The sequence below is a fragment of the Bos javanicus genome, chromosome 9, assembly GCF_032452875.1.
Source record: "Bos javanicus breed banteng chromosome 9, ARS-OSU_banteng_1.0, whole genome shotgun sequence".
Taxonomy (NCBI): domain Eukaryota; kingdom Metazoa; phylum Chordata; class Mammalia; order Artiodactyla; family Bovidae; genus Bos; species Bos javanicus.
In genome coordinates, this window is record NC_083876.1 from 72,998,817 (window position 1) to 73,142,995 (window position 144,179).

Consider the following 144,179-nt stretch of genomic DNA (forward strand, 5'->3'; position numbering starts at 1 on the left):
CTTTGCATGAAATGTTCCTTTGGTGTCTTTGATTTTCTTGAAGAGATCCCTAGTCTTTCCCATTCTGTTGTTTTCCTCTATTTCTTTGCATTGATCGCTGAAGAAGGCTTTCTTATCTCTTCTTGCTATTCTTTGGAACTCTGCATTCAGATGTTTATATCTTTCCTTTTCTCCTTTGCTTTTCGCTTCTCTTCTTTTCACAGCTATTTGTAAGGCCTCCCCAGACAGCCATTTTGCTCTTTTGCATTTCTTTTCTATGGGAATGATCTTGATCCCTGTCTCCTGTACAGTGTCATGAACCTCATTCCATAGTTCATCAGGCACTCTATCTATCAGATCTAGGCCCTTAAATCTATTTCTCACTTCCACTATATAATCATAAGGGATTTGACTTAGGTCATACCTGAATGGTCTAGTGGTTTTCCCTACTTTCTTCAATTTAAGTCTGAATTTGGCAATAAGGAGTTCATGGTCTGAGCCACAGTCAGCTCCTGGTCTTGTTTTTGCTGACTGTATAGAGCTTCTCCATCTTTGGCTGCAAAGAATATAATCAATCTGATTTCGGTGTTGACCATCTGGTGATGTCCATGTATAGAGTCTTCTCTTGTGTTGTTGGAAGAGGGTGTTTGTTTGTTATGACCAGTGCATTTTCAGTGCATTTTCTTGGCAAAATTCTATCAGTCTTTGCCCTGCTTCATTCTGTATTCCAAGGCCAAATTTGCCTGTTACTCCTGGTGTTTCTTGACTTCCTACTTTTGCATTCCAGTCCCCTATAATGAAAAGGACATCTTTTTTGGGTGAGTTCTAAAATGTCTTGTAGGTCTTCATAGGACCGTTCAACTTCAGCTTTTTCAGCGTTACTGGTTGGGGCATAGACTTGGATTACTGTGATATTGAATGGTTTGCCTTGGAAACGAACAGAGATCATTCTGTCGTTTTTGAGATTGCATCCAAGTACTGCATTTCGGACTCTTTTGTTGACCATTATGGCCACTCCATTTCTTCTGAGGGATTCCTGTCCGCAGTAGTAGATATAATCACATGACCTCAAAGGGACTTATAATTTTCAGCATTTGTAAACAAGCCAACATATGCTAAATCCTACACAAAATGACAAAGATTATTCTGTACACCTGCCCCAATCCCCCATACATTATGCAACCAATACACTAGGGCCCCAGGAAGACCTCGTTCTATCTTGTGACTCATTCTGGGCACCCTCTGTGCACAGCCAGGCACTGGACTGTGACTCTGAGACTTCAGAGGGGAGGAATGTCTGCCGTGACCTGTGGCAACTCCCGTCCCATCAGGAAGAGAGAGAGGTGAATAGATAGTCTTGGTCAGTGTGGGAAGAAGCATACCAGAACTTGGGAAAGGGCTGGCTGCATAGTTTGGGTTGCATGGCTGAGTGGAGTAAGGCAGGAGAGAGGAGGGAGAGGCAAAGCAGGAGGGAGACACAGAGGGGATACCCAACATTATGTGTTCTACAAACCACTGAAGTGTGAAGTGTTAGTTGCTCAGTTGTGTTCAAGTCCTTGTGACCCCATGAACTGTAGCCCACCAGGCTTCTCTGTCCATGCAATTTCCCAGGCACGAATACTGGAGTGGGTTGCCATTTGCTTCTTTGGGGGTCTCCCAACCCAGGGATCAAACCCAAATTTCCTGCATTACAGGCAGATTCTTTACCATCTGAGCCACCAGGGAAGCTCTAAGGACTTCATTTTTCTGAAATATCCAAGGCAAGCATGAAATGGCCAGAGATCATAGGGTATGGCGTCTGAGAGCCCTGGATTCAAGTTCTTCCTTTCCCCACATCATTTGTGGGACCCCAAATGTGCTACTTAATGTCTGTAAATCTCAGATTTCTCCTCTGAACATTGTGAGATTCAGGAAAAAAGAGCTAAGAATATCACTAATACTTGGTAAAAAGTCTACGCTCCTAAGAGGATGAAGATAAGAATAAAGGACAATTCATGAAGAAGGTGACTGCTTGCTAAAATTAACATTTATTGTTTCCTTTAAGACTAGTAAAGTTTTTAAACTTTTTATTTTATACTAGAGTATAGTTAACAATTCTGTGATAGCTATAGGTAGACAGCAAAGAGACTCAGCCATACAGTATTCGAAAATTTTAAGTCTCCTGAGATACATACACTTTGAATTGGAATTGATTAGACTCCATAGTAGGAAAATATCAAACTCCTTGTTCTGAGTTTCTTCCAAAAGTAGTCATTACTTCATTTTTCTTTGTCCTCATAAAGATATATTTAGTAGGACCTACCATATACAGTTACTCTGACAAATCATACATAAATTACATCATCAACATGCAAAGCACCCTTGCATAATGAGGTACAGTCGATTACTAATGAGCCATGCCAGTGGCTGATGGATGGAGAGACCATTTCTGCAGACTCCCCAAAGTTAGAGATTATGGTGATGTGTTTCTCTTTGGCTTTGTAGATTTTTTTTTTTTTTACCATATACTTGCAAATGAAAAAAAGAAACTAATTATCTGTGAATTTTTAAGAATTGAATCAAAATGATGAAAAAATACAATAAAAACACAGCCTAGGAGGAGCCCAATGTTTCTGTGGCTTCCTTTGCATGCCTTCCTACTCAGAGATCTCTTCTTTGACCCCTCACTGAAAAGAGCAAGCATCTTTTCACCAGTCGGTAAAAATACTGAGTACAGAGGATAAGCTATAGAGAGAATCTTCTGCTGAGTCAAGACTTGGCTGAAATTTATTCAGGGATTTCTTTTCACCACACTGGACGACAGATTCTCTGCAGCCAGGCATCAGCTTCTGTACTGGCCGAGGTCAGTGTTTAACAGTGATGGTTTTGACTTCAGTGAAGAATTCGTAGGAGTCTTTGGCTCCTTCTCTGCCCACCCCAGAACTCTTCATCCCCCCGAAAGGTAGGTTCAGCTCTCTAATAAGCCAGCAGTTGGTCCAGACCAAGCCTGACTGTAACTTCTTGGCCACCCGGTGGACACGCCCCACATTGCCTGACCACACGGTAGCAGCCAGTCCATATTTAACATTGTTGGCTCTTTGAATCACTTCCTCTTCACTATCAAAGGGGACGACACACGTCACTGGACCAAATATCTCTTCCTTCATGCAGCAGGACTCATCCTTAACATCTGTTATCACCGTGGGAAGCATGAAGTACCCTGCCTGATTCCTGGGGGGAAGGTTCAACTTATCCACTCCCTCACCACACAGAATTTGGGCCCCTTCCATACGAGCTTTCTTGATGTAACTTCTGACCTGGGCAGAGAAAAAACATAGTAACAACTTATCATTTGTCTTCACATAGCACAGAGAAAATTCAATATTTTTCAAGCACCTAGGAAAGACATATTGGAGTAGGAAATGGCAACCCACTCCAGTATTCTTGTTGGAGAATCCCATGGATGAAGGAGCCTGGCAGGCTAGAGTCCATGGCGGGGCAAAGAGTCGGACACAACTGAGCATGCACACACAGGAAAGACATATAAGGTTATTCCCCCCATAACATCTAAGGTTGATTGTATTTTCACTCAGCTGCTAAGCCTGAAGGCAGACATGCTGTAACCATCATCTGGCCAGTCAGCCCTCACAGGTAAGAAAAGGAGAGTTGTTTATTTAAAGTCTAAGAGCCAGGCATGTGGATAAGTGCTTTTAACACATTCTCACATAATTCTCTCAAAACTCTATTAGCTACATATTACTGTTCTCTATTTGCTGATGACATAAGTGAATCTCCGAAAGGGTACATAGTTCATATGGCTGATAAACAATAAAGATAGAATTCTCTTTCTCCTGCTCTCTTGCCCCTATTGAAGCAGCACACTCACATTAATTAAAAGATGCCAAGAGGCAGCGTTCTGTGTGAACAGGGTGTGTGCAGGTGAGTCTCCAGAGGCCCGGCTGGATGCAGAGCCAGGACTTTCAGCAGCCATTCAAACAGTGCAAGAAGCGCTCTGCCTTCAGATGATCGTGTCTAAGCAAAATTACCCAATTCTCTCTTCGAAGCTTTTAGGATAATAAAATGTGAAGGGAAGTGTCGGTTTTCAAATTGTGAATTCATCTAATTTAGCATATAAGGTGACTCACACGAAACTGAACTTCTTTTCTAGAGAAAATATCCCCAGATGACACAATGATATCTACACTCCTAACAACCTTGTGACTGATAAAGGTGATACAAAATGGAATGAACTATTCCTCTAAGACCTTTCCTTGAGAGGAGAGAGCAGAGAATCGTCAGCACTTGGTAATTTTGGACATAAAAGTCAAAGCCTGGAGGTTGGAAGAGCGGGCTTAGGAGTCCAGTAGAGCTCTGATCTCAGGTCCTTACCAGCTGAGGGATTCAAATGCTCTAGGCCTCGGTTTCCTTGTCAGAAAAATGGGATTGACTGTGCCACCTCTTTCATAGGTTCTTGCAAAGACTAAATAAGATAATATATGTAAAGTCCTTAGCGTGACACCTGACACATAGCAAAACTTCTGAGGGTCAGATGCTGCTGCTCGTGTTGATGGTGATGATGACAGTATAATGCATAACCTGACATTCGCAAGCTGTGAGACTTGAAGGATGTCCCCTACTCTGTATGCCAGTTTTCTTAACTGACAAAGGAGGACATGAAGCTGGGTTTGGGGGAGAATGATGTATATGTATGACTGAGTCCCTTCACTGTTCACCTGAAACTGTCACAACGTTGCTAATTGGCTATACCTCAATACAAAATGTTTTTGGTTAAAAAAAAATAATAAAAGAGTGGACCTTAGTTAGACCCAAAGCTTGGCCTTACTGGGGGATAAACCCATGAACTTCCTCTGTGCTTCCTCCAGACTCACTGTCAACATCCAGCATTCTCTCTCTCCAGTTACTTATATCTTTGGTAGACTGGCCTAGAGCCAGATTCTCCAGACAGTCATGTAGGTGAGGATTCCAGAGAGTAAAAAAAAAAAACAAAAAACAAAAACAAAAGGCAACCCTGTGAAAGAGACAAGGGAGACATTTCTGCATCCCCTGAGGATAACATCACCTGCCGTTCCCGTGCCTCCCCTGCCGTCACCAGGAACCTGGGACTCCACGCCTGCACCCAGGAGCCCTTTGCCGTTACAGAGCATCTGTCACACGATCCAGTTGGCTTCTTCTGTCACCGCATCTCCATCTGTTGTGACAATCCCACAGAAGTAGGATGGACACAAAGACCCCCTGGCTAAGTTGGTTTGGAGATGTCAGAGACCCACTGCAGAAGAGGAGGGTCGGAACGCCAAGATGGCAGCCAGCCTCTCCTTGACACGCAGCCCCACAGCTTCCTGGTGAAAGGTGAGGAAACACGACCACCAGTGGAGCGTGTCTGCTGCCTCCTTGATCCCAGACTAAGGTTTGGCAGACTGAACTGAGAAGAATCGCAGCCTGAAAAAGACACATATGTGCTTCCCGAGCTGTTTCCACTGGCTCCCTCTCAATGGGCAGAGACGCACAGGGTCCACTCACAAGACTTAAGCTGGCAAAGCCCCCCTCCAGGGGCTCATGGGGTGAGAGACCCAGAGGGTAAAGCTGCGACTCCTGGCATCCAGGCACACATGCTCTGGGCGGAGTAGTGAGGATGGCAGGTGTCCAGGGACCCTCTGAACCTCAGCAGGATGGTTCTGAGACTTTCAGTGTGTGTTGGGGTGACTACGAGCCAAGCTGAGAGATCTGCGCATGGAACCACAAAACAAGGGGAACCCCACAGCTACCTGCACTTCTGTGTGCATTAGAATAATGGAAATACCATCTGTACTGTTCTTCCCTAAAATACAAAAATAAATGGCTGATGATAAATACTATTTTTAAGTTCTTAACTGTGAAAAAAATTTTTTAACACTGCAACATCTTCTAGTAGAACCTCAGAACTTTTTGAGGTGTGTGTGTGTGTGTGTGCAGTCACTCAGTCATGTCCGATTCTTTGCAACCCCATGAGGTACCCTCTTTTCAAGATGGATGTTTTAAAAGGGCAGTGTGTTTGAGCTTAGCACAACCAGACTTTAAGTGGCCTCCTCTTGACTGTCTTGTCATCATGAGGCATCATCTAAAGGGCACCACAGGGTCAAGACTCTGAAGCTGGGGAAAACTGAGGGCAGGAGGAGAAGGGGGAAACGGGATGAGATGGTTGGATGGCATCACTGACTCAATGGACATGAGTTTGAGCAAACTCCAGGAGATGGTGGAGGACAGGGAAGCCTGGCGTGCTGCAGTCCATGAGGTTGCAAAGAGTCGGACACATGACTGAGTGACTGAACAGCACAACAACAGGGTCAGAAGCTGGCTTTGTTTACTCTTCTCCTCTGAATGGAACTAGGGCTCAGTAGACAAAGGTCCTGTTGCCCACGTGGGGTAGAGTAGCTCACACAGCCTGAGGCTGCTTGTTGTTGGAGAGCAGAGGAGAGCCTGTGGTGGAGTTCAGGAGGGTGCAGGGGGGTGGGGGGCTAAAGAGAGGACGGGACCCTTTGAGCCAGGAGGAATATGCTGAGCATCACAAATATTGCATTAACGCTTCCAGGACCTACAATACGGGAAACCCAGCAAGTCTGTATTTGGTCTGAGTTCACGATATAGGGCAAAAGGGAGAAATAATCAGAATATGACCAAGAAAAGTCGTAACTACCGATAGGAGTCTGTAAATGGTGTCGGTTTCTCTCACACACAAAAGACAGTTGTGTGTGTGTGCATGCATGCGTGCACATGCACACACATAGAGGGGCTACACATCATTCAACTGCTACAGGAAAGTCAAATACTTTGATTTGCTTCACTGACATACCTCCCCTCACTGGAGAACTTAATGATATGACAGTGCCTAGGACAGAAAAACAGTTTCTCTGCTGCGTTGATGAAGAGAGCTTTGAGTCTCCGGCGAGTTGGTGAACTGCACAGGGGACCTTAGATGGTCCCGTGGCCTGAGCTTCCCTGGTGGCTCAGACAGTAAAGAGTCCACCTGCAATGTGGAAGACCTGGGTTCGATCTCCAGGTTGGGAAGATCCCCTGGAGGAGGGCATGGCAACCCACTCTAGTATACCTGCCTGGAGAATCCCATGGACAGAGGAACCTGGTGGCTACCTCCTGGTGGTCCATGGAGGTGCAAAGAGTCAGACACGACTGAGCGACTAAACACAGACAGCACATCAGTTCAGTTCAGTTCAGTCACTCAGTTGTGTCCAACCCTTTGCGACCCCATGAACTGCAGCATGCCAGGCCTCCCTGTCCATCACCAACTCCCAGAGCTTACTCAAACTCATGTCCATTGAGTCAGTGATACCATCCAGCCATCTCATCCTCTGTCATCCCCTTCTCCTCCCACCTTCAATCATTCCCAGAATCAGGGTCTTTTCAAATGAGTCAGTTCTTCACAGCAGATGGCCAAAGTATTGGAATTTCAGCTTCAACATCAGTCCTTCCAATGAATATTCAGGACTGACTTCCTTTAGGATGAACGGGTTGGATCTCCTTGCAGTCCAAGGGACTCTCAAGAGTCTTCTCCAACACCACAGTTCAAAAGCATCGATTCTTCAGTGCTCAGCTTTCTTGATAGTCCAACTCTCACATCCATACATGACTACTGAAAAAACCAAAGCTTTGACTAGATGGACCTTTGTTGGCAAAGTAATGTCTCTGCTTTTTAATATGCTGTTGAGGTGGTCATAACTTCTTTTCCAAGGAGCAAGCGTCTTTTAATTTCACTTGGCCTGAGCTTAATGAAAGATGCTCCTGGAAAGGTAACTTTTCTCCACAGGAAGCATTCGGAAAGAGGCAAAAGTTATTTTTCGCCACTTATTTGCATGCGTGGGTTTACAGCATGGATCCCTGAATTCAGAACAGTCAGATGAGAGAGAACCAGGGAGCCTCTTACACCAGGTGACACCTTGCTTCACAAGATGGGAACATCCACAGCTGTGGGTCCCCCAGGGGCACTCTGGGAACTGCTACCTATGTGCCTGCAATTATGCAGGTGAATCTGACTGGAGAAAGACACAGCCATGCTGGCTCGCCTCACTTTAAATCAATGACCATATGCTTTGTTAGTGTGACCACAAGTGATCACAGCTCCAGGGGGAGCCCTTGGAGCTGCCCCGCTGACAATACTGTCACTTCAAGTCCATTTCTCTCTCTCCTGATCGCCTTGAAGACTATCTCAGAACTTTTCCTCCTCCTTGAAACCTTCAACACCATCTCCCCTCCTCACTTTGCTTCCTATTTTACTGAGAAAAGAAAAGAAATAAGAAGAGACTGGGAAGACTGATGCTACATGTTCCTACCTGTGGGAATCTGTGCTTCACAGTATAGTGAAAGTCAAAGTTCAAATGTAGCAAGTCTGCTGAATCTACGTAAAGGCTCTGTCCCTCACTGGTTAACCCATGGGGGCGTACTACCATTACCCTTGCTTGGTCTTAGTTACCATAGCTCAAAATGAGATCTTTTAACTCCAAAATTCTATAACATATTGTGGGAGTTTTATCAGGAAATGAAAATGATCTTAAAGACCCAAATTCCACAAAGCACCCGAGAACACCTTCTTCAATGGCTTTTCCCACGAAGACCCCACAAGTCACCCCACCAGCTAAAGTCCACATTGTTCAGACTGGATGCGCACTTCCAGAACCCGTGTTTGCTATCACCCAGAGGCAGAACCTCACTGCCTGAGAACTGACTGGGAACATTTACCTGTGGAAATCCCTGCCACCCTCAGCCCACAACACTCTCGTCAGCTGACCTTTATGCTTTGAAATTTGCTTTCCTCACTCTGACTGGCTCTGTGGAAGCCAGACTCCATGCTGACTTCCCAAGTTTATTTACGTCATGTAGGTGCTGCTTTAACTTGATTACATTTGTGTATCTATCTTTAACATATTCAGACTTGGGACCCGGAGACAATTTCTCACAGATCATAATTTTTAACAAAAGAATAGGGCAGTAATTTAACAGTATTTCAAAGATGGTGCTATGCCTTGGCACTGAATTTCTCTCCCCATAAGAATTCTTTCTGGACTCACAGATTTAAGAGGACAAATTTACGGTTGCCAAGGGAAGGATCAGGGAAAGGGAGAGCTAGGGAGTTTGGGATGGGCATGTACACTCTGCTGTATTTAAAATGGATAATCATCAAGGACCTGCTGTATAGATGGCCAACTCTCTGTGGCTACCCCAGGGACTATAGCCTGCTAGGCTTCTCTGTCCATGGGATTTTTCAGGGAAGAATACTGTAACGGGTTGCCAATTTCTCCTCCAGGGGATCTTCCTGATCCAGGGATCAAACCTGGGTCTCCCGCATTGCAGGCAGATTCCTTACCATCTGAACCACCAGGGAAACCCCGCATAGTACATGGAACATGGGTATATTTAAAATGGAAAACTAACAAGGCCCTTCTGTATAGCACAGGGAACTCTGCTCAATGTCATATGGCAGCCTGGATGGGAATGCGTTTGGGGGAGAATGATACATGTATATGTATGGCTGAGTCACTTTGCAGTTCACCTGAAACTGTCACAACATTGTCAAGTGACTACACCCCAATACAAAATTTAAAAAAAAAATTTTTTTTAAGAATTCTTTCTGAAACTTACACAGAGGGTTTTACTTACTTTCTCCAGATGAGCTTTACTGATCAGAGCGCCCATGTCAGCCGATGGATCAGAAGGAATACCAACTTTCCACATTCTGGCCGCCTCTACAAACCTCTTTAAAAATTCACTATAGATGCTCCTCTGGACAAAGATTCTGCTGGTACAGAGGCAGATTTCACCCTGCCAAGAATGACTCATGAAGACAAGGACAAGACAGGGGGCTCCACTGCATGGACAGATCGCCCCGCACTCCTGAGTGCCTGTCACATATCCGGCACTGGTCTAGACAATAGGGAACAGCAGTCAACAAGACAAAGTCCCAACGTCTGGAATACATTGTCTTGTGGGAAGACAGGCAATAACGCAATAATGCTCAATAAATAACACAACTTCAGGCCATGACCAAAACAATACAAGAAAACTAAGCTGAGGATAAGAGTAGAAACTCGTGGGGAGGGAGAACTTTTACTCCCTTTTATTAAAGGGAGTCCTGCATGACGCTAGTGAACAGGAAATGTTTGAATTGACCCTTGACTGATGTGAAGGAGCCAGATGGATAGAGGTACAGAATTCTCAGCAGTAAGTGAGAAATGAGCTTGGAGTGTGTGAGGAAAGCGAGGAAGGTGAATGGGGCTGAAGGGGGTGGGGGAGTGGAGAAAGGAATGGGGGTCAGAGCAACATAGAGACAAAGGCAGGAGGTGAGGAGCGAGGCAACATCATGCAGAATCTTATAGGTTCACAGGCTCACAAGGAGCTTGCATTTTATCCCCAGTATCATGAAAGGATCATGGACAGCTTTAAGCAGCAAGAAGATGTGGTCAAGATTTACATTTTTAAATGATCATTCTGGCAGCTGTGTGGAGAATAGAATTGGAGAGAATGAGAGTGGGTTAGGAGAGCTTTTCAGACACCCGGTAAGGGGAGGTACCTTGGACCAGGTGGAATCAACAGAGATGAGAGACGTAAAAGGAATCCACTGAGGTCAACAGATTCTTAAAGGGGCAAGGGGACTCCAAAAGGGTAAAGAAACTGGCAAAGGTGCTCCCAAGAAGATTCCGGATATACCTTAAAGATAGAACCAATAGGACCTACTGGTGGATAAGTGAGGTGGAAGGAAAAGAGCAGGTTAGAACAAGGATGAGTCCCAGATTTTTGGCCCAAGCACACAGTGGATGGTAGTCTTTTCTTCAGAAAGGAAAACACGAGGCAGGGAGAGCAGACATGGTGCAGGGAAAGGAGGGAAATCATAAGTTCTGCTTTGTTCAGGTGAAGTTTCAGATGATACTGGACATCCAAACAGAGACACTGGGTGTTCCCGGGAGAGGCACTAAAAGGTTTCTGAGTGAACAGCCATCCTTACTATTATTTGAGCATAACATGTAATAGTTTACAAACCACACTGTGGACTTGTCAACATTGTGTATATATGATTGCACCTGTACACATAAACATATATTTTCATCACATTGATATTGGATCTTCACAATTCTTCCAATGATCAGGAAATACAAAGTTGCTTGAGGCTCCTCCATGATTTTAAGGTAAGAAACTCACTTGAGACTGATTCAAATATTTATTTCTAAGTGTGTGAATGCATTTGAGGTGCTTTTGGGTGAGGGCAGAGAATAAGCTTTCCAAGAGATAGGACTCTTGGACAGCGAGAAAAGACTGGGAAAAGTATAAACAGAGGAATGGAGAAGCTAGAAAGCAATCATTTGGCCCATGGCTGGTCCCCCATAAAAGTTCTGAGGGCAAGAGGAGAAGAGGGTGACAGAGGATGAGAGGGTCGGAGGGCATCACCTACTCAATGGACGTGAGTTTGAGCAAACTCCAGGAGAGAGTAAAGGACAGGGAAGTCCATGGGGTCACAAAGAGTGGGACCTGACTGAGCAACTGAACAACTGGAGAAGAAGAGCTCGCTAAACAGGAGCTGTGATGCCACAATGCCACCACGTGAAATAAGACTGAAGAGATAGTCAAAAGAGTAACACAGTGTAACCATTCTCCTCTCACTGAAATAGCCCTGCATTGACCTACGCACCCTGGTTTTCATTGTGATACAACAGATGCTGTTTGACAAGCCTGCTGAGTTAAAAAACAAGCGAAAAAACAAAGGGGGAGAAAAACAGAGGACATACCTGGTTGGCAAAGCTGGACCTGACAGTTGTCGGAATGCACTCGGCCAGGTTGGCATCTTCAAAGATGACGGCAGGATTCTTGCCCCCCAGCTCCAGCGAGAGCTTCTTGCAGTGGGGGGCGCTCAACTGCGTGATGCGCTCGGCGGTGGGCTGGCTCCCAGTGAAGGAGATGAGGGGCACCTCTGGGTGGGACACCAGGGCCTCGCCTACCCTGGGCCCCGTTCCAAACACAATATTTACCACACCTGGGGGAACACCTGGATGGGAAGCAGTACCGGTTACAGCCATTCTTCTCAGCGTGTCAAGGGCTTCAGGTTACACAGAGATTCTCCTTCACAGTGTTTGTTTGTTTGTTTGGGGGGTGGTGTTTTGGGGTTTTCTTGGCAAAATGATTGCTGTCAATGTTGTGTTCATTTCTGTAGCTTGAATGGGGGTGAGAAGGGATGTTAATGGTTGTCTCTAGTCAATAGCAAAACAGAGACGACAGCATCATCTCTGCCTGTATTATGCCCCAGGTGGAATTTCTCTGGGTGCTTTGCCCTAGAAAATGCAGGGTTAAATGTCCTACGTAATTCATTCCAGAGTATTGACTAAGCCTCAGGGGCTGAGGATGCAGAGATACCCTCAGGCAGGTCAGGCCCTGTGAGAGAGGACAGCAAAGGTTAAGTTCAGGGAGCATCCACACTGCAGAAGCCAGAGAAGAGAGCAGCTACCTCCCTAGGAGAGAGACGGAGGGTCCCCCGGGGAAGGTGACTTTTGAGATGAAGGTCCTGTTCCCCATGATCTGGATGCACCATCACCCTCTAAGACTGAGTGTCCAAGAACACCCCCACGTAGGTGCTCCAGGCTTTTCTGTTACAAAAACTTACTGCCCTATACCTGCACGTATTCACTGTGTTTTATGGATTTACCTGTTCACTACACATCCACCACCAGAAGGGGCACCAGCCAAGAGCAGACACGGGTCTGTGTTTTGCCCTCTGTTGTATCCCTTGTGCCATGGCCTACTTTGCCAGATAGAATGAATACTCAATTTAAAAACAATCTTTTTTTGGCCATGCTGTCGGTATATGGGATCTTAGCTCCCCAAACAGGGATCGAACTTGGCACCCACTACATTTGAAATGCAGGGCCTTAACCACCAGACCGCCAGGGAAATCCCTAGAAAAATATTTTTAATGCATCACATTTAAAACAGATCAATGAGAAAAGAAGATATAATGCTACTTATATATGTTATTAAAATAATTTTACTAATAATAAAAATAAAAATGTAAAGAGATAATACCAGTAAATGCTCACATTTATTGGGTGCTCACTGTGAATCAACTGTAACTATAAGTGGGTTACACCCTTTAGATCTCCCAATAGCTCCGCATGGTACATCATATTAATATCCTCACATCACTCATGAGACTACTGAGGCAAAGTGAGGTTAAATAAGAGCTTCCGAAGCGGTGCTGGTTGTAAAGAACCCACCTGCCAATGCAGGAGACGTAAGAGACCCAGGTTTAATCCCAGGGTTAAATAACAACCAATAGAAGTCAAAACTAGGTGTTGGTTAGTAAGTAACTATTAAGTCAATGAATGCATGAATGTGTACAGTATCCAATTCAGAAAAGGTTCTTGATTTCGGGAAGATTTAAGTGTTGAGAAAAAAAAATCTATGTGCATTCGATTGTGTCCAGGAAACTCTTAGGGTTTGCCTGGAGGTAGCTGAGTATATTCCCTGTGTTTGCAGGTTTGAACAACAGGAGATGCAGAAATGCTCTTTTGTAAGGTAACTACTCTCTCGCTCCTATCATCATTCCCTTGCTCTGACTTACACATACTCTCTTGGATTAAAATCATCTCTTCAAGAACATGCTCTTAAGGTATACATGATAAGTTCTCACTGATGATCCATGACCATCAAGAACCCCTTCCCACAGAGCACAGCCTTCACCATATCACCTTGAGGCCCTATCCAGATGAGCCCCTAAAGAGACAGGGATCTGGCAGAGTCTCCCTCTAATGGCCCCACCTCCGCATTCAGCCTGCATACTTCTTTGAAATCCAGCTCAAGTGTATCCTGGCTCACAGACACCATATGAGAGCAGCTGGGCCATGGGTTGGGCCAAAGAGGAGGTTTGAGGGAGAGGTCCTGCCAGCTGATGATAGGGGAAAACAAGGACAAAGTTTCCCGTCATTCACGTTCTCATGAGTCCTGCATCTCCATCACTAGCGAGCTTGTGGATATTTGCCCGGTATTCAGATGGAGAGTTGAGAGCCAGAGAATGTGGACTGTTGGACTTTGTGAATCCTGAAGGCAAAAAAAAATGGCTCAAATCACTTCTAATGCTTATTTTAGCATTTTTTTAAAAGGGTGAGAAAAAACAGAAATACCACATATTTATCATTACAGGAAAATGAGCTCATTTCAGCAGGCAGAGTGCCTTCTACTCAACGGAATTTACATTTTGATTACATTTCCTTGAACTCCAATGCTAATAAATTGAGTTATGTATCTAGTGGCTTGTATTTCTCAAAACCATTTTGCCATTTGATCCAGACATTAATGAAATTTTTCTAGAGACATTCACCCTTTACCCTTAAGAGATTCTGGTTATAAGAGAGGAAAGACAGTTTAATTGGCAAATAACAATTCACTAAAACTCAGTGTAGGTGGCTAAGAGACAGCGAAGCGAAGGGAGGCCTGCCAGTGCCAGGATATGGCTGGATGGTGATAAGGAAAATTTTAAGCTTAAATAGAGCAGAACAAAAATTAATAGGAAGGGCCAGAAATCTACCACCAGTGGCCACTTCAAGAATAAGGGCAAACATTTGGTGCACCCAAGATAAAAACAAATATTCTAAGATTTGCAAAGAGGTATTCATGGGGTACTTCAAAACATCTTAAATGATTTTTTATTTCAAAGGAAGTTCATCTTCCAAGTCTGTTTGAACACTCAGGACTAGAGGAGCTAGATCTTGCAATATCCAGACTGTATTAGCAGGTGGTTTTAGCTTTCTTACACAGTTGGAAGTTTCTCTTAGAGTGCTCTAAACAGAATTAAGTAGATGAGATTGACACCCCTATCCCAGTGGAGAAACTGAGGGCTCATATCAGGTGTGATTGGATCATCACACTCTCAGTGTTTGTTAGAGGAGGAGAGTTTGGCAAAACCAGCCCAGAGTGGGAGGGAGGGAAGGACCATCTTGGTATAACAGGTTTATTTACCCATAGGAATAAGAGTGCAGTGCTGCGCAAATAAATGGAAACATTAAACTCTCATGCAGACTGGGTTCTGGGTTATTTGAAAGGGGAGGGTGGTTAGACAAGAACAATCCTCATAGATCAAGACGTAGCTGATTTTAGGACAGGGAGGTGTCTAGGATGTGGCCCTGTGGTCCCTCCCCACCTCCTCATGCATCCTCCCAACACAGGATGAAGCAGAGCAGAGGCCCCCCTTTTGTCTCACACCAAAGAACCAGCAGGCAAGAGACAGGGAAGAAACCCCTTGGACCTTTGCAGATACTAGAGACTCAGTTTTGCAAAGAAAGGGATAGAACACGGTCACCTTTGTAAGGAAAGGATGACACATTCTGGGATGCAAAGAAAGTAAGGATGTCCGCTTCATCCTTACCAGTTTGGTAAGGATGTTTCCAGAGGTCCAGAGCAGCCATTGACGTCAACCCCGAGACCTAGCCTGGGTAACCTCTTTCCTCCATAGGATACGAGGGAAATAAACCAGGGTCACAAGGCCCCATGTGCTTCCCTAAACAAGCGCCACTTAACTTGTCATCTATACCCTGGAGTAAGGAACTGGCTCAGCTATGCTGGAAGCCAACATGTATGTTTTTGCTTTGAGAGAAAAGGTGTTTAGGAGAGAGAGACAGGCTTTCAGCAACCGCCCCCTCTTTGGTCGTGAATGAGCGGGGAAGCACCTTCTCTGGGGGCTGGAAGGAAGCGAGCACAGCAGAGACTGACAGGGCCCGAAAGACAGCCTGTTCCCTCAGCCCACCTGCGGGTCATTCCAACCCAGAGACATGAGCTCAGGGCCTCACAGTGAGGGGCTTCCTTGTGGGTTACAAGCTAAAGCCTCCTGCCTGTGACCTTCCAACCCTGGCACGGTGTCGGCTCAACACTCTGGAATGAAGCCAGGAACACACGTGGCCATTAAACCATCAGCAAGAGAAAGACAAGGAGCCACAGTGCATCATCATCCACACGGCAGTGGGTTCCCGTGCAGGGAAAACTAAGGGGTGTCTATTCAATTGTCTTGAAAATGGGCTATTTGTCTCAGGCATTCTGTTCCTATGCAAATCAGAGTGGTATCTAGTAATATTTTCTTTTCATCAAGATCCACTCGTGGTGCCAATGCAGGATTTAAATTGATGATTGGAGACACTGTCTGGGGAAGGCTGGTGTCGGATTTGGTCAGGCTCTTGTAGCCAGCCTCTGTGCCGCTGTCCTTTGCTCTGGCTGCTGTCCGTGGAGCCCCGCAGGGAGGACTGTCCGACAGCAGTGCGTTCTGGGCAAGGTTAAAGGAAGCAGTGGGAGCAAAGCCCGTGGATCTGCTCAGAAGAGTGTATTTCTCAGAAAAGGTTAAAGAAGACAAATAACCAAAGATGTCCCTGGGATCTGCCAAGCAGATTTCTATTCAAAATAACTTTTCAGATGTCAGTGGCCCCAGACATGGAGAACAAATGTATGGACACCAAGAGGGGAAAGGGAGGGTGGGATAAATTAGGAGATTGGGATTGACATATATACACTCAGTCACGTCTGACTCTTTGTGACCCCGTGGACTGAAGCCTGCCAGGCTCCTCGGTCCATGGGGATTCTCCAGGTACAAAAAATGGAAAGTGTTGCCATTTCCTTCTCCAGTATATACACTACTATGTATAAAACAGATAATAATGAAAACCTCAGCACAAGGAGCTCTACTCAATGCTCTGTGGTGACCTAAGTGGGAAGAAACTCTAAAAAAGAGGACATGTATGTATATGCACATCTGATTCACTTTTCTGTACAGTAGAAACTAACATAACATTGTAAAGCAACTATACTCCAATAAAAATTTTTTTTCATTATTTTAAAAATGTCAGTGACCCTACAGTGGCTGAAGCCTACAAAACATACATCTCCAAAGCCAGTCATGTGCCTCTCCTCTGACACCCTAACACTGATTACCTGCTTTCTCCAGGAGTCTGCACATCATCCACGCAGTCACGGAAGTCAGCTCGCTGGGCTTAGCTATCACTGTGTTGCCAGCAGCGATCGCTGGCGCGATCTTCCAGGTCAGCAGATAGAGGGGCAGATTCCAGGGACTGATCAGAGCAGCTAACAGAGGAGAACAGAAGCATTGCCAGCAATGACATACCCTTCAAAGCAGATGGGCCAGACATGCTTTACTAATGAAAACTCCTTCGTGCTACACCAAATGTCAGATTGCTCTTCCAAAATCGCAATCGTTTGTGGAAATTCAATGTTTCAAAAAATTCCACAAAGAATCTCCAATCTTTTGCAGAATTTCTGTAGAATTTCAGAGAAATAAGTCTAAAATATATTACAAGCAGCCATACCTTTAAAACTATAGTCAATACAGCTTACTCTTTTCTTGATGACTTTCAATTATATTTATGAATAAGAACAGTATAAGTACCAGGGCTAAAATGCTGTCACCTCTCCCTAAACAGTCTCAGAATGTGATCAGTTTTGAGGTTTGTAGACTGATCTTTGCACTGTCTCAACAATCTTTTTTATCTTTAAATGGTCTAGGCGCTGTTTCTTCTAAATTTTTCCACCTGTTTTTCTAATTAGCTGTGGATTGAGACATAAGATCTTAAATCGTTCACATTTGTAATAAATAAGAGCAAATAGGTTCTGAGATGTGAAATCCATTTTAGCTAACCCAGGGAATTTTTTAATAAATAAATTATCTCTAGGTTCTCACCTGTATCCTAATCAGATAGGTTTGCTGGCTAAGTAACATCTATAACATTTAGAATGTGTCTTCATGTAAGAAGCCATCCAGATTTCAGACCACAAAACGCATAAAAATAAAACCCATGTTATGAATAAGTAAATGGAGTCACTTTATTTTATACTCTACCCTCAAACCTGAGCTATGAAAGTAAATATGCTTTATATATTATTAAATTTCCCACTGAAAAATCTGCTCTTCAGGGAGTTAAGAGAATATTTTTGCAGCATAGTGTGTTAGTATACTTCTTGGAGACTAAAGTTTTGTTATACTGCCTTGAAAATGTTATTTCTGAAGGGTTCAGATATCAAAGTGGCAAAATGTCCATTTTCTTTTCTTTAACATCTTCCTTTATCCTATCATAAAATGGAACTAGTATAACAGTTAATGGTTTTTTCTCAGAGGAAACAATGACATCTAGTGGACATCTTTAGTCATTGCATATATTTCTGAAATGCAGGAACCACAGAAATAAGTATCAATAGATAAGACAGTCAAGGCTTATTTATCACAGTACCAGGCACTGTTCTAAGTGCTCTACATCTGTTAATTTATATAATTCACATACAACATATATAGACAAAATTAAACTATTCTCCCAATTTCCAGATAACAATACTGAAGCACACAAAAGTGACGTTTACCCCACTGTGATCTTAACCACACTACTTTCCTGAAAGTTTTTTTTTTTTTCTTAATTACAAGGAACAAAACATCCTGGTTTGTGAATTTATTCTCAGTGTCATTCCTTTCCCTGTGATTCCTCAAGAACAATGTAGGGATAAGTAGGGAATTTGACACAAACAAAATAAACTAGATTTAGATTTTTAAGGTCAATTAAATTTCAGATAAAGCAGAAGTTTCTTTGTTTAAAGTCTGTTCCCTTAGATCACTTCTACAGGGCTGACCAAGCATCTCTACGTGCCACTGTGGCCCAGCTGTCATTGCACGGCACCTACCGATGCCCACGGGGGCCCGCACTGTGTAGTGCAGACAGCCCAGGTGGTCCATCTGTGTGCATTCAGACGTGTGGTGCAGGATGGAGGAGGCGAAGAACCGGAAGTTGTGCACAGCCCGGGGAATGTCCATGGTTCTCGCCAGGGTTATGGTTTTCCCTGTAAGAAGTTAACAGCAGAAGGCACTGTCAGCGTACTTCACCTTGAACTTCGAGGGGACGCTACCGCACACTAATCCCAGCTCCCTCTGAAGCAGCTTCTACTCCTTCCAGCCTGGGATGGGTATTGCTTGATTACAGAGAGTGTTGATCATGGTTTAATAAGACTTTGAAATAATTAGATGTGAGATTATAAGATGAAGTAGAAGTGGTTAGAATTGAGTCAAATAAGCTTTGCTTATTAGAATGAACGATTCATAGCTATCATCATTCCAGATGCTACCGCTTCACCCGAACCACCTCTTTCAATTCAGAATCACCAAGCTTTGGACATGCTGCAGAGGGGATGGAATAATGGGTGTTAAGACAGCTGTGTTTGCACATCACCAAAAAACATGTGATGATATTAATTAACTCCTCAGCACACAGTGGAGCCATTAAGATGAGCATGTGGCAGAACGCTGATAGGAACCAGCAGAGGATGCTGTGTGGGCCTTGCTCACTGTCACGGGCCCCCCGCACTTCCTAGACACACACTTACCCGAACTGTACCTAAGTTATCTTTAGTGATGCTGGGAGACTCTGCCATGTCAGGAAGCATTTTCTACTTAAAGGTTTGGGGTCAAGATGCTTTCTAACTTTAGGCCCCTTTACAGCACACATATGCATATACACATATGTACATACATACATACAGGGCTTCTCAGATGGCACTAGTGGTAAAGAACCTGCTTGCCAATGCAGGAGACTTTAAGAGACGCACGTTCGATCCCTGGGCTGGGAAGATCCCCTGGAGGAGGGCACAGCAACCTACTCCAGTATTCATGCATGGAGAATCCCACGGACGGAGGAGTCTTGTGGGCTATGGTCTATAGGGTTGCAGAGTCGAACACAACTGAAGCAACTTAGCAGCAGCAGCAGCAGCAGACATATCATATATATACATACACGTATATCCTAACCATCTTTACAGAGATTTGCAGACGTTTACTCCATTACGATGACTTCTGGGAAGCAGTTTTAAAAATTGGGAAATTGTGTCGGGAGTGGAACAGTGACTGACATATTGGAAATTTTTCTACATTACTTGACTATGTGCCCTTCAAATTATCTTTGCTTTTAGGAAACAAACTTGGGTTACCAAAGGGAAAAGGAGGGGAAAGAGATAAATTAGGAGGTTGGATAACATATACACACTACTATATATAAAACAGATCACCAACAAAGCCCTACTGTAGAGCACAGGGGACTATACTCAATATCTTGTAATAACCTATAAAGGGAAAGAATCTGAAAAAGAATATATATATATATGCACACACACAGAGAGAGACTCTTGAGAGTCCCTTGGACTGCAAGGAGATCAAACCAGTCAATCCTAAAGGAAATCAGTCCTGAATATTCACTGGAAGGACGGATGCTGAGGCTGAAGCTCCAGTACTTTTGCCACATGATGCAAAGAGTCGACTCTTTAGAAAGGACCCTGATACTGGGAAAGATTAAATACAGGAGAAGGGGATCACAGAGAAGGAGATGGTCGGATGGCATCACCAACTCAATGGATATGAGTTTTGAGCAAGCTCCGGGAGATGGTGAAGGACAGGGAAGTCTGGCATGCTGCAGTTCATGGGGTCGCAAGGAGTCAGACATGACTGAGCAGCTGAACAACTAATACACACACACACACACACATACATATACATAGGCTTCCCTGGTGGCTCAGAAGGTAGAGTCTGCCTGCAATGGGTTCCATCCCTGGTTCAGGAAGATCCCCTGGTTCGGGAAGAGGGCATGGCAACCTACTCCAGTATTCTGGAGTGAAGAATTTCATGGACAGAGGAGCATGGCAGGCAACAGTCCATGGGGTTGCAAAGAGTCAGACATGACTGAGCAACCAACACACACACACACACACATAAGACAGTTTGAAGAGCAGTCACACTTTTATATGAATGTGTATATAGACGTATATAACTGAATCACTGTGCTGTACACCTGGAACCAACACAAAATTTTAAATCAACTACACTTCAACTTTTGTTTGTTTTGTTTGCTTTTAGCTTTTTATTTTACATTGGAGTAAAGCCGAGTGATGATGCTGTGACAGTTTCAGGTGCACAGCAGAGCAATTCAGACCGTACATACACATGTACCCATTCTCCTCCAAACTCCCCTCTCATCCAGGCTGCAACATAACATTGAGCAGAGTTCCCTGTGCTACACAGTAGGTCCTTGTTGGTTATCCATTATCCTTGTTGGTTATCCATTATAAGTGCAACTATACTTCCATTTAAAAAAATATAATAAAAAACAAATGAATAATGCAGTAAAAAAAAAAAGAGACAAAAATTTTTTTTTTTTTTTGGTTTGAAACTCTCTACTTAGAACTGGTGGAGGGCTGCACTCTCAGCCTTCTTGTTCTACCTCTTTCCCCAAATCCATGCCCTTTGCTATAACATCTTTGTAGTTCCTTCTACCAACAGTGTGTTTATTTCCCTGCCTCTTGAACTTGGGTTCAGCCTTGACTTGCTCTGACCATCAGAATGAGGCAGAAGTGGGCCAATTGCAAGCCTCAGCCTTCAGAGGCTTGCAATTGAAGCCTTGGCTGGTCGGGCTTTCCAAGCTTTACCGCTGCCAAGAGAAGCACTGGGTGGGCGGGCCTGATGGGCCCACAAGGGGTCACGTGATGGAAGAGTCCTGAGTTCTATTCATATGATTAAGAGGCAAGAGATCAATTGACAACTTGGAAGGAGGGTGTGAATGGCCAGCATCTGAGTAAGCGCATTTCCATACAGGACAGGGCACTAAACTTGGCTCCACTAGAGAGGGGGCAGGAGAAAGAGGGAAGAAGCTGACACAGACCCCTCTCACCTTGGTCCTTGGACTCAGCCTGGGCCAGCTCCTCCAGGGACTGTTCCAGCAAGTCCGCCAGCCGCTGCAGCACCTGTGAGCGCTCCTGGGGGCTCCGGGAGGACCAGCCCGGAAAAGCTGCTCTGGCAGCCTCCACCGCGGCTTCGACCTTGCAGGAGCAAACAGAAAAGGGTCACCTTACCCTGTTGCTCTTGTGGAACAGAAGCTAATAGCTTCTAGTAGTCACGTACAGATGTGAGAGTTGGATCCTAAAGAAGGCTGAGTGCCAAAGAATTGATGCTTTCAAATTGTGGTGCTGGAGAAGACTCTTAAGAGCCCCCTGGACAACAAGGAGATCAAACCAGTCAAAAGGAAATCAACCCTGAATATTCATTGGAGAAGGCTGAGTGCCAAAGAATTGATGCTTTCAAATTGTGGTGCTGGAGAAGACTCTTAAGAGCCCCCTGGACAACAAGGAGATCAAACCAGTCAAAAGGAAATCAACCCTGAATATTCATTGGAAGGATTGATGTTTAAGCTCCAATACTTTGGCCACCTGATGCGAAGAGCTGATTCATTGGAAAAGATCCTGATACTGGGAAAGATTGAGGGCAGGAGGAGAAGGGGATGACAGAGAAGAAGATGGTTGGATGGCATTACCAACTCAATGGACATGAGTTTGAGAAAGCTCCAGGAGATAGTGAAGGACAGGGAAGCCTGGCATGGTGCAGTTCATGGGTCACAAAGAGTTAAACATGTCTGAGCAACTGAACAACCACTCGAGGGTAGATGCGTCCAGAATCCAGGTCTGTATTTATCTCACTTTTTTTCTGCCTAGTTCCAAATATTTGACACTCTTCAGTGTTGAGTGCCCATGAAGCATTGTTTACTTAACCAGCAAAGCAGGGCACCACAAAAAAACCCCCAAATTCTCCATTTCAATCAAGTTATCCAGAATGTGGTAATAATCGAAAGAAGCTATTTCAATAGCTGGTATATGTTTTCAGTAATTTCAAAATACCGAAGTTTTTGAATATCATATGAGAGAGGAATCTTAAGGGTGTACTGAGTCCCTAAACTCTTAAAGAAGTTTTGACATACTTGATAAGTCTAAAAGTTTGAAATCACATCCCAGACTGTCATTCTGACTTGGAATGACTTGTCATATTAGTTATGTATTGACTATTTTTTATACATAAAGGAAGGTGCTAAATGCTTTGCACAAATTATTTCATTAAACCCCCTTTAAAGTTCTGTAACATGAGTATTGTTAAGCCCATTTTACAGATGAACAAACTGAAGCACAGAGAGCTCAAGTAACTTGCCAGAGGTCACACAGCTAATAAGTGGCAGAATCAGGATGTAAACCCAGGTCTTTGTAGTTTCCAAGACCACAGCTGGCCTGCTATGGCATAACCACAGTCCCTGCCTCTGCCTGGCTCCACCCAGTGGAAGGGTCCTCTGTTGGAGAAGAATTTGAACAGATGGCTTGGGGACCAGGTTTTAGAGTTAAATCCAAAGCAAACAATGAATGGGAAGATATAAGCAAGGCCAGTTCATGCAGGCGAAATGAATCATCAGGGCATCTTCTGCCCCTTCAGGGCTTCCCTGGTGGCTCAGTCAGTAAAAAGTCCACCTGCAATGCAGGAGACCATTTGTGATGCAAAAGATCTGAGTTCGATCCCTGGGTCTGGAAGATTCCCTAGAGAAGGAAATGGCAACCCACTCCAGTATTCTTGCCTGGAGAATTCCATGGACAGAGGTGCCTGGCAGGCCATAGTCCATGGGGTCACACGAGTTGGACACAACTAAGCAACTAAACCCCTGCTGCCTTTCTCCTCTCTTAAAACTGATTGAGGGATCATTATACAACTTGTGACTGTTGTTATCATTCACATTTTGCTTCCCTGGGTTTTTGTTCCAATCCTATGTATGTTATAAATGCAAGTTGATTTCTGTAAAATTTTCAAAAATGATGCATCATGAAATTCTGAGTGAAGAAAAGTTTTTTAGTGAATTTTATACAGCTACTTTGTCTGACTGTCTCAGAAGATGACAGTTCTTCAGAATATAGTTCTGATTCAGACGATGTAAATATCAGGCCAAGAAAAAGACAAATATCCCTGTGATCCAACATTCACTCACCTAACAAATCACCAACCACAGGCACTGTATGTGCTCAGTCGTGTCCGACTCTTTGCAACCCTGTGGACTGTATCCCACCAGGCTCCTCTGTCCATGGGGTGTTCCAGCAAGAATACTGGAGTGGGTTGCCATGTCCTACTCCAGGGGATCTTCCTGACTCAGGGTTTGAACCTGTGTCTCTTGCCTTTTCTGCATTGCCAGGTGAATTCTTAACCACTGAGTCGCCTGGGAAGCCCACAGCCATAGGCATTAGGTTCTGTAAAAATCCCTGGTCAATAATGTGTTAAGAAATATCTAAGCCATGCCCTTTCCAGAGACGGCAAATCCAGAGGCTGCGTCTCACTCCTCTCCTCTCTCACCTGCATAGCACTTTTAATCACTCACATTTTCTTCCACCATGGGACCCAATCTCAGTCTCAGAATCTTTTCCCACAGTCTTCCAGCCAAGCATCTTTCTTGCCATTTCCTTCTCCAGGGTATCTTCCCGACCCAGAGACCAAACCCACATCTCTTGCATTGGAAGGCCCCTTCTTTACCACTGAGCCACCAGGGAAGCCGTTCTTGCATCACATGATGTGACAATTCAGTTGCCCTCTCACTCCAAATCTGATCTACACACCTTCCTGTTTTCTTTACGTAAACAAGGTCACTTTCAGATAAGCTAAAGGTATAAAAAATGATTCTCATCTTAATTATAAATTTCTGGGAATTGGGTAGTTTCACCTCAAAAACCAAATCTCAAATCTCCACCAGGAGCTGTAGCCTCAGGGACACCTTACTGCCAGCCAACAAGAGGAAAGTCAGTGTCAAATCTGGTCTTCCTCCAATTGTCCATGTAAAACTCTGATCTTTTCAAAAAGCAGAAAATTCAAGTCCAGTCATATTTTCTAAGTTGTCTTCGGTCACACGTCCTATGTCTATTTAATATAGAGCACGTATTAATCCACGATATACAATAATAACAGCAAAAGCTACTTGGAAAGCTTTTACCGATGCTAGACACAAAGGGCTCTACATATGTCAGTCTGTTTAATCTTCAGAACAACACTGAAGATGTTATTATTATCCCCATTTTATAGATAAAGAGACTGAGGCACAGGGAGGTTCAGCTCTAAATTCAGACCATACATAGTAAGTGGTGCTGCCGATCTTTGAAGCCAGGCAGTCGAACCCCAATCTGTGCTTATGACTGCAACACTACAGTGCAAAAGCTATGAAAGTGTGTGCCTGCGTGTGTGTACGTGTGATCACTGATATAAGCACGCTGTCACCCATAAAATAAGGATGATGATAGAGTCTCATTTACAGGTGTTACAATGCTGATCTGGGATGATTTTTGCTCCATGGCTTAGTGAATGCCCGGCACAAGGCAGATGCTGAAAGACCACGAGCCCTGTCGGCAGCATCGCAGCACTTTTTGTGAATGACTTTTGGGGGACACTGGGCTTGTAACCTGCATGACAACCATATTCTTCAAGCCAGAAAAACATGAGATTTGTGGGATCAGATGCAATGTTTGCAAGCTAGATTACTGGGAAATCCAAAATATACATTCCTCTACCGGCAGGTGTACTGATCCCTCTCTCTCATCTGAAAAGGCTGAGTCATTAGCTGCAGAAAAGATTTCACCTGAATTTGATGTACTTGTCATTTTTAACTTTATTTCAGAAAGGACTCAGACAGGGAGAACTGGAAAACACAAAGCTGGATTTTCCGCATGTAACCCCTGGTCATTTGAAACAGATAAAACTGTGGGTTACAGTTTAACCAACAAACTAGTCAATATTTGCAAACTTTAATCCAGAAGTCTAAAGGTTTTTTTTTTTTAATACAAAACAGATTTACAATATTATTAACTTAGAGAAAAAAAAATCTTAACCCTTTTTTTAAAAAATGCCTTGCATAGACTACTTATTTGCTAATATATATATAAAGACTACATTTATCTTTTAAATAATCTAGTTCTTTGTGCTTTACAAAGTAAATTAAAATCTATTGGGCTTTAGATGAGTCTACATTCATCAGCCACATTTATCACCTCAAATATACTTATTTTCTCAGTGCAATAAGATACTAATCAAATATATCTTAAATATCTTACAAAACTCTTGAATAATATTAACCCTACATCACTGAAAAAAAGTTTTAATGTGTGTGTGTTTCCTTTGAGTAAGAAAAAGTAATGTTAAATTTAAATCCAAAAATATGTAGGAATTTGATTTTGCATTTCATCGTTCAAATGATCGGTTTTTACTTTATTAGATAATTTTAAGACATGAAGAATTATTAGAGGATAAGTAATCCCTGGGTTTAAAATTTTTGTTTACTTTAGTGAAGTAACAGGTTTTCTGGAAATCCATGAATACAGTGGCAAATTCAGGCAAACTTGATCAAGAAAGGGAACACTTAGTAATATGATAATTCTTACAAATACTACTTTTTACTAGCAGCCACTGAGGAATATCTGAGAGTTGTGGCTCCCTGTGAGGTTATCTAGCTTATTAGTCATTTCTGCATATGATCACCTGAGATTTGTTCCATACATCATATACACCCAACTACAAAATAAACCTTCTTAGAACTAAAAATCTTCCTTCGGCTAACATTTAGCCATCCCCTTTGCTCCTCGAAAATTAAGTACCATAAGTCACTGCCAGGCTAAGTAGATTTCAGTCTCCTCCCACTGAATGCACTCACCTCTTCTTTCCCACTGTTTGGCACATGGCAGTACACTTCCCCTGTGGAGGGATCATAGGAATCTAGGTATGAGCTACAAGGTAAAAATTTTCCACCTATGAAGTTTTCCAGCATCAAAAGACCTCCTCTTCCAGCCATAGTAAAGGATTCGCCTGCCCTTCCCCTTGGCTTTGCTGGATGAAGTTACCGCCCCCGACTCCAGGCTCCTGACTGAGTCTCCTCCTCACTTCCGGCCCCAGGGCCTCATCTGCCAATCACTGAAAGTGGGCGGCGACCTTACAGTCTGAGAGTATTTCAGTATCCAAGCTTTGAATGAAGAGTTCCCAAATATGTCACAGCTGACCAGGACATTATGACAAATGGATAATAAAAATATATTAAAGTAGCATCAGCTATGGGTTGATGATCCTTCAAAATGGCCAAAAAGCATCTGTCTATATCATGGTATTGGGTGCCAGACGGATAGTGCCAGGCCCTGAGGCAGGCTGTTTACACGAATTTACTCATTTGTTCCACACAAAAACCTATAGAAAGCAAATTTCCCCTCTTTTGTAGAAAAGCCAGCTTCAGAGAAGTGAAGTCCAAATGGCATAGTTGGTAAGGCTAAACAGTTATCTCGTCTCCAAGTTGCCTGCTTTTTCCTCAGTGCATCCGTCACTGCCTTCACCATCAGAGGTGGTTGAGGGCAGACTCTCTCTTTCCACCACCCACCATCTTCTACCTTGACTGTCTTGTCACTACACTGTCCATCCTGAAACCAGGGTGGTTGCTGCAGCAACATCTTCCCAGAGGCGCTATGAAGATGATGACATCAGCCAAAACCATGCATGATGTGTATAAACAACCAGGATCCATGTCCATGATGTAAGAATTTCTGCAAATAGGTAAGAGAAAGGAACAACCTCACAGAAAAGATAAGCAAAGGACAGTGTGGAAGTGTTAGTCTCTCTGCTGCTGCTGCTACTGCTGCTAAGTCGCTTCAGTTGTGTCCAACTCTGTGCGACCCATAGACAGCAGCCCACCAGGCTTCCCGTCCCTGGGATTCTCCAGGCAAGAACGCTGAGTGGGTTGCCATTTCCTTCTCCAGGGGATCTTCCTGCCCCAGGGATCAAACCCAGGTCTCCTGCATTTCAGGCAGATCCTTTACCTTCTGAGCCACCAGAGAAGCCCTAAGCAAAGGAAAGGAAAAAGCAATTCACAGCAAAGGGAACAGAGTAGGCTAATGAGGGTGTGAAAAGATGCTACATATCACTGTTAAGCAGGGAATGTGAAAGACTAAGAGGAGCTATGTTGCCAAGCTGCCTGAAGAACAGCTTCTTTATTTTTTTAATATGACATTTTTCGTATTTATTTATTTGATTTGTGGTTGCTGGGTCTTGGTTGCTGCATGCAGGCTTTCTCTAGTTGCAGTGCATTGGCTTCTGGCATCAGTGGCTTCTCCTATCATGGAGCACAGGCTCTAGGCACACGTGCTACAGTAGTTGCAGCTCTCAACCTTAGTTCCCCCACGGCATGTGGAATCTTCCGCGACCAGGGATCAAGCCCATGTCCCCTGCATTGGCAGGCAGATTCTTATTCATTGTAGTACCAGGGAAGCCCCCAGTTTCCTTTTATGTTGAAGTATAGTTGTTTTACAACATTGTGTTAGTTTCAGATGTATACTCTTTAAGATTCTTTTCCCTTATAGATTATTATAAGATACTGAATAGAGTTCTCTGGGCTACACAGCATGACCTTGCTGCTTATCTATTTTATATTTGCTGCTAAGTAGCTTCAGTTGTTTCTGACTCTTTGCGACCCTATGGACCATGGACCACCCCTCTTGTATATGGGATTCTGCAGGCAAGAACACTGGAATGGGTTGCCATGCTCTCCTCCAGGGGATCTTCCCAATCCAGGGATGGAACCTGTGTCTCTCGAATCTCTTGCATCTCCTGCACTGGCAGGCAGGTTCTTTACCACTAGCGCCACGTGGGAAGCCCATTATGATCAAATTGCCAACATCCACTGGATCATCAAAAAAGCAAGAGAGTTCCAGAAAAACATCTATTTCTGCTTTATTGACTATACCAAAGCCTTTGATCACAACAATCTCTGGAAAATTCTGAAAGAGATGGGAATACCAGACCACCTGACCTGACTCTTGAGAAATCTGTATGCAGGTCAGGAAGCAACAGTTAGAACTGGACATGGAACAACAGACTGGTTCCAAATAGGAAAAGGAGTACATCAAGGCTGTATATTGTCACCCTGTTTATTTAACTTCTATGCAGAGTACATCATGAGAAACGCTGGGCTGGAAGAAGCACAAGCTGGAATCAAGATTGCCGGGAGAAATATCAATAATCTCAGATACCACCCTTATGGCAGAAAGTGAAGAAGAACTAAAGAGCCTCTTGATGAAAGTGAAAGAGGAGAGTGAAAAAGTTGGCTTAAAGCTCAACATTCAGAAAATGAAGATCATGGCATCCGGTCCCATCACTTCATGGGAAATAGATGGAGAAACAGTGGAACCAGTGACAGACTTTATTTTGGGGGGCTCCAAAATCATTGCAAATGGTGACTGCAGCCATGAAATTAAAAAGCGCTTACTCCTTGGAAGGAACGTTACGACCAACCTAGATAGCATATTAGAAAGCAGAGACATTACTTTGCCAACAAAGGTCTGGCTAGTCAAGGCTATGGTTTTTCCATTAGTTATGTATGGATGTGAGAGTTGGACTATAAAGAAAGCTGAGCGCTGAAGAATTGATGCTTTTGAAATGTGGTGTTGAAGACTCTTGAGAGTCCCTTGGACTGCAAGGAGATCCAACCAGTCCATCCTAAAGGAGATCAGTCCTGAATATTCACTGGAAGGACTGATGTTGAAGCTGAAGCTCCAGTACTTTGGCCACCTGATGTGAAGAGCTGACTCATTGCAATAGACCCTGATGCTGGGAAAGATTGAAGGCAGGAGAAGGGGACAATAGAGGATGAGATGGTTGGATGGCATCACTGACTCAATGGACATGAGTTTGAGTGAACTCTGGGAGTTGGTGATGGACAGGGAGGCCTGGCGTGCTGCAGTCCATGGGGTCACAAAGAGTTGGGCACAACTGAGCAACTGAACTGAAGTGTGTATCTGTTAATTTCCAATTCATCCCTCCCCCCTTTCCCCTTTGGTAATCATAAAGTTTGTTTTGTGGATCTGTTTGTAAATTTATGATTTATGAATTTAGTTTGTTTTGTGGATCTGTTTGTAAATAATTCATTTGTATCACTTTTTTAGGTTTCACATGAGTGATATGATATGATATTTGTCTTTTGCTGTCTTATTAATACTTCACTCATCTCTAGGTCCATCCCTATTGCTGCAAAGGGCATTATTTCACTCTTGTCTATGGTGCAGTGATATTCCATCATGTGTGCATACCACATCTTTATTCATTCATCACTCGATGGGCATTTAGGTTGTTTCCATGTCTTGGCTTTTGTAAATAGTGTTACCATATTTATTTCATTTATTTCACTATTAATTTAAGTGGTTTCAATATAAGAGAAGTGGGATCTCCTGAAAGCTAAAAGCTGACCTGGCACTCACAGCTGGGCCATGGTGTTCTCCTATTGGACACTGCTAATTCTTAAATCTCTGACATCGGACAAGGTTATTCGGCGCTCCTGATGAATTGAGTTAACCAACACTAGACACACCTGCTGGTGGGCTGCAGTCCCTCGGGTCGCTAAGAGTCAGACACGACTGAGCGACTTCACTTTCACTTTTCACTTTCATGCATTGGAGAAGGAAATGGCAACCCACTCCAGTGTTCTTGCCTGGAGAATCCCAGGAACAGGGGAGCCTGGTGGGCTGCCGTCTATGGGGTCGCACAGAGTCGGACACGACTGAAGTGACGAAGCAGCAGCAGACACGCCTGAGTAGATTAACGCCCTCTTGTGGCTAACGTGGATGACTGCTGCTGCTTTACCTTGTTCCTTTCTTCTACTTCCTAGATGAAAGTTGATCAACTACAGAATTACTCTCCACTTTCTGACAGTGCCCAACCCAGAAGAAACCATTGTTCACTTGAGCCCTCCCTCCTAATTACCTACATGTGCTCAGTTCTTTACACCCTCTTATTGTGAAGTACCTAGACTCCACGTTGTGTGGTCTCTGTGACAAGTGTCAATAAAATAATTTTGACTATAGTTGTGTCCTGTGGCCTTTGATGACATCCATAAATGATGGGCATCAACACATGCTTGCTAAGGAATTGTCTACCATAATATCCCCAATCTAAGTTGTGAGGTACTTCTTTATGATCTCAGCATTTTAAATCCTGCCTCCCCAATCCCTCACCCCTCTCCCAGGACATCTTTTGAGATTCTTACCCGAACCTATAAATAATGTCATAGCTGAATAATCAATGTGGGGGTTACAGTCCCTTTAGTTTTATGTATTTAGCTTCTGTGTCCTTTTTTATTTTGGAATTTAGTATTGTAGGAAAATCTAAGGCTAATTTTTTGTTTCTTTGAAGATGAATTTTGGGAGAATTTTGTATTGTTCCCAAGGCTTGTTTAATCTGGTTGTAATTCTTTTGTGATGTTTTACATAAAATATGGTGCAATCTTGGGTTTCCCTGTTCATTATTTTCACTATCTGCATTCTAGGAGTGGTTTTCAAGGACAACTTCTGTACTGTCAATTTTCCTGCAACTGTTATCTATTTTACAGCCTTTGTTGAATATTTAAATTTTACTATTATGATTTAGGCTCCATGTAGTCTCTTCTAACCTGTCCTGATCCTTTTCTCAACTCATCAATATCTCCTTACATCTTATAGACACCATGTACCAGTTACTGAAATAAAACTTTTGGGTCCTGCAATCCACCCGAAAGGTTTTTGTCTGCATGTGCTCAGTTACTACAGATTTTAACTGCAGGTCTGTTATATATTAAGCATGATTTTCGAACCATCTTTAAATAGAAATATACCCAAGCCCAGAATTGCAAAGTACTAACGTGTCGGTTACCCACACCACCTCACAGTCCCCCTGAGAGCTAGGAGAATCCCCAGCAGCCAGTTGATTGCTCATTATTACCTTTCTGAAATGCAAGCACATTAGAATCTTCCAGGCTCAAGAGGGTCACCCCAGTTTAGGAAAGGCATCAAATTTGGGCTGTGGTTCACCAGACAAGACGGCAGACAAGAGCAGCTTTAAAGTTTGCTTCTAACAGATTTTCTTTTTCCTTCACTATAAAAAAAAGCCCCTTCACACACAGCATTATAATAGAAATAAAAGCTTGTAATCCTCTGACAATACAGATGCAAAGAAATGAGAATCATTGACAACATTACCACCAGGATTAATTCTTTCATTCATTTAACAATTGCACATAAGAAGCACCACACCAGTTGCTGAAACAATCAGAAGGAAAACAGGTCTATTTCCTCTTGGAACTTACATTTCAGTGGAAAGAGAAAACAATAACTAATCATACAAACCAATATACAATTGAACCCTGAAAGTATCCTGAGAAGACAGGTCCCATGGAAGCACATATTAATAGTAACCCATCTTCCTTACACTAGTCAGAGGCCAGGGGCTCCCTGAGAGAGGTGATGAGGGGCAACACAGGATCAGGACCTAATGTTCCACAGTGCTCTGATTAATTATTATCACATATGGTTACATGGCTCATCTCATTCCTAGTGAGTCTATATATTTTTCCTTTTAAAAGTTTTGAATACCTTTGGAATTTTCAAAGAACCCGGCTATAAATTACTTGATCCATTCTACTTTTGCTCTGCAAGCAAGATCCCAGGCCCTCTAAGAAGGGCTTTAAGTATCTTCAACGAGGGTCATTGCTGGCCTCCTCGTCTTCCCACTTGGACCGTCCCTCACGTCAGTGTGGTTCTGCTGACCTGTGCCAGCTGTGGCCCCACTGTTAAGATTCTCACTGGCATGGCTCTTGTTCCTGGACGTGGGTGGGTTCTAAAGGATGGTTTTCAGTGTTGGTGGGATCTTAAGTTGCTGCTGTGTGTTTAAAAGCTGCATTCTTGGATGATTTTGCCAATGCAAAACATGACCTGTTTCCCTCCACTAATTCTGAACTGGTCAGAGATTGTGATTTACAGGTTGGATTACTTTAACACAAGAGGCTCTCTTATGTTAAGTACAATCTTACTTCAACGTTAACGGGCTCCCCTCTTCACCTAGTCCCTCCTGCATTGTCCTTAGGGTGCATTCCTCTTAAATGCCTTCATACATTAATTCTCACTTGCAGTTTGTAGTACCAAGACCCCCTGGCTGAACTGTCAGCCCCACAAAGACCTAAGCTGCAGAGCTCTCTTCTGTGCCTGGAATAAGACAAACTCACACCAGGGAGGAAAGAAGGAATGTTTTTGTATTTACAGATTTTTCTGGATGTTTTAGAGGGAAGTTGGAAAACAGTGACCCAGTGATTTTTATCGAGTCTTCTTATCTAGAAGCTTCTTATAACTTTTGACTGTTGCTGAAGCTCCAATACTTTGGCCACCTGATGTGAAGAGCTTCCTCATTGGAAAAGACCCTGATGTTGGGAAAGACTGAGGGAAGAAGGGGGTGGCAGAGGATGAGATAGTTAGATAGCCTTAGCAACTGAACGGACATGAATTTGAGCAAACTCTGGGAGATAGTGGAGAACAGAGGAGCCTGGCATGCTACAGTCTATGAGGTTGCAAAGAATCAGACATGACTTAGTAACTGAACAAGACCATAATCTTGACTAACTCCTATACATTGATGTTTGTAATTTTATATTTTTAAATAATTTTTAAAGTTATATTTCTATCAAAAAAAATCTTGATTATAAAATGAAAAAAGCCTGACTAATGATCACAACTCCAAAAAAAATATGCATGAGAGACAGAAAAGAAATACATCAAAACGTTACCAGCAGTAATATTTAGGCAATACTTATGGAGAAGGCAATGGCACCCCACTCCAGTACTCTTGCCTGGAAAATCCCATGGAAGGAGGAGCCTGGTAGGCTGCAGTCCCTGGGGTCGAGAAGAGTCGGACACGACTGAGCGACTTCACTTTCAACTTTTCACTTTCATGCATTGGAGAAGGAAATGGCAACTCACTCCAGTGTTCTTGCCTGGAGAATCCCTGGGACAGCAGAGCCTGGTGGGCTGCCATCTATGGGGTCGCATAGAGTCAGACACGACTGAAGTGACTTAGCAGTAGCAGTAGCAACTATGGGTCAATTTTATTCTTTCTTCTACTTTTCTTTATTTTCCAAATTTTCCAGAGTGAATGATTACATTTTAGCAATGGTTAAAATTACTAGTTTGTGTATTCACAGGAGAAAAAAAGGACTATGTCCAGAAGTTGTTTTCTAAACCAATATTCGAGTTTCTAAAATTCAAGAATGAATGTGTAGAAAAACACTATCAAGTCAAACTGTGGATCCGAAATCTTTTCAAGCCCGGTTACCAAACAGGCAACTGATCCAGTGGAGACCCATGAAGAGTTGAGATAAGAGGACAAAGCCACTTATGTGAAGAAAGAGTGAAGGAGATAAATAGGAAGGAGAAGCAGAGACAAGAAGTACCTGAAGCAAAATGACCCAAAATGAACATACTATTTTGTATGGGTAAATCTCAGGGGAAGGATTTCAGACCAAACCAAGCTTGGGCATGCTTGCTGGACACCCTGTCACTAACCTGCCACAGTGGGTCCTCTTAATATCACCACCCCCTCAACAACAATTCATATAAACACAATGTAAATAAAAGGATCACTCTATCACAATTGAATGAAGAAATAAACTCATTTCTACTACTGCTACGATTACTTGTTTTATGCTAAATTTTTACTTAGAATTCTTAATGCTATACTATCGTGCCCTTGTATGTGATACAGAGCGGATGTCTGTTTTTGCATCCCACCCCTCCCCCCGCTCCCCAATCCATTTCCCCTTCCTCACAGCATCCTGAATTTCCTTCCATCCCTTCCACAGTCCTCAGCTATGTGCTTTGGATGAAATTTACATCATATCCAAAGGATGCTCCAAGGAAAGAAATTAAACATAATTACAGTCAATGGGAAGATGTTTTTAGGTCTTCTGGAAAAGACATGTTTTAGCCCGTCTGTGTGCTTGGAGGGTCTGAGGATCTATATGTGGAACTACAGGGGTTCCGTATGGAGTCTGAGGGTAAAACCCACACTGGAAAAGGGAGAGTACAGATAAGTTTTTGTATGACTCTGTGACTCAAACAAGGCCAGGGATGAAAGCCAGGGCTACTGCTGAAAAACCAGGACTCTGCTAGTCTTTCTTTTTCGCTTAATTCACTTAAAGTCAGGTTTCCATCCGACTATCCATACGGTGCTTAGTCACTCAGTTGTCTGACTCTCGGCGACCCTTTGGACTGTAGCTTGCCACGTTCCTCTGTCATGGGATTTTTCAGGCAACAATACTGGAGTGGATAGAAATTTCCTTCTCTAGGGGATCTTTCCAACCCAGGGATCAAACCCACGTCTCTGGTGTCTCCTACACTGCAGGCAGATGCTTTACCTGCTGAGCCATTCTGTCAGATGTATCTGTTAAATGTCTGATTAACATAGTGTAGAAACAAAACACTTTCTTGCCTTAGTTAAGTTTACTCTCGTCACAGCTATACATATATTTTTCAGTAAAAAAATGTGCTCATCTTATGATGGTCCACCAAGCAGCACATTTATGGTTTGTACATCTTACCAGACTTACTCTTCAATTACGAAGAAATGCTATTGAATATGGCAAGCCATCGATATACAAATTACATCATTTCCCAGTTAAAAAAAAAAAAAAAATTCTATCATTCTGTCCATCAGATCAGGGTCCCAGGCTCAGCTGAGGACAAAATCTACTCCAAAGCAATTGTACCCAGGAGGGAGCTCAACGAATACTTGCTCACTAAATATATCTTGGAGTCTGCTCAAACTTTAAAGAAAAACATGACTCTTACTCATAGGGGACTTATGATCTATAACATATACAAGATGAAGTCATTATACATGGAATTATGGAAGTGAGAATGGGAAAAATAAAGTTATGGTTAGAAATGGATGAGATTAAATTTGCTCTGTTAGGATAAAAAGCAAGAATTCACATGAAAGAGTTGGGAAACTCATAGGCGAAAAAGATCCCAAGAAACCTAAGCCCTACTTGGAAATCTCATAAACATCAATGAAACCAGAACACATTTTGTTGTTATGCTTAAACTAAGACATTTTATTAGCTAGCTTTACATCTTAAATATTATTTCTGTTACCAAAGGAACAATTTCCACTAATTCCAAACTAAGCTTTCAAATGGTTGCTTGCTGAAGGAAGAATACTCTTATGCTCAACACCAAATACCTTAATTATAACCTTCAACAAATCTTTTCTTAGAGTTAACTAAAAAACTATTCAGTTCAAATATTAACTACCTCAATAATCCATTTTAGCTATTTGTCCTTAGAAACATGTCTTGTAGAGTTGAAATCAGAAGAGAAAACTGTAAACATTTGTAGTTTGGCTGAAAGTAGAGTTCACTTCATGATGATTCAATGTCTTCTAACATACTTCTGATGGCTTCCATAAATCTCAGTAAGGTAAATCCATTACTAATATTTCAAAGGAAAAAGCTAGTTTTTAAAATCAAAGTGCAGTATTAGCCTTTCTTTGTCAGTTGGCAACTTGAAATTTTTGTAGGGCTGATGAATACTTCTTTGTGGTTGATCATAGCTCTAATTTTCTCTCTTACTTTAAAAAAAATATCAATTGCACACTGTTGCTTTAACTGAGTAACTGGATTCTTTCAAAACGGAGGTTAGCTATCTCATTAAATTTAGAAACATGGTAGAAATTCTGACCCATCAATCTTTTATCTGTAAAAGAAAAAAAAGTATTTGCTATAATTTAACCAATCACATTACATCAAAGGAACCATTAACAACAAAACAAAAGGAAAACGGCAGTGGAGTAATCATTATATCAGATAGAACTTTTGTTTTTCCTGCAACTTTTCTCCTTTCCTAGTCATGTTATTTGAGATTTTCTATCTCTCCATTATTTTCCACAAGAAACTGCATCTTATTTTTAGAATGCTCTTTTATAAAGAATGTTTTGACAAATTAAATGACAAAGATATTAGGTAACATTTACTGAATTCTTTCTAAATGCCAATCACTGTGCCAAGTGCTTTATACAGATCATTTCATTTCACAACTCCAGAAAGTAGATTCTATTACCCTATTTTCATAGATGAATCAATGACAGGAGAAATGCTATGCTTCTGCAGCTAGGAATTAGTAGAGCAATAACTCAATTTGGGCTTATGTTTAACTCCAGAGCCTTCTATATGACACAGGTATGTATAACTGAATTTTGATGCAACATGAAGCCCATGTCAAAAGTATCCATCCAGTTAAATGAGGTGAGTAATTTTTATGCAGAAAACAATCATATGAAGTAATGAAGCCCCTTTTAAAAATACATGCGTACCTCAGAGATATTGTGGGTTTGATCTCAGACCACTTCAATAAAGTGAGAATCACAATAAAGTGAGTCATAGGAATTTTTTTTGGTTTCCCACTGCATAGAAAAGTTACATTTATACTATGCTATGGTCTATTAAGAGTGTAATAGCATTATGTTTATAAAAAAAATCTACATACCTTAACTTAAAAACACTTCATTGCTAAAAATTGCTAATCATCATCTGAGCCTTGGGTGAGTCATAATTTTTTTTTTTTGTAACAGCAACATCACAGGCACCCATAACAAATATAATGCGAGTGAGTGTCGAAGTCACTGTTGTGTCTAACTCTTTGTGATTCCATGGACTGCAGCCCACCAGGCTTGTCTGTCCATGGAATTCTCCAGGCAAGAATACTGGAGTGGGTGGCCATTTCCTTCTCCAGAGGATCTTCCCAACCTAGGGACTGAATTCAGGTCTCCTGCATTAAGGCAGATTCTTAACCATCTGAGCCACCAGGGAAGCTCAACAAAGATAACAAATAATGCAAAAGTCTGAAACAAGAATTACCAAAATGTGAAACAGAGACATGAAGTGAGCAAATGCTGTTGGGAAAATTGTGCCTATAGACTTGCTTGAGGCAAAGTTGCCATAAACCTTTATTTCTAAAAGAATGCAATATCTGCAAAGTGTAATAAAATGAGGCACGCTCATATTCATAAGATCTATATTAACATACCATACTGTGGAAGAAAATTAAAGTTAATGAAATTCTGGTTCATTTCTGGCTATCTTCTCCAAAACTCAGCTGTACTTACCTTATCCTTACAGATTAGGTATGTTTCAGAAACACTACTGGTATGTTAACTGAACTTCCTGAATGAATGCATTAAGAGCTAGTTATTTAAAGAAAAAAGTAAGGAGGGTGCTTCTGTTAAACAAACCACTACCCCCAATTAACTGACTCTTAAAGTCTATATTTTCATGATTTGTATTGCATACTTACAGATCTATTTTTCAATGGATTTCCTTTAATATTGAGCAATAATTTTACTGGTGGAGAAGACAATCTGGAAGTCTTATTATGAGAAAATCTAAGACCAAACATTTTCTTCTCATCATTCTTTTAATTTTTAATATAATTTTTAAAATGCTGTTCTAATATATCATAACTGTTCCCCTTAGGCCATAAAATCTCAGGAATCATTCTTAAAAGTAGAAAAAGAATAGACATAATAACCATGGACACATAATCAGTCACTTTAAAATACCTCAGTCACTACACCAGCAGCTATGGTAGAACCACTGTAGCGCAGCATAAATCTCCCCAGCTCTTTAAAGTCTTTGTAGAGCTCAAGAGCCACTGGTCTTTGTGTCTGTAGCTCCACTAATGCATTCTGGCCTTTGGTCAACAATCTATCATGAAAAATAAAAGAAACCAATGGATATCTAATAGAGGTAAAAAATGTAATTAAAATCTGCAAAATAAACATTTCACATTCCATCTATAAATCAACTTAGTTTTTTAAAAAACTTAAAAAGGAAAAAGGGATTTTCTTTAAATGAAAATATATGCTTTTAAATTTGGGGTGGTTAGTTGAAAAAAATGAGATGAGTAGTTCTAGATTTAAGAATTATTAGCAAGTTCATACATGTGTATGCACATATATATACACACATACATACATATACACACATTTTTTATAAACAATCCTCCAAATACAACTCTCTACCCCTTCAAGGATCCTATAATCTAAAATGCTCAGGACCTCTGCACAAAAGCTTTCTCTTTCATTCCCTTATGAAACTAAAGAAAATGATGCATTTGCATTTTAAAAGTGGAATGCAATGTCCTATGTCTTCCCCAGTAAAGTCCTAAATGGTAGATTATGTGTTAAAAAGTTATCTTTAAAGAGGACACTTTCCTAGTGCCACCACACTACCTGAGGGTTCTCTCTCCTTCCCTCTTCTCTCTTTTCTCACCTGGGAAGAGTGGTTCTTTAACAGAGGTTCAAGATAAAAACACATAAGATTTTCCCACAACATGCTGTTTGTAGGAAATGAAGGCAGATGAGGCATGGGCCTGACCGTAAACAGCTCCACACAAATAAGCAAACAAATAAAAATCCTTGTGTGCAAGGGCCCCATCAGCTTACTAAAAGAAGTAGAACCCAAAGGGGACATTTTGAAACATTCTCTAATTCAATTTCTAGAATACTAGAAGGCTAGAGGACAGCAATCAAAAACTCCCCTTCTGAAAGACTACTTTAGGGACAGAAAGATAGAATAAACCAAGGTTTCCAAAAAAGTATGCCAAAAATTCTAAATACTGGTTTTGGGCAATTTCAGCTTAAGGTCCCATTTGTTAGGATGGTGAACATTTAACATATTCATAATTTGCAGTTAAGTTTGGTTCTAGAAAGTCTGGCTCCATCCCATGTAAGTCAATTGAGTCTACAACATGCCTGAAGTGGAAGAAAAGCAGAAAGCCTAAGTGATGTTGGTGCAAAATAAAAGGACAAAGCTACAGATATGGTGATTGGAAAAACTAGCATGATAATATATTAAGACCTAGTGTGAGCATCACTGAGCTAGGACTCTGCAGCAGGAGCAGGGAGAGGAAAATTCAGGATTAGATCTGATGAGTCAGTATCAGATTGAGAACTTTCCAAATCACTTATATCTCAGTCCAACAGCCTGGTTCCTGCCAAAAAATATAATTTATGTGAACAAACTGACTGGATTAGAATCTTGAGCCTGCCACTTGCTAGCTTTATGATCTTGAACACGTTATACAATCTCTCTAGGCCTCAGTTTCCTTATCTGAAAAATGGGAAACATAGTAATACTTGATTCATACTGTAGCTGAGAATGTAAACCATACAAAAGCACTTATGACAGAACCAAGAAAAAAGTGGTCCTCTAGAAACATCAGTCATGATTAGTTCTATGACAATTCTCAGTACGTTATGGCGGGCGCTCATGCTAGAAGCTAGAGACTCAGGTTAAAAATAAAGAACTATCTTTAAAAGAGGCGTTAAGTAGGCTCCTTTTTCTAACTAATGGAGAACAAACATGGGTGTTAGAGTAGTGTGAAGTTCTATCTTCTACTTGCAACCAACCCTAAATTAACCCTCTAACCACCTTGGCCTCTTACACAGGTGCAAATGAGGAGGAATACCCCAGGACTTAAAAAAGGGGATTTTTGGTGGGACTCCCCATAGGGCTGAAGTAAGGAAAACCCCAGTGCTGAACCAGCCAAGCCAAACTGTGGTCAGTCTTTAGTTGAATTAGAGTAAGAAACTCAAGGTTCTCAGGAAGCACGTCTTCTGAAAAATCCCAAGCCTATCCCAGCCAAAGGGGAATTGTCCACACGTAGACACAGATACTAACGGTAATCAGAGGGGACCGACTTGTGATCACCTCAGCCCAAGGCACGAGGCGACTTTAAGGAGGAAAAAAGGATACTTCCCAGGTGGGAAAAAAACAGTGTGTAGGTCACTCTCTCCTTGAGGTATTCTTAGCACAGGGCATGATTCTCACGAGGGGGTAACAAGATAGTATAGAAGAACAATGAAGTTGGAATTTGGGACAAGTGGCTAGGCATAAATCAAACTCATCTTCAAAAATGTAAGACTGATTTTTTTTAATGCCTTCATTTTTACATCATCGGTATCTAAGGCTTGATAGTTAAATAAAAACATATTTACATTTTTATTTATAATTCACACCCATCACTATCATATGTAACAGAAATTATATCAAGCATTCCTACCTAAAATAGGAGCTTAAATATTTGTTTTTGTGTTTTCATCCAGTCCTTTAAAAAAATGATTTCTAGAACAAGTTAAAATAGACTTATCATAAAGAGAATTCACTTATCACAGAGAGAAATATTATACAAATGAATTCATCTGTAAGAAATGTACTTATATTGTGTTTGTTATTTACACATTAAAACACTTACTTAGGCTTTTTCTTTGTGACTTCACCAGTGCTTTTGTTTAAAACACTAATCAATCTTTTAATAACAGCGGGTTCACTGACGGTTTGGTAGTGTAACAGCACCTAAAAAAAGAATTGTAACACAAAAAAGTTGTTGGCTGCAGCATCTCTGGCCTTCTACTCTTGCACTCACACTGTATCACATCAGCCTCAGAACTACTGCCTGGAGTCACAGGATCTCCAGCTGCTTCCTTGAAGCCCTACCACTCTCATCAGGCTGTCCCTTAACTCACGAGGGGTAAGGTCATGGGAAGCGGTTCTAATCGCTCCTCCACCACTACGGTGGAAACCTGGGTAAATTACATAACCTTCCTTACATGGTTATGACGAGAATGAAATAATATCAGGGACAGTGCCTGGTACAGTGGATGTTCAGCAAATGTGAACTATTTCATCATAAAAACAAGGGAAGGGAAACTGTGTAACATTCAGCAGTAATATCATTCATTGTTGGATAATGAGACTAAAGTATTAAATGGATGTTTAGACAGGCTTTGAAGTCAGGCAGACATGAATTTGAATCCTTACTCCATGCTTTCTAGGCATGTAAGCTGGGACAAGTCCTGTAATAACCCTTCCCACCCTTCTACCCCCAATATCCCCAGCCTCAGGTCCCTTGTCACTAAGTGAGGAAAACCAGACAATGTTATTTCAAAGTGGTGCCCAATACATGGTAAAGCTGAAGTTAACTGATGACCTTATATATTAGCTATTATTTCTCATGTTTCACATGTAAGGAAATTAGTATCAAATAGGTTAAGCAGCAATAATGGTGCCAAAACCACTACCAGAAAAGAACAGTCTTTTCAACAAATAGAGCTAGGAAAATGGGATATCGAGATCCAACAGAATGAAGATGAAGCTTTATACCATATACAAAAATTAACTCAAAATGGTGCAAAGATCTAAATAAAAGGACTAGAACTATAAGACTCTTAGAAGAAAACAGAAGGGGAAATCTTCTTAGTGTTGAATCTGGCAATGACTTTTTGGATATGACACCAAAAGTAAAGCAAAAAAAGAAAAAGAGAATGTTAATAAACTGGACATCAGCAAAGTTTAAGGTTCTTGTCAATCAAAGGATATAAGAGTAAAAAGTAAACCCACAGAATGGAAGAGGGTATCTGCAAATGATACACTGATATGGAATTAAAATCTAAAATATATTTTTAAAAAATGAAAAGATGCTCAACATCAATAGCCATCAGGGAAAGACAAATCAAACACCACAATGATACAACCCTTCAAAATCATTAGTTTACCTATTATAAACAACAAACAAAAAGTCGTCCCCCCACACACAAGAAAGGAAAATAAATGTTGATGAGGCAGAAGAGAAATTAGAACCCCTGTGTACTGCTGGGTAGGAATGCAAAATTGGTACAGCTGCTGTGGAAAAGTTTAGTGGCTCCTCAAGAGTTAAACACAGAATTTCCACATGATCAAGCAACTCCACTCCTAGATTTATACCCAAAAGAATTGAAAGCAGGGGCTCAAACAGATACTTGTATGCTGATGTTCATAGAAGCATCATTTACATCTGTCAAAAGATGGAAACAGACCAAACATCCATCAACAGATGAATGGATAAACAAAAAGTGGTATATACTTACAATGAAATATTATTCAGTCTTAAAAAGAAACAAAACTCTGATACATGCTACAGCATGGATGAACCTTAAAAGCATTATGTTAAGTGAAACAAGTCAGACACAAAAGGACAAATATTGTATAATTCCACTTACAGGAGGGATGTAGAACAGGCAAATTCACAGAGAAACAAAATAGAACTGTGGTTACCAGAGGATGGGAGAAAGCATAATAGCAGGAGTGACTGTTTAATGGGTCCAGAGTTTGGGAAAGGAAACAGTTCTGGGGGTGGATAATGTCAAGGGTTACACAACAAGGTGAATGTACTCTAATGACACTGGACTGTATTAAAAATGGTTAAAATGGCAAATTTTCCATTATAAATATTTTACCACAATAAAAAAATAAAAATAAAAACATTAAGATTTAAAGTCTAATCCATTCGTATGTTTTTTCCTTCTTAAATATATAGAGTTTACCATATAAACAAGAGGAACAAAAAATATGTATTAAAGAACTAGTCCCTAAACAGTGATATTTTAATTGCTCAGGAAGCCTTTTCTTGGTTAAACTTTCAAAAATTGTGAGTTTCTTCCCACAGAGAATGGATTATATGACAAAACATGACCATTGTTTTGTGAGACAAATTTCATCCTGGTATTCGTGAATCAACATATGTGAGTGCAATCTCATACAGCGGCACTGAAAAACGTTTAATTCATAAAAAAAACTACAGCACACAGGAAGACAGTATTACTATTCAGAGTGATTACTGACTTCCTGACCGCTCTGCCTCTCCATTGGCAAAGATTATTGCTGCATGAGTAAAAACACAGGAACCAACCTCTCCAGCTTCTCCTCACTGGGCACGCTGCTTTCTAAGAATGAGTGCAAGTCACTCATAGCCATTTCTTTCCTATCAATGCGTGAATTCTGAATATTTAAAAATCAAGTATTTGGAAGGAAACTTTTGCCTATTTTTTTTTTAGCATGGCGAAATGAAATATGATTATAAAAGTAAAATGCTTAAATGATACCTTACAAATATACTTTCATAAGATCAAATTTACAAAAAAATCATTATAAAGAATTATAGCAAAGCATATATTTATCTCAAATAAAGGTGCAGAGGTATAAAATAGATTTAAATGAGCTAAATAAATTTATTCCCAATCTTTAAAATACTATCACTAATTTAAATGAAGTTTAAAGGTCAATTACTATTACTGCCTTACTTTTATTTCAGAGATGCATCAAATGGAGAAAATGATCTGTCTACATTTTCAAAGGCAAGCCATTTAATTCCACCGAGAAACATTTTTTATTGTCGTGGAGAACCTGTACTATATAAGCTGATCAAGAAAAGAAAGGTAAGTCTAGTGGGAAAAATGCCCATTTTTTAAACAGCAAAAGAAAGGTACCAAACTATAAACAGAGCATGGTCCCAAATATCTGAAAAAAAAAAAAATTACACATAAAACAAAGACCTTTCCTGGATAAGTAACAATATAGTATATTGATTCATGGTTTATATGCACACACACATGAGTGAGTGAAAGTCGCTCAGTCATGTCTGACTCTTTGCGACTCCATGGAAACCCTATATATACATACACACACATATATAGATCCATCTATACATATAAGATCCATATATACATAATTTATAGATCCATCAATATAATATATAAATCCATAGTAAGATCTGATTTTGGAGAAAGAAATGGCAACCTACTCCAGTATTCTTGCCTGGAGAATCCCATGGACAGAGGAGCCTGACAGGCCACAGTCTAGGGGGTCGCAAGAGTTGGACACAACTTAGCGACTACACCAACACCACCATCCCTCTTCCCATAAACGTGTATGTTCAAATGGTGCTAGTCAATGATGACCCTGCAAACCAACCTCACAGCTTCAGCATAAAGTTTACCTTATGTCAAGTATCCCCAGAATATACCAGATACCAATGTACACAAAAAAAATACTCTGAAATGTAGAGAGTAGATATTTATAGGTTATGCAATTATAGAATGTTATTGTTTTTATTTTTGTGTTTTCCAAAATTTCAAAAAAACAAAGATGCAATCTAAGAAGTAATCTTTAGAACTCAGCAAAAAAGTATCTACTAATTTCCTTAAATGAATTTTTTTACTATCATCAGTTTGTATCCTATTGATTATTAAATTTCTTCTCACTGCCTCTTTGAAAATAAATGCCAGACCTATGGATCAAAATAAAAAGCAAGACATGATTTTCAAATTCTAATTTCATGTTTTTCTGGATTAGAGTAATACAATGGTAGCTGGAAATAACAATAGCATCATCAGTTATAAAGACAGTTACCACTTCTTAGGACAAAGTTACAGTGAATTTATAAAAACAGTAACAAATATTTTGAAACTTACGGGAAATCCTTTAGTGATAGGAATTTCAATATTAAAGATGAGGATTCGGGCTCTGAAACGAGTGCAAACCTTAATGGGTTCTTTGGGGACACAAAATATGCAGCCAACACTGTAACAACAACAAAACAAAACGAAAAAAGGAGAGTAGGTAGTTGGGAGGAATAATTAAATACATATCGAATACCTCTAAAACCATTTACAAAGTAAAACAATCAAGTAAATTAGGGACTTTTAAATATTCTCTTCTAGGTTAAAGCATGGCTTTACACCATTATTAACCTTATATCATTTTCACACACTACAGTTTTCCCTCAAAGGACATGTCAGGTATACATGCTGATGTATATTAATTTAAATTTTAGTAAATTTTACTTATTCTTATACCTCCGCAAGTGCCTGTTTTTGGCCAAAGGAGATTCAGAATTAACACTCATTCTTTCATTTGAGCTGGTGAACTGCAAACTTTACGTGTTTTGAGGTTCTATATCCAAAACAATGGCTGCTTAAACTCATTTTGTCACTCACTTGATTTTGATGATATCCATTCCAACCAACGTAAGACTAACATGATCTCCTGCTGCCGCCCAGTCGACAGGTTCATCGTGCAGAGTGATTCCTGGAAATGAGTAAAAACTAAAGCATACAGTGAAACACCTCAATATCAAACCATAACAACCAAAGGAGTCTGGCTGATCTGTACCTCATCAGTCACTACTCATCATTTTCAATATGAATGGATTGAGATTGAGAAGTGTTAACTGTGAGCGTTGAGGAAAACACACTTCCTCCAGACTTGACTCTTCTGGACCACCACCCTAAACATAGAGTGACTTGCATTTGTCCATAAAAGGCTGATTTCTACTTATTTAACCAAAATTTTAAAACTCATTTACACAACTAGTATACTCATTACATAGGCCCCACTGCAATACATTAATGGATACAGGCATAAAAGTACAGTTCCAATTATTTTTAATAACAAAAGATGAGACTGGGGGAGATGCTTAACAGTATTTTATTCTCCTGAGCACTGCTTTAGACAACCACGTCAACAATCTCCTGTGTTCTCTGAGTTACCTACAGGGTGTCAGCACTCAGTCAGATGGTGCCCTTAGCACGCCCCTTCACTATTCCCAGCTCAAGAGAACTGCTTCTCAGAGAAAGATCCACAGCAATAAACAGTTATATGAAAAGGAGATTCATAGTGTAAAAAAATTTTTTAATGATCCCAGTTGTGGCTATATGCCTTTATTACCTAGGGAAAATCCTGGAGTACAAATGCAAAGGGCAATAATACTCAGGTATTTAAATAAAGGCTTTTAAAAAGTTGTTCATATTTTCTGATTCTGTGGGGTAAATTCCTTTCCATTGTAACTTGAGTCTTCTGCGGAAAAAAGTATGTAGGCCAACCACTGGGGAATAGTTCTTGACTGACGTGTTTTTAGTAAATTACAATTCACCCATCTATTCCTCAAAGTACTTACTTTTCCCATGTAGCATCCTCTTAAGTGAGTTTCTTTGAGACTCTCTGGGAGTTCAAGGAGAACTTTAAGGGCTCTGAGACAACCTAAAGCTTTATTCAAAATTTAATGTAGGTGTACATCTGCATTAATCTGAGAAGAGGGGCCACAACTTTCATCAAGGTATCAAAGAGGTTCCTGACTCCAAAAATGTTAACAATTATTATATTTTTAAATGTTGGTTACAATTTAATTAAATTTAGTTTTTTTTCATGTAAATTTAAAATGACCATATGTAATTTTTGGTTTGAAATGTGGAATTGAAATCAGGAGCTACTCACATAGACTAAAGATTGCCTTCAGCTTAAGAGTTTTCATACTAGAAGTTCAATTATAAAATTTTCTCAAGATTATGTATTATCTGATTTCCTTCCCCCAAACATGTTATACTGTCCTATACCGTGATATTTACTTTCTTAAGAACATTTTTCATAGTTCTTTTTTAACTCTCTAAGTGAAAATGTAATTTAGAATTTCCATTTGTTAGTAGCAGATTCAGTCAGTTCTCTTTTTTAGAATATTACTGGTTAGTGAGCCACAGCTGTACCTAAAGTGTTCAGATAGAAGGTGCATTAAACAATCAAGTAAATCAAGCAAAAGCATTAGAGTGAGAAATTGGGTGAGAAGTGTGATTTTCACAAAGTGAAGTGGTGCTTCTGACATGGCTTCCCTTTAAGAACCACTGGATTAAAGATAAGTGGTTGGAAGTTTTCTGGTGGGGTAGAAATAGGATGGAAAGAACCAAAGAACATGGAACTCTCAGAAGTGATCAAATTATAATTTTGGAGTTCACAAAGGAGCCAATCTTTAAGGTCCATGACCATGGTTTATGACCATGGTTTGAATTCATGTCTAAATGATTATACAAAAAAAATTCCCATTCTTAAAAAGCTCCTTAACATATAAAGAAATCAGTATTTCAAAAGTATTTCAGCTCTTGATCACTTTAAGAGACAAAAGCAGAGATTTAAACTTGCAAATAACAGGATTATGAAAAATGATTCCTTTTTAAAAAGTGTAAAATAACTTTGGCTTTCATTCTCTTATTCATCTTTAAATTTAGATTAAACTCTGTTACCTAGCAGATATTCATTAATTTCTTCTAATCCTTAAGGAAGCAGTTTTTAAGTAAACAGAGCAATTCAAAAAATATACATTTGAATTCATAAGCTAGTTAAGTACAACTCTGGTTATAAACTATAAATAAGAGTAACAGAAGGACATGAGCAACTGAACAACAACAAACAGAAGGAAAAGTAGAAAATTTTAAATTTTAACATTACCAGTAGGTTATAATTAGCTTAAAATTGTTACAAATATTTACAGTATAAAGATCTTCAGTTTAATGTTGAAGTCAGAGATTTAGTTGGAAGCTAGATTAAGGTAAGAACAGAATTATAAACTTAAAAGCAGAATTCAAAAAAGAAGAATATGTACATATGGTCAAATGATTAGAAGAAAGAAACAGTTATTAGCTATCATGAAAGGTCATGTGTGCAAAAGCAATAATTATAGCATTTAAAACTAGCTCAATTTCTCTTTACAACATCAGGATTCTCTGTATTTGCATCTTATTTTCTTACTTAGGTCGTCCTGTAAAAAAATTTGGGGGGTATAAACATGATATAGGTTGATAACATAGTAATTCTGAAATACACATTTCAAAACAACAGACTGTAGCAGTCTGCTTTGCCACTGACTGTTCAGTGCCAGGATGGGGTCAGACTTAATTTCTGCTACTGAATACTACTTTAAACGTATCTGACAGGTGTCTATACATCTGGGTTCAGTCTTATCCAGGCTTCTCAAATCAATGTTAAGAAAAAAGAAAAATGCTACCACAGTAAGAATGTTATATGTACATTTATACACACATAGTCACAACTGAAAAAAAATCGTTTAATGTTTTCACATTTTTATCTTCAACAGTTAGTATCATTCTGACAGTCAGTTACAATTTCAGTAAGAGGTTATTTACTCTGGAGTTAATAACTAAACTACTTTTAAAAATCTGCTGTCTCAATATAGGGTTGTTTAACAAAAGAATTTTGCAGAGGAATACCTTTTGCAGTACAAGTTTCATTAGGAGGCATTGCTAGGAGTCGGTCACCAGTTTGGATATAACCAGCTTCAATTTTACCAGTTACACAAAATCCAGATCCTTGATCTGCAAAACATGCCAAAATTTTGTTATGGTTTACTTAACAGTATCATCTGATGCTTAACACTGCTAGCTATACTTAGTTCCCTGTATGCTGTGCTAAGTCACTTCAGTTGTGTCTGCTTCTTTGTGACCCTATGAACTGTAGCCCAGCAGGCTCCTCAGTCCATGGGATTCTCCAGGCAAGCATACTGGAGTGGGTTGCCATGCCCTCCTCCGGGGGATCTTCCTGACCCAAGGGTTGAATCCACCTCTTTTACATCTCCTGCATTGGCAAGTGGGTTCTTTACCACTAGTGCCACCATTTCCTACTAGTTATATGAAAGCAGTAGTTCAATGAACATTAAGCAATGATCGTTTCAGAATTTTTAATGTATCTACTAAATATACACCACATTATATTTTCTTATAAATAAAAATATATTAGAAAAAGTAGGAATTCCTTCTTCAAATATTTATTAATGCTTACTAAATACCAGGCATTGTGCTAAACTCTGGGAATAAAGAGATGAAAATATACGCCTCTACCTAGAAGGAGTTTACACCAGTGAAGAGAAAGGCAAAAACAATTACACTGTCCCAAGACAAAGTTATTTATAATGTGCAACAGAAACAAAACAAGGCACATCAAAGAATCCATGATAATGGGCAAAGACTACACTTACGCCAGGCACTTAGAAGAAAAAGAATCCGGAGTTTACCAGGCAGCCTGTATGCAAGTGCAAAGGCATAGTCATAAACGAATGTGGGCTGTGCTAAGACCCATGTGTCATTTATATGGAATTTCTAAGGGACCATATGGAATAATGAGGGAAAGCCAAGAGAGGAAGCAAAGGATGCAGACACGGAACAAATAATATTGGTGCCTCATAAATCATGCTTAGGGTTTGAATTTCATCCTCAGTTAAGTAACTGGAAACTAGTAAAGAACTATGAAATGGAGAAGTGACATGATGGTATTTCTGTGTCAGAGTGGAGAGGTTGACTGAAATGCATATGTTGACTGAAAAAAGAGAAGAAACTCAAGAATCTGAGAATAAGGTATGACAGATTTAAGGTGATAAGGTAAGTGGGGAATAATGGCAAAAATAAGAGAAATCTGAGATGATCTGTATTAACCATGAGATAGAAAATTAAACAAGATTCATTTTAGCCTTGGTGAATTTGAAGTGTCTGCAAGGCAGACAGGTGAAGAAGATGCATTCAAGGGGGCCCCAATCATACCAAATCCACAAGAATGGAACCCTGGGAGCACACTCCCTGTGGAGATGCCCAGCAGCAGTTAGCAGATGTATCTTCAGGGTGAGAATAGGTTTGGGTTGAAGATCTGGGGTGCATCAAGATGTAGGAGATAGAAGAAATCATGGCTGCTGGTCAAAAAGAAGCGTGTAGAATAAGAGAAGTGAAGCGACAGAACCCAAGTGAAAGGACAGAGGAAGAGGAGGCCAGAGGAGATGGAGAGAGGTGAGACAGCAGAGCAGGAGAGAGTGGGTCACAGAGACCGAGGGGGAAAAGTTTCAGGGTGGATGTAGCTAGCAGCCTCAGAAGAAACGCCAACTTCAGGTAGATGGGAGTAAGACAGAACTGAAAAATGCATACTGATGTTGGCAACCAAGAAGTCATTTGATAATCTCAGTGGGAACACTGAGGAGAGCAATACAGGCAGAAGCCAGGAAGCAGCCTGAAGAAAGAAGAGGAGGTAAAAAAGTAGAGTCAGCAAATGCTGTTAGTCAAAAAAAGAATTAAGCACATCTTATTTTTAAAATAGATAACAGTAGCATTTTGAAAAGCATTACCATCATTTCTCTTCTACTAGAATGCTGGAAGATGATAATAATAAATTTCAATTTCATTGAATGATTTTTGTGAAGCACCTTCATTTACTCATTTATTAAACACTTATTAAGTATGTGTTACGTGCCAACCACTGAGCTAGGTCCTGCAAATACTGAAATAGAAGTGACACTACTTGCTCTCGTGGAGTTCACAATCTAAAGGAAATAAACAGCAAGAACACTGCATGAAAAATGCAACGAGAGCACATAGAGAGACCATGGAGGAACACCTCAGGGTATGTGTGTGGATGACCTCACTTATCACCTCCAGATTATCAATTTATTGCTGGGACTTCCCTGTTGGTTCAGATGGTCTACTCTTTACTGCCCACTCTGTGGTAATGAAAATTTGGGCAACAGCTGACATCTTTACCATACTGATTATTCCAACATATTAAGTACATTATATTCTTTTATTTATTAAGGCCTTTTATATCATCTCCATGTTATATTTTTTTATGTAAGGCCTTGTAAACATTAAATTAGATGTATTCTTAGATATTTAATACAATATCTCCTCTAACACCTCTTCTAAGTTTGTCCTTCCTTGGGTTCACTTCATCAGTCCTAGGGTGCCATATAGTCCCTGGTATCTTATAGTCACTCTTTTTTATCATATTAATAATTCTCTATATTAAACTTCCTATTTTACCTATTTGTCGTATCTATTTCCTGACCGAAACTGCTACATATGGGTAGGAAATGAACAAGTGAAGAGAGAGAAGAACACAAGATGGGTAGACACAGTGGCAATAAAAACCCTGTATGATTAAGAAACACTGAATGATCCAGTTTGGCTGAAGGATACAGAAACTAAAGCAATCTAATGGGAGAAAAAACAAAACTACAAGGCTAGAAAGATAAAAGACTAGGTTTTTTTTACACTTGGAAGATGAGTAAAATATAAAAGTGAAAGTGAAAGTTACTCAGTCATGTCTGACTCTTTGCAACCCCATGGACTTATAAAGTCCATGGAATTATCCAGGCCAGAAGACTGGAGTGGGCAGCCCTTCCCTTCTCCAGGGGATCTTCCCAAACCAGGGACCGAACCCAAGTCTCCCGCATTGCAGGCAGATTCTTTACCAGCTGAGCCACAAGGGAAGCCTGAGTAAGATATGAGGAAATGGTAAGTAAATTGAAGATTTTTCTGGGCAGGGGCATTAAGTAACTAGAATTATGTACCACTAGTCCATGGGGTCGCTAAGAGTTGGACACGACTGAGCGACTTCCCTTTCACTTTTCACTTTCATGCTTTGGAGAAGGAAATGGCAACCCACTCCAGTGTTCTTGCCTGGAGAATCCCAGGGACGGGGGAGCCTGGTGGGCTGCCGTCCATGGGGTTGCACAGAGTCGGACACGACTGAAGCGACTTAGCAGCCGCAGCAGTAGCAGCATAAAGAAGGGAGAATCTGAAGACAAAATAATAATTTTGTCCAACAACAGAGGTCAAGAGAAAACGAAAAGGCAGGGGCTATACTAAAGAAGGCCAACAGAGGTAGCACTTACCTTTGAAAACATCAGATACACATAGTCTAAAAGGCTTATCTATAGATCTTTGAGGAGGCTTGAAGGAGTCTGGGAAAAAATGGTAAAAATAGAAAGGTTTAATTTAAAAGTAATTTTTGATTCATGTCCAATGAGTCCACTATACTCCTATGTCTCCTAGAAAATACTAATAGCAAATTGACTGTGATTCATATAACACTTTGTAGTTTATGAAATGTTTTCACATGTTTCTTATTTAATGTCACAACAGTCTGTGAGGTAAGTGGAGTACGCATTAATTAAACAAGAAAAATTTGGCACCAATTTGAATATTCATATAATTCTAAAACTGGTAATCTCACTCCTGAGTGTAAACGCTATCCGTTTTCACATAAATCACTGCCCTCTATAAAGAACTCTAAATAATAATTACTATCAAGTTTATAATGTATTAAAATTAATATGATAGTAGTCTTACCAATTTGTTCTAATAAACATAGTCCTTTATACCATTTTGTTAGTTCACTTGATTGAGATCTTGTGATTAGATTTTCACCACTGAGACCACTTGTTGGGATAAAAGCTACATCACTTTCCTATAAAAAAAGGATTGAACACATGAAACTCAACACAACACTGTTTCTCCTTTTTTTGTTTGGCTGTGCCACAGGCATGTGGGATCTTAGTTTCACAACCAAGGATTGAACCCATGTCCCCTGCACTGGAAGCAAGGAGTTCTAACCACCAGACAGCCAGAGAATTCCCAATACAACACTATTTTTAAAAAGCTAAAAGGTTCACTATTACCGTAACTGTACCAAGTATGCAAAAGTAACAATGTACTTTTCAAAAAGTAACTTAAATCACAGAACTACTGCCCTGATGTTATCTGTTCCAACAGTTTCCAACCTTTTTTATTTTGTGGGAAACTTACAAGTCTGTTCCAAAACACTCAAGCATTTTTACCTAGTAACATAGGTATATTTCATACTTTTGCTGGAGGAATTTCTCTCTACTAGTTTCTATACTCCTTGGTAACCTCCCTAAATCTATACATCTAATAAGTGGAGAAAAAGTCTTCTACTTATACTAAATCCAAGCCAATTTATGCAATTTTCTAAAACAAAGTAATCCAAAGAACATAAGATACATTTAAGACCAGGGAGAAATAAAAACAAAAAGAATTAAACATACTGAACAAGACAAGAATACCAAAGTAGCTTTTTCTCTCATATCAGTAAGATGAGACTTACGAAAAGTAACCAAATAAATTTAAAATGATCTTACCTTAAAACCTGCTTGCTTAAGAAAGTGCCCAAGTTTTCCAGTAATCTCTTGAAACCTTTCTTGTTGCCAATTAACCTGACAAAGATCCAATTTATTTTTAAAACTGTGCTTAAGACCATGCTATTTATAAAAATTTTTAATTTCTGAAATAAAATATAAATTAAGACTATGAAATATAATTATAACATCTATGAAAATATGAAATCTATTTAAAATTAAAGCTCAGAATGTCAGATCTCACTATTAAAATGATCTAAAAGTAGCTTTTCCTACAACAGAAAGCCTGGAAACGAACACCAAAACATAGAATTTTTTGTGTATGCTAATTTTGTTTTTGTTTTTCAGTTACTAAGTCATGTCCAACTCTGTAACTTATGGACTGTAGCCCAACAGGCTCCAGTGTCCATGAGATATTCTAGGCAAGAATACTGGAGTGGGCTGCCTCTAAAAGTAAATTCAAAAGTGAGGAGAAAAAGTGAGATACTTATTAAATTTGTGCTTGGACCAACTGCTTGACCAACTGAAATAAGATAAAATTATTGACACCTACTCAAGTCAACTAGACTTCTTAGTATATGTAATGTTCATATGTGATATGAATTCTAGATAACTATTCCCATGCTATAGTATTCAGGGGTAAATGTAAAAATAACTATAACTTGTAAGTTACATAGAAAGTCGTGTCAAAATAAGATGGATTAATGGATGGATACAGGGGTAGACAGACAAAAATGAGATCAAGCAAGGGGAAGAATATTACGTAGGAGGTATAATTTGGGTGTCTACTGTAAAATTCTTCCATCTTTGCTTTATGTCTGAATATTTTCATACTAAAATGTTGGGGGGAAAATAAAAGGTATATGTAATGATGATACCATAAAAGAACCATGTAGAAAATTTAGGTGAATATGTATTTGATCCCAGGATAAGAAAATACCTAAGCATAAAGAAAGAAATTAAAAGGAAATGATAATGTCTTTATTTTGCTTACAAATTACTCAGTTTTAAAACTTAAAAAAATCAAATTATATAAATTCAAAAAAATACAAATGATAAATAAATACACAAAGAATGTGCGTTCATGTGTGTGTGCTAAGTCACTTCAGTCATATCCAACTTTTTGCACCCATGAGGATTATAGCCTGCCACGCTCCTCTGTCCATGGGATTCCCCAGGGAAGAAAACTGGAGTGGGCTGCCATGCCCTCTTCCAGGGGATCTTCCAGACACAGGGATCAAACTCATATCTCCTATGTCTCCTGCATGGACAGGTGGGTTCTTTAGCACTAGCGCCACCTGGGAACCCCTTCTGATCATGTACAGCAAGACTTAAAAAACATATATATCCTTAGGCCCGGAAATTTCCACAGAATAAACTATTTCTAAATACACGCACAAAACTGAAAATATTCTAAAGTAGTGGGCTGTTGAATAAAGTATATCTTCAAAATATACTAGAATAAAGCTGTAAAAATCTCTTTACATAAAAATTATTAGTTACTTGGAAATAAAAACAAGAATATTGCCAATTTTTTGAAAAAAGTAAATAATGAAGCAGACGAGAACCCAATGTTATAAAGAAAAAGATTTTTATGTGCAAAAATAAACTGAATGGAAGTACAAAATGAAAAGTTAAAAATCTTCAGGAGGGGGAAGCTGGAAATATAGTTTATTTCAAGTTTTCCTCATACCAGAATAAATAAGAATTTTTATAACTAAAAATGATTTTAAGATTTATAAGTTAATTCTGAAAGTAAAAATTTATCTTCTTGCCTAATACTACTAATACCTCATTTAATATCAGCATCATGTATTTATTCTTTAAAATATGACAACTGGGCTAAGAAAATGTATACTAGTCACATCTGAGGTCATCAATATGGCAGAACATCATCTTAATCAGCATCTAAAATGAATACTCAAAAAGCTTTTAAATACCTGATCCATCTTATTGACTGCAACTGCGAGTTGGGTCACTCCAAGAGAACGAACCAAGAGTCCATGCTCTCGTGTTTGTCCCCCAGTCTCAAATCCAGCTTCAAACTCTCCCCTGCTGGCATCTACAACTAAAACAGCTACATCTGCCTAAAAAATGAAAAGAAAAAAAAAAATCTAAGCTAGAAACAATGTCACAGCATTTTAATTCAAAGGACAGACTACTGAAGTAATTGTGTAGGTCAGATTTTAAAGGAAGACTAACTTGACACCAAACACAAGCAAATCAAAGGAGTCACACAGATGGATTAAAATTTTAAATAGAAGAAAGTACTAGCATGTGGTCAAAAAAATAATGACATAAAGAACAAAACCTTCCCATATTTGATTACATAACAATTATGATAACTGGGCAAAGGAACAAAAACATAAAGTTAAAACGTAAGTAAACAGGGACAAATAATTGTGTTATGAACTCTCTATATTTTCTAATCATCATCTATTATAGAAGAAATCAATGTTCCATATGTCTAATGCTATTTTCATTGTTTTAATTAGTTAAAGTTATTATCTTTGAATTTTTTTTTTAGTATCCTTATTAAGAATCATGTACATTTACAAACTACAATTGTTTTTTAATCCCATTAAGACCACAGGGGGAAAACTCCCAAGGTTCCCTATTTCTGTATAAATAAGCTCTTTAAAAAGATACAGGACTCGAATACGAATATAAATGCAACAAAAAGGCTTATGTTGAAATATTCACTCCAATTTATTAATAAATGAAATACAAAGCTATGCCTTATCAAGTCCCTACCATTATTTTTACTAAAGAAACTCGTGGCTTTTATACATTTGCTACTTTGTAATAAATTAGAATTCTAAGGTTTTATAAAGTACCAATAAATAGACAATGAAAAATATAGTATTTCTCTATTTTTTTAAATTTTTTACAAGGCTAGAACTTTAATATTTTAAGTTATAATCCTAGGATTATAACCTCAGCATCAGGAAATTTTATTTACATTCACTGTACTTTGGTTAAGGAAATATCTGGTACCTGGGCTGCTCCTGTAATCATATTTGGAATGAAATCCTTATGGCCTGGAGCATCCATTAATGTAATAACTTTGGTTTTGGTCTCAAACTTTGTCATACCAACATCCATTGTTACCCCCCTTAAAGAAAACATAAAATGGTTAGAACTATAGAAATAATCAAGTTTTAGAGATTAAGTTATTTAATAATATAGGAAAAATAACAGTCTAAATTCTTAATTAAAATTATTAATTATTCTAAGAAAGAGAAAAATTATTACCTCAATTGTCTGCTCAACTCACATATGAAATAAATTAAAACAAGCCACTTCTCACTTAAATGATACAATTCTCAATCTCTCTACCTAGTTGACAGATGGTATAAAGAAAACTAAAAAGCTATCTATATACTTCAATAATCTACTTGATATGCTGACAGGTAAAAATTATTTAGTCTCCTAAAGCAGATATCATACAAAATTCTACTGTTTTCCAATACTCATTTTTCCAAAAATCTATAACTGTCCAACTATTTTTTCTAAGTTGAAAAACAAGCTTGTCATACCGCAAAGAATAAAAAAGACAACAAGAAAAAACAAAACAAAATTCAAACCACTATGATGTAAAATTCTACTTATCAGAAGAGGTAAGGAATATTGTGACCAGCTTTATTGAAAATTATTTTATATATTATAATGTAGATTACCCAATACTCCAAGAAAATAAACACACATATTTTTAATACTTTCTAATCATATTCAAAATGAAGACATCACAGGACACGGAGTAATTTCTTAGTTGATTTATGACTTTCAGAAGGCTGTAGAATATTAGTGTGAGATGGTAGGTATAATTGCCATTTCACTTAATTATTAGGTATCCTCTTTCTTTCCAGACAAAGGTGCCATTGGGTCCCTCATCCTTAACAGTTCTAACATGAAATATATTACCACTCTAAAAAGACTTCAAAAGAAATACTTTGATCAGAGGGATATGAGTGGCCATATTCTCCTAGAATCTTCCCAAAGTTAGCATTAAACACAGTTACACATTCAGGAGCAATCCACTGGATTAGATCTGCATAGCAGGAGATAGGTTTAACTAATTGTTTGTTGACTGTGTCTCATAAAAACATAGTAAGAAAGTATAAAGATGAATTAAATCTTGTAATTGAATTTACTAGTCATTTTGATTTCAGACAGAAGATAGTATACTACAAAAAGTTACTTTTCCTTTATAAACTGATATTATAATAACTCTGCTGCTGCTGCTGCTAAGTCACTTCAGTCGTGTCCAACTCTGTGCGACCCCAGAGATGGCAGCCCACCAGGCTCCCCCATCCCTGGGATTCTCCAGGCAAGAACATTGGAGTGGGTTGCCATTTCCTTCTCCAATGCATGAAAGTGAAAAGTCAAAGTGAAGTCGCTCAGTCGTGTCCAACTCCTAGCGACCCCATGGACTTGAGCCTACCAGGCTCCTCCGTCCATGGGATTTTCCAAGCAAGAGTATTGGTGTGGGGTGTCACTGCCTTCTCCAGTAATAACTCTACATATATATAAAGAATATATATATATATATATATATATATATATATATATATATAACACTATATATACTAATTTTAAATTAAGAGTCTTTCTCATAATGTTAATTCAAAATCAAGACAATTGACATATACTCAGGGAGGTAACAAGCAAAACTTCTCCCACAGAATAATTAACTAAGAGATTTTACTGCCTTTTGCTGTGTATATATGTTTTTCTTTCAGTTTCTTTTAATAAACATACTTTTAAACTATTTCCATAGAATTTAAAGGAGTAAAACATTGTATGTAGATTACAACGAAAACTACAATAAAAATATTTCCCTGATAACTGAAAGTTTTCTAAAAATAGTGTCTAAAATATTTCATGATTTGTTTCATGCATACTCAACACATATTACACAATTTTTTAAAGACTATATACAATTTCAGAATGAAAATTTTATATATAATGACTACCTTTCCCTTTCTTCGCCAGTCTCATCCAAGACCCATGCATATGCAAACGAAGCTTTGCCAGCCTTTTTAGACTCTTGTTCATACTTATGCATAGTTCTTTTGTTTACATCACCCAGAAGATAAAGCAAATGTCCCATCAGAGTACTTTTCCCAGCATCAACATGACCTAAGGAAAATTGATTCAAGATTTAATACTAGGTACATTTTCCAGATGTTGTTCACATTGAGGCATAGCATGAATTTGTAATTCAATAGTTTAGAGCAAGAAACACCAATTTTTATCAAATAATAGTTTGCCAAGTAAGTTGTTAAAATGGAAAAAAGAGCATATCTCTTTAGAAGGGAGGAAGTTTCCTTGATTTCTGGAAATCAAAATGATCAACAAGACATGCCATTTTCCAATATTCACAAAATGAAAAGGCCACAACCAAGTCTAAAGACCTCTTTGGCAACTTGGCATTATTTCACCCCAAGTGACCCTGACAACTCAACGTTATGGTACAATGCCCTCTTGCTTCATGTCTATTTACACACACACAAAAACTCAGAGTGGAGTGTATTCCCATGCTGCCACGAGACAATTATTGGGCTCGAGCAGCTGACTGACAATCCAGAAGAACAAAAGGCATTACCAATGACCACTAGGTTGAGGAGCTGCTTTCCTCCTTGCCGCTTCTCCAGTTCCGCTTTAATATCTATTTGTTGCCTCAGCTTGCCAGACTTTTTCACTGGTGTTGGTGTTGAACTCTGCTCTTCTGATGCTTGAATGGTGTGGGATGGAAGAGCTGATTTAGAAGCACTCTCAAGTGCATCAGAAGAAACAAGGCTGGTATCTTCACTAGAATGTCCTTTTTGAGGTGTATGGAAACTATGACCATTTTCTTCAGCAGTTACTCTACAGAAGGCAGAGACAGGAATAAAAAATATTTAAACCGAGTCTGGCAACCACCCTTGAAGAGCTGCTGCTTTCCCAGAGGTACTAGGATATTTCTTGGGAGTGTTGGCAGAGAATCTAAGTAGTGAAGTCACACGCCGACATAGAGAATAATCTGAGATCAAGCCCTGAGCCTTCGGAGTGGGAGCACTGATTCCAAGACCCTAGACTACCAGAGAACTAACCCTAAGGAGTATCAAATAGTGAGAACTCACAAAAAGGAAACCACTTGAATACAAGACCTGGCATCCCCCACCCACCAGTAGCACCTTGAAATCATCCCCCTAAGACTAGGGACAAGGCAAGGTGTCCACTTCTGCCACTGTTATTCAACATAGTCCTGGAAGTCCTAGCTACAGCAATCAGAGAAGAAAAGAAATAAAAGGAATCCAGGTTCAAAAAGAAGAAGTAAAGCGCTCACTGTTTGCAGATGACATGATACTGTACATGGAAAACCCTAAAGATAGTATCAGAAAATTACTAGAGCTAATCAGTGAATTTAGCAAAGTTGCAGGATACAAAATCAACACACAGAAATCACTTGCATTTCTATATACTAACAATGAAAATTCAGAAAGAGAAACTAAGGAATCAATCCCATTCATCACTGCAACAAAAAGAACTAAATATCTAGGAATAAACTTACCAAAGGAGACAAAAGAACTGTACACAGAAAATTATAAGACACTGATGAAAGAAATCAAAGATGACATAAACAGATGGAGAAATATTCCATGTTCCTGGGTAGGAATAATCAATATTGTGAAAATGACTATACTACCAAATGCAATCTACAGATTCAATGCAATTCCTATCAAATTACCAGTGGCATTTTTCACAGAACTAGAACTAAAAATTTCACAATTCATATGGAAATACAAAAGACCCCAAACAGCCAAAGCAGTCTTGAGAAAGAAGAACGGAGCTGGAGAAACCAACCTTCCTGACTTCAGATTATCCTACAAAGCTACAGTCATCAAGACAGCATGCTACTGACACAAAAACAGAAATATTGACCAATGAAACAAGATAGAAAGCACAGAAATAAACCCAGGCACCTATGGGTACCTTATTTTTGGGGCAAAGACAGCCTCTTCAATAAATGGTGCTGGGAAAACTGGACAGATACCTGTAAAAGAATGAAATTAGAACACTTCCTAACACCATACACAAAGATAAACTCAAAATGGATGAAAGACCTACATGTAAGACCAGAAACTATAAAACTCTTAGAGAAAAACATAAGCAGAACACTCGATGACACAAATCAAAGTAAGATCCTCTATGACCCACCTCCTAGAGTAACGGAAATAAAAACAAAAGTAAACAAGTGGGACCTGATTAAACTTAAAAGCTTTTGCACAGCAAAGGAAACTATAAGCAAGGTGAAAAGACAACCCTCGGAATGGGAGAAAATAGCAAATGAAACAACTGACAAAGGATTCATTTCCAAAATATACAAGTGGCTCATGTAACTCAATGCCAGAAAAACAAACAACCCAATCAAAAAGTGGGAAAAAGACCTAAACAGACATTTCTCCAAAGAAGACATACAGATGGCTAACAAATACATGAAAAGATACTCAACATCACTCATTTTTAGAAAAACGCAAATCAAAACCACAGTGAGATATCACCTCACACTGGTCAGAATGCCCATCATCAAAAAGTCTACAGTCAGTCAGTGCTGGGGAGGATGTGGAGAAAAGGGAACGCTCTTGCACTGTTGAGAGTGTAAACTGATACAGCCACTATGGAAGGTGGTGTGGAGATTCCTTAAAAAACTAGGAATAAAACCACTGTATGACCCAGCAATCCCACTCCTAGGCATATACCCTGAGGAAATCAGGGTTGAAAAAGACACATGTATCCCAATGTTCACTGCAGCACTATTTACAATAGTTAGAAGATGGAAGCAATCTAGATGTCTACTGACAGATGAATGGATAAAGAAGTTGTGGTACACAATGTAATATTACTCAGCCATAAAAAAGGAACACATTTGAGTCAGTTCTGATGAGGTGGATGACCCTAGAACCTGTTATACAGAGTGAAGTGAGTCAGAAAGAAAGATAAATATCATATTCTAATGCACATATATGGAATCTAGAAAAATGGTACTCAAGAATTTATTTACAGGGCAGCAATGGAGAAACAGACATAGTGAACAGACTTATGGACATGGGGAGAGGGGAGCAGAGGGTGAGATGTATGTAAATAGTAACATGGAAACTTACATTACCATATGTGAAATAGAGAGCCAATGGGAATTTGCTGTATGGCTCAGGCAACTCAAACGGGGGCTGTTTCAACCTAGAGGGGTAGGATGGGGAGGGAGATGGGAGGGAGGTTCAAAAGCGAGGGGATATATATATATGTATACCTATGACTGATTCATGTTGAGGTTTGACAGAAAACAACAAAATTCTGTAAAGCAATTATCCTTCAGCAAAAAAATAAATTAAAAAAAAAAAAGAATATTTAAACCAATTTGACTGACATTCTATAATGTCAGAAGGGGCAGAGACATCTCTTTACATTCTTACATCTGCAGACCAAAAAATGATCTCCGCTAAGTGGCGAGAGTCTGTTAAGGTGGAAATGATAAGCAGTTAGGCCCAAACCACACAAATACAGACTTAGAAGATTCCAGGAGAAAAACAGACTGCTAAAAACTAAGATAAGAAGAAAATATCCCATAAAGTAACTGAAACTCAATGTCTAAACCCATAGCTTAGCCATACAGTCCTATCAAAACAGGTGGCATAAAGGAGATATTTTGTAAAAATTGGTACCAAATGTGTTCCAGCAGATAAATTCATAAAAAAAAAAACAATAGCTTTATCAGTTTTTAATCCCTAACTCATTCCTCCAACAGCACAGAGACTTACAATCTTTTTTTGTTCAAACACTGTCCTTAAAGGAAGAATCTCTAAATGTCTACATTTTTATTACTTTTGGCAAAGGAGTTTTAATTCATTAATTCAATAAATACTTGATTCACTAAAAACTGTAACATACACTAGTCACTGCTGCTGAGAAGAAAATATATAGAAATGAAAAAGTTATCAACTGATCCCAAAAGTTTACAATCTAGTGAGGAACTCAGATATGTAAAACAGAAATAAGACCATCTGGCTTTTTTCCTCCTTGACAATGACAGTGCCTCCAAAAGTAAACACTGATCTTACTTAGTTCTTCCTTAGCTCTTTGACTGTGCTCCATGGAAATCATACCAGTGCTATCCTGTGGATAGCTACGAAAGATGTAATGTAATCAAACAGACTATGATGTGCCTTACCTTTCCTTCAATGACACAAATAAACAGACTTAGGACAAAGAACAGGTTATTGCAAGTTATTAGAATGGACTTCCCTGGTGACTCAGACGGTAAAGCGTCTGTCTACAATGCAGGAGACCCGGGTTCGATCCCTGGGTTGGGAAAATCCCCTGGAGAAAGAAATGGCAATCCACTCCAGTACTATTGCCTGGAAAATCCCATGGACAGAGGAGCCTGGTAGGCTACAGTCCATGGGGTCGCAGAGTCAGAATGAAACCAATTATACCCATCTTAATGTGGAGGTGGCAGAAAAGAATTACATATAGAAAGAAGTTTACAAACATCACTTAAGGATTGTAGTGTGATGGAGATGTGTACAAACAGTAAATCTCTTTTCTTCCTGCCCAGAGTAACAAAAACAGATTCACTGTTCTTTCTCTTGGTATTTTTTAAATGCTCAACACTGATTCTCATCCTTCGCCTCAGGAAAGAATCACATTAGTTATATTTTCAACTTTATTATAAGCCTCTTATCCATTCCTGTTTTATTTTGCTTTAGCAAATCTCCACTAACCAACTTGAGCACTCACTGCTTAGACAGATTGGCTTCATTTCAAACTACAGGGAAAAAATTTAAGTATGTGGAAACTGTTCCCACTCTTAAAAGAGTCCAACAAACCAAGCTAAGTAAATCGAATTTAAACTGAAATTTTCAAACATGTATTTGAATGTCCACAATTAGTTCTCAAAAACAAAAACATGACAACTCTGTATTTAGAGGAGTAAAGAAAAAAAACAAACCCTACAAATTACAGTCAAAGTATTCAACCAGAATAACTAGTCATAGACTCTAGTTCTGATCAGACCTGGGAAAAAAATCACAATCTCTGGCTTCAGATCCTTCTGTTTTTAGTGAGGCTTTTCTTCAAAGGAAAACTCATGGTAACTCCAACACAGAAAACAGACAAAAGCAGAACAGCTATGACTGACACAGTGGGCTGAGGGCTGAAGTTGGGCTCACCCACAAATTAGGCAGCCCTATTCAGGATAGGAAGAGCAACACAAAATACGGTCTGTCTTGATTATTTCATTTAAAGTTCAGTAACACGGAAGATTTGCTTTTCTCTAACTTTCACAACATTCTCTTCAAGTAAATTTTAGAAAAACTGCATTTTAATTCACTAACCCGTGCAGTGTTAGAGGAAAGGGCCAAAGTAGTTAGAAAAGCATTCTAGGTAAGTCGGTACTTAGTAAAAACTTCTGCATATTATAAAGTAAAAGTTAATGCATTAAGATTTTGAAAAATCTCTTAAGATGAGGTAAAGTAACTTTAGAAGTTCAGAGCTATAATTACTGACTGAAAGAAACAAAGTATGGAAGAATAAGTTTGTGAATATTTTTTCAGGTGCTTTATCATATAATTGTGCAACCATATCTATTACTATAAAATGACTGGTCTGCTTTTTTAAACCATCTTTCCAAAATTGGGAATATTTCCACATGTATTGAGAGGCTTCATGTTTCTTTGCAAGTTTTTTAAATGATACTGGAAAGTTAATAATTTAGATTGAAGAGATTAACCACAGAGTTATTTGTTCTCTACGCAACGTTCTAATGATTTTTACTTAATTTTATTTCTCTGTGCTTTCTTGAGACAAAAACAACAGCCTAAGTATTATCCTTATTATAAATTTCCCCAAAACCCTAAAAAAAGTATTTGATGTAAATATAGCTTGGTCCCTGAGCAGTATTTACGCATTTCTGAGTACTTTCCATCTGTACCTACTGTAGGCCTTTCACATTCTGATGACTTCTCCTACAGAGCCACATCAAAATACCGGCTCACAGGTCTGCTTTTTACTATTTACAGGTGTTTTTTTTTTTTAATGTATTTTCCCAAGGACTCTGACCAATAAATATTTAAACAACTATTCTATGAAAAAAAAATAATGATTAACATTAATGGTCCCTGTCCTCATGAAGCATATAGTCTTATAAATTCTGAAAAGCATTATACTTATAAAGCATAAAGGTAGTATTCTAAGAATTACTACTTGAATTAAGCATTTTTTCTTGATCATTAATTACTATATTAATAATTTCAATTAACAATAATTTAACAATAATTTTAATTAATTATTGAGTATTACTGTTATAAATACTCACAAACATAACTATGTATTTACTTCTAATATATAGTACCCCATGGGCTGTAATATATACACAAATATACATAGACAAATCTAGAATCAGGCCCATTTTCTCATTCTCTTTTCTTTGTACTAGGCTCATTTGCATGTTGCTTTCTAAGCCTCTAAAACCTTTTGCATAAGATTTTAAAATCCTTAGAACAAGGCACTGCATAGTCTATTTACTTTTTCCTTGCTCAATGGAAATAATTCCATAATAGGATTAAATGGCACTTAAGACAGGAGAATAAAAAGGTATTTATGATTCTGACAACCCAAATATTTTATTTATAAAATAAAAAATAAAAATAAATAAAATGAACAAAATAATCATTAACATTCATCCCAACACTCATGGATATTTCTATTAATTTACATAAAGAAATGCTATAAAGGAGAAAATAATGGCTGCTGAGTTTGTATTTCCTGAAATTGAAAAAAATATATATTGTTTACATTTGATAAGTACTTCTTGTCTAACTGGTAGACAAAATATATATAATTAAAGTTATGACTCTGCTGTTATGTCTCAAGTAACCCACTTTCCTCATCCATAGAAACTCTTGACAGAATTCTAAAGATTATGAAAAGAAAGAATAAATGAGTAATACCTACGTATGACTTATTATCGTTTCTCATTAGATATCTGCGAGTCTAGGAATGCTTTATTTTATATTTTGTCTTTGTTATACCGATCCATGTTATTCAGTATCAAAGTCTAAAAGAGTTTAATGATAATAGTAAAAAAATTTAATTAATGATTGCATGATTCACCAGCTACATTTAATTCCCAAACACTGCTTGTTTATGCCATCTAGTGGCATAAGGATGCCCTACCTCACAGTGCTAGATTTCACAAAATCATAGGCTTTTTACATTAAAGTAGCTATAATTTGTATGAGGAAATTGACAATGAGGGCGATTAACATACATATGAGTTCACAATCAAGCCTAATTTCTCATCCCCTTTTCTTTGCATTATGCCATACTGAGGACCTATTGTACTTCAATGATTATATTATGCAAAATTCAAATAGATTCTTATAGTCTAACAAGGGGACAATACTTATTCAAAAAAAAGGAGGAAGGGTTAAAAACCTTACCTGGGCACTTCAAATCCCATAGTTTGCTTCTTTCCAGATACAGTCATCTTAGTAACTTTTGGCACAATTTCAGATTCACTTTGAGATGACTGGGAATCTATTGATTTTCCTAATTAAAGAGTAAAATATAAAAAGCTCATTAATTCAAGTTGATTCCTAGAAACATTTATTGTATATTAAATATGTATTATGACAATTTTCACAGAATCACATCTTTAAACATATTTTTTTCCCTCTAAAAAAATTCAGTGAAATATTAAAATGCTGAAAGAAATTCTTCTGTCACCCTGTTCTGGGAAATCCCCTCTTGTCAGGACTCTTCTACGCTTAACCCTCCACCAAATCTCTTCCTAATTTTGAACTGACTCTTAAGTTTCAATATTAAGAGGTCACAAGGTGGTTTCTGCACTGAGCCTCGTTCTGACATTATACCTAGACCATCTCTTTCTCTCTCCTACCACACCCTTTCACAATACTAAAATTGTTCAGTCAGTTAGCAGATGGTTAAACTATTTTTAATCATGATACCTACAAACTGATGAGCAAGTTGAGAGTCTGCTGAATTGTACTATACACTGCATATATTTTACTTGGTCATAATACTAGACTTAGTAAGATACTTGATTTGTTGTTCAGTCACTCAGTCGTGTCCGACTCTTTGCGACCCCATGGACTGCAGCACGCAAGTATAGATACTTGATATCTATATAGAATACGGGGGAAGAGGTCAAAATTGAAAAATTAAGAACATGAAGGAAGATAAAATTATGAGCTAGGTCAAAGTAAGACTTTTATGCATCTGAACCTTTAAATATATATATATTTAATTCATGGAATTCTTTACAATGAACTTTTGTTATTTTCAGTAAGAGTACCATTAGGATTTTGTCCACATAAAACTATAGAAACTGCACTGCTGCACTAGTAAGTGTATATACATAAATTATGTTTAAAAGTTAGAAAAGGTAAATTAATGTATATAATTCATTCAAAACATTTGTTATCTACCTACTGTATGCCAAGCATTATGCTAGAAATATAATGTTGAACAAAAGCAGACACAATCCTTGTACTGAGAAAGCTTATAGTCTAGTGGAGAAAATGTACTAACTGATCACAAAAATATAAGTAAAATTAAAACTGTCACTAGTGTTATAATCCATATATGATTTGGTGACAAGGCACATGAAAACAAGAGTTAAGATGCAAAAAAAAATGAATAGGAATAAACTACAAAGAAGAACATTTCAAACAGAGAGAGCAGCTTATATATAAAGGCCCTACTGTAGGAGGCACCATGGTCTTCAGAGAGTGAGAGTAGAGGGGAGAGGGAGCAGAGTAAAATGAAGCTAAAGAAGGAGGTGATGGTCAGGCAATGCAGGGCCTTTAAGTCACAGCAAAGATCCCAATGTTCGTCCTAACACAACTGGAAGCCCAGAAAATGATGTAAGAACGTGAGGGGGAAGGGAAATAGAGGAAAAGATAAATGGTCGCTCTCAAAGAAGAAGTCTGGGCTGGAGTATATATTTGTGACTCATCAGCACATAATTAGTTGCTGAAGGCACTGACATAAGTGAGATTACCACAGCAGAGAATACTGAGGAAGAAAACAAGTGCTCTGAGGACAAAGCCATGGAAGAAATGCAACCTTTAATCATTGAAAGAGGACAGTAAGAAAGAGGAAGGACAAGGCCTGCAAAAAGGTGACAGAGGAAGGCTAGGGGAGAATGGTGCCCAAAGCTAAGGGGATTTGGCATCACCAGAGTCTGAGGCTGCTGTTCAATCAAGTGAGACGAATGAAAACATTCACTAGTGACGCAAGCCCCTTAGATAAAGGTCATTAGTAGAGTTAGCAAGAATCATTTGAGAGACATGAGGGGAGGAAATGTTAGAATGGGTTAAAAAGAAAATGAAGGTAAGAAAACAGAAGTAGCTGCAAGTGCATGTCCACTATCTCTTACGCATGATTCCAAAGTCCAAAAGCTCTAAAAAAAAAAAAATCAAGGTTTTTTTTTTTTTTAACTCGTTTGGAAGTAAAACCTGACCTGAAGTGAAGCTTTTTGCAGCCCTTACTTACTCCACTTAAAGTGAAAAGCCACACAGTCCAGTGCAGAAATAACAATGTGATGATCATAGGGTGCTGCCCCAAATCCCATCGGGGTATCACACCACAGGTGTTAATGCTTTCTGAAATCCAAAAACTTCTGATTTCTGAGTCAAATCTGGTCCCAAGGGCTTAGATAAGCAGTTGTGTAGATATATGGACCAATGACTCTTAAAAAAAATCTGACTGGAAACAGGAGGAATGTGGTAGAATGGTAGCAAAAATGTTATATGGGATCATCTGATGGAGAAAGCAAAACTGAGAAGGTCTGGTTCAAAGTATCAAGAAGAAAAAAGATCATGTCAGGTGTTTTAGAATTTCTGACAATGCAGAAAGGGATGGGTCATAAAGCACAGGTAGAAACTGAACTAAAATAGGAGAAAGGCACTCTTACTACAATAGAAACCAGACTGGTATGTTGAGAAGCTAGAAGATGAAAACTCCTAATAGTTAGTTCCTATTTTCTCCATAACATAGCAACTAGTTATCTGGTGAGACTGAGGGTGACTGAGAAAAGTTAAAAGACTAGTGAAGCAAATAAGGCTTTCAATAATTTTTGCACAAAGAATGAGTTGAACACACACCAAAATGGGGGAACTGTTGGACAGTACTGAGATTTACAGTATTTAAAATTGAGATTTGCCCATTTAAGATTTGCAATAATGAATGTGCAGTGGAATCAATCTGCCTGTCCATATGACTTTTTCTAGCAATGTTCAGTCATTCAGGAAGAGGCACAAAGAAGATACTGACTGCGTCATTCAGAGGTAGGTTTCTACTCAACAGATACAAAAAACAAGCAAAGAAAAAAAGGTGGTTGAATGGCAACAAAAGGGGGGAGTTACTGAAATTATAAATCACGAACTCTAAACTGGATTAAACAAAATGATAAAGGAAGAGTGCTAATGCACTGAAAGTTGGGGTCCAAAGGTCAAGAAAAGTTCATGAAAAGAAATACAACGAAGTGGTTGTGGTCAGAATGGGACACGTGGTTTCATGATTTGAAGGGAGAGGAAGCTGAAGGGAGGGAATTCATCAGTGAATTTCTGATGGAAGGTGAAGGTCCCTGGAAATGAGCTGGTCAAGGAACTGCCAAGTTCAGAGCACTGGACTTGTTTTCCCACGTGGATGCACAAGCTATGATCATGAAGAGCTCAGGGCATAAAAGAAAACTGTAAATCAGCTGCCAAAGTCTTAGTGATCAAGGAACAGTAACTATGACATTGTTCAGGAGATGACATCAGTGAAGGCTGGTTAGGGCAAAAGACAGAAGCTTCAAAGGAGCCGGGATTTAAGGGGGGAAAGAGAGTGAAGGAATATGGTTGGAAATGGCAGAAAAGAAAAGAAAGTTGACTTTCTAGACCTTGGAGTTTGAGAGGATATACATGAACACAGGAAAACAGGTTGAGAATTCTGGAGGGGTTTGAGTTCCATGATAAAAGCAGTTTCAAAATTCTAGCAAACTTAGAAAGGGGTGAGTGAATTAAAAGGGAGGAAACTGAGAGCATGATGATGATGATAATGGGGGGGCGGGGGAAGGGGGAATGAGGGAGTGGTGTGTGTAGGTGGGGAGAACACTCTGACTGATAAAGAGGCACAGCAGATTTTGGACTCTGTCAAAATAGAGTAAAAGACTCAGAATACATAAAAATGTCTCAATCCAAGTAAGACAAGGTTAATTCCCACTTCTGCCTTTTTTTTTTCCCTGATTATAAAATACTTATTAAGGTATACTTTAGGGAATATAGTGAATATAAAACTTAAGATAATTAAAACTAATTTTAATACCTTCTATTTTGTGTATAAAAAAAATCCCTTGACTCACTTACACATTTAGTACATTAAAATACTTTAATGGTGACTTTTATAAAAATCAGTTGGCTCATAAAACAAAATGTCTTTAAGCATAAAGACAATATGAACTCATACTATTTCTGGCTGTGCTTAGTCACTCAGTCATGTCCAACTCTTTGCGACCCCATGGACTGTAGCCTGCCAGACTCTTCTATCCATAGGGATTCTCCAGGTAAGAATACTGGAGTGGGTTTCCATTCCCTCCTGCAGGGGATCTTCCCAACCAGGGATCAAATCCAGGTCTCCTGCATTGCACGTAGATTCTTTACTATCTGAGCTACCAGGACTATTTCTAGGAATGCAGTAAATATTTTTCCTTTCTGGCGATTTCTATCTACAGGATATCAAACCTCAAACCAAAGATGCAGTATTTCAAAAATTTGGTTATATAAATGAAAGTCTTATTTAGGGGAAAAAAAAAAAACATGAATCTGAATATCAACCATTAAAGCAATGGTTCATAAACCTTTTTATTTTGGTCAGATACCCCTTTGAAAAAGCTAATGAGAATGGGACACTTTTGACAGAAAAATACACAGCACAGAAAATTCTGCATGCTATTTCAGCGGGTTCAGTAATTCCAACCCTAGAACTCTCCCCTTGAGAACCTTGCTTCCGCCTATTTTGGAAATACGCTAATTCAATTTTATGTTATCCGTAACCGATTAAAGCATATGCTCAATACATTTTCTATTAAGCTGTTATTAACAGCAGTGTGATGTGGTTCCATTTATCCAACCACATTACACAGTTCCCTTCATAACTAGCATCAAGCTGATGACAAGTAAAATCTACTGACACAGGTCAGAAATGAACTAATAACTAAAATAACCAGTCATGGATCAAGAAGAGATACATATATCCATCACATATAAATGTAAAATGTTTACTGTATTCCCTCATCTTCCCCTTGAGGGTTTAAAATTTCAAACCATGAGTTCCTCCCTACTGCTTTTGCAAGTGATCTTAGTTCTCTTCTTCAGGCAATAACCTCAGTTTACTTTCTACCTACCTCTTGCACGTAACACCAGCCACCTCCTAATGCTTAAAGATCTGGGCTCTAGAAGCCATTCTGACTCTTGCTACGTGTGCTCATGTAGGCTCTTCTGCCAGAGGTTGTATATTCTCTTTTACCTTCACAGCAACCATGCAAAGTGAGTATAATTATTCCTACTTTAGAGAAACTAAGGTTCAAAACAGTTGCTTTGTCAAAATTATAGAACCTTGGGCAGTGACACAGCTAGATTAAAAAAAAAAGGATATGTATCACATGGTGATTAAAGAGCTTATACACTATTCTGAGACAATTATAAAAGCTGTGGAGATTAAGTTGTAGAAACAATAAGCAACATTATTCTAAGTATGCATCTGAGTAATTAGGAACAACTTAACAAATGAAATGCGATTTGACTGAACCTGGAAAATAACACAAGAAAAGTCATTTTTAAGTGTTAATGGGGCAAAAGTTCTGAAAAAGAATGGGCAGTGACAAAAGACATTTTTAAAGACTATATAACACTGAAGCTTTGAAGGAAAGAGTTCTTTAAAAAAAAAGATCTTTCATAGATTTATTTTCAAGGGCTATTTTCTCATGCAATAAGTAGAGAGTAAAACAAATAAATATATTAAGTTAGGGAGGATAATTACTGTTTAAAATGGGAAAAGCTAAATTAAGAAGAGGTAAAACAAAAACCATAAAAACATATGTAATAATGATTTCTCCATAAAATATGCTGCCATGTCTCATCTGTTTATAATCCCTTAACTTTCCCCTAGCCATTAATAAGGCATTCTCTTCTTCATTCCTAGGACACTTTAAACTCTATAGGTATCTTCCACCTTGCAGTAATCAATTCTAGTTAGTCTAGCATGGCTAGAAATCTAAGGCTCTGCCACCAGAAAATTTATGAACTTGAGCCTAGACTGAGTCATCAAATACTCCACAGACTGAGTTTATCCCACGGGCAAAATAAGGATATTATTACCTAAACCCTCTGCTGCTGCTGCTGCTGCTAAGTCGCTTCAGTCGTGTCCGACTCTGTGCGACCCCAGAGACAGCAGCTCACCAGGCTCCCCCATCCCTGGGATTCTCCAGGCACGAACACTGGAGTGGGTTGCCATTTCCTTCTCCAATGCATGAAAGTGAAAAGGGAAAGTGAAGTCCCTCAGTCCTGTTCCGACTCTTCGAGACCCCATGGACTGCAGCCTACCAGGCTCCTCCGTCCATGGGATTTTCCAGGCAAGAGCACTGGAGTGGACTGCCATTACCTTCTCCCACCTAAACCCTCTACCTGACAACAATTTTGTAATAAATATTGTATTTGTAAAAGCATACCAACTATTTTAAAATACTGTCAACTAAAAAAAAATTGTCAGATCTTATTCTTTGGAATTATGTCTTCATCGTTCATAGAACATCCTTGCCAGAAAATTTCTACATCAAAAATAACTGCTGAAATTCGTGGTCAATACATATTTACTGTCAAGTATCTTTAGTTTCACTGGATACTGCTGTACCCATTAACCTCTTTTATTTTTTTAAGTGATTTTAGTCAATTGTAAGGTCAGAAAGTGCTGGAATAAACATGTACCTAGTCATAAACAGGAACACAAAAATTATACCTCAACTTGGCTTGAACCTAGTGTTTTTTTTAATTTGCTTAATTGTCTTCCCAGGTGGTGCCATTGGTAAAGAACCCACCTGCCAATGCAGGAGACATAAGAGACCTGGGTTCGATCCCTGGGTCAGCACGATCCCCTGGAGGATTGCATGGCAACTGATTCCAGTGTTCTTGCCTAGAGAACCCCATGGACAGAGAAGCCTGAATGGCTACAGTCCATAGGACTGCAAAGAGTCAGAAACGACTGAAGTGACTTAGCACATAACACATACAAGTCAGTCTAAAGAGTACATTAAAAAAAAAAAAGACATGGTATTACAAAATCCAGTGGGACTACTGTGGGGGAAAACATGCTAAGCTAATGTTCACCTCAAAGAGTAATGTGAGAGAATGACCAATAAAATTTTTTAAAGATGATGATAGTTGACTGGAACTACCAGGTATCAATCATAAAGCTGAAATAATTAAAATGTGGTAATGGCACAAAAACAGCCTGATGAATTAGAATAAAGCACCTGCAAATGAACCAATAGGAATATATTTATGTTCGAGATACATAAAAATAAGAATTAAATGTATGGAAAAATACATAGGAATATATAGGTTACAAGGGGCTTCCCTCATGGCTCAGCAGTAAAGAATCCAGCTGCCAATGCAGGAGACACAGGTTTGATCCCTAGGTCAGTAAGATCCCTTGGAGAAGGAAATGGAAACATGCTCCAGCATTTCTGCCTTGAAAAATCCCATGGATAGTGGAGACTGGTGGACTATAGTCCATGGGGTCACAAGTCAGACATGACTTAAGTAACTCAACAACAAAAATACAGGTTATACACAGTCCTCTAAAAAAGTAGGAATTTAACATATGCAAAGAAATGTTTCAAATCAGCAGGAAAAGAATGGGTTATATCCAATATTGTATTGGGAATACTGGCTATCCATTTGGGAAAAAGACCCTATCATAGGTTTACAGTGTATCATATATAAATTCCTTAATGACTAAAGATATGAACATAAAGAAAATATAAAAATATATTTAATTTTCAGGTAAGGAAGACTGACAAATTTTACATTAAAATTTTAAAATGTTTCCAAAAGATACCACAAGCAAACATAGTGTATGTGAGGAAATACACAGAAGGGGTTAATATACATAAAGAGCTCCTAGAAACCAATAAATGAAAGTGAAAGTGAAGTCGTGTCCGACTCTTTGCGACCCCGTGGACTGTAGCCCACCACGCTCCTCTGTCCATGGGATTTTCCAGGCAAGAGTACTGGAGTGGGTTGCCATTTCCTTCTCCAAAGGATCTTCCCAACCCAGGGATTGAATCCAGGTCTCCCGCATTGTAAGCAAGACACTTTACTGTCTGACCCACCAGACAAACCAATAAATAGACCAGTTCAAAATACACAACTCAAAGAAAGGTGCAGCAGAGGAAATGGAGTAGGGAGGGATGAGCAGAAGGGAGAGGAGGACTGAAAAGAGGAGATGGTAAAAGAAGGGGAGCATACGGTTAAAGGGAGCAGAGGAATAAGTAGGATTTCTACTTTTTTTATTAGCATCCAGCATTGCAAAGGAAAATGGGAAAAGAGCACTATCTGACACCATTGGCAAGAGTACAACCTTTGGCAGGGTTATTTGATAAAAATCAAAAAGTTTACTATATACATTGTATTTCTGGAAATGTGTCCTACAGAAATACGAACGCTACTGTGCAAACAATATATAAACAAGATTATTTACTGTGGTGCTGTTTGTAATGGCAAAATGATTGTAGATGTACCTCAATGAGGAAATGGTTAACAAATTATGATGCATCCAAACAAAGAAAAAATTTGCTTCAGAAAAAATAGTAAACCTACATGTACGGAAAGAAAACCATGAGGCTTTCCGTACAATGGGAAAAGCAACTGCAGTATTATACAGCAAAGATGCTATACCATTGTGCTATTGGCATTAAAATGTCTACAAGAATGTAAATGAACTTTTAAAGTGATTACTTCGAGAGACGACATTAGGAAAGAGGAAGGACTTTTCATCTCAAAATTTATATACATCTATGCTACAATGACTACATATACCTTTTATAATTAAAAATGTTTAAGTGAAAACCATATATATCAAAACATTCAAAACATTAAAAATTCATTTCTATACTATTCTTCAGAGATGCTCTTGATTTCTATTTCATGTTTTAAAACAAAGGTACAAAGTTCACTCAATCAATCATCCAATGATTACTTTATATTCAGAATGCTCCAGTAAGGTTGAAAGTAACATTCTCAAGAGTTTTGTCTTTTCGTGTTAAGTAACCCCTTGTTAGGTTCCAAGGCTTCCTGAGGGCAAGGACTGAATCTTTTGAATTTTTCTATTTCTACAACTGAAGTATTTGATACAATGCATATCACTTATACATGTTTGCTGAATGCTGAAGTGAACAAACAAAATCATTTCCTAGTAAATTCCTAAAAGGAATGAAGGTGAAAACTAAAGGGAATTATAAATGGAACATCTTTGAACGTGGAATCTTTTATTGCTGAAAAAAAAAATCATGGTAAAATCTATCCTACACTCTTAAATTTTCTAAAGCAGGATTTCTCACTCTTAACTACTGACATTTTGGACAGGATATTTTTTTGTTGAAGGTGAAGCGGTGTATTACAGAATGCTTAACAGCATCCCCCAAATGTCTACAGAGCCAAATGTCTGCTGTGGGACAAAATCACCTCCGGTTGAGTACTGCTCTAAAGAGTTACTAGCAAAAGAATTAAATACTTATGATACAGCCAATAACCATCCCATGTCAAAATCCTCCAGTCGACTCTCACTTGAGAGTATAGTAAAGGAGGAAGTCTACCTGCTGCCAGGTAGTCTGGGTTGAATCCAGGCCCTGAAACTTTACTGACTGACTTCAAGTGAATCACTTCACTTCTCTCTGTGCCTAGTTTCCTTGTCTATAAAGTGGTAACAATATTAAAACCTATCTAATAGATTAAGAGAATTTAATGAGTTAACACATGTAAAGGGTTTAGAGCAATACCTGGCATATATTAAGTACTCAATGATTCATACCACACTGAATCTATAGACACAAATTAATCTCTTAACAATCATGTATTAATTCATGACAGAAAGGAGGGAAATGTTGGGTGACTCTCTCTACTAGGTACTAGAATAGAGAGATCAAAGACATGATACTTAGGTGGCGCTAGTGTCAAGAACCTGCCTGTTAATGCAGGCACATGTAAGAGAGGTGAGTATGATCCTTGTGTTGGGAAGATCCCCTGGAGAAGGGCATGGCAGCCCACTCCACTGGGTCCACAGGGTCGCAAAAAGTCGCCGACTGAAGTGACTTAGCATGCACACACGCATAGCCTCAAGAAACTTTATGTCTAACAGAGATACCACACAAACATTATTACAATATGAACTGCTATAAGAGACACAAAGACAATGCATAGGAAAGGTCCTAACCCACTATATTGGAAGAATTAGACAAGTTTCCTTCAAAAGATTCCTAGTGAATCTTGGAGGGAAAAATAAGGAATAGGGACTCAGAACCTGACACAATGCATACGACTGACAGCAGATCAGCATGGTTGGGAAATAAGAGATTAACTGGGTGAGAAGGACAGAAAAACTGGCAACTCATTAAGACCACATGTAATATTTAGGTATTTAACTTGATTTTGAAATATAAGAGCCACTAAAAGAATTTCAACATTGGTAAGACATACCATATTGTGAATTAAAATGAATTGTGGAGGAAAGACTGAGGAAGAGCAGTTAGAAAACTGCTGTACTGACATGCGTAAGAAATTCTATTAACTGACCTAAGAATGATGGAGATGGAGAAAGGGTTATTTAACAGCTATTACAAGATAAAATTAGGGACATTTGCTGCCTGAATGTATGTAAGAAAGTAAGAGAAAGAACAGCTGCCAAATTTTCTAGCAAGGAGAAGTAGATTGCTATTACCAAATAAATATATGACAGAGAACTAAAAGAAGTCTACTAGTCAGGATCTTGCTTCTCTTGGATGGTCTCTTATTCAAGTGCAAAATTAAGAGCAGTCCATTCTAAATGGACTACCTCCTAAATAGACAGATTGCCTATTTCATGTTTTTTTTAAAAACTGCTTAGACACCATCTCAGGTCTTTTTTCCAAGTTAAATTGTATCATGTACGTGGCACTGGAGACACAAAGATGATTAACAGTCTCTGTTTTCAGGTAGCTTTCATTCTAGATGTGATGGACCTGTAAAATGACAAGGCTGACAGAAAATATAAACAAAGAAAAGAGAATACTGCAGGTGATCACAAGTGCTATGACTATAGCTGAGTACCAGAGCACATGAAATAAGAGGGGACAAGCATGAAAGATAATACATTAACAAAATATGGTGATGAATTAAATGTTAGGGAGGCAGAAAATACACGTTAATCCCTATGACTCCAAATTAGATATGAATATAGAACACACTGGATCTGATATTTTCTTTCAAGACAAATAGAAATTGGATAGAAAGCTCAATAATCAAGTTTGCAAAGCCGAATGAGAGCGCTATTAAAACACAAGTAAATTGAGATCTGGGAATGGATGAAATAACTTACAGAAAGTGAAATGAGAAGGTAGTGAAGGTCCAATGAATGTACGCTAATAAAGGGAGAAAAGAAGCACTCACATTCCTTGTACAGTCCTTACATGAACTAAGGTTCATACAATCATGCAAATTTGCTGGTTGTATTATTAGAGATAATTTGGTGCTGTCCATCATTTTATAGGTGAAAACTTAAGTGGATTTCGAAAGATCATATGCCTGATAAATGAATTTTTCTCCAGGATATTTCACAGGCACCCTCTCCTTTCCACCCTGTTTCTGACTGCACATCCTCAGAACTTCATGGAAGTACATTTCCCAAGGTAACCAAATCAGATCTGTTTTGAAGTTAATAAATATACAAAACTTGCTAAGTCAAGCACCTCTGTAAAATCTTAATGCTCTGTCTCAGTTCAGTTCAGTCGCTGTCGTGTCCGACTCTTTGCGACCCCATGAATTTACAGCACGCCAGGCCTCCCTATCCATCACCAACTCTCGGAGTTCACTCAGACCCACATCCATCAAGTCAGTGATGCCATCCAGCCATCTAATCCTCTGTCATCCCCTTCTCCTCCTGCCCCCAATCCCTCCCAGCATCAGAGTCTTTTCCAGTGAGTCAACTCTTCGCATGAGGTGGCCAAAGTACTGGAGTTTCAGCTTTAGCATCATTCCTTCCAAAGAAATCCCAGGGCTGACCTCCTTCAGAATGGACTGGCTGGATCTCCTTGCAGTCCAAGGGACTCTCAAGAGTCTTCTCCAACACCAAAGTTCAAAGGCATCAATTCTTCGGTGCTCAGCTTTCTTCACAGTCCAACTCTCACATCCATACATGACCACAGGAAAAACCATAGTCTTGACTTTTTGTTGGACCTTTGTTGGCAAAGTAATGTCTCTGCTTTTGAATATGCTATCTAGGTTGGTCATAACTTTTCTTCCAAGGAGTAAGCGTCTTTTAATTTCAAGGCTACAGTCACCATCTGCAGTGATTTGGGAGCCCCAAAAAATAAAGTCTGACACTGTTTCCACTGTTTCCCATCTATTTCTCATGAAGTGATGGGACCAGATGCCATGATCTTCATTTTCTAAATGTTGAGCTTTAAGCCAACTTTTTCATTCTTCTCTTTCACCTTCATCAAGAGGCTTTTCAGTTCCTCTTCACTTTCTGCCATAAGGGTGGTGTCATCTGCATATCTGAGGTTATTGATATTTCTCCCAGCAATCTTGATTCCAGCTTGTGCTTCTTCCAGCCCAGTGTTTCTCATGATGTACTCTGCATATAGGTTACATAAGCAGGGTGACAATATACAGCCTTGATGTACTCCTTTTCCTATTTGGAACCAGTCTATTGTTCCATGTCCAGTTCTAACTGTTGCTTCCTGACCTGCATACAAATTTCTCAAGAGGCAGGTCAGGTGGTCTGGTATTCCCATCTCTTTCAGAATTTTCCACAGTTTACTGTGATCCACACAGTCAAAGGTTTGGGCATAGTCAACAAAGCAGAAATAGATGTTTTTCTGGAACTCTCTTGCTTTTTTGATGATCCAGCGGATGTTGGCAATTTGATCTCTGGTTCCTCTGCCTTTTCTAAAACCAGCTTGAACATCTGGAAGTTCACGGTTCACATATTGCTGAAGCCTGGCTTGGAGAATTTTGAGCATTACTAGCATGTGAGATGAGTGCAAATGTGCGGTAGTTTACAATTTTCTGATTTTAGTTGTCTACTTAGATACTTCTGATCATGTTAAATTAGTAATTCTGATTTCATTTAATATTTGCCGTTTCAAAATCTGCTAATATAGAGCCTAGAATTTAAATCTTTCTCAGCTTAACATAGATGTTTCCAATTAGTAGAATTTTAATTTTCAGTGGGAAACTAGAAGGGTACGCTAGCCTGCCTCTAATAACAAACATCTGGATACAATCTTCTTAACCTTTTGCTTATGCTCATTTTAGGTGGGGAATGGGATATTTAGGGTCTAAAACATACATTATAGCATAATGCTATCAAATTTAGGTCACACACAATAATCCCAAATTCTTAAAAATGATAATTCCAGACCAAAGTGATACGACTTGAAATAAAAAACCTTTATTGTAAATCTTCATGTAGCATATATCATTTCTCATCTATCAGTATAAGTATGTGCCTTACCTCTGCAACTAACCTCTGAGCTCCAGAAGGATATTTTTAAATTTCTTTTCCACAAGAGCAAGTCCAGTGGCCTAATATATACTAAGCACTCGAATATTCACCAAGATTACATAATCTTATGTATGGAAAGAAGTAATAGGTTCCCTGACTCAGTGATTCTCAGCTTGCGAGGAGAAGGTAAGTGCAAGCACATTCTTGCCCTCTTCCCCTTTGAAAAGTATTGTCACTGACAGGTACCGATCCTGACAAGAAAGTGGTACATCTCAGGTGTCCTGGGGCAAAAAAAAAGAAAAATTACTGTGAATGACTTGTTTAGTGTAAAACTAATTTTATAGATGAAGAAGTGAGGTTCACAATTTGTCCAGCCCTGGTTAACATTCTTTGCAGATTATATCAATCTACCTTTTGTTGACTGGTTTCAGGTTCATAACTAAAAATGTTTGAAGATGTCTCAAGTCAGGAAATTAGTTCAGATGACCTTTTACTGTTGCCCTCATACAATTTTTAAAAATAACTACTTAGCCTGTTCAGTGAGAATCTCTTCCCCACATATGCCGCTGCTGCTAAGTCGCTTCAGTCATGTCCGACTCTGTGCGACCCCAGAGACGACAGCCCACCAGGCTCCCCCGTCCCTGGGATTCTCCAGGCAAGAACACTGGAGTGGGTTGCCATTTCCTTTTCCAATGCATGAAAGTGAAAAGTGAAAGTGAAGTCGCTCAGTCGTGTTCGACTCTTAGCGACCCCATGGACTGCAGCCTACCAGGCTCCTCCGTCCATGGGATTTTCCAAGCAAGAGTACTGGAGTGGGGTGCCATTGCCTTCTCCACTTCCCCACATATATATATCATTAAACCTCTAAAATGTTTGAACATTTTAATATTATTAACCACATCAAATAGGATACTAGGTAATGAAAAACTGTTCTCTAGGAAGTAATATTCTTAAATTCAATTAAAAACAACCCAGGTTTGTTTGTTTCATATAAAATCTATAACTAAACATGAGAGGTATTACCAGGGACATTTTAAGAAAATAAGCTTATTTATCTGCTGATTGTGTTAAGTAATTTCAAATTTAAACAGGACCTACAAAGATGTGAAAACACTGTAACATTAATTTGTTTTAAAGTTTATAATTTTTAATAAACATTTTAAAAGTATTCTCTGAATCAAACTGGATTAAAAATTGACTCCACTTTTAAAGATGTGTGCAAGTAGGCAGAAAATGAAGACAGGGAAAACACAGCATACAAAATTGTATGTAAACTTGTCTGTACAAACCTTACTAACATAAAGAATAAAAATGCATAAGGAAAATCCTAAAAGGATGTGGCAAAACACAAGATTTTGTCTTTGGGTAAGAAAATCATAAGTGACTTTTTCCCCTTTTACTACATTAAATATTTAGGAAAATAAGTTAATGGAGATTCGAGAAACTTTAAAAGGAAGAAATTATTTTTCATATTTATATGATTAAGACAGAAATTTACAATTTAAAATCATTCAAATCAAAACATCTAGAGTTTTAAAATATATATTTTTTAGGGTTTTTTTTAAACTGAGGTTTTCCAGGTAAATACATTTTTTGCCATGAATCATTATAGTTCCTATAAGTGTTTCAATACAGAAACACATGCAAAAAAAAAGATTTTCAAAGAAAGTGTGTTAAATTTTCAATGAAAAATTACTTCAAATAGAAAATCATTTCATTGAATCTGGGTACACATATAAATTCTAGTTACTAGATATACATTTAGAAAGCACAAGTAAGCTACAGAGAATAAATCACTTTCTTCAATATTACAACCACACTGTGATTTGTTCAGTATAAATTATTTTTTCATTTTAAGATATCCTTCATATAGCATAACCTGCCTTATCAAATCCATCACTCTGTATCCATCTCCTATGATACAGAAGAAAAAAATGTTTTATCCTAAAAAATATTCATTGGGATCAGCTTTCGATTTTCTATAAGTATCATTGAGCCAGTAATCTTAAAAATTAAAAACTTTTGATGAACAGATTTCAACTTTATATTAGGCTGGATTATATGCTTTGAAGTAGTATTCACAAAATTTTATAATCTAATATATGCAATTAATTTAAATTATATTAGGAGCAATAAGAGTTCTATCCCCTAGAAGAGCAAATGGCAACCCACTCCAGTATTCTTGCCTAGAACATCACTGTACAGTACAGGGAACTATACTCAGTATCTTGTAATAATCTACAAGGAAAAATAATCTGAAAATGAATATATATATACATATATATATATATAAAACTGAACTGCTTCGCTGTACACCTGAAACCAATGCAACATTGTAAATTAACTATAATTTTTTTTTAAAAAGATACGCAATGAGTCATAACCATCTCCAAACATCATCGTGAATCCAAAAGTGGGGCAGTCATTCCTAAATAAGAAAACTTGGTAAAATCCAATATTATCCAATATCCAAAAATGACTCCATAATAACAAATGTAATGAACTTTCAAGCAATTAGCAAAGGAAAGGAAAGGGAAACTAATGTTTTAAGAGACTGCTACATGGAACAAGCTGGGTTAAAGATGAATCATCTTAATACTTCAAGACAGAGAATATTTTTACCATTTCAAAGAAAAATTCAAGTCTCAGAGAAATCCAGTAATTTTACTAAGGTCATGCAGATACCAAATGAAAGACCTAGGTTACAAAACAGTATTAATTTAATTCAAGCACTATCATCCTTTTCTGCTATATCCCATGCTACCAGTCAGAGCATACAATCTGATGAATCTTTTCAATTCTAATGAAAATCTGAAAGAAAATACAAGTTCGACTATTTTTTTACACTTCACACAAAGACAAATTTTAGAGGAATTAAGTCTTAAACTCATATAATTTTCCCAAAAGAAAACAGAATATATACAACTTAGGCTTGATTTTTTTTTTTAATACAAGACTGCAACCTGTTTAAACAGAACCATATGAAGTTTTAAATTTTTCTGTAGAAAGAGACCATAAATAAAGAAAATGAAAAGACTGGAAACATTTACAATGTATATGCTAATAAAAGATTAATATCTGTAATATAAAAATATTTTAATAAGAAAAAGACAACCTAATTAAAAATGGGTAAAATATACAAAACTAGCAATTCACAGAACAAGTTTAACGGCAAGTGAATATATGAAAACATATTCAACTTCATTAACGAAGCAATGAGACATTAATTTCTTACCTGTCAGACTGTCCAAAATCAAGATAAATAATGACACTAACTGCTGAGGGGAGGGATGAACCATACCACCACTCATTTAGCAAAGGCTGTATCTATTGGAAAGCAAGCAGTATACCTTTAAACCCAGCAATTCCACCACAGGGATCTCTCACAGAATCAAGAGCCCCAGTTTCTAAGGATATGTACACAGATGTTCTATAAACAGAATAGTTCACAGAAACAAAAACTGGAAATAAAACTAATATCCTTCAGTATGCAATATACTGACTAAATGATAGCATAGCCATCCCACAGAATATGACGTAATTACCAAAAGAATGGGCTTCACTGGTGGCTTAGTGGTAAAGAATCCACCTGCCGATGCAGGAGACCCAGGTTTGATCCCTAAGTAGGGAAGAAACCCTGGAGAAGGAAATGTCAACCCACTCTCATATTATTGCCTGGGAAATCCCAAGAACAAGCAAGCTTGAAGGGCTACAGTCTATGGAGTCACAAAAGAGTCTGACATGACTTGGCGACTAAACAACAACAACAACAAAAGACTACATTGGAAATACTCCAGTTAATAGTGCATGACAAGGAAAATGAAAAGTATAGTACTTCTTTTCTTTTTTATAATAGTAATGAAAAATCCCTCTATGTATGTGTTTATTTTTATATATGATTATGTGAAAATAAAGAAATACATGGAAGAATTTATATCAGGCTGTTAAAAATGGCTAAGAGAGAAGATAAGTCATCTCCCAAAAAGGGCTTACATAAAAAGTAAGGGCTTTACATAAAGTCATGAATGACTTTAAAAAACCAAAAAACTCAGCGGAAGTAAATATAAGTCCCTAATGAATTAGACTTTACTATATAATCACTTTTTAAGGCACTTGTTCCTTAGATAGTAGTAAGAAAACACTTTATTTCTTTGAACCAAGTTCAATTATCACTTGTTGAGCATTCTTTATGTGCCAGACACTGTGCCAATTTTATTACATGGGTTATTTTACTTATGAGTGTGTGCTCGCTCAATCATGTCTGACTCTTTGCGGCCCAATGCACTGTGACCCACCAGGCTCCTCTGCCTGTGGAACTTTCCAGGCAAGAATACTGGAGTGGAGTGCCATTTCCTACTCCAGGGGGTCTTCCCGAACCAAGGATTGTACCTGTGTCTCTTGCATCTCCTCCACTGGCAAGCAGATTCTCTACCACTGGCACCATCTGAACTTCTAAAGTTAGGTACTATCTTCTTATGAGTGAAAGTGAAGTACAAGTGTTAGTCACTTAGTCGTGTCTGACTCTTTGTGACCCCATGGACTGTAGCCCGCCAGGCTCCTCTGGAATTCTCCAGACAAGAATACTGAAGTTCCTTCTCCAGGGGATGATCCTGACTCAGGGATCAAAGCCGGCTCTCCTGCATTGCAGGCAGATCCTTTACCGTCTGAGCCAACAGGGAATAAATGACATTTTAGACACAGGCACCATGGATACAATTTTTAGGGACACAAAAATGACTCTCATCATAGCTCCTCCCTCCCACCAAAGGAATAATCTCTCTCTCTTATCTACTCTATTAATGAATGAAAACATCAATAAGAATATAAAATCCTTCCTTTATACAATAATGCTATCAATGCTATTATGATTAACAATTAAATGAAAGAAATAAATTAGTATAATCTTCCTGAAAGTAACTTCACAGTATGTACTAAAGCATTGAAACTGTCTATACCTTTTTATCTAGCAATATCATTCTTAAAAAACCTTTTATAAAATAATTGAAAAAAAATGCACAAAAATGTTTACTGAAGTATTTTTGGTAAAATTACATTGAAAAACTTAAGTCCTACAATAGCTGTTTAGTTAGATAAAATAATAATATTATGCAGCCTAAATTTATTGGCATACCAACAAAGGTCTGAGTAGTTGCTAGGGACTTGAGAACGGGAAAATGTAGAGTTGTTAAATGAGTAGTGAGTTTCAGTTTATAAGACGGAAAAGTTCTGGAGACTGGTGGCATAATAATGTGAATATACTTAATACTACTGAACTATATGCTTAAAAACAGTGAATAAATTTCATGCTATCTGTATTTTACCACAATTGAAAACAGAATTTACCAAAGTAAAGAAAATTTTTAAGTCTGTAGTACATGATTAAGTTAAATGGGTTAAAAAATGAAGTGGCCCCATTTTTTAAAAAAAGAACTAATATGTCCTATATGAAGAAAAACATACACAAACTATAAAAGAGGACTTTAGTATATTAGAAGCATTTTATTCTGAATTTTGGCTCCACCATTCACTAGTTTTATGGCCCTGGGTACGGTGTTTAGCCATTTTCAGCCTCAGAGCCTCCTGGTGACACTAGGATTAAAAAAAAAAGAACACCCCTACTCGACATGATTTATTAAAAATTGAGTACATTAAATGTGATAAATGAATCAGTATAAAGAGTTTAGTACAATATTTGGTGTGTAGTAAGTGTTTTTCAGTGGTCATGTATGGATGTGAGAGTTGGACTCTAAAGAAAGCTGAGCACAGAACTGATGCTTTTGAACTGTGGTTTTGGAGAAGACTCTTGAGAGTCCCTTGGACTGCAAGGAGATCCAACCAGTCCATCCTAAAGGAGACCAGTCCTGGGTGTTCATTGGAAGGACTGATGTTGAAGCTGAAACTCCAATACTTTGGCCACCTGATGCGAAGAGCTGACTCACTGGAAAAGACCCTGATGCTGGGAGGGATTGAGGGCAGAAGGAGAAGGGGACAACAGAGAATGAGATGGTTGGATGGCATCATCGACTCGATGGGCATAGGTTTGGGTAGACTCCAGGAGTTGGTGATGGACAGGGAGGCCTGGCATGCTGTGGTTCATGAGGTTACAAAGAGTCGGACACAACTGAGCGACTGAATTGAACTGAAGTGCTCATCGATATTGCCTACCATTACTGTGTAAATGCATCAAAATACGAATAGTTCTGAATTCTGAATAAAGGGATTAAGTATCCACTGGCTCATTTGGACTTTCTAGTTTTACTCAATAAACACTATCATGTATTATTTAAGCATGTGCTTAAAGATGGCACCAAGCTAACAACTATTTAAAAAATAAAATTCTTCAGGATTTTTAAATCAAACAGAATTGTTGGTTTGCTTAAGGAATCAAAGACAACACAGTGACTTAAAATTTAATGAACTACAAAAGGACTTCATATTATATGACCACTAATTTACAAGGATTTAGAAACTGTTATCAATTCTCTATATAGCTATGCCAAAACCTCTAAGTAATATAGTAGAAAAATAGTTGAAAATAATTTTGAAGTACCTCACTGATGATAAAGCTGATTCCCCCAACAAGAGATTTAATTTTATTCTTAAGTTACACAAAGAACCACAAAACAAGATTAAATTTACAATATAAAAACTTGTTGCAAGTAATATATAACAATGAAAAGTGTGTTCAACTAACACAACACTGTAAATTAACTATACTTCAATTTTAAATAAATCAAAATAAAAAAAATTTTTAAAGGATGTCCAAGTCCAAAAGAACTCAATTTGAGTTACAATTTGCTCTTAATAGCTGTGAAGTATGGCAAATTATTTATTTCATATAAGCCTCAGTTTCTTCCACCTACCTCACAGATTCTTATAAAAACCAAATAAAATATATACAAAGCCTGACACAAAGTTTACCTTCAATGCATTAATTCACTTCCCTATCTCCCCTTGAGAAGTGGCAGTTTCCAGAACAGAACACTTTCAAACACAGCCACGGGAAAACACCTTGGCTATATCTGGTGCTTCTATTAAATCAGACTTAGCTCCTGAGGGACTACTATAAAATTCTAAGGAAAAGTCTAGGGTATAAATCTATGTCCCCAGTGGCTACCATATTTTTCTGCCAAAAAGTGAACATGCAATAAATGCTAGCTAAATTGAACTGTATTTATCAGTTCCCATTCTAATCCATCCTAATCCCTAGCTAAATACTTAGCAATTCTTTCTCCGAAAAAAATATTTAAAAGGATTTATAATTGCCTTGGAATGAAACAAGAAAGTATATACAAATATATGTAATCTGATTATAATTTCTATGGTTTAAAAAAAACAAGGTAATTAGGATGAAAAGAAAACTCTATTTAACATTCATGCAATTCTTACATGGTACTGGCTATACAAAGAAGACAGGCTGTTTTGAGAGTCTAAAGCAAATTATTTTTAAATTAAGCAATTAGTGCTTCAGTTTTTCCAGTGTAGGTGTATACACAAAGAGAATCTTAAGACATATCTGAGAACATTCTGAACTACTTAAGTTTTTAACTGAAATAAACCACTTCCTTTAGAAGCCCACATAATTTTAAAGCAGAAAGCCAATTAGTTCTGAAGCTTTCTGTGCAAGTATAAAATTCTTCTAACTGCTTCAATAAAATTACTCAGTGAAAAATTAATGAGAAGACTCTTCAAAGAAAAATATACTTAAAAGATGAAATCAAAAAATTCCAGCTAAATATAACTCCCTATAAAAAGATTAAAGCAAAATAAAATATATATTTAAGTACATTCATGAAAAGTTCATATAGATTCAGAACTGTTCATAACATGCTGTATTAGTAATTTTTCTTTGTAAGGTACACTTTTCAAGTTAATCATAGTCTTTACTTCAAGGATTAAAATCTCATAATATATTTGACCTGAGAAGGGAGAAAAAGAGGTTACATATCCTCCTAAAAATTTAATGTCACTATTATGTCTATTTAGTTACTTAGGTTATGCTGAAGAGAGAGACAAATAAAGCGCAGTAAGTTTAAAAAAAAAAAAAGGCCTCATTGCAAGGGTCTACAGCTCTGCTTTATCTTTAATTTCTTGTAATCTTCTCCAGGGAACAATTTGCCACTGAGAAGCAAGGCTAGACTATGACAATCATCATCTGAGTACAGTTACAAATAACACTTCATAGATATTCAAATAGTAATATACACTATAGTAGATATACACTATATGACATCTGTTTAAGAGACTATTAATACTATAAAACTAGCAAAACAATGCCTGCAAATTAACTATATCCTCATGTAAAATTAGGCTCTATTTTGTACATGAAAACTTCACTTGAAAGGTAAAACCAGAATAAATTCAAAAGGGAAAGGAAAATGATACATAAGAGGTTTCTAAACAGTATGAGCAAACCAATTCCTCTCAAGACAAATTTTAGTATTCAAGTATATTTCTCCAAATAAGGAAATCAAATATATTTCTCCAAACCCTCCAACACTTGTAAACAATGACTTTTCTTAAAGCTATGATTAATGCAATGGACATACCAATTCTAAGAACCATATAAATGCTAAACATATTTTTTTGGCCACACCACATGGCATGTAGGCTCTTACGTAAGTCTGTGACCAGGAATCAAACCTGTGCCCCTGCAGTGGAAATGTGGAGTCTTAACCACTGCTTGGCCAGGGAAGTACCTAAAATGTTAAATTTAAATTATGCGTGATTCCCTCCTATTTGTGGACCAACTACTTTTTCTTTAATGTTTACTTATTTTTAGACCAAGTATTTTTCTAAAATAATCTAAATAAACCCAGTGTTAGAAAAAGCCTCAACAGCAATCAAAAGAGTTAAAATGCTTAATTTTACAAAGAAGCGTTCATTGTGTCGAAAACTTTCTCTTCTAAGTTGGTTGACTAATTATAAAATTTTAGAGCATAAATAGTAAGATTCTTCTGCCCAGAATTTTCCTTTCAAACAAAAATAATACGTACATTTCAATTTCTGGATTTCTTTATGGAAAAAAAAATGCTACTTAGTTTTATAGTTTGGTAGTGAATCCCTCCCCTCCTGGTAGGTTTAAGGTGACAAAAAACTATCAACAGAAAACAGATTGTCCCATGATTTTAATCCCTAAATATATACTCCTTTGGCAGTTCACCCATACAAATGTATAGCAAAATTATATGATAACCTAATCTAAGGTTATTTATACTTGCTATAATGGTTCAATATTACATATGCTTATAAAATGAACTCAAATGTTATCTAAGTTAAGGAGACACATAAATATTTAATACATCACCTTAGAAATTGAAGAGTTCTAACTTATTACAGGATAAAAGGTTAACTTTCACATAGACATTAAGTTCTCATTCCAAAATTCTAAGAATACAAATATACTGAGGGATTTCCCTGTTAGTAGAGTGGTTAAGAATCCACCTTCCAATGCAAGGGATATGGGTTTGATCCCTGATTAGGCAACTAAGCCCATCATACTCAATGCTACAACCACTGAGCCCAAGCACGCTAGAGCTCAAGTGCTACAACTAGAGAAGGCCCGGTGTGCCGCAACAAAGCGCATGCACACCTCAGAGGGCCCAGTGCAGCCAAAACATATGTGTGTCTATATATACTCCCAAATAAGCGTAATAAAAAAAAGCTTTCTCCTAGACTTCAGTGGTATGTTACCACAAAGACAGGATGCTATGGTCAGGGGAATTATTATACCTAAGCATCAAAGCTTTTGGAACAAGGTCTGTCCTATCACATACCCAAAAAGAAATTATTCACAAACTTCTCAAGTTATCTAGCTTCACAGCTGTTTGGGGCATTTAATCTAATCAAGTGTTGCTGGGAAGACTGTTGTTATTTAGTTGCTAAGCCTGACTCTTCTGAGACCCCATGGACTGTAGCCCACCAGACTCCTTTGTCTACGGGATTTCCCAGGCAAGAATATTGGAGTGGGTTTGTTGGAAAGATATATCCAGTTAAAAAGACAAAGTAAAGCTGTTTCTCTCACTTTTCCCCTCAAAAAACATACCCTCCCTACACATCCACACACACACACACAAACACACACAATAAAAGAAAAGATGATAAAAAACAAACAGAAGAAAAAAGTAAAAAATAAGCCAGCAGAGCTTACAAGAAATACAGATTGAAAAAAATCAAAACAAAAAATACAACTACTTTCAGAAATTTAAAAAGCCATGCTAGAAGTATATATGATAGAAAACTGTAGAGCAATGTCTGCAAGACCCTCCAGAAAAAAAAGACAAACCAAGGACTATTATTTCTAATGCAGATATACGTCACAGTATCATTTTAATATATTCAACAACTTGGGGAAAATTTCAAATGAATATTTTGGGAAGAGGGGAAGGTGAGAGATGGAAAAGATGTCAAATAAGTGATAAATAGAGGCCTAACCACGAGAAACCAATCAAGCTTAATATAACTACAGTTGGTTAAAAACTAAGGAAAATTTGAGTACAAAATCTAAGGAAAGTGTTAAAATTTTTGGTACTACATTAAATAATATGACTAAAATCATCAGGAGATAAAAGGAGAGAAGAGGTCAAGTATGAAAAAGTATAACTCTGATGAGCTCAACTTTTAAAGTAAGGACTCATCAAAGAACTGATTAAAGTTAGTAATTCAGTTAATAAGGTTTAAAAAAGAGGTATAAATACTTTCCCTAAAAACTTAAAATATTAATAAAAATTATAAGAGGAGATGAAGTATGTGTGTCAATTTCTTCATCTTTCATGAGAGAGCAGCACATACATACATACTGTTTAAAGTTGACAAATTTTTTAGAAATGGTAACATGTTATTATTCTGTAAAATTTGAAAAGTAACAGAAATATATTTTGGATTAGTCAGACAGAATTTATTACTGACATTAGCCTATGAAATAATGATAAAACTACATTGGACAACAAAGAAAAACTGAATAAACTTCAAAAAGTAAAATGTACCAACCACATTCTCTGATGACAGCACAATGAAATCAAAAATTATAACAAAAATAGCAAATAAAAATCCCACAGCAAACTGGGATTTAAGAAAAAAAGAACACTTCGATTCTTGGCTTAAAAAGAAAATCAAAATTAAAATGGGGATTATCCAGAAAATAACAATAGCTCTAAAAGAACACAGAAAATAGTAACTAAAAGAATCCACGTTACAGCAAATACAGTTTTCATAAGAAAAACAGTAGCTATAGAGACAAAAGTTAAGAAAGAGAGAATGGGAACAATGCATATCAACTTCAAGGGAGTAGGGAGAAACAAGAAAAGTACAGGACTCGGATTTCAATCTAACAATATATTTCTTAGAACAAAAACAAATACCAGAAATGTGTAATACAAAATGCTACCTTCTGTTGAATCTAAATGGCAAGTTCATAAGTACTTGATACATTATTCTCTGTGTTTGACATTTCATAAATGACTACTGGAGAAGGCAATGGCACCCCACTCCAGTGCTCTTGCCTGGAAAATCCCATGGATGGAGGAGCCTGGTAGACTGAAGTCCATGGGGTTGCTAGGAGTCGGACACGACTGAGCGACTTCACTTTCACTTTTCACTTTCATGCACTGGAGAAGGAAATGGCAACCCACTCCAGTGTTCTTGCCTGGAGAATCCCAGGGATGGGGGAGCCTGGTGGGCTGCCATCTTTGAGGTCGCACAGATTCGGACACGACTGAAGCGACTTAGCAGCAAATGACTACTAGTAGACAATGTTTGCTACAATGCAAAACAAAATCATCTGTCAACCAGACAAAATAGATCATTTTCAGAAAATTAAAACTTCCCAAGCTGACCTTAGAATATTGAGAAAGATAATTCCTATCATAAAACAAATAATTTCACTGCCCTTCAAATTATAAGAATAAAGAAAATTCTAAATTCTCTAAAAAACTATCACAAGAGAAACCAAAACATGACAAACAACACATACACACAACTGTATAATTTTATGAACATACAAAACAATTTTAAATAAAATATTTTCAAATAAAATCCATTCCATTAAAAAAAAAAATTTACCACGACCAATTAGGAATGTTCCAGTATTACAAGACTAGGCCAATACTAGAAACTCCATTTAATAATGTAATGTTTAGTGCCTAATGAAGACAGATTATTTTTTTCTCACCTTTGACTGTGTGGATCACAATAAACTGTGGAAAATTCTTAAAGAGATGGGAACACCAGACCACCTTACCTGCCTCCTGTATGCAGGTCAAGGGGCAACAGTTGGAACTGGACATGAAATGGACTGGTTCAAAATTGGGAAAGGGGTATGTCAAGGCTCTATATTGTCACCCTTATTTAACTCCTATGCAGAGTACATCATGTAGGAATGCCAGGCTGGATGAATCACAAGCTGGAATCAAGATTGCTGGGAGAAATTTCAGCAACTTCAGATATGCAGATGATATCACCCTATGGCAGAAAGCAAAGAGGAACTAAAGAGCCTCTTGATGAAGGTGAAAAAGGAAGAGTGAAAAAGCTGGCTTTTATAATCAACACTGAAAAAAGGAATATCACAGCACCTATTCCAATCACTTCTTGGCAAATAGATGGGGAAAAAATGGAAACTGGGACAGACTTTATTTTCTTGGGCTCCAAAATCACTGCGGATGGTGACTGTGGACATGAAATTAAGGGACACTTGCTTCTTGGAAGAAAAGCGATAACAAACTAAGACAATGTATTAAAAAGCAGAGACTTCACTTTGCCAATAGAGGTCCATACGGTAAGAGGTATGGTCTCTCCAGGAGTCATGTACTGATATAAAAGTTGGACCATGAAGAAGGCTGAGTGCCCAAGAATTGATGTCTTCGAACTGTGGTGCTGGAAAAGACTCTCAAGAGTTCCTTGGACAGCAAGGAGACTAAACTAGTCAATCCTAAAAGAAATCAACCCTGAATATTTATTGGAAGGACTGATGTTGAAGTTGAATCTCCAATACTTTGGCTACATGACGTGAAGAGCCAATTCACTGGAAAAGACCCTGATGCTGGAAAAGACTGAAGGCAGGATAAGAAGGGGACAACAGAGGATGAGATGGTTGGATGGCATCACTGATTCAAAGGATATAAGTTTAAGCAAACTCTGGGAGATGGTGATGGACAGGGAAGCCTGGCACGCTGCAGTCCATGGGGTGACAAAGAGTTGGACACAACTTAGCAAATGAACAACACTAAATGAAAAAGAAGACTAAAAAACAAGACAGCCTATAAGATATTTAAAATTAACAGTAATATAAAGCTACAGTAATTGAAAATTTGATACTGGCACAGAACAAGACAAAGAAATAGAATAGCACAGAGTCTCAAAAAATGCAAAACAGATGGAGAGAGGAACATTTAGCGTCCGTCAAAGATGGTATTTCAAATCAGGTTAAAAAAGAAAAAGGACATGTAATACAACAAAAAGTAACTGTGAAAAATGGAGCTATTGAAAAAGAAAACATGTTGGAAACTATGTTTCTTCCTTACCCACTACAGCAGCTAAATCAAACACTCAAATGTTTTTTTAAAAAAAGAGAGAGAACCTGCTAAACACAGAGAAGAAGCAATTTTTTTAAAATTATCTTGTAGTAAAGTAGAACTTTCAAACAAAAACCCATAAAAGATTAGTAAACTTTAATATACTTTATTATTAATATTAAATATTCTATATTATGAATATCAAATTATTTAATCGTTTATTAATTTGTTATAAATTTTAATATGAATTAGAAACTTTTAATATAAAATGTTAATATTTATATATATAAAATCAACAATTTGTCTTATAAATGATCTAAAAGATGACAAAGAAAAAATATTTTCCATGCACATAACAAAAGGATTAATTTTCTTAGAATTTAAATATAAAAATCAAATATATTAAATACACAAACACATATATTCCTAGAAGTCATTATGAAGGAGAGCCAGCAGAAAAATCGTAAAAGATTAGGAATAGGTAGTTCTAAGAAATACAAATAGATTCAAACGTATGACAAAGTAGTCAGTTTCACTCATTTAAGACATATAAACAAATGATAAGAATACTTTCCAATTATCAGGTTGGCATAATACCCAAAAGAGCAATAATCCTTTCTGTGAGAATTTGAACAAAACGCACTCATAAACTTGTGTGGAAAGGAAATTAGCACAGGTTCTATTAAGGACAATTAGACAATATCTATCAAAAATTTTAAAGTATATACTTATGGGCCTAGAAAATCAATCAGTAGAAACATAGGATGTTCATTCAGGAGTCAGTAGTGATAGCAAGAAAATGTTAACAGGGACTATTTAATGCATAAACATATGGAATTCTACACGGCTTTTAAAAAGAATGAGATTGATGTCTATATGCTGGTAAGGAAAAACCTGCAATATACTTAGCATGCTAAGTGACACAGATATTCAAGTGTTACAGTATCCTCCCATTTGTATAATGATATGTATACAAATTTGATATGTCTAACACACAAATAGTTCCAGAGAAATATAAAATATTTTTTTACAGATTTGCTTTACAGCTTCCTCTCGGGGAATAAGATGTGGGACAGTATTTAAGACTGAAACTCACTTTTTACTTTAAATTCTTTCCTACACGTATGTGCCAGATATATTTATTCTAAGCTGGGAATATAGCAATAAAGACGTTCCATTCATAGAAGTTGCATTGTGGTGGGGGGATAGGGGGATTACAAAGAACAGGAGGGAAATAAAACTGTGCGCACACACAATGACAGATGATATAAGGGTTGTGAGGAACAGTAAAGCAGGGTTATCAGAGAAAGGGGCAGAGGTTATGATTTTACATGAGGTGGAAGTAAAAAGGAATACGGTGAATAATGGGTACACAAGATGGTTCCCCTATCCCAGGATTAGGAGTAAAGTGATATATAAACCACAGCCTCAAGATCTAATTGCCAGGAGGGGAAAGGGCAAAGCACTATAGAAGCAGAGGAAACTCAGGTAGGTGTTCTTGGGTGGATTTGGGTAGTGGGTGACACAAAGAGAAACCAGATGACAAAAGGTCTTACAATAAAATGAAGGGTTTAAACAGGGCAACAGAAAATTAGAACTACATTTCGGAAAATTCACTCTACCTGTATTGTAGAAAGTGTCTGAGAGAAAATTAACTGAGAAGTAAAGAAGCCAGTTAAATATTTTAGGAATTCTGCCCACGCTAATAGTCTTTAAGAGAAAAAGCAGTAATAAGAGCAAAGAATATGGATCAAAAAATGGACAATCAATCTGTACTTGAGGATTCCATATTCATGGATTCAGCTATCACTAAAAACCATGACTTTCAGCACTTTTGCAGTCTCTTGTGGACAGTGTAGAACAGTAAAAAATTTTACTAGCCTAACATGCATGTTCCCAACTGAGGTCAAATAATATGCATTCTGCCTTCTTGTTTCAACTCTCATAAAGCAGTATCCTTTTTCATGACCTCTTAAATGCCACATTTTTCACCCTGTGATATCAGTTGGTGATTCTGCTGTTTAAAATGGTCCCCAAGAGTAGTCTGAAGCACTGTCTAGTGTTAAGCACAAAGCAGCTGTGATGCACCTTACAAATTAAAAAGATGCATATAGATAGTGTTAGGCATTAAGTTATAGTGCTACTGGCTATGAGTTCAATTTCAATGAATCAATAATATATCAATAATACATATTAAACAAAGTGTCTTTAAACATACATAAAACAAGGTCATGTATTGATTGATTGACAAAAATGTTGTGACCAGAGGATCACAGGAACCTAACCTTGTATTTCTTATGGGAGCAATGGTTCAGTTTTTGCTAAGTCAGTGTCTGCCTTTCATTCAGTGTTCACTCATTTATGACTTTATAAAATATAACTACCACAAATAAGAACAATCCACTGTATATGTACACACATATAATTACTTATTAGTAAAGAAGAATCAATAGGACTGGAATCAATTACAGGGCTTCCCAGGGGCCTCAGTGGTAAAGAATCTGCCTGCTAAGGCAGGAGACTTGGATTTGATCTCTGGGTCGGGAAAATTCCCCAGAAAAGGAAATGGCAACCCACTCCAGTATTCTTGCCTGGAAAATCCAATGGACAGAAGAGCCTGGCAGGCTATATAGTCCATGGGGTCACAAAAGAGTTGGACACGATTTAGCAACTAAACAACAACAATCAATTATAAGAAGTAAATGAGGAAGCAAAATCAACGATGATGCTACCCAGGTTTCTGGCTTGAGCAACTGGGAAGATGCTGATATTGCTAATAAAGAGAGGAAACAGGAGGAGGTCGCAGCTTGGATCAGGAAGACAAAGATGTCAGCTTCGGAGAGTGTAATGTCATGCATCCCATACACACTGCAATAAATATAACTATGTGTTTAAGTACCCATTTTCCCATCCCATTTGAGAATCACATCTTTGATCATCTCCAGCTATGTCCTATAACTAGAAGGATGCTTTCCTTTAAGTCATATAAACCAGGCATGTCAACATCAGAAATGTGTACTTTATCAAATGTTTTATTTTCCACTGCCACCTTTGCAATTATATTATCCATATTCACCATAATCTATACTTTAAGAATGTTTCTATGTGAGTCCTCAAAAGTAAAAATACAAATTCTACCTTTTGGAAAATAAGAATTCTAAATGACAAATATCTTCAAAGAAAGTCTGCACAACCAGGTAGTGCATTTTTCAACTTGTTTACAGAAACCTTTATCATAAATTATTAAAATATCACTCTGAAATATTAAGCTTATATAAAAAATCCTAATGGATAAATTGTGATGTTTTCACACCTGATTTTAGAAAACCCCAGAATTATAATTTATTCCGATGTGGCTTTTACAAAAATGTATACGTACATTCAAAATGTGACAAATCTTTTGTATCCTAGAAATTGAAATTACAATATACAACTGCATACACTGAGCTTTATATAATTACAAAAGAAAATTAATAAAGGATTTGTATCAATCCCTCCCTATCTAGTCAGCATTACCTTCATTTATAAAATAGAAAACAATTTCTAGGGTACTACTAAACTGATTTTACAAGTAAATATACACTTGTATGAACACCAAACAGAAACCTGATACACAGTTATTCCTCAGTGTATAACTGTGTGCTTGCTAATTTGCAATGGTCCGCATATTTAAAAGCACTGGACTAGTTTTACCCTTGGTATGGCAATTAATTGTATGATCTCCCACTGACCACAAGAAATTAAATATAGTACACTGCGAACAGTTATTACTATTTATATGAGGGGGGAAAAGGCTGAAAGAAAAGTTCAAGAAAGAAAGATTCAAAGCTAAGGCAGGGGTGGGGGTGGGAAGAGGTTAAAATACCAGTTCAGTAACTAGGAAATAGGAAAAAGATAGAACTAAGAAAGAAATGATAAGCAAAGTGTTCTGTACAGAAGTGATACCTTGTTCTTTGCAATTAATGGCAAGAACCATAACCAAAAAGACCAACCAAATGCAAGACAGAAAAACATCTGTGAACAACAGCTCTTTTAAAAAATCAAAAAAAGTGAAGAGGAAAAATGGTCATTTCAAACATCTTGTATTTTGTATCATTTAGAATATAATTACAACATTATTTCTATTCTTAAAGTATGCTATTAATATTTGAGCATAACACAAATAAAAATGGCTCTGCACTTGGAAAATAGACCAAAAACACTTAGCATACCTGAGCTACCAAGACAGCAGTCAATCAGTAAACAGCAGCTGGTGCAGAAGATGCACTTAGTGCAAGCAACTGTCCTCACTAGGAAAATATCCATGAATAAGCAGGCACTAGTCTCTTTACCCCCTGGAGAAGGAAATGGCAACCCACTCCAGTATTCTTGCTGGAAAATCCCATGGATGGAGAAGTCTGATAGGGTACAGTCCATGGGGTCTCTTTACCAAAGGCTAATGGCCAAAAACAGAAGGGACAGTGGGTCTTCTTGGTCCCACTCTCTGAATCTCAGAGACTGTGACACTTCCTTAGTCAATGGGGCAAGTGCCTGTCAGGTATGTGCCTGACGGACCAGTAGCCATCACAACAGAAATACAGAGACCTATTTAAAAATTGTTACCTTCCCTATCACCTTGTAATATAGAATATTTTTCCCCTAAAATCATAACATCATAAATAGAAGTCACAATCCTGATCATCCAACAAAGGGAGATCTAGTTCACGCTACAAGACCTACTATATGGCTTTAAAGTATTGTATTTCCACTTGAAAATTAGTTTGTTATAAAAGATAATATAAAAGTAATGCTGTTCGATTTCAATATGGATTAAATATGTATTTGTGGATTTATGTGCAAAGGGACCACTTGGGCAGCATTTAATCTATCAAGAATTATTGTCAGTTCTAAACAAACACTTAGAATACAATTCACTTCTAAACTGGAGACTGCCTACAGTATATAAATCTAGTTGATGAGTCATAGACTAATAGTTCAAAATTACTAAAATATCCAATTAAAGTTCAAGACTAGAAAAACAAAATCAGCAGTTGGGGTAATTCAAACTTCAAAACTGATCACAAAATATAACTTGTAATTCATATGATCTAAGCATCAGTAGGATACGCACTGAAATCTGCAGTTAGAAACAAAAAGTGAAGATGTCACAAAGTGTTTAGTCAAGAACAACAAGGACATAAGGCTGGCTTAAGCTTTCCCACCAAAACACTGGATATAAAAACATCATATACAACTAAAAATACTGGGATATTGGGATGTCATTCTGAAAATAAACAGAAACAAGAAATATTTTAAAAAATTATCAAACACAGATTAAAGTAGTAGTCAGAGAAAATATTTTTTACTGGGAAAATATAGCTATTTTGTTCTCATTAAGAAACAACATTTTATAGACTACTTTTTTCCTGCAAGAAATAACTAATAACATTATCTTCTAACAAAAAAGGTGCTAATTCCTAATCTGCAATATTCCTTGGTATTCCTAATTACTAGAAAATACAAATTAAAAATTCAAGTTGGCCAGGTGTTATTCCCAGCATTAGTAATTCCTTTCATTCTACTGATTTCTTTAAGGGACCGATTCTCAAGTAGAAGTAACCCATCAGAATTAACTGGGGACCATCCTGAAAATACACATTTCCAAATGTCATCCCTCAGAAATGACTCACCATGTCTGGAGTGAAGTCACAATAGCTACATTTTGAAAATAATTTCCCCAGTGATTCTGACTGCTAGTTGAGGACGACTGCTTTAAGAGATGAATTACCTACTTGTTCTGCTCACTAGAAGAGATCTTACTAGGTCAACTACTGCTGAAACTTTGTCATTATAGCACACAGAGCTGTCTAGTAGCAAAGAGTTAAAGTCCACATTTCATTACTTATAGTAAAAAGAAAAACAAAACAAAACATGAAAGAGATCTGGTAGATTACTCAAGGAACATGCAACCATACTTGAAAAGACCTTCTACATATTTATTTTAAAGTGTTCATTTAGGACAAATGGTTTTGAAAATGTATAAAAATAAATTATGTATTAATCCATCTTCAATATGTACATGGTCCCTTAAAAGGATTTATATTTTATATCATGAAAAATGTTATTTCAACAACCTAACAGTATTCTTAAAAGTTAGGAATTTTAAGATTTTCTAATAGAAAAGTTTTAGTATTCACTGGCAGAAAAATAATCAAACTTGGAATGATTTCATTAATATTTCAAAATATAATACTGTCTTGGCTATGCCATGCCATATATCACAAGAAAAATCTTTATCACTAAACTATACTAATCCCAAGTGGTAGCATTTTCATTTAAGAACAAAGCACAAAAATATTTTATAAAAGAAAATGTCTCATCATAAAAATTTTCAAAGCTGAATGCTTTAAACAAAAATAGCTGAGGTTTGATTTCACAATATCAAGTTATCATAAGCACTTTGTAAACATACACCTATTACAGGCTATCAACTTAAAGCCAGTTATCACTAAAAGAAGATATAGTAAAAAGAAATTTCAGTGCAAAAGCATATATCAACTAAATTTATCAACTGACTTAAGACAATTTTAATATAAATTTCACAACTTAAATCCCGTAATATAAAGTAACCCTATAAAAGCTTAAAATTAAATTAATTTAAAAGAAAAAGCTCTACAACAGTTAGCAAGTTTTCCTTTTGTTACTATTCTCTAGTAAAAGCTTTCTTTTGATTAGCTTTCACAATGTCATCAGGAGATGCTGATTTGAAGTCAAACGGTGTTATTGCTATAAGAGGACTTATATCTTTGTCTTTTACGTCTTGGACTTGTCTACTATAAAGAAAAGCCTTATAGAGATCAAGGGTACGTCGCTTGCAGCTTTTCAATGGGTAACGAAGACACAGGGTTGAAGCGAAAGCTGAAGGTCTGGCAGCAAGGGCTTTGGTCCAAGAGAGAGAAAAAGGTGGTTTCCTAGGCAGAGAGCTTTTACTGTTTTTCTTATTATCCTTAGCAGAATTGGAATTTTTCCCTAATTTTGAACTTAGAACTTTAGTTTCTGGTATTGGAGCAACTGATTGGTCTACTACAGGTTTGGGAACAAAATCTGGGGCTTTTATGAGGACACTAAGATCAATATTTGAGTCTATTCCAGGTGACCTCATTTCAGATAAACTGAGCATACAGGAATCTTTCCTAATCTGAGGGTTGTCTATATCAATCGTTTCTGCAATCAAATCAGAAAGTGACAAATTCTCAAGGTCTCTTGTCGGAGAAGCTTTACAAAATGCCAAAGATGATAGAGATCCTGTTAACTCTGATATTCCAGTTGAAGACTGATACCGATTTGCTAGTTGTGACAAGGGAAAAGATCCCAAACTGAGATCTGTGAAACTGGAAGATGGTTGGTGACAAAAATCAGGTAAAGTAAAGCACTCGCTTGGATTGTTTTTCTTGTGTTCCTCAAACAGTTCAGCTAGGGATGGACTTTCACACTGAGAAAACTGCAAGTTGTCACTCTTTAATATGCAATTCTTATTACTTTGTTCAACTGAAGAAACAATTCCAACTTCAGTCGTTTTACTAGCATTTAAATTATCAAGAGCCATATTTTCCAATGAAGGATTATTTAAACTTCCTAAACTGTTCTGTACTGGAATGTTTTGCAAATCAGGTACTGAATCATTCTGAATAGTTGATGAGTTATTAGGTGCTGTGTTTTTTATCATTAAGGATTTTAAATCTGGTATGCCTTTGAAGGCAGAATCATCTTTGGAAATACACTCAGACACATGAGGTCTTAACAAATTACCATCTAGACTCTTTGAAGGTAGACTCTCCACACTATCTGTGGGTGGTAATCTGACTGATGGCTGACTTTTATAAGAATCTCTTGGCATATCATTGATTAGGTCAGCTAGGGACAGCTCTTTTGTTAACTTACATGATTCTAATTTCTTTTCACTTTTAGGTCTGTCAAGTTTCTTTTTTTTATGGAGTAAATAGTGACTTGGTATAACAGAGGAATTATGATATAATCCATATTTTGCTACTGGGCCAGAAAAATCAAAGGATTTGCTGCTGCAATCCAAATGGTTTGCAGACTGAGGACAAGAGCTGTGAACATTATCAGCTGAAACTTCAGAGGAAGATAATAAGACTCCTTACCTTACAAGAGCCATTAATTTTCAGATGAATAGGTTGACATATGCAGAAGACAGTCACAGCAACCAAAAGGAAACATGAAATGAGGCATTTAATTACTAAATGTTTCTTTTTGATTATGACATGAATAAAGTGATACTTGATCATTATTTAATAAAAAGTGAACATTCTAAAAAAAAAATAAAGGATTTTACCTTCCTTTAACCATCTTAAGTGACCTTCATACTTTGTTCACTGATATATACAAAGGTAATTACCAAGTTAGTAAATGTGCTAATATTTACAAATTTATGTGAGGTTTTAAGTTATTCATAATCAGAATTTCTCAAATTCAAAACATCTAAAATATCAATGGAAAGAACTAGGTTCATCTATATTTTTAATGTATTAAAAACAGGTAAACAAATAGTACCATGTAACTTCTACTGTGATCTGGGGTAACCTATTAATACAGTTGTCACATTATAGACTTATACTACAGGTCAGTTAAAACTGAATCCCGGTGCTCCCCCCCAAAATGAAAAAAAATTTTAATTTACATAAAACAACCCTTATTTCATAGTAACAGGCTGCACATAATTTCACTGTGGCAAAAATCTAGACTCCAGGTTATAAGAAATATCAAACCAGTTAACAAATCACCATGCTTCTACTGACAGATATTATACCACTTAAGATAATTAGTTCCTTTCTCAAGTGGCCTAAGTTATAAATTTAACCTCAAATTCTAAACATTTAAAATTAAAGATCTGGCTATGAAATGAAAGAGTAGTAGAATTATAATACTTAGGATATTTAAGTAAAACTAAATTATATTCATAAAATACTATAAGCATAGGAGGGATTTTTTTGACATTGCCTGGCTATTAATTTCCATCTCCCAACCCTTTAGTTAAAAAAAAAAAAACACCAATAATCAAAAAGATCAAGACACTAACAAGAAGCAAAAAGTGTTTTGTCTTGCTTTTATCTAATTTTATTTCCCTTATATTCTGTCAGTTGCAAAAATAAGCAGGAAAATGATCAAAAAATAGGCTTTAACAGACTGAAGAGAACACAGCCAATCAGCTTAAAAATTCACAAACTGCAAAATCAATTGATAACAATCAAGAATTATTGTAACATGTAAAAATTTCTATCCATTTTTCTTAACAGTTCGATCAAAATCAAAGCCTCTTTTAAAGCATTAACTGTAAAACTAAAAGAGAACAAGTAAAAGCATACCTTTTGCTATCTTTCCTGTAGATATTGCTCCCTCACTCCTGACTTTCAAATTCTGCACTTTATCTTGCTCCAGAACCACTGACAAAGCCTTCTGCACATCAAACTTGTTCTTCAGAACTGCTTCAATCAATATGTCATCTGGCACAGCATCTCCAAGTACCTCTCTCATGTGATCAAGGCATGAATAAAGACGAGCTAGAACAGACAACAATAATTAAAAGCTATACTCAGTGGTGTCATGAAAGATTCCTGAATCTTCGAAACCGAAACAAAGGATTTGTAATTACAGTAGGATGTTCATTTCTTGTAATCTGCCTTGGCAAAAATTACAATGACTATATTTTTATCCACAGTATACCTAGCTTCCCTGATTAGAGGAACAATTTCAATAACCACTATAATAAATGTCTCCAAAGTAATACTGATTAATGCTTGAAAAAAGTGTCAATTGTGAATCTGTCTGCAATGCAGGAGACGCAGATTCGATCCCTGGGTCAGGAAGACCCCCCTGGAGGAGTGCATGGCAACTCACTCCAGTATTCTTGCCTGGAAAACCCCATAGACAGAGAAGCATGGCAGGCTACAGTTCAGAGGTAGCAGAGTCAAACCTGACAGAAGCAACTGAGCATGTACCCACACACGCACAAAGTCTATTTCAGTCAATGAGGATGATGAGGTCCATACTGATGATCTTTTACATGTGTAGAAAGGGTTAATTTTGAAAATATTTCTAACTTACTAGTGAATGGACAAGATAATTTGGTACAAAAATGCCATAAAAATTAGGAAATCCAGTAGATTAATGAGGAAAATGAACATTCATTTTAAACACAAACATTTAAATCTGGGTGACTAAAATCTTTAAGGATGTTAATTTTCTGATGACTATTTTATAAAAAGTAATTACTAATAATATTCATTAATAATGGAAGTTCCATGAGAGCAAAGGCTTTATATCCCTAGATCTTAAAATAATATGTGAGACTACTGAATAAAAATGCATCAACATATTAACTTATATTTGTATAATAGGTGACAATTTTTAAAATACTTTACACACATACACATATCTTCTGTAATCCTCACAGTAACTCTATGACTTAAGATATATCAAACTACAAGTCATAAAGAGGACTGAAAATCATGGCACTACTTAGTTTAGCAGTAATCAAAATAAAACTCAAGTTTTCAGATTCCCTAATCCATGAAATCAGTCCACAGAATGCATTTTACATTACATTTTACATGCTTACATACTGAACAAGGAATCTACTGGCAATATCCTTTTTTCCCCCAAGTATATAATACTTTCTCCGCTGCTCTTTTTTAATTATTAAAAGTAAATTCTTCAAATATTTGGGTAATTCTGCTTTGCTTTAGTCCAAAATTAATTTTAGGCTAATAAGCTAAACTTGAAAAATTATGCCTATTTCATAAAAACATGAATTACTAAAACTGGAACAGAATACTTAGTATATAGCTAGCATCATGGTCTATTCTAATTAATTATAGCAACTGTTGTCCACACATACACAAAGGGTAGAGATATGAAGTCAGGCTATGTTGGTTCACATCCAAATGCCACTTACTAAGCAGTACAACTACCCCCAAGTGACTTGGTGTCTCATTTTCCTCCCGTATAAAATGAGGACAATAGCTGGCCTATCTCATAAGGCTGTCATGAAGATTAAATATGCTAATACATGAACAGCACTTAGAACAGGACCCAGAAAGCAATTAGTAGAGGCTAGTTACAATCACTACTATTGTTGCCATGCAATTTTTTTCATGCAATTATTAATACTTACATATGTCAGGTGGGAATGATTAACTTTCATTCTCAAACATAACTCTGAATTTCATACCTCCTTAATCATTCTGAGGCACAGCAGAGAAAGTATAAGACTTCTACTTTATTCCTACCTTCTCCCCCCCTACAATGACAACTGTACACACTCTTTGAAAATATAATCAAAACTATGGAAGAATTTATACAGCAGTTCGTCTATGAACTTTTATCCCACTTGTCAAATGTATCTGCAAAGTTGATATAGAAATTTTTTTAATTCTCTGTTGTTTCCCTTTCTGCTTTCTAATTTTGTCTGTCTGTGCTTTCTCTCTATTTTTCTCGGTTTGGGTTGCAGCTGACATATATTGTACCGATTTACGCAAAGATCAACTCTCAGATTTATATACTTCCCTCCTTCCTGTTTTCAAATTGTTATAAATTTTCAATTTAAAAATATTCATAGAACAAAGCCAGAGAAAGAGTACACTCCAGAGAAAGAGCAAACAAGCTGAGCCCGGCTCAGCACCAACAGAGAGCACTACTTTTATACCTGATGATCTTGGTTCTACAACACTATTCATCAACCTATGACGGGAGCAGTATGTCTGAAACTGTCACATTTGAAATTTATTCATAAAAGATGAAAGCCAAAATATAAAATATCTTTGTTAAAATGTTTAAGAGAACTAAGAAGAAGCAAACTCAGAACCAAAGCCATTACCGTTTACAAGTTCTATCTTGAAATTTAATTTATATGACTGTGACCAATCAGGACATTTGTATAGTGTTACTCTGAACTTATTATTATTTTTAATAAAAACCAGTCTTTTGGAACCTAACATTTTCCAAGGAAATGAGCTTCTGTAATCTAACCATAAGCTCTACATACAGCTTATAAAACAATAAATACTGATAAAAGAAAACGAATCACGGAAGTTTCTCTCCTAAGAAGATTTCAATCACAAATTCCAGTTACTGAATAACAGCCACACAATCAATTTTTCAACCATATAGTTAACCATATAGTCTTCACAAAACATAATTAACAAAATGTAAATTTTCCTTGAAGATACAAGATATAATGGTAGTTCATACCAATTCTACCCATGATTAATATTATGAACAATAAAACTGATAAATAACATTGGTAAATCTCAGTAAATTATTAATCATTTTCAGATAAGAAACAGACTAATTCTTACTATACCTTGATCAATTCCACTTAGCTGATGATTCACAAGAGAACTGGAGAATTCTTTCAAATCTTCATAATCATATTCTTCTACAGGTTCAACAGCTGAAGGTTTGTCACGTCGTGAGTAAATAAACTGAGCAGCTAGAATATAAAACGATGGAAGAATGCTGTGCTATAACCATTTCCCATTAACTTTTTTTTTTAACAATACAAAGTAAAAATTAAAGATTCTGACCTCCTACCTAAAGTCATTTGCCCACAGTCATAATACTGGATGAAAAGAGAAAAAAACTAAGACAAAATATATCATACCCCAAATTCTGCCCAAATGTCCTTCTAACCATTTGCTAATCTCTTCTAATGGTCTTCATTCTTCTCTATCTCATAAACACAGAGCTTACTTTCTCCACAGTTCTCAAAAATTATCTTTCCTAATATCTCATGCTTGCCTACTACTCTAGCTTCCCTGAAATTTTCTTTTCTATGGTACAAACATTTTAAACTCATATCAAATTTGCTCATTTGCATAATTAAGAATACTAAAAACAGACTAGTTCAATTTTCACTTTCCAGGAACTACTAATTTTGCTTGAACCCAAGAGCTGACCAAAATCATAGGCCTTAACTTTTAAACAATTTACACTTCAATCATACACTGACACGGTATTAGTGCCACACACCTAACTTTCAGACAGAAGTCTGTGCGACTCTACAGACTGGCAGTATAATTACTCAACACATAACTGCACATCATATATTTCATTAAGAGGCAGAAAAACAAAATATCAAAGTGATAACATATGTTTGAATATCATATACAAAAATACAAGTGGCCAAAGGAGAAAAGCATCAAGCATGCCCAAAGTGTTCACTCTTTTACATCAACTGGATGCCCACTGAACTCAATTCTTCAAGTGTGTGTTCACAGTTGTGAAGGAATAAAATTAAAGTATTAAGTTTAAGACGGATAAAAACATCAATACAGTATTCTAAGGCAAGGTGTCATCAGAGATTTTATATTATTTAGCTTTCTGGAAAAGCACATAACATGCATTTCCATTGCTCAGCATTCCCACATTTGACTTCTGGGCATGCCCATAAATGTAAGGGAATCTAACTACATTCAAAAGTTATAGATAATGCATATATAGACAATAGAAAATACTATAGCTTAGTATAACACCTACACTCAGAAAACTATGGTGTAAGTGCTATTTATTCATAGTATAAATCAACAATGGCCTTACAGATTAGCAGAAAAGGCAAAAAAAGAAAAGGCAGTGACATATTTTAAAAAGCCATATAAGTAGTACAGATGACAAGTGTGACAGAAGCACAAAAGATTAACTGATCATTGAAGACTGGAGCACTTACAATAGAGAAGGCAAGAACAGAATAAGAGAAATACAGAGCAGCTGAGAGAATTTAATCTATTCTGCTGTAATGCATGTTTCCTTAACATACTGCTGCTGCTGCTGCTGAGTCGCTTCAGTCGTGTCCGATTCCGTGCGACCCCACAGACAGCAGCCCACCAGGCTCCTGCGTCCCTGGGATTCTCCAGGCAAGAACACTGGAGTGGGTTGCCATTTCCTTCTCCAATGCATGAAAGTGAAAGTGAAGTCGCCCAGTCATGTCCGACTCTTAGCGACGACCCATTGGACTGCAGCCCAACAGGCTCCTCAGGGGAATGATGAAGGTATAACATTCAAGATGCTTTGGTTCATGAGATTCTCCCCACCCGCAACACTTTGTAAGGCAAATACAAAGTTCAACCGCAGAGCATTATACTGTCATTGGAATTGTGCTGTAAAGTTAGATAGCCCCACACTTGTCCTCTTGGCTCAGTTTGGCCCTGTCCCTTTCTGTGCTTGCTTCCTGCTTGGCTCTCTAAGACCTGTCAGCATTTTGCCTTTGCAACATTATTCATTAGTTTCAACTCTTCCTACAAGTTTATCAAGCTTTCACCTTGCAAACATGTAACAAAAAGTAAACATTTATCAAAAAATTTTGTTAAATGTAAAAAAATACATTTTGTTAAATTTAAACATTTAACAAAAACATTTCCTTGAATGTAACTTTATTTGGAAATTAACATAACTTTCTAAATATGCAAGTATTTTTATTAGATGATTTTTGGTTTTATTAGTACTTTATAGGCTGAGTGATCTGTCATAACCCTGTTCTTTCCCACAGGCTTTGTTATCTTTTAGTATACAAATTTGAGGACCGCAGTTTTTCAAGAATGCACATATTATGCTGTATATATATCACCATTTCCCCCATCCTGCACAAGTAAAATACAATACTGCCATTATAAAGTCAGCATGATTAAATGGTAGGAAAGATATCCTATTTCACAGATTTTCTAAGATGATCACTGTTTCACATAAAAATATCTCAGAATGAGGGATATGTCTTATAATCAAGTGGTATCTTGGTATTATGTAATACTTAGATTGACAGCTGATTTTTTAAGTGGTATGTAAAATAACAGTATGTCTTACAATCCATGGCACTTTAGATACAATAAAATGTGGTAGTATTAAAAAATGTAAACCAGGCCATTTTGTGCTCGATGATTTTTAAATTACTTTTCTGACTGTAAACTGTATTCAGTTTAGCCTAAAGGTAACAAATATACTTTCCTCAACTTCCTCTCATAGCTCTGAACTGTAATGAAAAACCTAACACAAATCAAAAATTAAGTGAGAGAAGAAATCAGATACTTCCATCAACAATTTTCACTTAGAAAATATTGACAAAGAAAATGGAAGTTGTCAAAATCCAGGCTTCCACTCTACCTCCAAGGAGCTATTCTTCCTGGAAGGTTTTCCTACACTCTTCCAAACATAAATCCAACTCAGAAATCTATACTGTGGCCACTGTTTTAGAAGTAAATGATGGCTGGATTTGTTGAAGAGTGGGGAAAGAGAGTGGGCAGGAAAATTCCCCAGGGACAATAGCTACCAGGAAAAAAGAAGCATTCCAGACCTCTGAAATTGAAATGAGAGTCAAAAGGCAAAAAAAAAAAAAAAAAAAAAGTGAGATAAAAGCAAGAGAGAGAAAAGGATAAATGTAAGATGCTCTTCTATTCTAAAAATTTAAATCACAAACTTTGACAGAAACGCTTTCTGAAAAATTGAACACCATAATGACTTGCAAATTTTTCAGGTATTCTGATAAACATAAAAATTGAAAGAATTCAAAACCTTTACAGTTTTTGAACTGTACAGTTTTGAACTGTAACTGAAAAAGTTACAGTTTTCCTGTAACTGCCTAACACTGTTTCCTAAATATAAAATAAAAATCATGTGAGGCACTCATTAAAGATACAGCTTTCTAGGCTTCTTCCCCTGGAGATTCTGGTTAAGTGGTGCTAGAACGGGATAGGGAATCTGTAGTTTTATAATACAATTACTCAGCTGATTGGTATCATCAGAGAAGGTAGGAAACAGCCTACAAGTCTCCCCTTTCATCCAAATGTAGTCCACTTTGCTTACCGTCATTAGTTAATTTCCTAAAACATGACCCCTTAACTCAAAAACCTTCAATAAACTGACATTACACAGCTAAAATTAAAAGCTGCCTTCCACAATCTGGCTATTTCCTTTCCAAGCCCGCTTTGTCCTCCAATTGCATTCACCATGTGTCTTCCCAAACACACCTCACTTAAGAGACCACTGCTCAAACACTGCTTTTCCTTTCTCTAGGATGCCGCTTATTCCCAAATTCACCAGTTCCAATTCCATCTCCTTCCAGAAACCTTTCCCGCCTTCTTCAGGCAGGACTATCTCTTTACCCACCATATTATCATTTGAAGGGAATTTTTAACAAGCTTCTTTACAAGTGAAAGTGAAGTCGCTCAATCGTGTCCGACTCTTTGCGACCCCGTGGACTGTAGCCACCAGGCTCTGCCATCCATGAGATTCTCCAGGCAAGAATACTGGAGTGGGTTTGCCATTTCCTTCTCCATCTTTACAAGTTAACTGATGCTCAATAAAGGTTCTGAGTTGGAATGGACTGAATAAGGATATCTACTGTTAAAGTAATCATACAAGGAGGTCATGAGACTGAAGTGGCTCTAATGCCTTGGCTGCAAAGGGGAAACCAATCCAGAGTTAATTCCTGTAAAGGCCTCAGGATTAAGAACATTCAATCACAAAAAGCCAATTATTCTCTCACAAATAATGTGTTTTAAGCAGTAAGCCAATCAAATAATCTCCTTGCTTTGTTTCATGTCTTCTCTATAAAAACCCTGCCCCAACTTCTGTTGATGAAGTGCTCCTAACCACTTCCCATTTGGAGCTGATTCAAATTGATGTTTGCTCAAATAAACTCTGGAAAAAAAATGTCAGTATGCCTCAGTTTATCTTTTAACACTTCTAATTATATTAGTTGAAACAAGATTAATAATTGTAAAGTTCTATTTATAGGCTCTTTTTGCTATCCCTTTTTTGCTATCTTTTTGCAGCTCCCTAACGTAAGTTAAATATTCAGCATCAAAGCAATATTCAGTCAATCTTTCTAAAGAAAAAAAAAGTTATAACATTTAGAAATCATCTTACCATCAAGAAAATTGTATTTAGTAGAATTTTTAAAAATATACGATAAATTTTAGAGAAATTCCTATTAATTGATAAAGTCATTCAATTACCAGAATTCATTAGACCATGAATAAAATCATCTCTTCAATGAATGACATTAGCTGCTTCTTTAAGAACAGAAAGTATCCTTCTAAAAACTATTCCTTTTTAATTGAAAATTCCTGGGAAGAATACACCACTAAAGAGGAAGATTAATCGTCTGATCTGATATTACTGATTTAATTTAGTAAAATTTAGAAAATTTTAAAAACCTAAACCATGCGCTTTTGTTAAAAATACCAGTTTGTCACAGAAGAAAGTCAAAACTATTTAACTATCTCCCGCTCTAATAAAGCCGATTTCACTTCCTGGAGCATACAAAGGTAACTCTCAAATAGTCAGACTGTCCTGAATATGAACCATACACAATACACATATCAAGAGCTGTGAGAGATAAGGGATAAACTATGACCTCAAGAAAGGTAGGTCACAAAAGCAAATCTCAGAAAAACACCTTCAGAATGCCTGATCCTTGTGTAGTGATGGCTCATTACTCAAGATTAAGCATGATTTAGTTAAACAATTCTAGATAAATGAATGCATTAATCTGCAATATGAAGATGTTTTTCAGTAGTCTCTCCCTCCATGAAGCTTTCCTGTGCAAGTCATAGTCAACCAACTTCCAAGTCCAGTAGTCTTTAGCTCCTGTAGAATCTATTTCCAAATCCACTGCTATCACCTCTATCCTAAACAAAGTTTTCAAAGCAGTACCTGTGCCCCACTGAATATGAGATGGGGCCAAGAATTACTTTTCTAACAAATTCTCAAGTGGTGCAAATGGCACATGGACCACATTTTGAGAACACTGTCTTGAGATATTTCTTCTAGATTAGTATAATAGTCTCCTAACTAACTATTCTAAGTACACCCACTTAGGTACCACCTTTAATCCAGTCTCTACAGCATATATTAAAAAAAAACAAAAACAAAAAACTCAAATCTAATCACCACACCCATATTATCATCAGTCTCATGAACATGCCATGATCTTTACTTCATTCATAGTACTAACTAGTGCTACCAGACACTACTTCATCACCTAGACAACTGATTATGATGAACTGTAGGCACCCCAAAAGGTTAACCCACAGAGTTGGTTTTTTTTTTTAACACACTGCAAATGACAAGTGCTTGTGAGACTCCTCAGAAAAACTGAAATTTCTTTCATCCCGAATCTCAACAAAATATGGCATTTTTGAATCACTGAATAATAAGGCTGACTAATCAGAGCCCTTCCTCTCTTTCTTCAGTGTTACATCATTATCAGTCACAATTTTGTTAGGAGATAGAAATTGCACTGGTTATTTTGCCAGAGAGATTTTAATATAAAAAGTTACCTAGGTATTAGAGAACACACTAATTAAGCCACCTCTCCACTTCTAAGCCAGTCTTCTTTGCTTTGTGATGCTGAGGCTGAAGTCTCTGCAAAGCACATTTCTTCAGACAGCTGGTTCCCTTTTAGGATCAGCCAACAGGGAGATAATAAAAGGAGACTAGGCCAGAAGAGGAACACAAATGTTCCTTTCCTTTTTGCTTCTTCTCTAGTTACCATCACCCCAGCAACATTTCATCTTGCCAAAATCATTTGTTCCAGTAATCATAATATCAGTTTTTCCAAAATTCCCAGAACCAATTACAACCATGACCAGACTGCTGGATAGAATGCCCTCTTTAAAGGCTGAACCTCAGCTTCCCAGTGTCCCTACAGAGTATCTCTATACCAACCACACAACATTCCCCTTCTCAGGTCTGAGCCCCAGCTCCACAGTCCCTTCTCTTAACTTCAATGGCAAAGCAACAAGGCAGAATCTTCCTGTCACACCCCTAGGTCCTAGCTCCAAGGAGCCCCCACAAGGTTCTAAAAGGTTGGTTCCAACCCTGTCTGCTGATTCCCCTAGGAACTAGAAATGATAAATGCTTCCTGAAGTTACTACCTCCTTGATCTTTTGGTTTGCATTTTGTGTTCTCTAACACCTAGTTAACTTTTTATACTAAAATCTCTCTGGCAAAATAACCAGTGCAATTTCTATCTCCTAACAAAATCGTGACTGATAACGGTATAACATTGAAGAAAGAGAGGAAGGGCTCTGATTAGTCAGCCTAAAAGAGCAAAGTACCCATAAAGAGCTAGATGCATTACAGAGTAATAAGTAACAGGACAAGAAATGTAAGGCAGAGTAGGGGTGCTAAGACAACTTCCAAGGCCCCTATCCTATGCCTTTGTGAAAAAGAAGAAATTCTAAAAAGTCAGAAGGGACGTATTTAGTCTTCAGAAGCTATGAAGAGGCTTAAAGCAGGGAAAGGTTTATAAGACAGTTCAACAGACTATAAGGTATTAAAGACAAGGCAGACTGATAGAAATTTAAATTACTATATTAAACCTTCAATTTGTGGAAAATGAGTTCTAAGAGTTTATTTATGCTGTTCCTAACTATATTTAATTGGACCCACTTTTATGACATAGTAAAATTCAGCAGAGCATTTTATCCAGTTGTTTATAGAGTAGGATAAAATTTGAAGATAAATGCACTGTTAGAAGGATTAGTAAGAAAAAGGTCTGGATCAAAGACACTGTCTCTGCCGCCAACACAGGAAATGCTTTCATTATATGATTGCAAAGAAGTTTTTCAGCAAGAGACAAAAGGTGCAGCTCTGATGTAGAATCCTACAGGAATTTGAACTCTAAATCATTTTGCGGCTCCATCAGAAGTTTAAACTATGTACTGGGTTTATTTACAGTAGATAAAATACTGTATGAAGGGAAGTCTATGCATAACTTGTGTTTTAATATTCAAGATTTTCCTGGACATAAAACTGCTTTCTGTCTTTAGAAGTTTAGATTTTCATTACTGACTAAATTATCATTTTAGTCAATTTAGATTAATTGCATACTGCAAAGAATACTGGAAAACCATAATTTTGAGAGTTTTCTTCAAATTGTATAAAGCCTAATGAAGGAATCAAAACTTTAAATTCTATTCATAAGTAATGAAATTATTTTATGTGCTTTTAAAGTTAACAATATGCTATTTAGGTTGGTCATAACTTTTCTTCCAAGGAGTGTCTTTTAATTTCATGGCTGCATTCACCATCTGCAGTGATTTTGGAGCCCAAAAAAATAAAAGTCTGACAGTTTCCACTGTTTCCCCATCTATTTTCCATGAAGTGATAGGACCAAATGCCATGATCTTAGTTTTCTGAATGTTGAGCTTTAAGCCAACTTTTTCACTCTCCTCTTTCACTTTCATCAAGAGGCTTTTTAGTTCCTCTTTCACTTTCTGCCATAAGGGTGGTGTCATCTGCATATCTGAGGTTATTGAGATTTCTCCTGGCAATCTTGATTCCAGCTTGTGCTTCTTCCAGCCCAGCGTTTCTCATGATGTACTCTGCATAGAAGTTAAATAAGCAGGGTGACAATATACAGCCTTGACGGACTCCTTTTCCTATTTGGAACCAGTCTGTTGTTCCATGTCCAGTTCTAACTGTTGCTTCCTGACCTACATACAGATTTCTCAAGAGGCAGATCAGGTGGTCTGGTATTCCCATCTCTTTCAGAATTTTCCACAGTTTATTGTGATGCACACAGTCAAAGGCTTTGGCATAGTCAATAAAGCAGAAATAGATGTTTTTCTGGAACTCTCTTGCTTTTTCCATGATCCAGTGGATGATGGCAATTTGATCTCTGGTTCCTCTGCCTTTTCTAAAACCAGCCTGAACATCTGGAAGTTCACGGTTCATGTATTGCTGAAGCCTGGCTTGAGAATTTTGAGCATTACTTTACTAGCGTGAAGATGAGTGCAGTTGTGAGGTAGTTTGAGCATTCTTTGGCATTCTTTTCTTTGGGATTGGAATGAAAACTGACCTTTTCCAGTCCTGTGGCCACTGCTGAGTTTTCCAAATTTGCTGGCATATTGAGTGCAGCACTTTCACAGCATCATCTTTCAGAATTTGAAATCGCTCAACTGGAATTCCATCACCTCCAATAGCTTTATTCGTAGTGATGCTTTCTAAGGCCCACTTGACTTCACATTCCAGGATGTCTGGCTCTAGGTGAGTGATCATACCATCGTGATTATCTTGGTCATGAAGATCTTTTTTGTACAGTTCTTCTGTGTATTCTTGCCACCTCTTCTTAATATCTTCTGCTTCTGTTAGGTCCACACTATTTCTGTCCTTTATTGAGCCCATCTTTGCATGAAATGTTCCCTTGGTATCTCTAATTTTCTTGAAGAGATCTCTAGTCTTTCCCATTCTGTTGTTTTCCTCTGTTTCTTTGCACTGATCGCTGAGGAAGGCTTTCTTATCTCTCCTTGCTATTCTTTGGAACTCTGCATTCAGATGCTTGTATCTTTCCTTTTCTCCTTTGCTTTTCGCTTCTCTTCTTTTCACAGCTATTTGTAAGGCTTCCCCAGACAGCCATTTTGCTTTTTTGCATTTCTTTTCCATGGGGATGCTCTTGATCCCTGTCTCCTGTACAATGTCATGAAATTCCGTCCATAGTTCATCAGGCACTCTATCAGATCTAGTCCCTTAAATCTATTTCTCACTTCCACTGAATAATCATAAAGAATTTGATTTAGGTCATACCTGAATGGTCTAATGGTCATCCCTACTTTCTTCAATTTAAGTCTGAATTTGGCAATAAGGAGTTCATGATCTGAGCCACAGTCAGCTCCTGGTCTTGTTTTTGCTGACTGTATAGAGCTTCTCCATGTTTGGCTGCAAAGAATATAATCAATTCTGATTTCGGTGTTGACCATCTGGTGATGTCCATGTGTAGAGTCTTCTCCTGTGTGTTTAGAAGAGGGTGTTTGCTATGACCAGTGCGTTCTCTTGGCAAAACTCTATTAGCCTTTGCCCTGCTTCATTCCGTATTCCATGAAATTAAAAGATACTTACTCCTCAGAAGGAAAGTTATGACCAACTTAGATAGCATATTAAAAAGCAGAGACATTACTCTGCCAACAAAGGTCCATCTAGTCAAGGCTATGGTTTTTCCAGTGGTCATGTATGGATGTGAGAGTTGGACTGTGAAGAAAGCTGAGCACCAAAGAATTGATGCTTTTGAACTGTGGTGTTGGAAAAGACTCTTGAGAGTCTCTTGGACTGCAAGGAGATCCAACCAGTCCATTCTAAAGGAAATCACTCCTGGGTGTTCATTGGAAGGACTGATGCTAAAGCTGAAATTCTAATACTTTGGCCACCTCATGTGAAGAGTTGACTCACTGGAAAAAACCCTGATGCTGGGAGGGTTGAGGGCAGGAGGAGAAGGGGACGACAGAGGATGAGATGGCTGGATGGCATCACCGACTTGATGAACATGAGTTTGGGTGAACTCCAGGAGGTGGTGATGGACAGGGAGGCATGGCGTGCTGCGATTCATGGGGTCACAAAGAGTCCGACACGACTGAGCAACTGAACTAAACTTAACTGAATGTTAACAATTATCTTTCTAAATGGTACATATTATAGTCTTCTGGAACACACTAGTTCTAGAATGACAATAATACTTACTTAACATCTTTAAATAATAAAAATCAAAATTTTTTTTAAAACTTACCTGTTGATGGTGAAATACAATAATCATCCTCTACAGACTGGCCATAGAGGTCATCATCTTCAAAATCTAAAATAAAAATATAAGAGATAAAAGTATTTACAAGTTTGTTTTCTATTCTTAGTTATTAATGAGGAAGCATCTGAATTCTCTCCAAAATAAATTACTGTTCACCTAAATTAAAGGAACTTACAATGTCTACTTTTCTCAAAACAATTCCAAAAATTGTACCAAAAGTAGGTATTAAATGACTTTACATATTTAAAAGACATACATGTTTTTAGATTTTTAATTGACAAAAATCTGAAATAAGCCAACCATCCATTTTTCTCACCAAGTTCCTGCTCTAAGCAAAGCATTTATTTTTCATACAACTGACTAACGCAGGGTATACAATCAGACCACAAAGGCAGTTTCTCTTCATATAAGGCTAGGCAATGTACAAAACCCAGCTTATCCTAAACTCCTCTCTGCTCTAGCTGATTGGTCTTTTTTCCTACTGATTATAATATGGTCTTTGCCTAGGTTTTCCTAAGGCTGTTTCCTTCTCCCACTTAAGGTTCCAGTTCAAACATCAGCTATTTGTAGAAGTCTTCCCTGACCACTCTGGGTAAAGCAGCAAGCCTCTCCCCTACTGTTTTTATTCCCTAGCACTCTCCTCTAATTGAATGTCTTCAAAGAACCATACCTGGTTCACTCCATGAGACTATAAGTTCCTTCAGGGCAAGACTCTCTAGACAACTACATGACACAGGTCTGACATAAATTAATATCTGACATAAATTAATACTTGCTTTATTATAAATTAATGAATCAAACAATATATTAACTAAAAGTCCATAAGGAACATAAATATGTTTACCTAAGTGTAGTCACTTGACAAATACTAACACTGTGAAGGGGCTATTAGAGACATTTGGGGTGCAAGACTGAGTGACAAGTACATTCTCAGATCTCTACAAACCTAAAATGTAAGAGGAAGACAGACAAGAAACCAGGTGATTACAAAACTGTATAACAAAGTGTTTGACACATGATAAAGAATGACTCTGAAACACACATAAGAACAACAAAAACAGAAGTGGGAGCAGGGTGGCTAGGGAAAGATCCCCAGGAATATCATGCTGTGAACCAATTCTGAAGGAAAGTTAGCTAATTTCTGAGGGTACTCATGTAGCAGCAGCAAGAACTACATGGTCAAAGGCTGAGACCAAATACTTATGACAAATAAAAATTACATAAATGTTATTATTCAATAAAAACATATAACATCCAATAACATTAATAATTTATTAAATTATTAAACAATAATCACCATCCTGAATTAATAAAAATTATTACCAAATAAATGAGAAGCCAGTCACAAAAAACTTGGATATTAAAGAAAACAATTTCTTTTTATATTGGGTCAGTTTTTTTTAACACTGAAATGGACCCTGAAATTGTTACAATTATCAAAAGATAAAGAGAATCCTTTCCTACGATCTCTGTAAAGTGGTTCTTTTCCTCAACAATATTCTGGAGTATTTACTGCATAAAAAGCACTGTGCCGGCTACTGGAGTAAATTATAAAATATAGGCTTTGCCTTCCCGGGATTTTTATTAATTAATGGGTGAGACCAGAGATCTCTTCAAGAAAATTAGAGATACCAAGGGAACATTTCATGCAAAGGTCGGCACAATTAAGGACAGAAATGGTATGGACCTAACAGAAGCAGAAGATATTAAGAAGAGGTAGCAAGAATACACAGAACCACACAAAAAAGATCTTCATGACCCAGATAATCACAATGGTGTGATCACTCACCTAGAGCCAGACATCCTGGAATGAAGTCAACTGGGCCTTAGAAAGCATCACTAGGAACAAAGAGGAGGTGATGGAATTCCAGTTGAGCTATTTCAAATCCTCAGATGATGGTGTTAAAGTGCTGCACTCAGTATGCCAACAAATTTGGAAAACTCAGCAGTGGCCATAGAACTGGAAAAGGTCAGTTTTCATTGCAATCCCAAAGAAGGGCAATGCCAAAGAATGCTCAAACTACCGCACAATTGCACTCATCTCACACGCTAGCAAAGTAATGCTCAAGATTCTCCAAGTCAGGCTTCAAGAGTAGGTGAACAGTGAACTTCCAGATGTTCATGCTGGATTGAGAAAAGGCAGAGGAACCAGAGATCAAATTGCCAACATCCGCTGGATCATAGAAAAAGCAAGGGAATTCCAGAAAAACATCTATTTCTGCTTTCACTATTCCAAAACATTTGATGGTGTATATCACAACAAACTGTGGAAAATTCTCAAAGCGATGAGAATACCAGACCAACTGACCTGCCTCCTGAAAAATCTGTATGCAAGTCAAGAAGCAACAGTTAGAACTGGACATGGAACAACAGACTGGTTTCAAACTGGGAAGGGAGTACGTCAAGGCTGTATATCATCACCCTGCTTATTTAACTTATATGCAGGGTACATCATGCGAAATGCTGGCCTGGATATAGCACAAAAAACTGGAATCAAGATTGCCGGGAGAAACATCAATAACCTCAGATATGCAGATGACACCACCCTTATGGCAGAAAGTGAAGAGGAACTAAAGAGCCTCTTGATGAAAGTCAAAGAGGAGAGTGAAACAGCTGGCTTAAAACTCAACATTCAAAAAACTAAGATTAGGGCATCCAGTCCCATCACTTCGTGGCAAACAGATGGGAAAACAATGGAAACAATGAAAGACTATTTTCTTCGGCTCCAAAATCACTGCAGATGGTGACTGCAGCCATGAAATTAAAAGACTTGCTTGCTCCTTGTATGAAAAGCTATGACCAACCTAGACAGCATATTAAAAAGTAGAGACATTACTTTGCCAACAAAAGTCCATCTAGTCAAAGCTATGGTTTTTCCAGTAGCCATGTATGGATGTGAGAGATGGACTGTGAAGAAAGCTGAGCACATAAGAATTGATGCTTTTGAACTGTGGTGTTGGAGAAGACTCTTGAGAGTCCCTTGGACTGCAAAGAGATCAAACCAGTCCATCCTAAAGGAAATAAGTCCTGAAACTCCAACACTTTAGCCACCTGATTCAAAGAACTAATTCACTGTAAAAGACCCTGATGCTGGGAAAGACTGAAGGCAGGAGGAGAAGGAAATGACATAGGATGAGATGGTTAGATGGCATCACCAACTCAATGGACGTGAGTGTGAGCAAGCTCCAGGGGTTGGCAATGGATAGGGAAGCCTGGCGTGCTGCAGTCCATGAGGTCGCAAAGAGCTGGACACGACTGAATGACTGAACTGACTGACTGAGGCAGTCATGTAAAGTACTACCCATATAACAGAGAAGAACAAAATCAAAGTTAAGTAGAGGAACCTATAAGTTTGGGAGCACAAAATCTCTGTAATGAAGTTACAGTACTTTTGAGAGTTCTTAAATTATTATCTGAGAGAAGAGAAAGCTTAACACGGAAGATGAGAAATAAACCAGACACTTAAAGTAAGTAGAACTTTTATAAACAAAAAAGGGGATGAACCTCTGATGCTATAGGAACAGCTTGGTTATGATGTCAACAACTGTTCCAAATAATCTGACAACCAACCACCTGATCTGGGATCTCTAAGGTGAGAAGATACTTGGCACTCACTCCCTCCAGTCAAGCACCTCCTTCAGGATGCCTTCCTTCACACATAAGTTCTGCTGAACTCTTCCCATTCATTCTCAACAGTGTAATCACTTAAGTAGCTCCCACAGCACTTTATAAGCACACTGTGTAGCATTTCATAATCATCTGCTACTCGTGTATTTTCCACTTTAGACTCTCTCAAACGTCTTACTGTTGGTCCCCAAAACTCTTTAACAGTTTTCTAAGCACTCAGTTAATGTTGATTGAGGACACAATATCTATTAAAGAAATGAACAACTGTGATGACCTAGAGGGGTGGAATGGGAGGAAGGGAGAGAGGCTCAAGAGGGAGGGAATATATCTAATGACTGATTGGCATTGTTGTACAATAGAAACTCACACAACAGTTCAGTTTAGTCGCTCTGTCGTGTCCGACTCTTTGCGACCCCATGAACCACAGCATCCCAGGACTCCATCATCAACTCCTGGAGTCCACCCAAACCCATATCCATTGAGTCGGTAATGCCATCCAACCATCTCATCCTCTGTCCTCCCCTTCTCCTCCTACCCTCAATCTTTCCCAGCATCAGGGTCTTTTCAAATGAATCAGCTCTTCACATCAGGTGGCCAAAGTATTGGAGTTTCAGCTTCATCATCAGTCCTTCCAATGAACACCCAGGGCTGATCTCTTATATATAATGACTGATTGGCATTGTTGTATGATAGAAACCAACACAACACTGTAAAGCAATTTTTCACCAATTAAAAAAAATTGTAAAAAGAAATGAATAAGTAGTAATGAGGCCTATTCATATCTTTTACAATGTATTTGCAAAAATATCTCCCAGGCTAAAGTCATTTCTCAGGTAACAGTGCTCCACAGGCAACACTTAACATCCACTGCAATATTTAAAAAGACTTCTTAAGTGATCCCCAGGAACCTCACATGTGCCAGGTTGACTGGATCACCGTCTGGAAATGTAGCACAGGGTATTAGCCTCCCTCCACTATGATTAGCATAGTGATGTTCTAAAATAATTTGCTTGGAATGCTAATAACGATTGCCAATATACTAAGCATGCTTCACACTCTGTACTCAGCAAAGTGATTGCTCTTTATTCGTTTGCATTCCTTCATATTTATAATTTTAGCTTTTATGATGCTAGGTGATGCTGGTAACTATCCACTGCCTAGAAATGTTTGTCCCAAACTAATTATCTTTTTAAACTCCTGGACAACTTTCACATTTTTTCCCCTTTACTTCACTTTTAAAATCAGCAAGTCCTTTCCAAAACCTCCTTTCTTCTAATGCTACTTTTTCCCCTCTAAAGTATATTTATATTGAGCATGACCAACCAAGAATTAAATACATGCGTCAAAATCTGATCAACTTACTCTCTGGGCCTTTTTAATAGGTATTTTCTTCTACCATCTCCTAAGTTTTCAATTTAATTTGAAAAGCATAAAAAATAAGTTAGCTAACTCAAGCTAGATTCTGCACTAAGTGTATATGAACACATACACAAGATTTACCAAGTAAATCTGACAGTTACAGCAGAACAGCTGAATATAAGCATTAAGTCAATCCGGGTTCTACAAATAACAGTCTCATGGGCACTTCTGAAAGAAGGGTCGAGAGGAGCTACATAAAGCCATGTAACCGACCTGGGAGAAAACAATGGGGGTGGTGATAATGCTTACGTGTGTTAGTATCACCGAATCCCAGCCTCTTCAAATATCCTTCCCAAATGAGGCCCAGCAGCACCTCCCCTGCCCCAAATAAAATTAATCCGAGAGGACAAAAACCACGACTTAAAAGAACGCCATGTAACAACGCCATTCGCTAGCACTCAGACGTCCTGTAACGTTCCCCAAATAAGCCTCCTCTGAACTCCAGCCTGGCACCACTGACGAGAAGCTAACATATGGAAGGTGGTGCCAACCGTCTGCAAGCCCGGCCTGAAAGGTGAAGATAACGTCCTGGCATGATCCTACCACTTACCTTCATCGTAGTTATAACCTCGGACATTCCGATGCCGGGCCATGACAGCGGAGAGGGCGTTTGCCACAGCCCCTTACAAACTACCGGCTCAGATACTGGTAACACGCCAACTGCGGCCCCAAATACACCTATACGCCATCTTGGCTTCCCGCAGGCCACAGCCCCTGCGCATGCGCGGCGTCTTATCTGAGTACGGCAACCTCTCAGGGTCAGCCGCCTCCCCGAGGACGCGTGCGTACTACTGGAACTCAAGGGAGGGGTAGGTTTCGGCGTGGCCCCGCCCACAGATAGCTTGATTGACGGGACTTTCGAAAGAGAAGAAGTCCACCACGGATAGTTCGTTGTTTTGAACCGTGTATTTCGTCCGGGATTCTTTCACCTACACCAGCGTTCCCAATTATTTTCCAAATTTGGCTTCTGATAATCTAGTAAAAGATGACTGTGTGCTCAATAAGAGCAGAAACCTTGTCTTATCCAACTTTCATCTTTGGGGCCTATTTAGGCTCTGATAGGAGTTAACAAACTTTAGGTTTGGTATAGGAATTAGTTAAAACTTTAAAGACGAAAAAGACTCTAATTAAACGGCTGTATTTTCATTGATAAGCTAGCTATGATAGGTCACCATGCATTTGTATATGTAATTCGTGTTTTCATGTATATGCCCCCCAGTCTGCATTAATACTTCTTATGAACAGCTATCTGTCTTTAGCTTTGGATGGAAAGGATTATCATCAGCGTCATAAAGGATTTATTGACCGTTCATTGAACACAGTTACATGCTGAGTATTCAGTATAGCTTTAAGACACGGCACTGGCCTTAAATGGTGATGAATGTTACTAATGAACAAATCTATAACCTATTATTAAATGTCATTTCTTAGATTACAAAATGAACAATGCTATGTGAAAAACCAACCTCTTTATTATACTGAAGAACTACACTTAGTTTTTGAACTGGTGATACTTTACATTAAATTATAGAAATAAAAAGCTTATTTTCAGCTTTTTATTATCCATAACTGAGAGAGAAAAGAATGATACAAATTCAATTCATATTTGAAAGTGGCTTGAACGGTAATTTTTACATGTGTTTGACAGTGTCTATCAAATCTTTCAGTTCAGTTCAGTCGCTTAGTCGTGTCCGACTCTTTGCGACCTCATGAATCTCAGCATGCCAGGCCACCCTGTCCATCACCAACTCCCAGAGTTCACCCAAACTCATGTCCATTGAGTTGGTGATGCCATCCAGCCATCTTATTCTCTGTGGTCCCCTTCTCCTGCCCCCAATCCCTCCCAGCATCACGGTCCTTTCCAATGAGTCAACTCTTCGCAAGAGGTGGCCGAAGTATTGGAGTTTCAGCTTTAGCATCAGTCCTTCCAAAGAACGCCCAGGCCTGATCTCCTTTAGAATAGACTGGTTGGATCTCCTTGCAGTCCAAGGGACTCAAGAATCTTTTCCAACACAACAGTTCAAAAGCATCAATTCTTTGGCACTCAGCTTTCTTCACAGTCCAACTCTCATATCCATACATGACCACTGGAAAAACCATTGCCTTGACTAGACGGACCTTTGTTGGCAGAGTAATGTCTCTGCTTTTGAATATGCTATCTAGGTTGGTCATAACTTTCCTTCCAAGGAGTAAGCGTCTTTTAATTTCATGGCTACAGTCACCATCTGCAGTGATTTGGGAGCCCAAAAAAATAAAGTCTGACACTGTTTCCACTGTTTCCCCATCTAATTCCTGGAAGTGATGGAACCGGATGCCATGATCTTAGTTTTCTGAATGTTGAGCTTTAAGCCAACTTTTTCACTCTCCTCTTTCACTTTCATCAAGAGGCTCTTTAGTTCTTCTTCACTTTCTGCCATAAGGGTGGTGTCATCTGCATATCTGAAGCTATTGATATTTCTCCCAGCTATCTTGATTCCAGCTTGTGCTTCCTCAGGCCCAGTGTTTCTCATGATGTACTCTGCATAGAAGTTAAATAAGCAGGGTGACAATATACAGCCTTGACGTACTCCTTTCCCAATTTGGAACCAGTCTGTTGTTCCATTTCCAATTCTAACTGTTGCTTCCTGACCTGCATACAGATTTCTCAAGAGGCAGGTCAGGTGGTCTGGTATTCCCATCTCTTTCAGAATTTTCCACAGTTTATTGTGATCCACACAGTCAAAGGCTTTGACATAGTTAATAAAGCAGAAATAGATGTTTTTCTGGAACTCTCTTGTTTTTCGATGATCCAGCAGATGTTGGCAATTTGATTTCTGGTTCCTCTGCCTTTTCTAAAACCAGCTTGAACATTTAGAAGTTGACGGTTCACGCATTGCTGAAGCCTAACTTGGAGAATTTTGAGCCTTACTTTACTAGCGTGAAGATGAGTGCAATTGTGTGGTAGTTTGAGCATTCTTTGGCATTCTTTTCTTTGGGATTGAAATGAAAACTGACCTTTTCCAGTCCTGTGGCCACTGCTGAGTTTTCCACATTTGCTGGCATATTGAGTGCAGCACTTTCACAGCATCATCTTTCAGGATTTGGAATAGCTCAACTGGAATTCCATCACCTCCACTAGCTTTGTTCATAGTGATGCTTTCTAAGGCCCACTTGACTTCACATTCCAGGATGTCTGGCTCTAGGTGAGTGATCACACAATCGTGATTATCTAGGTCGTGAAGATCTTTTTTGTACAGTTCTTCTGTGTATTCTTGCCACCTCTACTTAATATCTTCTGCTTCTGTTAGGTCCATACCATTTTTGTCCTTTATCGAGCCCATCTTTGCATGAAATGTTCCCTTGGTATCTCTAATTTTCTTGAAGAGATCTCTAGTCTTTCCCATTCTGTTGTTTTCCTCTATTTCTTTGCATTGATCACTGAGGAAGGCTTTCTTATCTCTCCTTGCTATTCTTTGGAACTCTGCATTCAAATGCTTTTATCTTTCCTTTTCTCCTTTGCTTTTCGCTTCTCTTCTTTTCACAGCTATTTGTAAGGCCTCCCCAGACAGCCATTTTGCTTTTTTGCATTTCTTTTCCATGGGGATGCTCTTGATCCCTGTCTCCTGCACAATGTCACGAACTTCCATCCATAGTTCATCAGGCACTCTATCAGATCTAGTCCCTTAAATCTATTTCTCACTTCCACTGTATAATCATAAGGGATTTGATTTAGGTCATATCTGAATGGTCTAGTGGTTTTTCCCTACTTTCTTCAATTTCAGTCTGAATTTGGCAATAAGGAGTTCATGATCTGAGCCACAGTCAGCTTCTGGTCTTGTTTTTGCTGACTGTATAGAGCTTCTCCATGTTTGGCTGAAAAGAATATAATCAATCTGATTTCACTATTGACCATCTGATGATGTCCATGTGTAGAGTCTTCTCTTGTGTTGTTGGAAGAGGGTGTTTGCTATGACCAGTGCGTTCTCTTGACAAAACTCTATTAGCCTTTGCCCTGCTTCATTCTGTACTCCAAGGCCAAATTTCCCTGTTACCCCAGGTGTTTCTTGACTTCCTACTTTTGCATTCCAGTCCCCTATAATGAAAAGGACATCTTTTTGGGGTATTAGTTCTAAAAGGTCTGGTAGGTCTTCAGAGAACTGTTCAAGTTCAGCTTCTTCAGCATTACTGGTTTGGGCATAGACTTGGATTACTGTGATATTGAATGGTTTGCCCTGGAAATGAACAGAGATCATTCTGTCATTTTTGATATTGCATCCAAGTACTGCATTTCAGACTCTTTTGTTGACCATGATGGCTACTCCATTTCTTCTAAGAGATTCCTGCCCACAGTAGTAGATATAATGGTCATCTGAGTTAAATTCACCCATTCCAGTCCATTTTAGTTCGCTGATTCCTAGAATGTCGACCTTCTCTCTTGCCATCTCCTGTTTGACCACTTCCAATTTGCCTTGATTCATGGACCTGACATTCCAGGTTCCTATGCAATATTGCTCTTCACAGCATCGGACCTTGCTTCTATCACCAGTCACATCCACAACTGGGTATTGTTTTTGCTTTGGTTCCATCCCTTCTTTCTTTCTGGAGTTATTTGTCCACTGATCTTCAGTAGCATATTGGGCACCTACCAACCAGGGGAGTTCCTCTTTCAGTATCCTATCATTTTGCCTTTTCATATTGTTCATGGGGTTCTCAAGGCAACAATACTGAAGTGGTTTGCCTTTCCCTTCTCCAGTGGACCACATTCCGTCAGACCTCTCCACCATGACCTGCCCATCTTGGGTGTCCCCACATGGCATGGTTTAGTTTCATTGAGTTAGACAAGGTTGTGATTCGTGTGATTAGATTGACAAGTTTTCTGTGATTATGGTTTGTTTGTCTGCCCTCTGATGCCTCTCGCAACACCTGCCGTCTTACTTGGGTTTCTCTTACCTTGGACCTGGGGTATCTCTTCACGGCTGCTCAAGCAAAGCACAGCTGCTGCTCCTTACCTTGGACGAGGGGTATCTCCTCACAGCCACCCCTCCTGACCTTGAACGTGGAGTAGCTCCTCTCCGATGTTTCAGTAAGTTTATAAAACCCATTTCAGCATCAACTCCTGGTATGGGAAGGACTCTTTTTTCATAAGCAAATTTTATGATGTGCTTTTAAGTGGAAAGGAAAAAGTCTGAGAGCTTTTCTTGGTGTTTCTCAAGTTACTTCAGCTCAAAGTAATCAATATACCAAAGAATATTTTTGGTTTAGAAAAAAGAAAAAAAAAAAAAAAGAATATTTTTGGGTGACATGCTCTGAACTCCTTTGGTACTCAGTAAATGCTAGTTCTTTACACCACTAATTAGAATGCTTTATATCTGCTTCTTCAACACCCTAATGTCTGGCACTTTGAATGTTTGCCAAATAAAATTATGAATTTTGGAGAAGGCAATGGCACCCCACTCCAGTACTGTTGCCTGGAAAATTCCATGGATGGAGGAGCCTGGTGGGCTGCAGTCCATGGGGTTGCTAAGCGTCAGACACGACTGAGCGACTTCACTTTTCACTTTCATGCATTGGAGAAGGAAATGGCAACCCACTCCAGTGTTCTTGCCTGGAGAATCCCAGGGACGGGGGAGCCTGGTGGGCTGCCGTCTATGGGGTCGCACAGAGTCGGACACGACTGAAGTGACTTAGCAGCAGCAGCAGCAGCAGCAGGAATAAGTGCCTACTTCAATTGTTTTAATGATGGCTTAAAATATTACATTTTTGCAAATAAAACTCAACACTGAGAGCTGCAATACTTTGTTTTATTCTTGATTGGGATCCCCCAGTTCTTAGTATGGCTTCTGATTTAGAGCAAGTGGAGGTTAATAAATGTATAAATGAATTAAGAAAAAAAAAGAATTTTAAAAGACAAATATAATATCTTATTATTATATTTATACAAATATAGCTATATAAATTATATAAAATAGCTATGTAAATATAACTATATAAATTATTATTTATATAATAATTTGTAGCTATGAGAAATTTAACAAATACCACAAACTATACAAATGATTTAATATCAATTTTTTTTAAATTAAAAGTGAAAGTAGCATAATTACATGATAAAGTTTTTAGAACCTTTATTGAAGAGTCGTTAACAAAGAATATGCTGCTTTTTTTTTTTGGCTTCACTTTGCAGCTTGCAGTTTCTTAGGATTCATTTGGCAATACATCAGTATTTCCTGGAGTGCAGTTTGTTTTCTGTTATCTATTCTAAACTGATCATTTTAAACTTAAATTTAAAATTTTCTCGTGTTTCTGAAACAAAACTGCTCTTGACAGCTACTGAAATACTTAAAAGGAATTTTGGAAAATACATTATGATGACTTCTGTACGCTATAATTCTTTTTTTGGTTTTTTTTTTTTTTTTTTGGTCTACATCTTGAAGCGGTTTGCATGATCTTAGTTCCTCCACACAGATCAAACCCATTTCTCTTGCAGTGGAAAGCGCAGAGTCCTAACCACTGGACACCCAGAGAATTCCTCATAATTCTCAAAATGAATAAAGGAATTGATCTTAAGCATTAAGAGAGAAACAGCTGGAAAAGAGGGAGAATCATTGTAATTCTGACAGTCAACACAGCATACAAGAAAAGTTATAGAGTTTTCTAATTAAATGCCTGTACTCCAAAGAATATAATGAGATATGTAGGTAGAGGTTCGTTTGGGGGGTCCTTTGCAGTTCTGTGATTATGATTATACATTAATAATGTACATGTATAGTCATCTTTATCATTTCTAAATATATATAATGCCATAGACAAATGACTTAATTTTCTTCCTGAGCTTCTAAATTAGTTCTATAACCCTCTGTCTGACCTAATAAAATTCTTACACTGCTCTTTGGAATTTCCTCTGACTACCTTCATGTGTAATTCCTTTCTTTCTGTCTGTCTGTCTGTCCATCTCTCTCTCTTTCTTTTTAAAAAATCATTTAGCTGAGTGAAAACTGGCAAGATCCAATGAATAGGTTCTTAATCAAGACAGAGTTTTGCCCCCAGAGGGCTTGAGGCTGTCCAGGCATTCCATATTCCACAGAAGCACTGACAGCATAACTAAACAAACAAGAACGTATTCAGGGAAGCTGAAACAGATCTTCAAAGGAATTCGGTAGGTGCTTTTTAGATTTCTGTGTGGTATTATAGAGCTTAATGCAGAACATATAAAAACTTTGAAAAGTCAGTGGTAGGGTCATGAACTTCATAAGGCAGAATGACTCTACAAGAACAAACTAAAAGTCAAAGTGTTCTATATTTAGATGTGAACTACACTTGATAGGGAATACCAGAAAAGTAATAATGCCTGGGCAAAACCTTCTTCCTACACAGATATATTCTTTCAACCACCAATCCTGGGCTGTCAAGCACTTTGTCATGAAATACGATTATAAATATGGTTCAGGAATTCTTTATAAGGTTCACTTTTTCAAAGTTCATGTTATTCTAAGTGTTCTAGAAGTAACTAATCCTCCAGTTTAAAGTCTTTCAACGGAGCCACATTGCTTACAAAATAAGTTTGATCCTTGGAAAGACAGCAGTGTCCTTTGTAATTTCACTGCTGGTTGATTTCACGCCTCACCAGATACCACTCCACCACCCTGCCTGAGGCAATGTATGCCACAGTTCCTACTTTTAGTGTTTCAAACTCTTCCCGTCCCAGGACATTTGCACATGCTATCCTTCTGCTAGAATTCCCTTCAATCTTCATGTCCCCTTTTCTTACTCAGGAGAGTCACAGTAGCATCACACATTCTGTGATGCCTTCCCTGACTCTGACGGAATAAGCACCCCTACTCTGGACATTCAGAGTACCCTTTGGTTGTTTCTGCTATAATATATGTTAATGATATTCTAATTGTTTATGTTCTAGATATAAATTCCTTAACAGCAGAACATCCTTTAGCTTATTTTGTATCTCCAGCATCCAATATAGTAGCTAATACAAAACTCAAATAAATAATATACATTTTGTTCAATGAATTTGTAACATGTAAAATATATTTGTAAGGTAGAAGAATTTCATAACTTTGTAGACACCACTATCAATAGGATTCTGGAAAAAGAAACTGTTGGCAAGGTAAGAAAGAGAGAGTGGGTAATATGGAAATATAGGCTGTGAATAGAAATTTCTACATTACAAATCTCTGTTTTTGTACACCTCCAAAAAAAACAAAACATTTGTTCACAGAAAAAGTTGTACACAGATGTTCATAGCATCATTATTCATGATAATCACAAGTCAGGATCAACTCAAATGTTCATTAACTGTGGAATGATTTTTTTTTAAGTGGTAAATTTATAAAATAGAATATTATTTGACAATAAAAAGAATAAATACTGATGATATGCTACCACATGAATGAATCTTAGAAACATTAAACTAAAGAAGTCAGTAGCAAATCAAATATTGCATGACTCTATTTTTATGAAATGTCCAACGAAGCAAATCTAGAGGCAGAAAGTAGGTTAAGGACTGCATAGGGCCAGAAATGTTGGGGGCAAATGGGGAGTGACTGCTAATGGGCAGTGGGTTCATTGGAAGTGATGGGAATGTTCTAAAATTGATTGTGGTGATGGTTACACATCTCTGAAAATACACCAAAAACCACTGTAAAAAGTGTACACTTTAAATGAATAAAACGTATGATATGTTAATTTTATATCAATAAAGCTAGTTTCTTTGCAGAGTCTCTTTCAGTGAAATCCAATCTCTTTCACATATTTAGTCAATTTGAAGATGAGAATTCCATCCCGTTGAGAAACATGGGCGCAGTAAAAAGTTTCTGCAACTTCTCAGCAGAGAAAGAGAAAATATTTAGCATGGTGGCAATTACTACAGTGCTTAAGAGCGTCCTGCGTGAAAAGCCTTATTCTTCCATTTATCAACTATGCAATCTTGGGTCAATTGCTTGTCCTCTGATGCCATATTAACTATACTGTAAGATGGTAAATAAAACTTGAACAACCTAAAAGGAAGTAAGGATTTAAATGTCCTAATTCAAGATAATGCCTGAAACAGCCCCTGATAGATAGAAAGCATCCGAAAAATTATCCTAAGGCCCCCACTGACTTCCACTGCAGTGGATGGAGCACATTTGATCCTTGAATGTTATGTTGATCCCCATTGAGACGGGATTGGTCTGGTTTCGTGCCTTGGTGCTGCCATTCATCACACTGACACCCTTGAACTTTTCCACTGTCTCCAATGATATTGTCCCCATGAAGCTTTTGCATCTTTACTTCCAGGTGTCTTGGTCCATCAGAACATTTAGTACTTTCTTGCCCTTTGGCAGGGCTGATGATTCTCAAATGTTTTCTCAGCTCTGTGCTGTAGCAAGAAAACTTCAGGATTTTTTTTAGGGACTTCTCCAGTGGTCCAGTCATTAAGATTTCACCTCTCAATGGAGGGGGTGCAGGTTTGATCCTTTGTCAGGGAGCTGAGATCCCACATGCCTCTTAGCCAAAAAATCAAGACATAGAATAGACATAATCTTGTAACAAATTCAATAGCCTTTAAAAATGGTCCACATTAAAAACAAATGTTTAGACATATCTTTATTCCACAGTGATCAATCCCTTAGCATTTAAACAAATTTTATGTGAAACTATTTTGTGGTTACACATATTCAATGGTTAATATGTGTACTTACTTCACTGCCTATGACAGGCGTGATGCTTTTAATTAGACCTGTAGTAACACATATTCGGTGGTTAATATGTGTACTTCATTGCGTTATGACAGAGGTGATGCTTTTAATTAGACCTGTAGAATTCTACAGCAAAGCATAAGTGCATTTAAAAGGTGTACATTGAACAAAGGTGGAAAATGCCAACAAATCATAATTTAAAGTAGGTTTTCAAGAAATCTGAACTCACCAAACTATAAAAAAGATTCAAATTTGTATACCATGATGCCAGGCACATACTAGAATTTTAAGATATTTGTTGAAAATTTATATGAATAGAAAGATTGAATTATATTCCTATGCTCTCTACAGAAAATATTACAAAATTATTGTCATGGGAAGAGGTGATCAAACTGCAGGCAGGTAAAAATGTAGGAAAAAGTAAGATGGAAGTGAGATAGGCAATTCATAGATGTACTATGTTATTTTTATAGATTTTATTATAATAAAATTGTGGTATTTGTCAGCTTTTTAAATGCATTTGTCATCTTCTGAGATTATTTTTTTAATATAAATACATACTTACTTTTCAAAATAATTTTTAAATCATTTCTTATTTCTTTTCCTAGAAAAGAACTCCAAAACTGAATAACCTACAGACCCCACCAAACTTGAGTCTACTTTGATAAGCAAAGGCAAGGAGAGATAAGCTGATTAATATGCTAATTTCCTCCATTTTATGCCTCTTTTTCAAGCAGTGATTAACAATTGCAGCTTAAAAGTCTATAGAGTCTTCAGTTCAGTTCAGTTGCTCATTCCTGTCCGACTTTTTGCGACCCCATGAATTGCATCACACCAGGCCCCAGGCCTCCCTGTCCATCACGAACTCCCGGAGTTCACCCAAACTTATGTTCATCGAGTCCATGATGCCATCCAGCCATCTCAACCTCTGTCGTCCCCTTCTCCTCTTGCCCCAATCCCTCCCAGCATCAGAGACTTTTCCAATGAGTTAACTCTTCACACGAGGTGACCCAAGTATTGGAGTTTCAGCTTCACAATCAGTCTCTCCAATGAACACCCAGGCCTGATCTCCTTTAGAATGGACTGGTTGGATCTCCTTGCAGTCCAAGGGACGCTCAAGAGTCTTCTCCAACACCACAGTTCAAAAGCACCAATTCTTCGGCACTCAGCTTTCTTCACAGTCCAACTCTCATATCCATACATGACCACTGGAAAAACCATAGCCTTGACCAGACAGACCTTTGTTGGCAAAGCAATGTCTCTGCTTTTGAATATGCTATCTAGGTTGGTCATAACTTTCCTTCCAAGGAGTAAGCGTCTTTTAATTTCATGGCTGCAATCACCATCTGCAGTGATTTTGGAGCCCCAAAAAATAAAGTCTGACACTGTTTCCACTGTTTCCCCATCTAATTCCCATGAAGTGATGGAACCGGATGCCATGATCTTCGTTTTCTGAATGTTGAGCTTTAAGCCAACTTTTTCACTCTCCTCTTTCACTTGCATCAAGAGGCTTTTTAGTTCCTCTTCACTTTCTGCCATAAGGGTGATGTCATCTGCATATCTGAGGTTATTGATATTTCTCCCAGCAATCTTGATTCCAGCTTGTGCTTCTTCCAGCCCAGCGTTTCTCATGATGTACTCTGCATAGAAGTTAAATAAGCAGGGTGACAATATACAGCCTTGACGGACTCCTTTTCCTATTTGGAACCAGTCTTTTGTTCCATGTCCAGTTCTAACTGTTGCTTCCTGACCTGCATACAGGTTTCTCAAGATGCAGGTCAAGGTGGTCTGGTATTCCCATCTCTTTCAGAATTTTCCACAGTTTATTGTGATCCACACAGTCCAAGGCTTTGGCATAGTCAATAAAGCAGAAATAGATGTTTTTCTGGAACTCTCTTGCTTTTTCGATGATCCAGTGGATGCTCTTAGATAAGGAATAAGTAGAGCCACTGGGAAGATAACCAAATAAGTAAAGAAAGATCAGGTGGTTTGATTGTTGCATTGTCTGAAAAATCATGACCAAGGTGAATGTATTAGTTCTGATTAGAAATCTGAGAAAAGTTGGGTAAGAAACATAGTTGGTTGAAAATACTTCACTGAGAAGATGAAATACTTATCTGTCCATTTTTGTCTCAATTGAGGCTTTCTGGACTTACATTGTTAGTGCACACATAACTTCTTGGAACTACAGCCTGTCCACTTCCATGTATCATCTTGAATGCTGCCTATGTATATTTAGTTTAAGGACATATACAGTTCCTTCTGTCCATAGTTAATCAGGCACTCTGATCTAGTCCCTTAAATCTATTTCTCACTTCCACTGTATAATCGTTAGAGATTTGATTTAGGTCATATCTGAATGGTCTAGTGGTTTTCCCTACTTTCTTCAATTTCAGTCTGAATTTGGCAATAAGGAGTTCATGATCTGAGCCACAGTCAGCTCCTGGTCTTGTTTTTGCTGACTGTATAGAGCTTCACCATCTTTGGCTGCAAAGAATATAATCAATCTGATTTCGGTGTTGACCATCTGGTGATGTCCATGTGTAGTCTTCTATTGCATTGTTGGAAGAGGATATTTGCCATTACCAGTGCATTCTCTTGGCAGAACTCTATTAGCCTTTGCCCTGCTTCATTCTGTACCTCAAGGCCAAATTTGCCTGTTACTCCAGGTGTTTCTTGACTTCCTACATTTGCATTCCAGTCCCCTCTAATGAAAAAGACATTTTTTGGGGGTGTTAGTTCTAGAAGGTCTTGTTGCTAGGAGAAATATCAATAACCTCAGATATGCAGATGACACCACCCTTATGGCAGAAAGTGAAGAACTAAAGAGCCTCTTGATGAAAGTGAAAGAGGAGAGGGAAAAAGTTGGCTTAAAGCTCAACATTCAGAAAACTAAGATCATGGCATCCAGTCCCATCACTTCGTGGCAAATAGATGGAGAAACAGTGGAAAACAGTGTCAGACTTTATTTTCTTGGGCTCCAAAATCACTGCAGATGGTGACTGCAGCCATGAAATAAAAAGACGCTTACTCCTTAGAAGAAAAGTTATGACTACCTAGACAGCATGTTAAAAAGCAGAGACATTACTTTGCCAACAAAGGTCCATCTAGTCAAGGCTATGGTTTTTCCAGTAGTCATGTACGGATGTGAGAGTTGGACTATAAAGAAAGCTAAACACAGAAGAATTGATGCTTTTGAACTGTGGTGTTGGAGAAGACTCTTGAGAGTCCTTTGGACTGCAAGGAGATCCAACCAGTCCATCCTAAAGGAGATCAGTTCTGGGTGATCATTGGAGAGACTGATTGTGAAGCTGAAACTCCAATACTTTGGCCACCTGATGTGAAGAACTGACTCATTGGAAAAGACCCTGATGCTGGGAAAGATTGAAGGCAGGAGGAGAAGGGGAGGACAGAGGATGAGATGGTTAGATGGCATCACAGACTTGATGGACATGAATTTGAGCAAGCTCTGGGAGTTGATGATGGACAGGGAAGCCTGGCATGCTGCAGTCCATGGGTCGCAAAGAGTCGGACGCAAGGAGTGACTGAACTGAACTGAACAGTTCCTTAGCCATGGGAAAGGTGTGTATCCACAATACAAAATGCTCTAAGGCACCAACAGAATATTAATAACAAATCAAAGGGCAAAATATTTTTAAATCCCAAGGGAAAATTCAGAGCAAAGAAACTTTGCAAATCAAATTTAAAGGCGTAAAAAGCATAAACAAAAACGGTAGGGTCTGAAAAGGTAAAATGGGCTCTCATTAGAAGTCATTTATAACAGTGAACTGTTTTAGGAATTTCCCCATCCTTGCCTTGTCATGCTCTGTTTTCTTTGAAAAAGCAGAAGGTGAGGTATGGTGTCAGTGGGTTGTTATGGAACCTAAATCTGGAAAAACTCTGAGAAGAGAAAAGTAAAATAATCTAAATAAAAACCATTTAAGCCATTTGGGATCCTTATTCTTAGGAGGGGCAAGTTAGAAAATCATAAGGAAAATATTTTTCCCCCTCATCTCAATATGTGTGTAAGCCTGCAGGTAATTATCATCTTGGAAAACTGGGCTCTGGGACAGTCAAACGGCAGTGTTGCCTGTATATTGGGCCACTGATTTTGCACACTATCCCATAAAAATCTGTTAGCAGTTTTGAAACAATTACACTGAAAAGTCACTTGTACTGATTAACTTTTTATGTAATTTGACCAAAGATAATTTAGGAGATTTTTAGCTCCTAATTTTTACTTGAACCAGGAAAGGTTGCAATGTGATTAGTCATTTTCTCCTTTTTTTTCCTTATATACTAATTTTTGTTTCTAGGGTATAATTTAAATAAGCAAGAGTTACTTTGACTCTGGTTGAAATGCATATAATTACACTGATATGACTGAGTTTATAGCCATGTTTGTGTTTAGATAAATAATTGAATAGGCATTAATTCTTTTCAAGTAGAACGCTGAGCAACAATTAGCCCTAATGGTTTCCCATCACCACTATGGTAGATTATACTTTCCTAAAACGTCTACACCAGTATATTCCATCCAACTACTTTCCTTACCATGGAATGCTGGCACTCCTCCACTGAGAGATAGGGGGTTAAATAACCCACTTAAAACTAGGTAGAACTGTGACTACAGTGGAAGCAACATTACATGTCTTTTCTCCCCTGCCATAAGAGTTGACACAGCTTCCACCTTATCCTCTTGGGATGCTCATTCTTGGACCTTAGCCACCTACTGTATTGCTGTTGTTCAGTCGCTCAGTTGTGTCCGGCTCTTTTCAATCCCATGGACTGCAGCAGGCCAGGCTTCCCTGTTCTTCACCATCTCCCGGAGCTTGCTCAAACTCATGTCGATTGAGTCAATGATGCCATCCAACCATCTCATCCTCTGTCGTCCCCTTCTCCTCCTGCCTTCAATCTTTCCCAGCAACAGTGTTTTTTCTAATGAGTCCACACTTCACATCAGTTCACCAAAGTATTGGAGCTTCAGCTTCAGCATCAGTCCATCCAATGAATATTCAGGATTGATTTCCTTTAGGATTGACTGGTTTGATCTCTTTGCAGTCCAAGGGACTCTCAAGAGTCTTCTCCAACACCACAGTTCAAAAGCATCAATTCTTTGGCACTCAGCCTTCTTTATGGTCTAACTCTCACATCCATACATGACCACTGGAAAAACCATAGCTTTAGCTATACGGACCCTTTGTTGGCAAAGTAATGTCTCTGCTTTTTAATATGCTGTCTAGATTTGTCATAACTTTTTTTCCAAGGAGCAAGTGCATTTTAATGGCTGCAGTCACCATCTGCAGTGATTTTGGAGTCCAAGAAAATAAAGTTTGCCACTGTTTCCATTGCTTCCCTATCTATTTGCCATGAAGTGATGGGACCGGATGCCATGAACTTAGTTTTTTGATTGTTGAGTTTTAAATCAGCTTTTTTACTCTCTTTTTTCACCTTCATCAAGAGGCTCTCTAGTTCCTTATTGTAAAGACGTCAAATAGCCACATGGAAAGACCATGTGTCTGAGTTCCAGCATCAGCCTTAGCTGAAGTCTCAGATGACAGCCAGCATCCACAACCATGAGGCTCCAGATGATCCTGGTCCCCAGCCTTCCAGATGCCCAGGCTGATGCTGAGTGGGATAGAGAAAACCTGTCCTCACCAATCCTATTCATATGGCAGATTTCTGAACAAAAATAAATGATACCTTTGTTTTGAGCCAATAAAATTTGAAATGATTTGATATGTAGCAACAGATAACCAGAATAATTATCAACCTAAAAATATTTCACTGGGAGATAACAATAAATGCTTGAATGTTTTAAGACTTCCATGTACCTACAGACTGATAATTCATAAAAATGTTAATGATAAAATTAATGTTCAACACTATCAATTATGATAATTTGTATGACAAAGAATAAAAGTTTTGACCGTCTATTTTAAATAAGGTTTGGGTTTAATAAGCACCTTTTCAATAAGGTGCTTTGGGTTGATTTTTCTTATTTTTTTCTTGGTCACTAGCCACAATTCTGAAAACTGCTTCCTAGGTATTTTATGAATAATCACAAAAGGTCTCTTTATTCCATTTCATTGATATTTTATACTAAAATTACCCAGGAAGGCTAGTGTAACAAGGCCTCAGTTTTCTAATTTAAAAATATATATGATGAAATTCTGTAGTCTCCACTCTTTAATGTGTTACCCAACACATTAATTGCCTGAAAGGTATTAAGGAACAAATGTTTTATTCATCGGTGTATGTGTGTTTAAAAAAAAACACAACTCAACAAAGAAATGTTTGATGAAATGTCCCCTTCCCAAGTAATTTAATGTGAGTCATTTATGATTTTTTAAAAAATATTATTATGTTATTACATTTTAATTATGCTGATAATTGATTCAGGCTTAACTTAAAGACTTTTTATTCCTTAAGTCATTTTCTGAGTAGCAAAAGAAACAGAGGGCAAGGAATTAAGCAAGGTGCCACTCTCCATGTCACTAAAGTAGTCTTAGTTTCAATAACACACAACATTCTCTAAAAGAAGTTTAAAATTTTAGTAAAATCTTTAAGAATGAATTGTTCCCCTCCAGGTGTTTTAGACCAGACAAAATGTTAGGCAACATTTTTCTCATACTCAGAACATATTAGTGTACACATATCTGTTTTAATGTACTGGAAAGTATAGGTAAGTCATAGCCATTGATGGTATACACAAAAAAACAATAAAAAACTTAAGAGGAAAATGATATTGGAAATTATAATTTTTAAAAACTGCAATTTGGCTGGCAAAGCCCACAGGAAGAGCCAAACATAGACTGAGCTTTATATTGGCCCCACTTTCTTCTTCTCAGCCCTGAATCCAGGGGTTTAACTTGATGGATTTTGAACTGCATGTGCATAAAGAGACTTCGCCTTCTGGCTGGCTCTTTCTACTTCAGGTAAAGAACCTTTTGAGAGTGTACTAATGTTCAAGGAGGGAGTAGTCCCGGGGGAGAGATATTTAAAAGCAGTTTTTTGCACTTCACAATAGGCATCCTAGAAAGGTGGTAACTGGGGAATATTGAAAGAATCTAGATTGTTATGAGCTATGGTCGGACTGAATTCTGGAGTCCTTCATGTCACAGCAAACTTACAGCATTTAACTTGTGTATCAGAGAAACTAAGTATAGTGGTTCATTTATCAATAGAAGCCGTGGCTAGAGAAAACTTAGTCAAGGAGAAATGCATGGAAAGACTCCTTTGCAAAGTACTGCAAGAGAAAAAATAACTGTCACGTAGGAAGGCGCTCTGGGTCTTGTCCAGCTCACTAATCAAGAGTAACTGTGAGTCTTACGCTAACTCACTTTACCCTTGTTTGTTTTAAGCATTTACTACATGACCTCTAAGTTTCCTTCCAGTTTTACACTTCCGTGATTTTTGATTAACAATACCAGAATCTGTCTATTTTCTTTTGGCCACACTGCATGGCTTGCAGGATCTTAGTTCCCTGACCAGGGATCAAACCCAGGCCCTGGCAGTGAAAGTCCTAACCACTGGACCACCACAGAATTCCCAGCATCTGTCATTCTGCCATCTTTGAATGTAAAAGAAGGAAGTACATATACAGTGTTCTTCACTAGATTTGACAATAAGAGCAAGATTCTAGCTTTAATGCTGATATGATCTGTTCCCTCCTGAAGGAACTCCTTATAGATTATAGCATATTATAACTATATTATAGATGCTGACTTCCATGTGTAGGAAGCTGTTTGAAACGTCTCATCCTGACATCTACCTTGATGATTATTTCATTTTTATGACCTCAACATGTGATTTGCAGGATCTCAGTTCCCTGACCAGGGATTCAATCTGGGCCAAGCAGTGAAAGTTCAGAATCCTTCTTTAGAGAATTAGAACAAATAATTTCACAATTTGTATGGAAATACAAAAAAACCCTCTAATAGCCAAAGCAACCTTGAGAAAGAAGAATGGAACTGGAGGAATCAACCTGCCTGACTTCAGGTTCTACTACAAAGTAACAGTCATCAAGACAGTATGGTACTGGCACAAAGACAGAAACATAGATCAATAGAACGAAATAGAAAGCCCAGAGATAAATCCATGCACATATGGACACCTTATCTTTAACAAAGGAGGCAAGACTATACAATGGAGAAAAGACAATCTCTTTAACAAGTGGTGCTGGGAAAACTGGTCAACCACTTGTAAAAGAATGAAACTAGAACACTTTCTAACAACATACACAAAAATAAACTCAAAATGGATTAAAGATCTAAATGTAAGACCAGAAACTATAAAACTCCTAGAGGAAAACATACACAAAACACCCTCTGACGTAAATCATAGCAGCATCCTCTATGACCCACCTCCCAGAGTAATGGAAATAAAAGCAAAAATAAATGGGACCTAATTAAACTTAAAAGCTTTTGCACAATGAAGGAAACTATAAGCAAGGTGAAAAGACAGCCTTCAGAATGGAAGAAAATAATAGCAAATGAAGCAACTGACAAAGAATTAATCTCAAAAATATACAAGCAACTTCTGCAGCTCAATTCCAGAAAAATAAGCGACCCAATCAAAAAATGGGCCAAAGAAGTAAACAGACATTTCTCCAAAGAAGACATACAGATGGCTAACAAACATATGAAAAGATGCTCAACATCACTCATTATCAGAGAAATGCAAATCAAAACCACAATGAGGTACCATCTCACACCGGTCAGAATGGCTGCTATCCAAATGTCTACAAATAATAAATACTGGAGAGGGTGTGGAGAAAAAGGTACCCTCTCACCCTGTTGGTGGGAATGCAAACTAGTACAGCCACTATGGAGAACAGTGTGAAGATTCCTTAAAAAACTGGAAATAGAACTGCCATATGACCCAGCAATCCCACTGCTGGGCATACACACTGAGGAAATCAGAATTGAAAGAGACACGTGTACCCCAATGTTCATCGCAACAGTGTTTACAATAACCAGGACATGGAAGCAACCTAGATGTCCATCAGCAGATGAATGGATAAGAAAGCTTTGGTACATATACACAATGGAGTATTACTTGGCCATTAAAAAGAATGCATTTGAATCAGTTCTAATGAGGTGGATAAAACTGGAGCCTACTATACAGAGTAAGTCAGTCAGAAAGAAAAACACCAATACAGTATATTAATGCATATATATGGAATTTAGAAAGATGGTAACGATGACCCTATATGTGAGACAGCAAAAGAGACACAAATGTAAAGAACAGGCTTTTGGACTCTGTGGGAGAAAGCAAGGGTGGGATGATCTGAGAGAATAGCACTGAAACATGTACATTATCATATGTAAAATAGATCACCCATCCAGGTTCAATGCATGAGACAGGGTGCTCAGGGCTGGTGCACTGGGATGACCCTGAGGGATGGGATGGGGAGGGAGGTGGGTGGGGGGGTCAGGATGGGGAACACATGTACACCAATGGCTGATTCATGTCAATGTATGGCCAAAACCACCACAATATTGTAAAGTAATTAGCCTCCAAATAAAAATTTTTTTAAAAAGTTCAGAATCCTAACCAACAGACCACCAGGGAATTCCCTGATAATGATTTTATGATAAAAAAAATTTGCCCATTTCTCTCTGCCTTTTAATATGTGTTATACAAATGCGATGTAAGAAACAACATAGTCTCTGTTCTAAAATTGCTTATAAGCAATGTATACCAGTCTGGACATTAGACAGAATACTAAAATTATGCCAAATAATCAAATAACTGTAAATATTGAAATAAATGCTTTCTCAGAAGTCAATGAAAGGGAACCATGGGAATAGGATAACTTTGCCTGGAGGGCATAAAGACTGAGAGAGAAAGAGAGAGACAGAGACAGACAGACACACACAGACACACACACACACACACACACAGAGTTATGGACCAAGATAATGTAAGAGAATGAATAACACACCACAGGGGGAAAAATGATTAAATAGCTTGGAATTGATTAGCCTAGAGAAGAGAAGACAACAGGAAGATATAAATGCTATTATAAAATATATTAAGAACTTCCCTATGGGTAATGGAATCAATTTATTTGGGGTTGCCCTAGAAGGGTAGACTTCACAAGGAGGAAAGTTTCAGTTGAATGCAAAGACAATTTTTTTGGATTCTCTTTTCTAATTTTTAATTTTATATTGGAGTATAGCCAATCAACAATGCTGTAATAGTTTAAGGTGCACAGCAAAGTGACCTAGCCATACATATACATGTATCTGATGAGGACAATTTAAACAGTATTTCAGGAATAGAATGAAAGGCCTTAAGAGATAGTGAATTTCCTATTATAGAGAATATCCTATTGGAAAAATTACAAAATATTTCTTCATATTGGAAGAGATTGCACTAGTTGTCTTTTCAAAAGCTCATGCAACTCTGGTTTGTGATTCAATTTTTAATCAAATAGCAAGCTAAAGTAAGAAATATTTTAAGCGAATAATAGAGATTGAAAGAAAGTAATAGAGATGTAAATGGGGAATTAAACAGAAGACAAACTACAGAATAAGAAAAAGCAGAATCAGTAAAGAAATTTAGCCAGACATAATAAAGCATTTTGACCTTCAGGAAGATGTTTGGAAACTTGAACCAGAAATGCAACTGGAAGTTGACAGATTAACCAGAAGAGAAAGGGGAAGAATCAGAAAGTCGATGTGATGCTTTAGAGGAGGGCTGTTAAGACCCAGTGCTAAAGGTACTTCAGGCACTCAATAACTTTGAAACTATAACAATTTAGTGGGAAAATTCTAAATGGGCTCAATTCTTGACCATATATTTTTGCATAACATTGCAATACATACCCAAGGGTCATGTGGGAGGGTGTAGTGGGAGGTGAGAAGTTGGAAGAAATGGATAGAAAAGGAGATGTGAAGAATTTGTGTGGAGGTGAGGGAGAGAACTTTCCAAAGGGCCACAGATATACATAATGGTTTTATTTTTCCACCAAGCAAAAGAGAGTTATTTTCTGAAAAATAAGTAAAATCTAAGCCACCTACACATTTTTATTTGCTAAAGATTACATACCACTTAAAGAGGAAGGTGTGCTCACATCTCCACATCCTGGTCAAACTCCACGTCAAATCATTTCATTTTCTTTATCTGAACCCTCTGCTGCTTACTTGAGGGAAGTCATACTTCACTTCCTTAAAAACTCATAAAACATGTCTGGAGTTTTTCACACCATTATACTATAAGGTAGAATGTGACCCTTAGATTTCTAGAAGTCCATAAATTCTTTATATCCCTTAGAAACACTCATTAGATATAGGTTGTCAACATTTTTTCCCAGCAATAACATTTGGATCTTTATTTAGTTACATATGTCTTTATTATGTTAGTAATACATGTTTTGAAGGACTGATGCTGACAGAGGATGAGATGGTTGGATGGCATCACTGACTCACCGGACATGAGTTTGAGCAAACTCCAGGATATAACGACGGACAGGGAAATCTGGTGTGCTGCAGTTCACGGGGTCGCAAAGAGTCGGACACGACTTAGCAATTGAACAACAACAGTATATGCTTATGGAACATCATGATTAGGAATTTAATTTAATATGATTATTTTCATTTAGCAAGATGGCATACTTCCTAAAATTACATGATAAAAAGCAACTTTCAACTTTTCTTGTATTTTTTCATGGTTTTCTTTGGAAGGTTTTTTATACTTGCCATAGAAATGCAAGAAAGCATCAACTTCTGCTTGCTTCTTCACTTTACCTCTCAGTTGTCAGCTTTTCTGAATTCTCTTTCATATTAAGGCAAGATCTAACTTGGTTTGGTTATTGGAAAATCCTAGCATTAGAGGAGGGTGGAAACTTGGCCCAAATTCAATATACTTTCATGATAACACTCTTTCAGCTTCGTTTTGGTGGATTAATCTGATAACCAGAAATAAAGGAACTACTTAACAATATGACAGCTTACTATCTAGTTTGTGTCACATGTCTGAAGTGTAAAATTCTATCACCCATTGCTAGGATAAATGTCATATCTTGAAAAGACTAATCTTGTTCAACGGATGCACTTTTAAAATGCATAAATCTACTTGAAAACCAATCTGATAACAAAGACATGCCTGCAGAAGGATGATTCAGTTGTATCAATGTACTTGTCACTTAGAACTCACCCCCAGAAAAAATTATGTGATGGGGTTGGGTGGGTGTTAAAAGCATGCAAAGTCTTGATAATAGGAAAACATTAGCCACAAGATGAAAAGAAGAAACATTTAAGTTCCAGGCAAAAAAAAAAAAAATGTCTAAGAAGGTTTTTTAGACTTTATTACATGAGCACAAAGAGACAAACTCTCAGTTTGCCTGAAAAATTAAAAATCTTTAGAAAGGTTATGTTTACTTTGACCATTATCTTTATTTTAAAATTGAGGTTAAACATATTGTCCTGACTCATTCTTAAATGATATGTTTGAAACTGGGAGTAAAATTCTTCTTTGCTTCAAACATTATAGTCAGTTTTGAATTCTAGTAAGAGGGAAAACTCTCTCAGAAAATATTCTCAGTCTCCCCACCATTTCCCAGTTTCCCCTATTTTCTTGTCCCTGAATCTTTATTTATTTATTTGTAAATTTATTATAATTTTATTTGTAGAAGCCATTGGCCAAGTCCAATAGCCTATAATCGAAGATAAAGATTGTTTTCTATATAGTCATTAATAATTTAATGGGGCACTTTATTTTAACTATGTACAATTTCACATGAGAAACTGTTCCTTTAAAATTTAATTAAGTTTAAGCTAGAAACATTTTTAAAATTTCACAAAGTCCAGCCCTAAAAAGCCACATTTTCCTAATAATTTCAATCTCCCCTCAACCTCAGAATGATATCTGTGCATGCATAGTCAAATAAGGCTATTATTATTTGATGTATTCATCAGGGTTCTCTTTTATTCCCAGAAATTTTTAAAAAATATTTAACTACAGGAAATTATGATCTCTATTTTTACTTTGTGAATGGCTAATTAATTGCTCATCATCTGACTTTTTCACATCTATTTGACTTCATTTTACCATTTTACTATGATACTAGGTGTCAGGAATATAAGTTATCATTTCTTCCTTGCCTTCCTTCATTCCTTCCTTCTTTACTTTCTTCTTTCTTATTACTTACTCTAGTTAAGAACTTGGGAGTTTAACTAAAGCACTTTATTTTTTTGCTTTTTAATATTTTTGTTTTGTTGGTTATTAAGTGCTTGTGCTTATTTCTTCAGTCTAATTAGAAATTTGATTATATAGATCTGTGGAAAATTCATGTTCTTCTTATTATATTTATACAGTAACATCTCACTCTGCTATTTTTAAGAATTTTATTAGAAAAGTTCACATACAGAATAATACAGCTACTTCTATGTTCATATAAAGTGCAAACATAAAAAATATTCAATGAATTAGATGCAATGTTTTTTAAATTGTATTTTAGAGAACTGAGCAAATAATATTGATATTTTATATTTGAGTTTTTTAGGTAAAGCCAAAACATATTCCCCTTTGAGATACTAAACCTCTAAATTCTTTCATGAACCCTAAAATGCTAGTATTATCTCAATTTTTTTTTTTTATTGAATGAATATGAGTCAAGATATTATTTCTTTTTAGGGCATGAGACATTAAGATTTTAAACTGGGCTTTCTAAAACCAGATGCCTAAACCTTAAGGTTTAAGTATCTAATCATTGGAATCATGGTCACCAGAAAAATCAGTGAGGTTCAGTATTTTGGGAAAAGAAAAAACACATTCACTCATATATTTTTCATTCATTTATTGAACACTTACCATTTGATAAGCCTTTCATTAGAAACCAGAGATACAAAATGAATTAGGAAAAATAATATAAAACTGTAGGAGAGGTCAATCTAGAGAAAATAATATTGTCATTGAATATGAACTATTCTCAACCTGGAATCCTCTTCTCCAGTCCCCGTTCCCTCGACTCCTCACTTCGCGCACAACGCCCCACGTTCCTCCTTCATTCCATCCCACTTTTCATCTCTTTTTCAATAGCAATACCTATTCCTCCTTCAGGTTTCAACTTAAACCTTGCTCCTTGGAGATGAGGAAGACCTCCTCCAACTCCATACACATAGATATGTGGGCTATAAACTCATAATTTTTCCTTATAATAGAACTCAGGCCTTAGGCCAACAGGGACCTTCCCAGACTGCTGCTGCCAGTGCCCCCATCCCTGTGGTGAGCCCCTGCCACCCCATGCCTCCACAGGAGACCCTCCAACATGAGCAGATGAATACCAGCCTAGGAGTGCTCAGAGTT

General features: G+C 37.8%; 2 protein-coding genes across 9 annotated transcripts; both read right to left on the bottom strand.

Annotated features, from left to right (window-relative positions):
- Positions 1-1,987: 1,987 nt before the first annotated feature.
- ALDH8A1 (aldehyde dehydrogenase 8 family member A1) lies at positions 1,988-26,715 on the bottom strand. Of its 2 annotated transcripts, XM_061428044.1 has the most exons (7): positions 26,517-26,714; positions 21,696-21,843; positions 18,670-18,825; positions 16,918-17,067; positions 11,742-11,998; positions 9,622-9,783; positions 1,988-3,275 (listed from the first exon to the last, which is right to left on the bottom strand). In XM_061428044.1, the coding sequence occupies exons 1-7, from the start codon at positions 26,652-26,654 to the stop codon at positions 2,823-2,825; spliced, it is 1,464 nt and encodes a 487-aa protein (XP_061284028.1). In that variant the 5' UTR covers positions 26,655-26,714; the 3' UTR covers positions 1,988-2,822. The 2 variants fall into 2 exon arrangements, with proteins under 2 accessions (XP_061284028.1, XP_061284029.1); XM_061428045.1 differs by lacking the exon at positions 9,622-9,783 and having other exon boundaries at positions 26,517-26,715.
- Positions 26,716-35,721: 9,006 nt separating this feature from the next.
- HBS1L (HBS1 like translational GTPase) lies at positions 35,722-120,961 on the bottom strand. Of its 7 annotated transcripts, none has more exons than XM_061428046.1 (18): positions 120,743-120,932; positions 115,132-115,197; positions 104,941-105,069; positions 101,945-102,139; positions 65,748-65,856; positions 58,874-59,136; positions 58,242-58,407; positions 56,263-56,380; positions 55,206-55,352; positions 53,269-53,343; positions 52,460-52,577; positions 52,003-52,071; positions 48,563-48,667; positions 45,506-45,596; positions 44,981-45,089; positions 40,948-41,048; positions 38,252-38,396; positions 35,722-36,390 (listed from the first exon to the last, which is right to left on the bottom strand). In XM_061428046.1, the coding sequence occupies exons 1-18, from the start codon at positions 120,783-120,785 to the stop codon at positions 36,379-36,381; spliced, it is 2,061 nt and encodes a 686-aa protein (XP_061284030.1). In that variant the 5' UTR covers positions 120,786-120,932; the 3' UTR covers positions 35,722-36,378. The 7 variants fall into 7 exon arrangements, 5 of the variants coding, with proteins under 5 accessions (XP_061284030.1, XP_061284031.1, XP_061284034.1 ...); XM_061428047.1 differs by having other exon boundaries at positions 65,748-65,844; positions 120,743-120,927; XM_061428049.1 differs by lacking the exon at positions 35,722-36,390 and having other exon boundaries at positions 38,251-38,396; positions 45,506-45,613; positions 120,743-120,927.
- Between the last annotated feature and the right edge of the window lie 23,218 nt (positions 120,962-144,179).

Excerpts from the sequence above, each read along its gene's own strand:
- HBS1L (XM_061428046.1), bottom strand. The coding sequence starts at position 120,785 with ATGGCCCGGCATCGGAATGTCCGAGGTTATAACTACGATGAAG. Across the intron at positions 41,049-44,980 it reads CTATCACTAAAGGATTTCCC|GTGCTGTTACACTACCAAAC; the intron begins GTAAGTTTCAAA and ends TTCTTTTTTTAG. Across the intron at positions 38,397-40,947 it reads GTCACAAAGAAAAAGCCTAA|ATTGTTGACCAAAGGCCAGA; the intron begins GTAAGTGTTTTA and ends TTTTCATGATAG.
- ALDH8A1 (XM_061428044.1), bottom strand. The coding sequence starts at position 26,654 with ATGGCTGGAAGAGGAGGTCTTTTGATGCTGGAAAACTTCATAGGTGGA. Across the intron at positions 11,999-16,917 it reads CAGACTCCTGGAGAAAGCAG|GTGTTCCCCCAGGTGTGGTA; the intron begins GTAATCAGTGTT and ends CTTCCCATCCAG. Across the intron at positions 3,276-9,621 it reads GTAAAGCTCATCTGGAGAAA|GTCAGAAGTTACATCAAGAA; the intron begins GTAAGTAAAACC and ends TTCTCTGCCCAG.